The 144,179-nt window shown below is 39.8% G+C and overlaps 1 protein-coding gene across 2 annotated transcripts; it reads right to left on the reverse strand.

Moving 5' to 3' along the window:
• Positions 1–57,720: 57,720 nt before the first annotated feature.
• Positions 57,721–116,213, reverse strand: LOC150089264 (uncharacterized). Of its 2 annotated transcripts, none has more exons than XM_090368450.1 (3): positions 115,467–116,213; positions 66,736–67,169; positions 57,721–58,787 (listed from the first exon to the last, which is right to left on the reverse strand). In XM_090368450.1, the coding sequence occupies exons 1-3, from the start codon at positions 115,693–115,695 to the stop codon at positions 58,092–58,094; spliced, it is 1,359 nt and encodes a 452-aa protein (XP_090224576.1). In that variant the 5' UTR covers positions 115,696–116,213; the 3' UTR covers positions 57,721–58,091. The 2 variants fall into 2 exon arrangements, with proteins under 2 accessions (XP_090224576.1, XP_090224575.1); XM_090368449.1 differs by having other exon boundaries at positions 66,736–67,172.
• Positions 116,214–144,179: the final 27,966 nt, after the last annotated feature.

Raw genomic sequence — 144,179 nt, forward strand, 5'->3', positions numbered from 1 at the left:
TGGGGAATAAAAGGGGAATCATCTAAATATGCTGTATGAATGTTTATTTATTCCCATAATAACTTTTGCGGCAGAAGCATGGGGACTTGCATACGGCCCTATTGAGTATCATTAAGGTGAACAGAACTTTGTCGAATGATGCTCTGCATGTTCAACCCGGAAAGATTCCAGCAGAATTTTTAGCGGTAAAAGGAATGTTGAATATGCTGTAAGGAAAGGAATCGTAGGGAGAATAGAGGTGGGGAAGTTGGAGCATGCCCTACCCATCAATAGCTAGGAATAAAATTTCGCAAAGTATCTCTAGATTATGGTAGGCTAGCTGGATAATTTGTGGACATGTGTTATTGTTAAGGCCGGCTCCTAGAACGTTAGTTCAAATCCACCTCGTGTCACTGTAATTTTACACTCTGTAAAAATGAGCCAGACGTAGTGTAAGGTTTGTGTAGTTAATGCGCGTTGCATTGTGCTGGCATCTTGCTTACCCAATCACCTGGAAAGCTGCTTCTGAGCACTCGTCCACACCTCATCCACACCACGGAAGGTGGACCAATTGCAGAGGTGCTTTTTTTTTTGTCTCAAACTTCTCAGTTTGAGACAAAAAAAAATTCTACTTATGTTATGGAATTGTGGAATTTAAAAAAAAATAAAGAAAAAAAAAGAAAAGAAAAGAAAGGGAAATTAAAAAAAAAACAAACAACAGAAGTTGAAATTCTTAACACTTCCCTTCACTGAACTCTTATACACTGTCTTCATAAAGCATTTATACAATACATTCTTCTTAATAAAAATTATTAGTCGTCTACTCAATTTTTACAACACACTGAATTTTTCCAAAGCCATTCGTGTCAACATAAATTTTCGCCTTTTAAACACGTGATTGGCGAACACATGAAGCGCATTTAGATTAAAGGGAGTTTCAATAAGTTTATTCTATTGACCATGAGAAATTTTTCCCCCAGAAGTTTCAAATTCCGGCCTGAAGTCCAAATATTGTGGATAGTCGTAGAAAACATGGCTCCAACTTTCGGCTTCTCCACAAGAACAGAGAGATGTATCGCTCAGGCCGAATTCATATAGTTTACCATTCAACCAACCGTGCTCTGTAAGAAAATAAGAGCTGAACATGCTCATAGAGAACCGCTTAGTCCATTAAAAAAGAAACTCGAGGAATAAATTTCTTAGTCACTAATCCAGATTCGGATGTATCCCATCTGTCTTGCCATTTGTTCACCAACTCGTTCCAACATCTTTGTTTCGCTCTCTTAGAATCTTGTTGTGTGTCAATCTCAATCCTCATAAATGCAGTTGGAATCTACTTACGGATATGAAAGCATAGCCCTCGAAATACCAAGTAAAAGTCCAATGGTAACACTCCAGTTAATACCTACAAAGCAGCCGTCGATACTGTTCGACAAAGCGAACAGCATTGTTCTTTGCAATGACATGAATTTTAGTTCAAATTTAACAATTGCCACCCTATGGTACCATGCACCAGTAGCATAGGTAACCATAGGGAGGAAGACTGCACAATAGTATAACTTCAAAGTTTTTCTCGACAATTCCCACTCTTGATATCCTAAAAATAGCTGCGGTGAACTTTTTAACTTTACCAGATAAATAAGAAAGATGTGCAGAGAAATTTAGCTTGTGATCAATTGTCACTCCTAAATGCTTCACTTCAGCTACAAGAGTAAGTTGAGTCCCATTAATTTTAATTCGAGGAGGCCTGTTTAGATCTAATTTAGTCTTCAAAATGATCATCTCATTTTTAGAAGAACTGATGGCGTTCTAGAAGAACGCCATCAGTTCAAACCCTCACACAAACACTTATTATAAAGTACAAGCAAAATCGTCTCATCCTGTAAAACTTTAATATAAAGATATTTTCTAAAAGATCCATACGAAAGCATTTAGAAATTTTAATTTTTTTAATTACTGAGTCGATCTGATCAATACTGGGTAGCTCTGAATTTTCATTGGTGGAGTAGTTATCATTAGTTGAACGGATAGATAAATGAAAGTCTGTATCCAGTCCTTCATCATCGATAGGAAAAAAGCATATCTAACATTACAGTAATTGTTCCATACCAATCCAAAGTTTCATTCCCATTTGCTTGTATTGTCCCAGAAATTTCTGGCGAACGTAGCCGATCACTCGTCAGTTTAGAAGTCCCCAAGGATTATTATGTTCTTCTTCTTCAGGTTCCGCGTTCAATTTGAACATTAGAGACCAAGATTTTTCAGTCAACTCTGTCTCTTGCTTTGTGAAATAGTTCTTGTGACATAAGATCCCCTGTCTATTCTTTGATGTTATTTAGCCACTTTTTTCTTGGTCTTCCTTTTGCTCTTTTGACTTTAATCTTCCCTTTCAGGATTAGTCTCTGCAGGTCATATTGTGGGCCTCTTATATTATGCCCGAGGTAGGCATCCTTTCTCTTTGCAATTTAGTAGTGTCCTTCAACCGATGCACGGTGCTAGGCATTATAAAATTCAAATTATTATATGAGGACCACCCTTATTTTCTTACATATACTCGTATATGTATTATGACTGTAAATTGTGTGTTCTCTGGTCGATTTGCCTGTTTTGCTGGACGAAAAAAAACCCAGTTTCTGGGGATAAAAAACCTTGCTCTCTAAGCCTGAGACCGACTAACTCAGCCACGGAGTGAAAAAAGTCAATTAAAGTTCCTCGCATCACGTATGGGATTCGAACCCGGACCTTTTCCACCCGGTGTGGGGAGGAGAGTGACGATACCACTGTGCTATCCGCTCAGACACTAGGTCCTTTAAAACCAAATTATGATGTAAGGCTCCCCGTAAATAGTTACATCTACCCATGTATTTATTTTGTCTGTAAATTTTGTGGGCTCTCTGGTCGATTTGTCTGTTTGCTGGACCAAAAAATCTCAGTTTATCGGGATTTTCATAAAAAAAAGAGAAAACCATAGGGTGGCTCCTGAACTCTATTTTAACACCGCCGTAGTACACCGTGGTGACACTGAATTTTATAAAACGGCCAGAAATGAGTATAGTGGTACGTTTGTGCAGTATTGCTTCATTTATCCTCTTTACTTCTGAAGGACTCGCACACACCCCAAAAACACAAACCTTCAACTGTCGCCAAAATGTTGACACTGGAGAAAAACCAATAATACTACTGAATTGAGCGCTCGTGATACGTATGAGGAATATGAGTATTTGTGTGGGTTTTCGCTGCAATGTATGTCGAGGTGTATTGACCAGTTGTTGAGGCAGGAGTGTTGCATCAACTTTTCGAAGATTTTCAGCGGGGAGTATCCCAGTGGTTAAAGGGAGAAAATCTTTAGTCATTTTTGGGCATCTGATTTTAAGAACCGGTTTCATATGTTAAGTCAGAAAGGCAATAGTACCCGTGTCAGAGTGAAGGGAAGGGAAGGGAAAAGAGGTCATAAAGTCTTTTATGTGCATTGAACATGCAGTATTTTGGCCATGAAAACGGGGAACTGTCAGAGCCAGCAGTAGCCTTATTTGGTAAGTTTCAATGGCCTTTATCAGCCCCCCTAGCTGCTATTATTTCGTTAAAATACTTTGCTTCATTTCAGGTAGAATTGGCTTGGTTGATGGTCTTCATTAATATTTTAGTTTGACGAATGTTCCTTGCTTGTTTTGAGGATTCATTAGGCCTGTGACAAAGAGGCACAGGTGCGTTGTTTCGTGTTAAATTTTCTTACACTAGCTATCAGGCTTATGTTCATTTGCAAAGACGGTTTTAATACTGCTTGCTTTTGTTCTTGGACTAAATTTGATAGTCATTCCCATCTTATCCCTAGTTTGAACTGTAGCAGTTTGGTGCACTACTCAAATCTCACTTTTGAACGATTGGGAACATTTTGACTGTCTGTAGATTTTTTCTGACTTCTTTGACACTGGTAAGTTGTGTGTGGTCATTATCTGGGAAGATTCTAACTTCACCTTGCTTAGCTGGTGGGATTGCAAGGACTTGTGGATCTTAAAATTTAAAGATGAGTTGTTGCATTATTTGGGATTACATCCGGCCTGGTACTGGAGAATTATCTGCTCACCTCCCACTGATAATCAATACCTTGATTATCAGTGGGAGGTGAGCGCCTATGCGAGGCTTGTCATGGTGTGGAGAATTATCTATCCATTGCGTAAAAGGTTAACCACTCCGCGTATAAAACTTTTCTTTTATCCACTTGCAGTGGATAAAGTAAACTTGATATTTATGGATTGTAAACTACTTGAACTGGCACTCGGGGTAAGGAGGACGTCTCGATATTTTTATGATTGGAATGTGCCTTCAAATTGCGAGGTGTGCGAGACAACAATAATTCTGTGTGACTTCAGCTAATGGCAGGAGTAGACGAATAGGGTTCACGCAAAGGAGGGCTAGAAAAGTAGGGATAGAAAATTTCACAAATGAATAGCCTCAAATCGTGAAGGCTTCTTTTTAACACACGTAACTTTACTAGTACTTTTGTTTCCGTAGCCGTTGTTGTTGTTGTTGAGTAGTAACTCAAAAAGACACTCGGGACTGGAAACAATTTCTCTGTCAGGGTCGGCTCGATATTCGGCAGCATGTGAATTGAGAAGTGAATCAAATAAAAAAAAAATGTGCGAGTAATTTTAGAACATATGGTTGACTTCCGCTTTGTACTTTGTTTAGAAGCTCTCCTCAGAAGGTGGTGGTTCTGTGACTTGTGGGAATTTAGGAGTGTATCGTTTTGGTCAGTTTGCTCAATTTTCCTTAGTTGGGGCAAACCAGCTGAACAAACCAGTTTAAATCGTGCAATCTGATTGCCGAAAGCGAATCAGCATCGAATCGGGTTATGGGCTTCCTTTTATCGACCTAAATTAAGGTCGTATTCAGGAACTTCATTAGTTGTTCTTAGCTTAAGATCATTAACCCGTACCAGAGCTAAAGCTATGATTTTAACACTGTTTTTTAATCTTCTGGCTTTCACAGTTTATCAATGCCGGATTAGGTGTGTGTGTGTGTGTTAAATGCTAAAGCAAATAAAGTGACGACGTGTTACTATATTGTGTTTGTAATTGGGTGCATTCTTCAGTCGATTTGCATGTTTTGCCTTCAGTCGATTTGCCTGAAAAACCTTAGATATTGAAAAACCATGCAATCCACGCCTGAGAGTTGTTAACCCAACCACATTGTCATAACTATGCATAACATTTCCTTATGTCATTGACAGGAATCGAACCCGGGTATTTCGCACCCGGTGTGGGAGGCTGGTGATTATAGCCACTGCGTTATCGGGGGTGGGGACACACAGTGGGTGGAAAAAGCCTTGTGTTTTTTTTTTAATTTTATCTTTTACGTGCTACATGAGAATGGAATATTATTATGGTAGACAGGGTGGACGCAGGATTAGTGGTACCGTTCTGATTATATATATATAATTTTATTGTATACAAAAGTGGTATATACAATACACCCTTCACAGCAACAATACCAGCGGTTTTACATTGGTTGGTGGACAATAGCCTAGTGGGGGCGGGGCCCACATCGAGGTTCGGGCTCATCCCCCAGAGCCAAGAACAGAATCAGTGTCAGATTATTTACAGAATATTATGTATTTGACAGTATTTACAATGTATTAATAAAGATATTTATATTAATATTTATGTTCCTAAAGATATTCATATATTCTTGACTTCATTCACAACACATTCATAAAGATATCATACTTTGAACATCATTTACAATATATTGGGCATTATTATGCTGCCCATATCAATGTGCAGTTTGCCTGGCCAAGGTCGGGCGCTTAAGGATCTATCTTCGGTAACTCCGATCCTCCGCAAACCTGCAGAGATCGCCGTCAATTGATTGGATTGTGGGGAACATCTCCCTGGGGAGAAAACGGTCACTAAGGGCTGCTTAGTCTATTGTCTATCTTAGTTTATAGTCTATTGGGATGGGCTATGAGCGTGGGAGCTGACCTTAATTCGGGTTGAGGGACTCTCCAGCCGCTCAGTTCCCAGATGCTTGGCTCCGAGACCATTCCGGTCGTCATTTTGTCAGTGAGAGCAAGGCGTTTTTCCAATACAAGATCTGGAATTCGGGCAAAATTTAGTGAGATTTTTGACGATATTTATGCATGATCCAACGAAGGAGCCGAATGAAGGAGCCAGTATTCGGCGGAGTACACGCGCTTGATGTTGGTAGATGCTGCGGAGCCCCAAATTTCCGAGGCATATAGTACGACGGAATATGCTGAGATGTACATGTACCGACAAGTCACATCCAGATCCCTGACCTGGAGCAATTCTTCTTTGGTGATCCAGCGCATTTGACAGAATTTTGCTATGAGCTTGTCAATGTAGGGGATTGAAGCTCAGTTTATAATCGAAGACGACTCCCAAGACCACTGAAAAGGGAATGCCGTCTCGAGAAGCTTGGATTTAAGTGGGTTGGCGCTTCTGAGAAAAGACAATTTGGACTGATTTGGCAGCGTTAATCAGGAGGCCAAATTGATGGAGATAGGTTCCTAAGTCGTGTAACTTTTCATTGATCTTTTTATTGATATTTGAGTTTGCTGGGGTTAATCTTAATATCATTGGCATAGCAGAGTATATCTTCTCTCTGTTGCACAAACGGAATAACAACTGTAGTGAATAATGCTCCGGAGAGTACTCCGCCTTGGGGAACTCCCGCAGTGATTTCTCCAGATTGTGTGTTGATCCGCTTTAAGAAGAATGGTTCTGTCAGAGAGCAGGGTTGTGATAAACCACAACGTGCCAACTTTTATGTAGAAGTAGTTTTCCTGGAAGTGAACAAGTGAGGGGATACTGATTGAGTCGAAGGCAGTTTCCAGGTCGATGTACGTAATGGCAAGCTCTGCTTTAACTTCTAGTGCACTTGAGAATTGTGTTGGTTATGGATGTTAAATTGGTGACTGTGGATCTTCCGGGAATGGCATAGTGAATCTATGGGGGTTTGTGAAGCATGATTTGATTGGTGATGGTTGAAAGTAATGTCTTCTCCATGAGCTTTAAGAGGCTGGAAGAATGAAAGATTGGCCTGAACTGTTTAATGAGGGTTGCAGATTGGCATTTAGGGTGTGGCATCACAGCATATCTGTTCCAGAGAGGGAGAAAGTAGTGCTGTGTTAAGACACGGTTAAAATTGATAGTAGAGAATCGATGGTAAACGCGGTAAGGCATTTGATCATGAATTGTGGTAAGATTGGGAGTTGCAGTGGGCGGCAATCCATTTATAGCAGTTATAAGCTGCTTCCTGGTGATGCGAACTGTGGCGAACATATCAGTAAGAACGTTGTTGACGGGTAAGTTGACTAGATACATCGGGGCCACAGTGTTTGAGAACCGTGCTATGTGGTCCATCCACAGTTCAAGGTCCAGTGTTTTTGGAATTCCTGTGTGCGGGGAGTCATAAAACGATTTGCATTTTCGTAGGGTTGCATTTAAATGCTTTTTAATTGCAAATGATTTTTGGCGGTTGAACACTGCCCGGGCTCTGGAAAAGGCAATATAATCTTGTATAGCGCCTGACTCTTTCCATCTCTTATGCAGATTGATTTTGTTTTTCTTGAAAGCTGTTGTTCAATGCTGGTGTCCAACAAACTATCGAACTGGGAGTGATACAGACAGTCTTTGTAGCACCATAACTTGCAATGGTTCAAATCCATCTGGTCATGAGGTCCACAGCTAGTTCGAGATCATAATTATTGAGAGTCTCCAAAGGTATCGAGGATACGGCTTCGAGATATCGTATGGATCAATGAATTTGGGTGCTGTGATGTCTTTTTGTCTCTTTAGGGTCTTGGATATCGAAGTTAGGTCCTGCTAAGTGGAGGAGTATGGCAATTTGTTCGTGATCGGATTGAAATGTATTGTGAGGACTGTTTTCGAGGTCGCATAGTGCTAAAGAGAATATCAGATCCAAGAGATTAGATGCTCTCGTGGGGTGGCAGTTAAGTAGGCTGATACCCAATGAATTTATACTGCTAATGAGTTTCCTACTAAGATGTGTGAGAGTAGGTGGAAGATTTAAATCTCCACAAATAATGTACTTAACAGAGGCGTGGAGGTGATTTACCTACCTGAAGATGGATCACATCTTCAATGATGTCACTGTTTGGGCCTGGTGGAATGTACATAGTGGCATAGTGTTTATTGTAAGGCGCTACCTGTGGTCTCCCACAACTGCGCCATCTGTTCTCTTGTGAAGTATACAGGACTCTGTAAATGACAGATGTGTGTGGCATATTGTATGTGTGTATAGTATTGTGGTGGGTTCTGTTGTTTCTAGGGCTTCTTGGCCGCAGGGCCCCTAATGGTATCCCACGTTGCCCGCCACCACCACTGAGAGGTGAACCAGGCTACCCATCATACTCTGGCTGGTCTCTGCCAGTCAGAGTATGATGGGCAGCCAGAGTCGCATGAGCTTCCTGACAGAGGCGAAAAAAAAAAAAAAAAAAATTTTTTTTGTTGAAGAGAGTTCACAGGGAATAAGAGAGGAGGAGGTCAGACTGTGGGGTGCGAGAAAGTTGGACTAATAGTGAAGACCATGGATTTAGGCGAAGTAGGGGTAGGGAAGAGGATTAAAAGTCGCAGGAGGAGCAGGTGTCCCTGTGTGTTGATCTAGCACCCAGTTGAGTGCCAGTGATCCGGTACACTAAATTGGGTGCCAGTGATCCCGTACTCTAAATTGGGTGCCTGCATGAATCCTACCCATAAAGGGTTTGAAGTATTGTTTCTGTAGCCAGATTTGCATTTATCCTACCCCCGAAAGGGTTAGCAGAGAGTGGGGAGTATTCTGGAAATGTCCTAGCAGCGGTGAGCTTGGCACGCCTTGTGATGAAGACAGCCTGGGCAAATCGAGTGAATGCTATATATTTATCTCTGTCATTTAATAGATCTTGCTCCTGATTGAGGGGAATTCCTTGGATTACAATAAACAGTGGTTTTCATAGGAAGGAAACTCATACATAACGTGGGCCCAGGACTTCTTATCTCCACAATTGCAAAAGGAATGTGGAATGTACACTGTTGCTTTGTCTATCAGGTGGCGTTGAACTTGAGGGACACCATGGCAGCTTCAAATGCAAGGGATTGTGTTACCACAGAATGCGCCAATGAGAAGATTGTGGTTTTATAGAGCATTGCAACTCCCCCCTCTACGATCCTCTCTAGAGGAATAGAGAATCCGGTACCCGGCCTGAGGAGCGCAGGCAAGGGAGTCCCGCCCATTCCCAAGCCACGTTTTGACAATGTAGAGAATATTAAAGGCTTTTAGAGAGGAGAAGCTGTTCGACGGTGTCTAGCTTGTTACAAATACTCCTTGCATTTTGATACATAATTCGAATGGTGGTAGTCATAGTAACTCGAGTTCGTACAGGTGACAAGTCTCTTTTTAAGGTTGTTGTTGTTGTTATTTGGTTTTTAGGAGCATTAGCTTTTTAAGGTTCTCACTGGTCTGCTGTGCGTCGTGATGCATACAGGAATATCTTAAACAGGTGTGGAGCCCTGGGGATCATCATTATAATCTGCTGAGAGTTGGATTGAATGACATTATGTGGACAGGTTGTTTCCTATAGTAAGTTTGTTCTCAGTGAAATTATTTGATTTCTCATGCGTTTTGTTGGCTTGGGACCTTGGTAGCTTTAATTGCTATTGTGTTTGATATTGATGTCGGTGGTTTGTTGCGGTTCTTGGCTTCTGATCTAGGAAAGGTTTGGCGAGGGTTCCAGGGTGCTATAGCCTTGGATCCAGCACGAAGCTCATCTTCTCTGGGTTATAGTTAAGGATGAAAGAGGCGTAGGTTGGATACCTGGTTCTTCTCTGTCTCACATCAATATTCATCCCATGTACTTCTGCAAACATGGCCTTAATGCTGTCTGGTTTAGTAGTCGGTTCCAGTCGAGATACAAAGATTTGTCCTCGAGTCTGAACCGCTCTGATCGGTGGGAGTCTACCCTGTGAACACGACAGCGTCCAAGGAACCTCATGATACATTCTCCAGATGCCACTTCCACTAACAAGTGATTCAAAGCAGTTGTTGAGGAAACCGCTGACGCTTTTCGAGCAGGCTTGTATCAGAGAAATTGGGGGTTTCCAGTGGAAGATTAGATCACCACGATGACCCTGTTCGGTTGCATTGTGAATACTTCCTCGATGGATGACCTATGGTGGTGTGGTGTGGTGTTATTGCGGTTCGAGGTCCTGTATGTGGAGACTGATTGAGGTGATCCACTTAACTGTTAACTGCTGTTAGGGTTTGAAGAAAAGTTGACTTCTTCATTTTGACTTTTATTACTGGTTTAGACATATATTTCCTGGATGGAATTCTCCTTCTTTTGAATCTTCATAGTGGACCTACAAGTGTCAATGGGATCCTGAGAAATCATGACAATCTTATGTTGGGACTTTATAGTGTCACATACCTTCATGGTATTGCATTATGATATGAATATTACAATGAGAACGAATTGACCCTAATTGTGCATCGACATTGTTCAGTGGTACTACATTGTAAATAGATTGCGGGGTTGCCGGGAAAGCTGGCACTTAATGTTAATTATTCAATTTATGTTAAGTGTATGCATAATTAACTTATTTATGTTAAGTTAATTATGCATACACTTCACCCCTGAACAGCCTTCAGCTAGGTGGGTGCCTATTTACATTTGTACATTATGACGTAGACAGCAAACATAGAAGTCGTACATAAATTACGCATACGTAAACATTACTTTCTATAAAATAATACAACAAATAACATCTAATGTGAGCAAATAAAGCGCATACAAATATATACAGTGACACAGCAAAATGTAGAGACATATGAACACATAAGCATCCTAATATATGCATGTACAACAAATACATATACATACAAACAAATAATAATTTAAAACAAATTAATTTTTCAGCAAAGTACAGTTCATGGGAGATTCCATCCTGAAGGAGATAATCAGGAAACTTCTACAGTTGTATGTGGTGGTACATGTCCTGTATCTTCTCAGATCTGTATGCTTTCTCATCCCAGAACTTGTGGGGATCAATCTTCAGGGTGTTGTACGTTTGGAGGATGTTAGACGGAAAACATCTTCTAAGCATAGTTAAATTCTGTAATAAGCTTCTTAGGGGAATCGATGCACTATTGCAAAGGACGCGCGAAAGCCTAGGGACTACAACAAGATTATGGACATTTGGGGCGTCAAAGCGATCGGTGAGGAGTTTACAGAGATTCCTGCAATGAGCAACTGATTTCAAGAAGTGCAACCAAGGTTAGTATACATGATTGATCTCGAGATGGTGAAAGAGTGGCCATTAACACGGTTCAACCACCTTAAAATCCAGTACTCGATACCCATGAATGTTTTGATGTTAGTGAGGGAAGCAGAGGACCAAATCGTCGAGGTATACATGGGAATCGGAACAAGACATGTTTGTATGTAGTGAGTGGCAAGTTTTTGGTTGTTTACTCCAGTAAGTTCCTGTCTTATCGCCCACATTGCTGACAGAGTTTTTGCTTTAGTGTTGGCAAAGTGCTGTTGGAAGGTCAGGCCTTCATCCCAGGTGAGCCCTAGATCAGTGTGATGAGAGACCTTTTGGACCCTAATACCATTGATGTAGATGTCTATGTTCATTTTCTTGAGGTTGGTGAAAGACATTTGTGCTGACTTGGTCGAATTTATGGATAAGCCAATATTCTCAAGATAATGGTCAAATTCTTCTATTAGGGCAGTGGCATGGGCGTTGATTGCGTCAGATTTGTCACCGTGTTTCTACGAGATGAAGAGTTTTATATCATCTGCGTAAGAGCTGCAGTCAGGATGCGTAGAGAGGAAGGGGTCCAAAGCGGCAGAAAAAAATAGTGCAGAAAGGACGCCGCCTTGGGGAACTCCTCTGTAGATGAAGTGGTTCGATTGGAAGGTTCTATGTTCAACTCTCAAATGCTTTTGTTTGAGAATGGAAACGATGACTTTTAATAGGCCTCCCGGTATTCTGAAATGCCTTTCAAGTATTGTCATCAAGGAAATGATTGAGACATTATCGAAAGCAGCTTGAATGTCTAAAAATACTATATCAATCTGTTCTTTGGCGTTCAGAGTTCTTTTGGATCCGAAATAGGGTGTCCATTAAATTCTTCACAGTTGATCTCTTTGGAATCACAGTGTGTAAATATGGTGGTCTTTTCTGGAAAAAAATGCATAACAAGAATTGGCAGCAGAGTCTTCTCGAACAATTTTAATAAATTGCAGCTTTTAGAGATGGGACGAAAATCCTTCTTGTCTTTCGGATGTTTGACTTTAGGCACGGGTTTTACAATATGATGTTTCCATATGCCAGGGATAACTCCATGAAATATGGAAACATCATATTGTAAAAGGTGAACAGGGAGAACATATCGGGGCCAGAAGTGGATTTATTTGGGAGACTATTTAATGCCTGAATTACATTTTCTTTGGTTATGGTGATTTCTGTTAGTACAGGTCTGATATCAAGTTGGATCCGGATGGAGTCATGTTATTCATGTAATTTACCAGCCAACTGGTATTGTCTGGTGCGAGAGAGTTATACTTTAAATTAGGATCTGGAGAGATTCCGAAGGTACTGTTTGCCCATTCCCTAAATAAGGTTTCGTCCATGGTGAAGTTGGTATTCTTGTTGTTATTGATTCTTTTAGACTATTTAAGCTTTTTAGAAATAGCGAAGTTGTACTCTTGGCGTTTGTGCTTTAAGAAACAGGCCCGTTCTTTTTTGTAAGCGATGTAGTCTTCAGGGGTTCTGGTTTTCTGTCATTTTCTGTAAGCCTTTTGTTTTCTTACAAACACTACCTTGATATTGTTGTTAAACCACGATGTTGTACCGATATGAGATCCGAATCTTTTTAGACGCACCAACACAAGCTATTTGAAATAATTCTTCAGCCAGGATGGAAGCGAATTCAGGCCCTGACTTTTCTAACAGACAGTTCCATTTATACGTAGTGAGGCGATGGAGGATTATTTCTTGCTTTATGAACTTGTTTGAAAAGACTCTTCTCTTATGCAGCGGGCCACATCCTTCAATCGAGGTATTAGAAAGGTCGGAGTGGGCATAAAATTCACAATCTAACGGTTGATGATCTGATTTGAAGAAGAAGGTTGGTTTGATAACTTCTGCATGAGGTATGTTGTGAAAAATAAGGTCTAGCTGCTGATTTCCGCGAGTTGGGGGAGTTTGAAGAGGATGAAGGTCGAGCATATGTAATATGTTTTCGAGAGAAGACCGAGCCATTGAGTACCTTGGCAGGGGCATGTTGAAGTGCCCTACGAGAATAGTAGAGACGTTGGGTTGGAGATTGGTAGTAATTCAGGCTTCTAGTTCCATTCTAACCTCTAGGGTATGTTCTGGAGGGAGGTAGACAGTGCAAACCTGTATTCTAATTTCATCGAGGTCAAGGATTACAGAGATGGCTTCAAAGTTTTCGGGACTACTTGAGCTGGTCTTATGTCGAGAAAAGGAATTTTTACAGATGATTGCAACTCCGCCACCGCGGCGAATGGACAGTCCATTAGCTTGAGCAGCATAGTTCAAAGGGAGGCAAAGGGTGTCAATACATTTATTGTGGTTCATCCAGGTCTCCATTAAACAAATAATATCGTACTCTGCAGTAAGGAGAATAAACTGAAGTGTATGGAGTTTGCAACTTATGCCTCTTATGTTATGAATATAACATCTGATAGTTACAGATGCGGGTGTGGATGGGACACTCTGTAGTTGCTATGCCTGAGTATTATTATGTCCCCTTTGGAGCACGCTAGCTTTTCTGTCTTCAAAAGGTTTGATTAGGGTATTTGTGGCCATGGGTCCAAGCTTATTAGCGGTTGGCAGGGATCGGTTGGCTTTGAGACAATGAAAGAGGCATAAGATGCGTGCCGTGTACGTAGTTGCCTGACATCTATTTTGATGGAGTATTCTTTTCAATACATTTCTGTGATTGCCTGAATAGTGGTTTTTGGATTTAATCTTGACAAAGATTTTCGTGAGAAAGACTTGTCCTCTAATCAAGACCAGCAGACTCATGATCAGCTTTAGCGTGAAATAGCTGTTTCATTGATATATGAACTAATGAACTGGCAGAATTTACAAATGCAATACACCGAGTTGGCGTAGCATTATCAACACTTACCTAATACTTCGTGGGGCCATCTTTTCTCAAGAAAGTGATGCAAGGTATCTGTGATATTGCTACTCATGTATTGTAAATTGTGTCCAGTAATCACAACACATTGTCTGGTGGACGGTAGTAACATCGAAGTCATTTTATAATAGGTCCCAGACATGCTTATTTGGGTTGAGATTGTCTATTTCTGAAACAGTTAACCTGCTGGGACTTGTGGCATGGCGCGTTGTCTTGTTGATAAACGCTGGAATTGTCTGGTTACACTGTCATCATGAAGAGTTGTACTTAGTCGGTGACGGTAGAGAGGTAGGGGTTCCCATCGAGTCATTGATTAACGGTGATCAGAGGACCAAGAGCATATCACTAAAACACACCCCAGACTGTAACACCACACATTTACAATATACATACACTTTTAATTCTCTGGCTTTCTCAGTGAACTGGCTCACCTACAATGAAAGCAACGCGGAGGTGGGGGAAACCCCTGGTGCCGTTTGACATCAATATACTTTACGGAGTGTAATGCCACCACTCTAGCCTGGTGTTCCAATTCCTTGGCTGCAGCATGATAGAGTTGGAAACAGGATTCCCACACCACGTGACAGATTTCCACATGTCGGTGGTCCAGTGTTGTTTGCGCAGAGTCCATATGGACATTGGTCTCACTGTTCCTATGTTGTACTGGGTAGTTAGGTGGGCCTGCGTCTTCGCTGATGTGCTACGAGACTAGACACACGACGCTGACTACGACGTCGACCACACTTGGCTATCCCACATGTTACCGTTGGTTGGTTGTTCGATCGCTGTTGAGCCAGTACACGGGTGACCCTACAGAACGGGTGCACTTAACAAATGTTGGCTGTTTTCAAGATACTGGCACCTGCGTGCCTTGCCCATCTCCCCCACAAACATTTCGCGTTCAATGTCGGAAAGATCTGGACACCGACCCATTCTTCCTCTCAGGCACTCGAAAACTGATCGCCATGTGTACGAACTACAACCTGATATCAGCCGTTCTCGACTTTGAGCCTTCACCAGCGTCACAGACTAGTCCATTCCTATACAAGGGTGTGTTAATAACGCATCTAATATGTATCAAATCTAACATCTGGGTTCGAATGGAGTCCTGCGTTGGTCGAATCGCTAATAAATTGCCCAGTGAGTGTATATTTCACTGACATCTGTATTTTTATTTTATCCTTAGGATTGTGGATGTTTGTAGCATTAGCGGGACCTAACTGCAACTTCCACTTGAATTACTAATCTGTTATACGAACTGAACTGCTTTAAAGGTCATATTTCTCATAACGAACCTGTCCTTTTGGTTTTTTCTGATTATCTACAGATAACCTTGATGTAATGTGGTAACTGTCTCTCATTTAACTTTATTATTTTTTTCTTTTTATTATTTATCCTTTCTTTTTTAAATTCTAGCGAAAGCTTTTGATAATCTACAACACAGTTTGTAGTAAATGTAACTGTTCTCGGTACAGTGTTGTACATCTTTTGATTCCCCTCCCCATTCTTCCCTTTCTGTTAGTTTCAATTGTAAGAAAACTTGCTTCTTCCTAACTGAGAACGTGCTTAAATCAGCGCCGGCATTGGTTTCCTCTCGACATCCACTCGTAGAACCAAGAATGCTGCAGGTTCATCCTGGATGGAAATACTACGAAACAAGGGTAAGATCGTAAGATTCGGGTTCACGAGAATTTGTTTCCCTTAAGAATAAAGCCACCGCAGATGACCTTCTGCTCTCTCCTCGTACACCGCTCAATGCGCGTTTAAAATACGCTTTTTGATTGGATGAAAGGACATTGAGATGCAATTTGTTCGGACAGCTGAACTGCGTTTAACAATGCCGGAAGACTCAAAGAGTCTCTTAACGTTTACATAATCGAGTAGTGTACACAGTTTCAATGGGGAACGCTATCTTTATGCCCGTGTCCATTGAGAAGAGACTTCACTTTTAAGATAACTCGCAGCTGTCTTCCTCAATCGATTACTGCTCCCTAACAAGATAAGGCCCTAAACCTTTCCTTGCGCTTCTAAACGTTCCACTGTCCATTTTTGTATCCTTCTTTTTATATGCAAAATGCTTCCGGACCTGTACGAACCCGGATTAGGTCCGCGAGGCAGTAGACAGCGGGATGCATGTTTTCACCGGCGCGTCTCACTCTGTGCGGTAGCCACGGCGTCTGCTAATGCTCCGCACAATGGAACTGTTTGCTTTCCAACTTAAGCGTTTCGAAACGCCGTTTCTAGCCATTTCGTGGGGAGCGCGCACAATGTCGGACTGTTGCCCGATCTCTTCCCCCGGTGCCCCCCCCACCGCTTGCCGGTACTACAAGGTATTCGAGAGAGAGACCGTAAGGGCTTAGTCACTGTCTGAAGGAGGGTGCTCTGTCGCACCTTCGGTAATCCTCGGTGAATAGGTTTTGATGAAGTAATACAGAAGTGCAGTTGGAGGGGAGGGTGGCGCGAAGGGGGGGGGGCTGACGACGAGTGTCCATACGTATAATCCGCCTCTGCCCGTGAAAACCGAAGCAGTAAAATGAGACTGCAGTTGCGAAGGAGCTCTCATCGGCGTTATGCAATGATGTTGATTCACAGCGGCGCTATATTTCTTTCTGTACGACTTCCACCAAAAGTCGTCGGCCCCCCTCTCGGCTCACCCCTTCCTTCCTTCGAAAATCCAGCTCCACTTTCTTCGATGTTTCATTACAAATGCATATATTCGTATTCGCTGAATTTGCACCGACTGTTTCTGCCTGTTCGAGAGAGAGAGAGAGAGAGAGAGAGAGAGAGAGAGAGAGAGGGTTTGTTCATTGCCGGCGGTGGCAATTCAGCGATTTTCCTCTCGCTGCATCAGGTTTTTTCTTCTTCTTTTTTTTCTTTTTAGTGCGCCCCGCTTTAGTCAAATGACAGTCGCCGGCCAAGGCAGGTACCGCGCACATAATTCGGTGTCAGCATTTTTTGTCTCGGGCGCCTAATCCTCAATAACGTCATTCTGTCTCCTTCTTCGAGTGCGCGGATGTCTTGCTAATAAAAGGCGTTTAATTAGAAAGGTGACGAAAGAAACCTTAAGTCCAGTACTTTTTTACTTAATTACGTTCCGCTCACGGCTCCAGTGTCTTCTGAGAGTAATGAGTTTTCCAACTAATAACCATCTTCCTACTCCATACTCTCGGCTAAGCCAAACTTTGTTAAACCACTTCATTACCGCCTGGCGGCGTTGTCACAGATTATTAAGTAGATTCGCGAACATATTTCTTTACTTAAGGACGTTGCTAATCACTCACGCGAGGACTTGTTTGCGCACTGAGGATTCGGAAACCCACAAATGAGGAATATATCCTGGTGGTGAGTTAAGTTAATGCGCAGATATTAAAGAAAAAAACTGCGATAAAATAAGAGACAAAGAAAACCATTGCGAGATGGATAAAAATGAAAATAAAACAGAAAGTGTTTGACTGAAAATTGGCCTTTTTTATTTTCGTGCGTGGATGATTAATTTCGCTCCTTTTTCACTGTTCCGCGGTAAACCAAATATTGTGTTAAACATAAATGGATGTTTCTGAGCCGTGCCGCGTTGCTGAAGTTAGTGGAGAGAATGGGAAGTTTGCGCTGCGCGTAATTTTCTAACTGTGTCAGTAGATTGTTAACAGCGGTGCTAAAGACTATTCGATCTTTTTCTATTCGAGATCGGGCGGTAGATAAGCCCTGAGGGAAGCGCAGTGGTTATAGGCGCAGCCTCTCCCCCCACGCATGGTGGGAAAGTCCTGAGTTCGAATTCCATCGATGGTACGAAAAATGTTTATGGACATTTTTTGCAATGGCTCAGTGAGTGATGCACGCTTTTTTGACTCGGAAAACCGTTAGATGTAAGTGAAGCTTTGGCATTTCACGAACACCTAACAGGCTTCAATCCATTAAGTGACCAACTCCAAACTCGCAGATGCAAATCTTCCACTTTCTTATTTATCCGTTCTTTTGCTCTTTGGAACAAAGAGCAAAAGAAGCTTTCCCTCACATTATTTCCCGAAAATTACCAGAAATTCAAATGTCGTCTTTGCGAGTATTTTCTCTCTTCTCAATCTTCAACTAACCCATTGCAAAATAGTGCGCGTACATAAAATTCATACTGAACAGTGTAGTTTCTATTGCCTTTTGTGTTAGGATTTTCATAAAATATAAGAAATCCACACATTCTGGGTCAGGTCCTCTGTTCGATTTGCCTGTACTGGTGGATGAAAAAACTCCGAGTTTTCGCGGCGGGAATCTTGGTGTCCATGCCTGAAACAGACTAACTCAGTTGCAGAGTGAAAGAAGCCCATAAAAGTACCTGGCGTCATTGATGAGGCTCGAACCTGGGCTTTTCTACCCGGTGATTATAACTATTGTGTAGACAATTATAAACAGAAAGAATCGGCCTTGAATTTCAATTTAAGCAGGGGCATCCTACATGCAGGGGGCAAGATCTCATCCGCAGCCTTTTTCGACGCCGTGTTAGATCCCTTTACGTCATAGACTCGGCATCATACCAAATCCATTTCCTGCGCAACTGACCCTAAAATGTTCATTTGTAGACTTCCGGATCACGAAACACAGGAAAGCTGTCTTTTCACAAGCTGAAAGAAGGCGTCGAGGGCTATCTGCTAAAAACGGGACCATCTCCCATCCTGTGATGCTTTCGTCATCATCATCATCATAAACATCAGCCACTTTTAATCCACTGCAGGATGAAGGCCTCTCCAGCAACTTTCCAGTTCCTTCTGTTTTGAGCCCTGGCCATCCATTTACTACTCAAAAACTCATGAATTTCATCTATCTATCTCCGCCTTTGTCTTCCAGGTTTTCTTCTAGCTCCTCTTGGGTACCATTCTGTTATTTTCTTTGTCCATCTGTCATCATGTCTTCGAGCTATGTGTCCTGCCCAAGACCATTTTAGTTCTTTAATTTTGATAAGAATGTCCTTTACTTGAGTTTCCTGCCTAATCCGTGTGTTTCTCTTCTTATCCTAACAGTCTGATTCTCAATATAATTCGTTCCATTCTTCGCTGTGTAGTTCTCAGCTTCTCTTCCATTCTTTTGGTGAGTGCCCAAGTTTCACTTCCCTAAGTCATGGTGGGGAGTATACATTGGTTCATTATTTTACGTTTCAGACAAACTGAGATATTGCTCTTCAGTATTTGGTTATATTTCCTGAATGCTATCCATCCAAAATTTATTCTTCTCTTGACTTCCAGCCATTTATCATTATTACAGCTAATAACTTGTATTTTATTACAGCTAATAAGCATATGACTCCACCTTTTCAATTACTGCTCCTTCAATCATTATTTCCCTTTCAGTGGCATACTTGTTCATCATTAGTTTTGTTTTAGCCATATTTTCATCTTTAGTCCAAAATCCTTACTAACTGTGCATAATTGATTAAGATTTTCCTCTTAATTCTTTGGGATCGTGGCTTATAACCACAATGTCATCTGCAAATCGTAAATGGTTTAGGTACTCTCCGTTCACATTGACTCCTTTCTGCGACCAGTCTAATCTTCTGAAAGCTTCCTCAAGGGCAGCAGTAAACAGCTTCGGAGATATTGTGTCTCCTTGTCGAACTCCTTTCTCGATTTAAATTTCCTACTGTCTTTGTCTAGTCTAATAAAGGAGGTAGCACTCTCATATATTTTCTTCAAAATCATAATATGTGGGGTATCTGTGCCTTGTCTTTCCAGTGCCCGAAACATTGCCTTATGCTGTATGGAGTCAAATGCCTTTTCATAATCCACAAATGCCAGGCATAATGGTGTTTTATATTCATTTGCTTTCTCCATTAGCTGTGATATTACGTGAAGGTGATCCATAGTTGAGAATCCTGTCCTAAAGCCAGCTTGCTCTTTCGGTTGATTGTCATCAAGTGTTCTTTCTAATCTGTTAGTAATGACCCTTGTGAACAACTTGTAGATATGGGATAACAAGCTAATTGGTCTATAATTTCCAATTTCTGATTTATCTCCTTTCTTATGCAGCAAAACTATGATTGCATTATTCCACTGCTTAGGCATCACACCTTTTCTAATGCACTTTGTGAAGAGCCTTGCCAGTTTTTGTGTTATGTCTCTTCCTCCCAGTTTTAACAACTCTACAGTAACTTCATCTTCCTCCGAATCTTCATTTTCTTCAACGCATGTTCTACCTCAACACATATGACATACCTCATCGGGTATGTCGGATGTGTTGCTAATTTGCGATCCATCTTCCCCACTGCTGGCATCATTCCCTCGCTCCTTGTATAATTCTCTATAGTAGGCTTCTGCTATTTGAATTATGCCTTCTCTGCTATTTACAAGTACACCATCGCTATTCTTCAGTTTCAGTATCATTTCTCTTTCGGTATTACTGTTCATGGCTTCTGATTTAAGTCCTTTGTTTTCCCTTAATGCTTGTTCTACTTTTCTTGTGTTAAATCTTCTTATGTCCTCTCTGAGACTAATGGTTTTGCATAATTCAGTATACTCAATTTTCTCCTCGTCAGTATTTATCTTGCTCTTCATTTGTCGCCTTCGGTTCATCATAACAAGTGTTTCTTGACTAATTTTTTCTTCTTTGGATATATATTTGCTCATAGTCCGGTGTTGTCGAAGTTTAATGTATGCTACAAGGCATACTGCGCCCTTAGTTCCTGATCGCAGAACAGGTTCTTCTTCTGGCAAAGAGTTCTTGTGCAAATCTGGTGAGGTTCTTATATTCTTCACTTGTGTCCAAGAGATGATGCTCCTGGCCTCGCGGCACGTAGGTCAATCTTGTTATTAGATTTCCACGTAGGTCCTCTTAGTTTGTACATTCCTGCGTGAGGTGGGTCCAGCTTTCCGGTTCGCCACATGAACAGTTGGGGTCTTGGAGGAGGCCCAGAGATGTTAGTTTCTCATTGAAGGGGCCGTAATCCGTCAATAAGTAGATGGCATATAGGCCTGGGTAGAACCATACAGGTAGTTTCGGGAAAACCCTGTCTACATCAGGTATGAAGTGTCGTGTCACCTCCTCTTTGGTTGAATCTGTCCACCTGTTTTGCCATTCCTGTTTTAAGTGTGCCAAGAGCCGATCCTTTTCCACTTTTGTATTGTTTGTGGGTTCAATCGTAAAGCCCGAGTAGGTCACAGAGATTCCTTTTGATACGTAGTATGCTAGTCCCCATCTGGCCACTTCGAGATCCAGTGGTAAGGATCCAGTAAGAACCTGGAGCGCCTCCGTGCTCACAGTATTGCAGGCTCGGGTGGTTTTGAGCAATATTGTTCGTTGGTCGAGTCCAGTATTCTTTTGTTGGTGGTCAGTCTGGTTGTATGGTACCATATTGGTGCATCGTATGTGATCGCAGGGAGAAAAGTAGTCTTGTAGTATAGCAACATGGTTTGTTTACTCAGCCCCCAGTCCCTGCGTGAGACTCGCGCAACCAGGCCCGAGTAGTTCCTAATCTTGGTCCTGAGTTTCCTGAGATGCAGTTGGAATGTGAGCTTGCTGTCAAAAATGATCCCGAGGTATTTCATTTGTTGGGCGAATTTGATTGTAGCGCGATTTATTTTAATTTGCGGTGGCCTCCTTATGTCCAATGTTCCCTTAAGCAAGATGGAAGTCGTTTTGGCAGGCGAAATCTGTAGAAAGTTCTCCGTAGCCCACCGCTGTAGAGTATACAGAGCTTGATTTGCTCTAGTCTCAAGTTGTGTCCTATTATCTGCCGTCACAGTGAGAATTAAATCATCCGCAAATGCTTGGGTTACCACCTCCCCAAGGCCGGTGTTCAGAAAATCATCAAATACTATATTCCACAGCAGTGGTCCGAGGACGGAACCCTGGGAGCATCCCCTGTGGATGTTCCTGCTGATCTGTTGGTATGGTACTTTCACTTCTATTTTTCGGTGCTGCCATAAGAGGGGGAGTGAAAGCCGCTGGGGACTGAGGGCCATTTGTTTCGTCTTGCTGTCATATGCTGGAGGGTTTGGTCTTTTCCTCTTAACGCTGACCAGGGGTCTTGAAGAGAACCACTCTACACGTTCGTTGCCACCTAAGTGACGTAACAGCGCTTACCATCGAGAAGGTGTGCATGAGTGGATTTTAGGGAGGCAGGCCAACCGGACTTCTCCTAAATCTTCCGTAATACCCGTTCCGAAAACCCGTTCCCCTCTAAGCCCCTGAAGAGCAGCAACTGAAGTTTAACGTTGGCAAATGCAAGGTGCTTCATATGGGTAGAAATAATCCCAGATTAACGTACCCACTGTGTGGAACTACATGCAGGGTATGGAAAATGAAGATGACCTGGGGGTAATTACGCTGTCGAACATGAAGTTCTCTGAGTAGTGCAAACGGGCTGCTAGACGGCTCATGGAGATTTGTCAATGATATTACAGTAATTTTGCCAGTAGGGATAAGGATTTAATTTTCCAGCTGTATAAGGTTAGGTCACACATCTTGAGTGTTTTATACAGGGCTGGGAGCTATGAAGTGACGAAATTTTTAGATTCTTTGTATATCTGAATTTTTGAGGAGTCGTAGATAGTCATGTGTTTTATGTATACGTACAATTCTATCTGGACTCTCTCCATTCACTGTCTAACAAACAATATTGTTCAAACAATATTAACAATTTTGTTCACCAGTTATCTAAGAAGCTTCCTGATGCATCACCATTAATTTTAATCCTGTCGATTCTCTTGTGGTCGGCTTCAGGTTCCCTTTAAACGTGTGCCCCTGAAAGCGAAACTCTCGCCATTGCACTCAGCATAAACACTCAACGTAAATCTTCTGGGTATGTGTAATGGAAGGAAATGCTGGAACATTGCACCGGGGTACAAGCATGGTACTTTAAGCATCCAGAAGGTAAGGCGGTGGGTGTTACACTTGGTCCTGAAATCACAGTTTAAGAGAAGCATTCCATTTCACGAGAACGGTTGACATAATGTCCAGTTAGAACAGGCAGCACGAGGATCTTTCGCGCCTACGAGCCAATGTTACTGTAACAATCAATATTTGACATTATGAAGGCATGACCTTAGCAAGTAGTCAATGCGGGATACAGTAGTACTCGCATTTGAGCTGACCGTGGTTTGATTTCATGTGACTGATATATGCTTAATGTGCTTGTATTTTCTATTTTGTAAAGTTTTCTGATTCAGTGTGGCCATTCCCGAGTATAAACAGAAAATTTATTTTATTATTATTGGTGTTTTTTTTTAATATGCATATATGTATTCATTTTATTATTATAATTTTTTTTTCCTCGATAGCTCGCCATAGCTAAAGAAACGCGAACTGTCAAGTTCCCCCAATCATCCTGCACGAGCGTCATCTGTATGAAAAGAGACCCAGAGTTGTGGCCCAGTGGGTTGCCGTACTGTTCACACATAATTTGGGGCTCCGTGTGGGGACCGATGATGATCCGTGCGCGTCAGTTATACGTAATCGAAGCCCATTGACTTGGAGAGAGGATAGAGCATGGCGCATGTCCAGGTAACATTTTCGAAAGGAATCTGTTAGGACACCGGTATAGTCTAAGTGCATCGCACTGGATGGTTCGTAGGAAATAAGAAATCGAGCGGATAGAGTGCAAGGTGAGATTCAGGCAACTTCGCTGGAGTGTCATGCTGCATTGTCATCCCACTGTCGTACAACTGGAAATTTCGATCTTTCTGGGATTCATGAGGCCGGTTCTTCCGATGGAAGGACTATGAAGTACTTAATGAACATTAATGTACATGAAAGCAAGTACTGTATTTATTTATTACCGTTTACTGTGGTTTGGAAAGAGATCTGTTGTCCTTCCGCGTTATGAGGGGGCCTGGGTTCGATATTGTTATTGTTATTTGTATATTATTTTATTTATATATTTTACGTTATTTTGTGTTTATTTCTAATTTTTCAGTCACATGGTATGATTACAAGTTCTTCGGTGTCAGATAAATACTATTCGCTTTTCTGGAGTTTTTTGGTCGATCCAGTCAAGGGATCTTTCCTATTTTCAGAAAGGTGTGAATGTTGGAGTGTGTTTAGCAGGAGCCACAATTGACGAAACAAAGCAAATCATTGATGTCTAAAAGCAACCGTATCAAAAGTAGACCATGAGTGGAAGACGAAAGGGGAATGCAGTTCTAAAAGGAAGGGATAGGGTAGAAAGTCGATACTCCAAGAACCGAACTGCAGGAATTTATAAGCAAAGTGTGAGTCAGAATAGAAAGTCCAGCGTGTGGCAAACGACTAAAAATTTCAATTTAGCAAAGAAAGACAAATTTACAACCAAACTATGCGGCGGGAGTTGAAGAATCTGGAATTTGGCAGTCGTTCCATACGAAAGCCACTTCTTTTTGAAAGATTCGACCGGACTGATGCCGCCAACGCTAACAATGATGCTCTGTAGAACAGTGAAAAAAAAGATCACGTGGTCTGACGAGTCTTGATTAACGCTTTTGTCGAACCAGTGGTGTGGTGTGAAAGTGTTGCATTACCCTCACGAGGACACGCATCCAGATGTCTCGTGTCCACCACCCAAGCGGCTGGAGGTAATATATGCTATGGAGTATGTTCTGATGGTACTGACTGGGTTCCACTCATACCGTTAGAAGGTCATCTTACCTCCAGTGAATATCTTTCTGTCGTATTGGACCAACTTCACAGAGATAATCTTTATTGCAAAAAAAAAAAAAAAAAAAAAAAAGAAAATTGCAGGTTGCCTACCCTTCACGGCCATAAAGCCAAGGATTCACATGCTCCTGACACTTTCGAGAGTCTAAAACAATTACTCGTAAAAATGAAAACAAAAAGATACCATACAATTATTTACAAATGAAACAGAACTATTCAAAGAAGAGAACTCCTCACAAGAGTTAGGTTGAATTGAGCTGGCTTAACATCGAGATAACAGCACAAACTCAATCAGACAGAAGCAGATGTAAAGGTACGGTTGAGCTTTGGCTGAGAAGTCCTACTATTGAGAATTTTTTCTTTTTTTTTTCAATGCTTCTGATCAACGGCGAATTTGTTCAGGTCAGTGTCAAGATTCTGTGAATGGAGTCTGCTGGAGCATCTGCTAAGAGAGGAACCTGTCCGAAAGATGGAGTCGTGTTGAATGTGGGTAGAGCTTGGGATTGGTCGTTAGGGCATCAGGGGAAATCCTCCAGCCATTGGTGTCCCAGAAAGAAGGTGTTGCAATTATGCCTGTTATCATCTTGACTTTTGCTATAAGGCGTTGGTCGCCGATTAAGGTGTGAAGCTGTGGAATCCTAAGAGAGTAGGTAAGCTGCGTAGTGCGAATCAAAGCTGGAAGGTTGTGCTTCCTGTTGGTTCACTTTAGGGGCCAGAATTCTGCTACAAATAGTGGTTTCTTTATTGACGATTCTGCTGAGGCCCGAATTTCAGCAGCATACAATAGAAGTGGAAAGATAACTGTAATTCACCTTGCAATGCTACATTTTAACCTGGATTGCGATGTATTCTTACAGAACGACAACGCAGCTCTCCAGAGTACAAAAATTTTAACTGAATGTTTCGAGAAATATTCTCAAGATTATAATATTTGTCCATCGACGTGGGCACCTGTACATGGTTAGGCGACTTCTAAGTGACACTGCTGGTTCTCCTGTTAGTATCACTGGGATCCAACGCCCACAAACTAGGTTCCAGGCTAATATCATAGGAATCTGGAGTGTTTGCCATGCGCTGCGACCTGTGGAAATTCGAAAAAGGGGGGGGGGGATCTTGGTGGTTTAGGGGCTAGCATCAACACACTACTTTGCCCATCAAGGACCACCCGACAAGATGAGTGGTCCTGGATGGCTCGGCTAGTGGGTTTGCCTGTGAGGGTCAGCGTTGTCGATGTTACGCTATGCAGAGTTGTGGGTATTGTGTCTGGGTAGCCCAAACACCATACCCGCTTCCGAGAGCATTTATTGCTTTCCAGGTAGTGGGCATCCCATCTGGGCTCCGGTGGTGGGTGGAGAACCGTGCACTCAACCACAATAAAAACTGTTATGAATCCTGATAATCTGAACTTTTCTTCTGGCTACAACACGGTGCCTACCAGTAAATAATGATATGGATGAAAACACCACCACTTCAGCAAAGAGGCCCAGGACTGAAGCAATACTGCGTCCAACACCTGAGAGAAAATTCTTTTTTACCCAGAAGTATCTGGAAGGATTGGCAGGATCCCCTAAATCGTTGAAACTGCTGCGTTCTGGGGTGACAAATACTCCGAACAGCTCCTTCGTGCAAACTTTACTGGGAGAATGCCAGTTACGCCCCACACAAGACGCTGAACTCGTCCAAGGCTTGATCTCACAGTGGTATCTTCTGAAAGTGTCCGAAGAGGAGATTTTTTCTAAACTGAAATCGCAAGAAGCGACAGCTATAAAGCGAACTCTCGTACGTAGGGATAAATTATATTATTATATTGTATTAGGGTGACCCGTAATTCCTTACATAAACCCATATTTGTATCTGTAAATTGCGTGTGTTTTTTGGTCGATTTGCCTGTTTTTCTGGAAAAAAAAAAAAAAAAACCCCAGTTTCCGGGAGAAAAAACCTTGCTATCTACGCCTGAGACCAACTAACCAACTCAGCCATGGAGTGAAAAAAGCCCATTAAAGTTCCTTGCGTCATCGACGAGATTCGAACCGTGACTTTTTCCACCCGGTGTGGGAAGGACGGTAACAATACCACTGTGTTATCGGCGCAGACGTACTTAGGGATGGAAATCTAGTCTCGACTAGAAACATCAACCTTACTTTTAATGCACCAACGTTTGATAATGAAGTTAAAGCTGGTATTCTGAACTGAACAATACGTCCATATGTTCCAGTCCATTAAGATGCTTCAAGTGCCAGAAATATGGTCATTCACAAATGGCCTACTGTAGTGCGCTAGATATGATTCAAAGGACAATGAAATTACATCATGTAAAGCGTCAAAACCGACCTGTATTAATTGCCAAGGAAAGCACCCTACATGCTTTCGAGCGTGCTAGAGGTGGACGGAAGAAAAAGAAATACAAAGACTTAAAGTAGAGTTAAACATCTCATACAGGAGGCCAGAAAAGCAGTTAAACTAGTATAAACAGCAATAAGACAACATATGCTGAAAAGGTTTCCAATAAATGCTCTTTTGAGAATGGCTGTACCACCAAAAGACTCATTTACTGCTATTTCTTGCTATTTACTGGGTTCTGATAAACCAGCACAGAAAACTCAGTCAGCTGTCACTCCAATATCGATACCTGGTTTTGCCCGAACACTACAGAAACTGAGTGATAATACATCATATGAAACTCAACTGCCAGCGTTAACTTCCCTGAGCATTTCTGAAGCCGACCAACGGATCCACAAAGCCCAAATAACGGCTAAATTTTCATAATATCGGAATTTTCGAATCATGGTAATCGGACAAAAGCATGAACCAGCTTGCTTTTGCTTACAGAAGATTTATGTAAAGGCAAATGATGATCCCACCATGCCCCTCGACGTGGGCACCTGTACGTGGTGAGGGGACCTCCCAGTGATGCTGCTGGTTTTTCCAGATTAGCATCACTGGGATCCAACGCCCATACCTTGGTTCCAGGGTTACAACATTGGAATCCGGCGTGTGCAGCCGTGCGCCGCGACCCGTGGAAGCGGAAAGGGGGATCCTGGTGGTTGAGGGGCCCAGCCTTAATACACCACTTTGGCCCCTGCTTCGACGAGACGGGTGGTCCCGGACCGGCTCGACTGGGATCAATCGGCGGGTGGTTTTATACTGCTAGGGTCAACTGCGTTCCAGTAAGTCTCCCTCCCTATGGTCCTGGGACGGGATAAAGACTTATTGGTAACGTGGGTATGGTGTTCTAAGCGAACTCGGCGTCCCATTCGTGTACGCAGTACCTGCTAGTTCACGAGTGGGCGCCCCCTCGTAGGGCTCCGTGGTGGGTGAGGTACTTAGGCATCAGACATTTTCTCTTTACTCATATGAGTAATTTAAATCCCCTTTCTTCTGGGGCCCCAACAAGGCCCCTACCTAACCGAGATGATAATACTGACACCAATACTGCCAAAAGAGCCAGAACTGAGGATAAAACACCATCTATAACACCGCTTTTCCTCATTCTCCATTCTACCGGAGAGCAGTCAATTGGGAAGATGTCACCCTTCTTCATCCAGAAAGGATTAGAAGGGTTGGCTGGATCACCGAAATCTGTAAAACGGCTGCGTTCTGGCGATCTTTTAGTCGAAGCTTCAAGCACGAAGCAAGCAGACAGAATCCTCAACGCGACATCCATAGGGGGAATACCGATCAGCGTAACCCCCCACAAAACATTGAACTCTTCACGAGGTGTCATTTCAGAGTGGGATCTTCTTCACGTTTCTGAAGAGGAGATCTGCTCTGAATTAAAAGACCAAGGAGTGACGGCTGTCAAGAGAATATCAATGCGGAAGGATGGGAATCTCGTCCCTACCCGAGTTCTCATCATAACATTTAACACCCCACGGCCTCCAAGTTCCATCAAGGCAGGCTACTTAAACTGCCCAGTGCGGCTTTACATTCCGAACCCACTGAGGTGTTTTAGATGTCAGAAATACGGCCATTCACAAACAGCTTGTCGTGGTAATCCTGCCTGCGCTCGATGTGGTACGAAAGACCACGAGAGCAAGGAGTGTTCAGCTTCCAAACCAATTTGTATAAATTGTCAAGGAGAACACCCTGCCTATTCTAGAGCATGCCAGAAGTGGAAGGACGAGAAAGAAATTCAAAAAATAAAAACAGAACTGAACATATCCTATCAGGAGGCCAGAAAACGCATTCAACCAATAAATAGCGGGAAACCTTCATACGCCCAGAAGGTTTCTGCAAAGTGCACCATCGGTACACAAACGGAGATGACTATACCACCAAAAGAGTCATTTACTCCGATTGCACGCTATTTATTGCATTCACAAAAGCCCACCCAAAAAACACAGTCAGCTGCCACTCCTATTTCCGTACCTCCTAATGCTCCACCACTACCAAAACCAAGTGGTAAAGTAAAGGTGCAAACATCGGAAGGGTCACCTGCAATACGAGAAACAATGGATGTCGAAGATAAGGAGGTATCGGATGACCCAGTTCTGGAAATCTTTGCAGAAGAAGATATGGACACAGGCCAAAGACCTGTGTTTCCAAAGAAAGATAAAGCCAGGACTGAGAAAATGAAGCCCTCAGCCCTTCGGAAACCACCTGATGGACCCAACAAATCCAAATAATGGGAAAGTTTAAATTTCTACAATGGAATTGTCGTGGATTCCGTCGAAATAGTGACGACATCAAGGCGCTCCTGAGTAAGCATGAGCCTACTTGCTTTTGCTTACAGGAGACGTATTTAAAGGCAAATGAGGACCCATACTTGCGTAACGTTTTCGTTATACGAAAAGACAGAGATGCGGATGGACCTGCCCACGGAGGCGTCGCAATCCTTGTGGGTAACCACATCCGATTTCAAGCTACACCACTTACCACCAACTTAGAGGCTGTAGCAGTTCAAGTTACTGTAGGGTTTCTTTTAACTGTTTGTTCCATCTATTTGCCACCTGGGAATGACATCCCCCAGGCAGACCTTGATGATCTCATTAGACAATTGCCGCCACCTTTTCTGTTACTAGGGGATTTTAATGGACACAATACTCTGTGGGGTAGTGTAGACATTAATGGAAGGGGTCGGACTATAGAGCACATGCTTGAAAACAATGACCTGGCCCTTCTAAATGTTGGACTTAACACCTTTTGCCACATGCCTACCCGTACATTTACCGCGATCGATCTCTCTATATGCTCGCCCTCTCTCCTTCCCATGTGTACATGGGAGGTTGAAGACAATATTTATGGCAGTGACCACTTCCCCGTGATATCCACCCTTTGTAAAGGGAGACCATGCCACCCGTCCAGGATGCCACGGTGGAAGATCGGTCATGCTGACTGGAATGCCTTCAAAAATCTAGCACTATTTGATATCAACACAGTCAGCAAGGAACCGATTAATGACGCGGTAAAGTACATTACAGACGCTGTTGTCCTAGCAGCGGCAATTGCAATACCAAAGACTTCGTCTCGGTTTCCACCATTTCCAAAACCCTGGTGGAATTCCAATTGCACTGCAGCAAGAAAGTCTCAAAACAAGGCGTGGGGTATTTTTCGCCGGTACCCCACCGCAGATAACTTAATAACATTCAAACGTGCACGTGCGAAAGCACGTTACGTAAGACGTCAGAGTCAGAAGGAATCTTGGATCAAATTCACATCTTCTATCAATCAGGCTTCATCATCTAAGCTTGTGTGGGATAAAGTCCGAAAAATGAAGGGGAAATATATATCCCACCCTTTTTCGATTCTGGAGTATAATGGATCTGCAATTGCAAATACTCTTGGGGAGGTATTTGCTAAAGTGTCTGCCAAAACATCTTACCACCCTGAGTTTCTGGCCCTCAAACAAAATGTTGAAAGGCAACCTTTGAAATTGTCGTCAAAGAACTGTGAAGAATACAATCAACCCTTCACTGAATGGGAAATGAAAGCGGCACTATCACTATCCCAGGCGAGTGCCGTAGGGCCGGATGACATCCATTATGAGATGATAAAACATCTTTCGTCTCAATCTCTGGATCAGTTGCTCTGTTTGTACAACAGAGTTTATCTTGAAGATGAGTTTCCGGACTCCTGGCATAAGGCAATCGTGCTTGCGTTTCCAAAACCAGGAAAAGATCCAAAATCTCCGAGTAATTACCGTCCCATTGCTTTGACAAGCTGCTTGTGCAAGATCCTGGAAAGGATGGTGAATGCCCGTCTCATGTGGTATTTAGAAGGGAATGACCTCCTTTCCAAAGTTCAATGTGGTTTCCGAAGGAACAGGTCAACACTTGACCATCTTATAAGACTGGAAACATCTATCCGAGATGCTTTCCTTAAACGTGAACACCTGGTGTCAATTTTCTTTGATATCGAAAAAGCGTATGACACGGCCTGGAGATTTGGAATCTTAAAGGATATCCATGATCTGGGTCTGAGGGGCCATCTAGCCCTCTTCATTAAAAATTTCTTATTGAATCGGTCATTCCAAGTTCGTGTCGGCTCTGTTTATTCTCAATCTTTTTGTCAAGAAGAAGGAGTCCCCCAAGGGTCAGTGTTAAGTGTTACGCTTTTCGCTATCAAAGTTAATTCTATTACTGAACAACTTCCTCCAACCGTAAACAGCGCCCTCTTTGTTGATGACTTTACCATCTTCTGTCAGTCATGCAACATGAGGGTTATTGAACGACAATTGCAGCATGCCATTGACCATGTAAAAACTTGGGCAATGGCTAATGGTTTCAGGCTATCACCACAGAAGACCGTCTGCGTACATTTTTGTCGCAAACGGAACCTTCACCCTGAACCAGAACTCAAACTTGGACAACACATCATTCCAGTAGTACCTGAGACAAAATTCTTAGGTCTCACATTCGATAAGAAGTTGACATTTTTACCACACATCCGTCAACTGCGAACAAGGTGCACGAGGGGATTGAATCTCCTTCGTGCCATCTCCTCAAATAAATGGGGGGCAGACCGATGCACTTTACTGCGTCTTTATCGTACACTTGTTCGTTCAAAATTAGACTATGGGTCCCAAGTGTACGCATCGGCTAGAAATAGCGTACTACGGTGGCTAGACCCACTGCACCACCAAGCCATCCGTACTGCAACTGGAGCATTCAGAACATCTCCCGTCCAGAGTTTATACGTCGAAGCAGGTGAACCACCACTATTGCTCCGACGAAAGCAATTGTCGCTAAACTATACCTTCAAACTAAAATCCCAGCCAGACAACCCAACGTGGGCTTGTGTTTTTGAGCCACGATGGGAAACGCTTTATAAAACCCGTCAGACTGCTAACCGCTCCTTTGGCATCCGTGTCCAAGATCTGCTCAGAGAGCTCAACATTACGGTAGACAATGTTGCAAAGTCACCAAGGCATCTACTTCCACCCTGGCATGCTCGCTTACCATCATGTGACTTCTCCATAAAAAGTTGGGGTAAAGCCATAACTCCGTCCTCTGTCTACCAACAACTCTATGCTGCCCATCGATCCGATTACTCTGATTTCTTGCCTGTGTTCACTGATGGCTCGAAGTCAGAGTTGTCTGTAGGATCTGCTGCTGTCTTTCCAGATTGTACTATATCTGGGAAGATTCCCCTCGAATGCAGCATATATACAGCTGAGTTGTATGCTATAGAGCTAGCCTTGGACCACATTAAAACCCGGAAGCATCAAAGATGTATGGTGTACACTGACTCTTCAAGTACACTGCAGGCTTTATCGGGGATGAGATATAATCCTCATCCAATATTGACCCGGGTTCAGCAGACTTTACATTCTTTGTTTGAGAGTTCACTCGATATCCGTTTCTGCTGGATCCCAAGCCACATTGGGATCAGGGGAAATGAACTGGCTGATGCTGCGGCCAGATCACCAGAACCCCAAAACACGTATTGCCTGTTAGTCCCCTATACAGACTACAGGCAAATAATACACCAAAAGATTAATTCCCAATGGCAACAATCTTGGCATGAGCAAGTCACAAACAAGCTCTATCAGATAAAGCCTGTAATCGGACATTGGCAGTCTAGTCTGCGCAGGAACCGCAGAGAGGAAGTTGTTTTAGCTCGCCTCCGCATAGGACACAGTCATCTTACACATGCTTTTCTGCTGAGGGCAGATGACTGTCCTATGTGCGAGAACTGTGGCACCATTTTAACTATTTATCACATTTTAACCGTGTGTCCACGTTTTACCCCTGAACGTGATTTTTATTTTACCGCTTTTAGTCATCTGGCTGAGCCTTATACACTCAGCCAGATTTTATCCGACAATGACCACGTGTCTGCTGTTTTTAGCTTTTTAAAATCAATAAACGTTTTCGCTTATATATAAAATTTACATTTTATTGTGAATTTTTGTTGATTTACCTTTTATACATTTGCTAAATTTTTTGACATAGTGACCTAATTAATTAGGTCACCGAAAGTTTACTCTTTTATACATGACCTGGTCTTGGCGCATTATAGCCTAAGTTGCTAATGCGCCAATAAAACCCAAATCAAACTCAAACTCAAACTCCCACCATGCATAGCATTACTGTTATTCGTAAGGTAGAATTGCGAATAGCTCTGAACATGGAAAAGTTGCTATCTTCATGGGCACCATACTTTATTTCAGCCTTTGTAATTGGATCTTGCAATTCGCTTTATAGTGGAGTTCATATTAACAGTCTGCTCCAATTATTTGCCACCTGTGACTGACATCTTCCAGAAAGATCTTGATGATCTTATTATACAGCTTCCTTCCCCCTTTCTTAGTTCTTGGGCATTTTAATGGACATAATACCCTGTAGAGTAGCTTGGATATCAATGAAAGGGGACGAGCACCTTTTTCCACATGCCTACCCGTACATTTTCTGCCATTCATCTTTCTGTCTGTTCCTCTTCTCTCCTCCCTTCACTTATCTGGGAGGTAGAGGAAAAACCTTATGGAAGTGATCACTCCCCAGTGATAACCTGCTTACATACTGGGAGACCGTGTCTTCCTTTCAGGTTACCGCGATGAAAGATTGATAAGACTGACTGGAATGCCTTTCAAAATCTGGAAAATTTTTATATCCATTCAATCAGTCAGGAGTCTATCAATGATGCACTCACGTACATCACAGAAAATATCGTCCATGCAACTGCAATTCCAAAACTTCCACCAGATTTTCTCCATTTCATAAACCATGATGTAATTCCGAATGTACAGCAGCAAAAAAGGTACAAAGAAAAGCCCAAAAGCTCTGGGGTATATTCCTACGATATCCCATCGCAGCTAATCTCATAACTTTTAACTCCGTTTTATCTGACGTCAGCACCAAAAGGAATCCTAGATCTGTTTTATGATCTGGTAACCCGGATAATATAAGATCTCTCTTATATTACTCAGGCTATCAGCTCGAAAGTGGTCTTGGAAAAAATTCGGAAAATACACTACACACCGCTCATCGGTGCTGTAATAAATCTCATGTAATTGGACGTACTATTGCAGACTCAATTGCAATAGCCAACGCTCCAGGGTAGATATTTTCTAACTTCTCAGCAGCATCATCTTACTTCCCAGAGTTTCTGGTCCTTAAATACAAAACTGATAAGGAGGCCTTGAATTTTACATTCAAAGGTGTTTGCTCACATAATGGGCCATTTACAGTCCAAGAGTTGAATACAGCCCTTGTCCTTACGAAGGCTACTGCCGTTGGACCAAACGACAACAATTATGAAATGATCAAACAACTTTCACCGAAATCGATGGATTACGCTCTTCATGTACAACAGCATCTTCCTTTAAGAGCAGTTTCGGATACCTAGATTAAGGCAACTATTCTTGCTTTTGTTAAGCCAAGAAAGGATCCTGAACTCCCGTCACATTACCACCCCTATCACTTTAAATACCTGCTTGTGCAAATTATAGGAGAGTCTGGTCAATGCTCGTATCTCATAATACTTGAAATCAAATGACTTTCTCTCCCGTAATCAGTGTGGCTTCCGAAAGAACACTTTGGACCACTTAATTAGAATGAAAATATCTATTCGAAATGCTTTCTTTAAAAGACTGCACCCCCTGTCAATATTCTTTGATATGGAAAAAAAAAACATATGATACAACTTGCAGGTTTGGGATTTAAAAGCTCATTATAACCTCGGTCTAAGAGGTCACCTTCCCATTTTTATTAAAAAAATATATTATGTTGTTTTTTCCAAGTTCGAGTAGGACCCATTCTCTCTCAGTTATTTTTCTCTGTTTTAAGTGTTACTCTTTTCTGCCATTAAATTTAACTCTATTACCGAACAACTTCCTCCAACCGCACAGAGTGCACTCTATGTTATCGACATCAACATTTTCTCCCAGTCCTGCAGCATGAGGTTTATAGAGTTTCTGGGTATGATGTTCCTGCCTAACCAAGGCAGGAACATTATACCCAGGAACATCATATTGGTTCTGGGGACCCAGAACCAATCCGAAGACACCGATAATACCAACTCAAAAAAACCTACGACTGACGATAGACACTATCAGTGACAGCGATTTTCCTCATTCTCCATTCTCTTTTCTCATTCACTTGGGAAAACGTCGCCCTTCTTCATCCAGAAAGGATTAAAATTATCTCAAAAAATATTATATTATATTATTATATTAAAATTATCTCCAAAAAAAAAGCCCTCCAAAATCTGTGGAGATCCTGCCAACCTCATTTTAGCCTCAACTAAAATGAGGCTCGCAGTCTCATTTTAGTTGCGACTGCAAGCCCAAAACATTCATAGCAACTTCTGAAAACCACATCGATAGGGGGAATACCCATTGTCGTTACCTCCCACAAAACTCTTAAATATTCACGCATCTTCACGCGGTGTCATATCAGAATGGAACCTTAATGTCTCTGAAGAAGAGATCTGCTCTGAATTGAGAGACCAAGGAGTGACAACTGTCAAGAGAATATCGATGCGAAAGGATGGGAATCTTGTCAATAACCGAGTTCTCTTCCTATCATTCAACACTCCACGGCCTCCAAGTTCCATAAAGGCAGACAACTTAAACTGCCCAGTGAGGATCTAAATCACGAACCCACAGTGGTGTTTTTAATGCCAAAAGTACAGCCAGTCTCAAACAGATGTCGTGGCTCCCCTGCCTATGTCAGCTGTGGTGCTAAAGATCACGAGAGCAAGGAATGTTTAGCTTCTAAGCCAAATTGTACTAACTGCCAAGGAGAACATCCTGCGTACTCTCGAGCATGCCAGCTGTCGAAGGATAAAAAAGAAATTCAAAAATAATAACAGCGCTTAACATCTCCTATCAGGATGCCAGAAAATGCATCCAACCAATAAATAGCGTCAAGCCTTCATACGCCCAGAAAGCTTCTGGGAAGGATATCAACGGGACCCAGACTGATATGACTATTCCACCAAGGGAGTCATTTACTCCCATTGCGTACTATTTATTAAGTTCACAAAAGCCCACCCAAAAATCACAGTCAGCTGCCTCTCCTAGATCCGTATCTCCTAGTGCTAAATCACTTCCGAAACACATTACTAAAGAAACTCCAAATAAATTGGAACAGTCATCTATGATCCAAGAAATTATGGATGTGGAAGATAAGGAGGTTACAGAACGAATCAGTCCTGGAACTCTTTGCGAAAGTAGAAGAAGAAATGGATATGGGCCAACGTCGATTCTTTCAAAAGAAAAATCCAGGACTGAGAAAACAAAGCCTTGATCCCTTTGGAAGCCACCAGACGGATCCAACAAATCTAAATAATGGGTGCATTTAAATTTCTACAATGGAATTACGGCGGATTCCGCAGAAACAGTGATGACATCAAGGCTCTCCTGAGTAAGCATGAGCCAACTTGCTTTTGCATACAGGAGATGTATTTGAAGGCAAATTAAGACTCTTAATTGCGTAACTGTTCAGTTATTCGCAAAGACAGAGCTGAGGATGGACCTGCTGACAAAGGAGTCGCCGTCCTTGTGGGTAATAACATCCCCTTTCAAGCTACACCATTTACAACCAACCTACAGGCTATAGCAGTTCGTCTTACTGTAGGATTCCTCTTAGTTTGCTCCATCCATTTGCCTCCTGGGAACGACATCCCCCAGGCAGACCTTGATGATCTCATTAAACAATTGCCACCCCCTTTTCTATTATTAGGGGATTTCAAATGACATAATACTTTGTGGGGGTAATTCTGACATCAATAAAAGGGGTTGGATTATCGAGTGATTGCTTGAAAACAATTATCTGTCTCTTCTAAATGGGATCTATTACCTTTTTCCACATGGCTACCTGGGCGTTTACTGCCATTGATCTTTTCGTCTGCTCCGCTTTCCTTCTGCCTCTGGGTTTATGGGAGGTCGAAAAACGTTTATGATAGTGATCACTTCCCCGTGTTTTCCACCATTTCTAATGGGAGACAATGCCACCCGTATAGGACACCAGTGTGGAAATTCGATCACGCTTACTGGAATGCCTTTACACATTTGGCAACGTTTAACATCACCACAGTCAGCCAGGAATCAATTAATGAGGCAGTAAAACACAGCATCGAAAGTATCGTCCAAGCAGCGGTAGTTGCAATTCCAAGGACATCGACCAGGTTTCCGCGTTTTCAAAAACTATGGGGGAATGAAGAATGTACAGCAGCTAGAAAGGCTCAAACAAGACCAGCCACATTGGGATTACGGGAAATGATTTGGCTAATGTGCCAATAAAATTATAATCAATAGATGCTAATGCTAATGCGCCAATTAAATCATAATCAATCAATAAAACCCCACCACAGATAATTTAATAGCCTTTAAACGTGCCTGTGCAAAATGTACGTTACATCAGACGTCAGCGGCAAAAGGAATCTTGGATCCGATATGCATCTTCCCTCACACGGGCTGCCAATCCCAAAGCCATCTGGGACAAAGTTCGGAAAATGAAGGGCAAATACACATCACACCCTTATCGATCCTTGAGCATAATGGCTGTACAATTGTAGGCCTAACTTCAATCGCAAACACTCTCCGGGAGACATTTGCTAAAATGTCTTCAGAAGCATCGTGCTGCCCCTAGAGTTCCTGGCCCTCAAAAAAAGATCAGAAAAACAGCAAAGGAATCTTCAAACAGCTGCGAGGATTACAATCAGCCTTTTACAGTGGGAGTTGAAAGCGGCACTCTCCATACCGAGAGTGCCGTTGAACCAGGCGACATCCATTATGAGATGACCAAACGTATTCCATCAGACTCCATGGATCTCTTGCTCTGTCTCTATAATAGAATTTATATTGAAGAGAAGTTTCGAGACCCATGGCATACATCCTGGTTTCGGGAAGGCAAGGATGGTTACCGTCCTTGCCGACCAGAAACCAGGAAAGGATCCAAAAATACCGAAAAATTACCGTCCTGTTGCTCTGACCAGCTATTTGTGCAAGATCCTGAAAAGAATGGTCAACGCTAGCATTATGTGGTATTTAGACGCTAACAACCTCCTTTCCAAGACACAGTGTGGCTTCCGAAGGAATAGGTCGACACTCGATCATTTAATCCGACTGGGAATGTCTATTTGTGATGCTTTTCTGAAACGCGAGCACCAGGTGTTGGTTTTCTTTGACTTGGAAAAAACGTATGACACTGCTTGGACACACGAAATTTTAGACATATATAAAATAAAATTGGTCTTCAGGGACACATAGCCATCTTTATTAAAAATTTCCTTTCAAACCGGTCTTTCCAAGTTCGTGCAGGATCCATCCTGTCTCTTCCACAAGGATCAGTCCTGAGTGTTATGTTTTTTTGCCATCAAAGTTGAGTCTAGTACTGAACAACTTCCTACAACCTCTTTGTAGACGACTTTAGTATCTTTTCGCAGTCATGCACTATGAGAGTCATCGAAAGACAATTGCAGCATGCCATTGACCACATCAACTCGTGGGAAATGGCTAATGGTTTCAGTTTCTCGCCTCAGAATACTGTCTGCATACACTTTTGTCGCAAACAGAACCTTCATCCTTAACCAGAACTCAAGCTCAAATGAAACATTATTTCAGTAGCACCCGAGATAAAATTCTTGGGCGCATAGTTGATAATAAGTTGACATTTGTACCACACATTCGTCAACTGCGGACAAAGTGCACAAGGGGATTGAACCCTCTCCATGCGATCTCCTCCAATTGCTGGGGAACAGGCCGATGCACCTTATTCCGCTTATATCATGTACTTGTCCGATCTAAATTACATTATCGATTCCAAATATCAGCAAGAAACAGTACTACAATGGCTAGATCCAGTTCATCAGCAAGCCAACCGCATTGCTACTGGAGCATTTAGAACGTCCCCTGTCAAGACTTTATACGTCGAAGCATGTGATCCAACTGTATCTCTGCGACGAAAGCAATTGTCACTAAAATATACCTTTTAAGTGAAATCCCTGCTAGACAACCCTACGTGGACATCCGGTTTTGAGTTACTACGGGAAACTCCATAACACCCGTGAGACTGCCAACCGTCCCTTTGGTATTCGGGTCCGAGAGCTGCTTAGAGAGCTTAACTTCACGATAGACAACGTTGTCGAGTCACCAAGACAACGACTTACACCCTGGTATGTTCGCATAATGTCATGCGATTTCTCCATCAAGAATTGTGGTAAGGCCATCAATCCATCCTCTGTCTACCAACAACTCTGTACTGCCCACTGAGCTGAATACTCTGACTTCTTGCCTGTCTTCGCCGATGGTTCGAAGTCAGAGTTATCTGTCGGTTCTGCTGCCGTCTTTCCAGAGAGTACAATATCTGGAAGATTCCCGGCGAATGCAGCATATATACAGCTAAGTTGTATGCTAGAGCAGGGATTCTCAATGGGGCGAAAAAATCATGGGTATTACAATGCTTTTTGGTCCTCCAAAGTTCGTTCCTGCCCGACGATATCATATTCCTTAATATTTAATTTCTCTCACTGGGTTTTCTTTTCCTCTTGAGACAACCGATTTTTAAGATATAGGTATATTATATTAGGAGTGAGTGAGAAATTTTGATAAAAGGAAGATAGTGGACATGATTTTATTCAACCACCTTTGCTTTTCATAGGCATTAAATGCCTAAGTGCTTTCAGAGGTAATGTCTCCGCAATCCTTGGCGTTTGCGCCTTTCCGACAGCTGCGACCTTGGCGGCGGCGTGGTGGGTGTGGTTTGTTTATTTATTCGTTTGTTTCATTGGTCAATTATATGAGGCATGGATGGGATGAGGAAATGTTTCAGTTTCTACTTTCTGTAAAATAAAATAAAATAAAGTCACCTAGCAAATATGATCGCAGTTTCAGAAAATTTTGTGTTGATAATGAAGAACGGTATGAGGCTACTTTTACATACAGAAGTCAGATGGCTTTCTAAAAGAAACTGTCTAACAAGATTTGTAAACCTTTTTGATACGATAATTAGTTTTATAGAAAGCGAAGGAGACAGATTTAGCAAAGGAGATCAGCAAACACAAAAACAACGTATACTATATGGCTTGGATTTTTCGAAAATTTAATGAAGTATAACTCGAACTTCAAGGGAAATTAATTATAGGAATAGACTGCAAATGCATATTAAAAGCCTTCGCTGAAAAACTGGAAATATTTGAAAGCAATTTAATGAGAAAACAATTCCATGGTATGCAAGAGTTGGCTGAAATCAATGAATCTCTCACCGAGAATGATCTTAAAAATTATTCAGATCATTTGTGTTCTTTTAAAGGTGAAATGAAAAATAGATTTTTAGATTTATTTTCTTTTGAAGTAAAGCCATGGATGTTAGAGATCCAACTGGATGTGATTTTGGTCTGTTAGTGAAGAAATTGAAGAGCTCATTGAATTAAAATATAACGCAGAATTCAAATATAAATTCTAAAAAGGTGGAATGGCTGAGTTTGTGGGGATCAAAAACAACTAAATCTCTTTATCCAACAATGTGGTCTGAAATGGCCAAAGTACTTCTTTGTTTACCAACGTCTTATATGGTTGAAAGTGGTTTTAGTTGAGTAAATAAAATGTTAACAAAGGAAAGAAACAGAATTTATTTCTAGAATTCAAATCTAGAATTAATCTTACTAACAGCATATTAAACTTTTAGCTAAGAATCAATCAGGCTCAGAGATCCCATTGAATAAAAGGGGTAAGTAGAAAGTATTTTTTTTTGTTTAAAATTTAATGTGTGGCAATTAGGAAAGAACATTGTCTAAAGAACTCTTTAGGGGACGATAATTAAAAACAAAAGTTGAGAAACACTGTGCTAGAGTTAGCGAACCACATTGAAACTCACAATTACAGGAGGTGTACACTGACTCATTAAGTAAAATACAGGCTTTATCGGGGATGAGATATAACCCTCATTCGCACCTGACTCGGGTCCAGCAGAAGATCCTTGTGTATATATAACCTTTCGACGAGATGACCCTTAAAACTTACCATAATCTCATTTGGAGAAGATTTTGGTAAAGCCCTCATCTGGAGAAACCGAGGCCACAAGAAGAACTTATTGAGGCCTTTTCCAGTAAGTAAATAATTCGAATATACGCTATAAGCCGATACTCATACATAGGGGGCGTTAATGTTCTAGTGGAGTGAGTCAGTTTGGTTTTTGTGTGTGAGAAGAATATGGCCGAATTGCTGATTTCAGTATCGAGTGAATTAATGCAAGTTCCAATTCAGAAATCGTTTTTTTTTTTTAAGAAAAACAGATGACTTGTGGCTGCGAATAACAAGTTTTTAATTTACGACAAGAAAAAAGTCTCGGGTGTTATCATACAGAGTGGTGTGTGGTCTACATGAGCTGATCTCAACGGGGCAAAGGATGTGAAGGAATCTTCGAAGTGTAGAGCTCTATTGAAATGCGCTGTAGTTCGTTTGATCCGGATTTGCTTTAATTTGTGGACGAAATTAGTAAGAGGTGAGCAGAAAATTTTAATTTATGTTTTGCAATACGCAGTTGGTTTGTTAGTGACTGCGCTGCTTAGGTTCATTTGCATACGTTGTAACTGAACAGAAATTTACATTTATTGATTCTTTCTTAATAAATATCGACCAATCAGAAGTGGGTTTACTCCCCGCTAACAATTGCGTATGGGCAATGTTTCAGTAGAAAATATTCGCGCAAGAGAGAGAACAAAGTTCAGAGCGTACGAGTGTCCGAGGTGGGGTGTAAAGACAGGAAGAAATGATTGGCGTTGAAGGAATTGCGTCGTCACACATGTTAGAGCGAAGGGGTGCGCGACTACATTCAGCGCGAATATACCGCCAGAAGGCGGTCCCCGACGTCAGGGAGGTTATCAGACTAATGCGGCGGTTTCCCAATGCGCTCCCTCACCGAGTGTGCGGGTCTGAATCTGTGAGAGTTCAATGTCAGTTTGTGTGGGTGAGGGGTTTACAATACTTCTGATTTATACCAGCTAATTGAAATTCCTATGGTGTAAGATGGGACTGAGTCCGAGACCTGTCCAAATAGATGCCACCTGACTGAAAATTTGGTCATTGTGTGGCTGCAACTGCACTTTGATTTTTATCTGTTAATTTATGTACCACTGGCTACTGCATCTTCTAAGCTTTTCTTTTTTTTATTTTTAAATCAAGAGACCGGGACTTGTGGAAAGCACTTAGTTTGGAGTGACCTTTAAGACTTTGCTTTGACATAATACGGGGTTAAAGCCATGCATTTTAATTTTCTAGAGATTTATTCATCTCCCGGTGAGCGCTTAAATTAATCCAATATTTGATTTTCTACCTAATTGGAACGATGGTGTGACATTTAACCCCCCCCCCCCAACGCTTCGCCAGTTTGGTTGGCCAACTGCAAGATATTGCACTTGTGAGAGTACACCCCCCTCCCGACAGCAGCGAACCTTATATGGCGTTACCTTTTATCAAAATGCAGTATTGTAAACAAGACTGGGACTACTGGTCAACTTGCGAGTGCAAAGAATAATGAATTTAATAAATTTTTGGTCTTGTATCCAGCCTGCTTAAAAATAGTAAAATTGCTTTTTAGTGTCTTAGTCTAATAGCTACTTGCGAGTTTTCTAATCAAAGCTATGAACAGCTTTTATTCCTTTGCGCTAAGCAGTTTGTGAATGGCTCCTTTAAGCGTTCATTACCCAAATCGTTATACTTCAAATTATTACTATAATATTTTTTCTCGTTAAATAAGGTAATCACAATTTACCCAGCCAAACTAACGTATCATTTCTTAGAATTATCTACTGTTAGGTTGAACATTTTCCATTCACGGTGCAGAATTGCTTCTGATTGGCTGCCCCTTCGATAAGCCGAATGAAACTTTGATTTAAACGTAATATATTTTTGTTATCCTCTCACATTAACACTTAAAGGGGGTTTGGTTGATAGGTTAATGCATTTTTTTACATCATTCCGAGTAGCTGAGTTAAGAGTGTTTTAATCTTAAGCAGGCCAGTGGGGAAACTGGCTTGTTTCTGATTTTTGGAGCACTCTGAGTCTTGTCAGCAACAAGAACTATTGAAGTGGGTATGTTAGGTGTACAAAAGTGGTAGCTAGGCAACCAAATTTCATTTATTTTGTTTTAAATCGTACTCGTAATTATTAGTAACTTTGTGACGGTTAGTGAGCACGTTTGCATACACGAGGTGTGGGAATAAAGTTCCCGGAGAGGTGCTCTTGCGGTTGTGTTCGATCAGTTCGAAAATAAACGGAAGTGGTGTGTTGCAGTTCAGATTCCTCCAACGGATGGTGGCACAGAGATTGTCCAGTAGGCTGCCAGGTTGCAAATAACAACCAGTTTTGTTAGCAGAGTTAACGTTCCGTATCATGATTTTGCAATGGAGCAACGAACCAATATTGAATATTTTGCTTTAAACTGGGAAAAACTATTTATGGAAATCAAAACTTTAAAGTCGTACCAATGGGTTTGAATTATATACGATTCAAAGACGTGACGATAGGTTGACCCAAGAAATGGGCGTCCGACAACCCCTCAAAATGAGGACAGAGTTGCTAAAGTTCCTGAAATTATGAAACAAGATCGTCGTTTAATCCTCAGAAACAGAAGCAAGGTCAGTGAAAATTTGTGCCGCACGGCCTCACTGATAAGCAGAAGCAACGAAAAATGTTATGAGAAGACTTCATACAAACTTGTCAAGATAGTCCTAATTTCATCTACTGTATTGTCACTGGGGATGAGTATTAGGTGTTTCAATACGACCAGAGACAAATCTAGGAGATGAGTATTAGGTGTTTCAATACGATCAGAGCATGCAGTGAGCTTCAAAATCACCTCCAAGGCCCGAAAAGTTTCGCCCACAGAAGTCCAGGATCAAGACAATGCTCATGTTTTTCAACAAATAGGGTATGATTCTCAAGTAATTTGTACCAGAAGGGGAGAGAGTCAGTTCTACGTACATGTGCTTCAAAGACTATTGAAGCGCATTTCCCAGTTGTCACAATTTTTAGAAAAAGGCAACTGATTCTTGTTACACCACAGTGCCCACGCTAACTCCACACTTATTGTGAAGATACTTCCGACGAAACGTAGCATTATACAGATCAGCCATCCAATGTACTCGCTCTATCTAGCACTAGCGGACTTCTTTCTCTCCCTCTCCTCGACATGGGCGTCCTGCTCTAGAGTTCCAAAAATCTAGGCTCAGTATTATGTGAAACTAGATTTCTGGGACTTGTATTTCATAGAAAGTTAACCTTTTTACAATATATTCAACTCCGCACCAAATGCGTGAGAAGTTTAAATATCTTACGTGCAATATCCTCTAATTCTTGCAGTTGTTTTTACCCTCAGTAAGCTATGATACTGAAATCCTTGCCAGATCATCCCACGTGGACACCCATTTTTGAGCCACCTTGGGGAAATAGGTATACCATTCTCCAGATTTCCAATCGTGCATTCGGTATTCGTATCCAAAGGCTAATCAAAGATTTGTACATCGCGGTAGACGAGGTTGCGCCATTACCAGGGCAACCCTGTCCACCCTGGCATGCACGTGTCCTCAGCTTCTCCCCAAGGTGAAAAATTATTATTATTATTTTATTGTCATCATCTGTTTATTAACCTTAGGTTCACCCCCTGAACAGCCAGTGGGCTAGGAGGGTGTACAAATATATGTATTTTAAATACAGCGTACAATTTTATACAAATTTTTGATATTTAAAATAATGACATTGTTTAGAAAATTATATTCACTTAATAGCAGTAATTATAAAATAAAATTGATGTTAAATTAATATTGTAGTTACAAATACAGGTTGTCCTACATATTTTTTCTGTCGTTACAATTTGCTTTGCTTTATATTTTTGCATTAAATTATTTACATTTCTCATACAAATAAAGCTCACATTTTATAATAATTCGGTGATTTGGTCAAGATTCCATCGATAATTTGGCTTCTGTATCTTCTATTTTCTCCAAACTTATTTGGATCTATGGACAAGGTGTTGAAGTGTCGAATCATGTTACACGGGAACATTTCTTTCAGGGAGTCCAGGATAGTGAGCTTCATCCTAAGTGGACGTTGCCCGATCTGATGGTTTCTATTGCTTGTTTTGGGAAATGAGATAATATCCTCTATCGATGGGGCATCAATCTGACGGGTTAGCAGCTTAAAGAATATGCACAATTTTTTTTTTTAAGAACAGTGAGCCTCCAGGGATTCATGCCTAGATTGACTAGAAGAATTGATTTGGAGATGGTGAACGGGTTCCCTCCCAAATGGTTCAGCCACCGCAGAATCCAGTATTCCGTCGCCAAGAATCTGTTACGCAGAGAGGCAGGTGCTGAGGACCAGATTTCAGATGCATGTAGTGGTATAGGAGTGAGATTATTAGACTCGTGCAAGAATTAATCTTAATTGTCATTATCTGAATCTTCTGTGGATTTCCCCCTTCTCAAAATACTGTCCCTTGAACTTTACACACTTTCGCCACCGTCGTACCCACTCATTAAATGCTTCTTGCAAGCCATTTTTCGAAGTGGTTGCAAAGTGCTTCCATTGTGGCTGTGCGAGCATCGTTGCGTCGGACGCGAAACGCTTGCCTTTCAGCGCTTTCTTCATGGGCCCTTTTCACAACGTGGCTATAGTTGGTCTCAGGCGTGGATTAGCATGGTTTTTTCTTCTGTCAACTCCGATTTTCGTCCAGCAAATAGAAAATTGACCATAGAACACACGCAATTTACAAATAGTATATACAGAGAAAAATAGCCTTAATCGCTGATACTCCCAAAAAAAAAAAAAAAACCCTATAACAACAACCAAAACCAAGGTGAAAACTGCCCTCAAAGAAACTTAAAGTATACGGGAGGAGAATAATAAATATTATACAGTTGAAATTAAATTAAATTAAACTAAGTTTAGAGAACTGAAACTGTACATTTTTGTTAAGTGTTCTATAAAGTTATAATGATAGTAATTAATTGATAAGGAGATAAGTATAGTTATTTTGCACTTCTATTAATTAAGGAAAAAGGATCAATAAATTTAAGAAAAAAATCGAACGTGTCTGGAATGCACGAACTGCGTACTTTAACTAACTTGTTTGGTTGATTTTAGATGATTTGTGGAAAATTTCCCACGCTGTGTGATGATAAACTGGATTGACCTTATGGAAATTTAAATTTTGGCTGTATTTCAAATTATTTTACAAGATGATCGTCAGTATATCGTGTATGTGATCTCAGACAGGTTTTTAGGCAGTTTTCAATTATAACCCCCCCCCCCCACACCACCAGCCACACTACTGTGTGACGGATGTATAAATTACACCGTCTGAGAGGCTTATCATAAAAACAACCGTGAAGTGGCACTTGCCATTCGCTGTTCATACTTGGAAATAGCTATCAATCAGCAACTATATTTGCATGACTCGATGTGAAGTATCCGTATATCCCGTCAGCCATTGGACCAATTAGTCACAGTGACAAACTACATTTTCTGTACCTCCAGAAAACTGGTCATTCATTGGAAGGATTCTATACTAGCCCAGAATCGCAACGGGAATACCTGCACTCAAACAAGCCTCATCTTATAATTAAAAGTGAATTTAACTGTCCTGTGCGTGATTTTAATGTAAGACACAGATAGGGATTTTGAGATCTAAGCTGAAGGAATGGAATTTAATGAAAAAAGATAGAATTATATCAGTATTTCGTAAACAACAAAAAGAGTTTCTTCATATTTTGCTGTGGAATGTTCACTTTGTTATTACAATAATGTTGGACTGCTTGATGTCTTTGGAAGAGAACATAAGCCTGGAGTATGGAGGTCACGCCATCCACATGAAAGAAACTTATGAAAGAAAAGTAAAGTACGATAAATACAAGTGGCATGCCAGAATTTAGCTCTCCTCGCATGAAAAAGACATCTAAAAGGCGCTAGTTGACCAAAAAAAACATATTTTTACCACCGTTGGACATAAAATCGTATCATTGGACATAAAAATACGTTTCTATGTCCAATGAAATAATTTTCTTACAAATTGTGAACAGGATGGAAGCGGCTTTCAATATTTAAAACTAAATACAGTACTGAATGTCATCTCCATTGGTTGATGACAGTAATCGCGGTATGTTACTTCAAGCGATCTGAAAAGATTAAGTGGATCAGCTGAAAAGTTGGAACTGAGGTTTTTAACATCAGTAAATGAAAGGTATCGCATTTGGGTTGCAGTAAACCCAGAATAACATATTAACTGTGTGATACATAGGGTAGTTGATATGATAAAGAGACCTAACGGTAATTGCACAGTATGTGTCATGGAATTCTCTGAGTAAAGAAAACTGGTTTCGGGTGGAGTCACAATAAGGAAATCGTGAAATCACACAGATCTGCACCCCTCCTAAAATTAGGAAGGGGGGCAGAGAACAGAAGAGAAGCAAGATTAATTGGGAAGACACAATAGGATATTTTTACCAAGGAAGGCTTTAATTCTGTAAATTGCAGTTTCTGGATTCTCCATCTGAGTGGTGATCTAAATTAAAGTATTTTAGGCTTTAAAAGAGTTAAGTACAATAAATGCTGGTGTCATCTTATTCTTTTTCAAATGACACACACGGTGACAAATGTAAAAGGAAACTCGTAGAAGAGATATATAGATATTTGCATTCATTCAAAGATAAATTGGATTGTTAAAGTAAGCTTCCATCTAATTGTGAAATTGGGTAGTTTCATAAATAAATTTATAAAAGGATTGGACAAATTGTTGGAAACTAGGCAAAGAAAGTCCTCCCCCCCACCCCACTGTCACAATATAAGCTTTACTTCCTTACATCATGGCAACACATACCAAAGCTTCCATGGATTATTGATGCCAAAATTAAAGATTTTTTTGTCGATCTGCAGGTCACAGAAGCTCTGAGTGCTAAATTTTTTGTAAGTAGATACTTGGAAATCCCTCAAGAAAGTCTGAATATTTCTTGGGTAACAAGAAAACTATAAAAAGTCTTGGTTCAGAATTTATTGCAAATTTAAATTCTGTTGCATTGCGTCTCTAAAAACACACTTCGTCCAGTCCCATTTAGACTTTTTTTTCCTGATAACTTTAGACATTAGTAATGAACACGCTGAAAGTTCACACCAAGATGTTGTTACCAAGGGATTCGGAAATTCATTATCCACGGTCCCGGTAAAATTGTGCTTCCCTGCATAATTTCACATTACTAATACTAATGTATTTCATTCGTTGGTGAAACAGGTTGTTTTTATTTTTTCTTTCATCTTCTGAATCTTTCCAAATTTTTTGTCGATTTTACCGTGCAATAAGGAAATTTGCTGCATTCATTCCCAAGTTATATTCTTTTAAAAAAGGCTTTTGTTTTTATTATTACGGGGTTTCGCCCAGCAGTTATCGGAAAAAAATATATGCCCAATAAAAAATCATTGAAAGTTATATTGAATCTCCCACGTAACGACTGGAAGAAATCTAAAAACCACGAAATGCCAACAATCCGCATCAATTCATTTTGACACCAAGGAAGTCATTAAGAGTTGGTGCAATATTTCTCTTTGATATTTAAGCCCTGTTCTCCAAACAACAGCAACTCCTTGGCCGCTCTTCGCCTGTATCACCGTAGCAAATGATTGCAATCTGGTCTTTATCACAAAATTGGGTACCTCGCACACTACGGAAGTTTGAGATGAGTTAGTTTATCTGTACGCCTCGAAGAGAAAGGGGACCAGTTTGTGGGGGTGATGAGATTGCTGATTAATGACCAAGAGTGGAGCACGTAATTCGCATAAAAGGTGCCCATTAGTGGCACCTTTCATATTCATCTGTCCACAAGGTTTTATGAGTGGCGACACTGGCGCCCTTATAAATTGGACGTGCATTGGTACATCGGCAGATGATTTAAAATGAATCAGGGAAACATTTTGATTTCTCTTTCCCCTTTCTTAGGCTGAGACAGAGCGTACATTTCTTGGTATTGCCTCGAAGCACACTGTGGATCGACGAGGTGCACTTCAATGAAGGGCGATGTCAACTTCCAGCAGGATTGGATGTAGGAAACACGAATGCAGGTTTGTCGATGTAGTACTACTGCATTTGCAATGTGTTTTGCTGCGGTATATTTCATTCACGCTAGGGATACAAATCCGTGAGGGATTTGCCCAAATCGGAAATCGAATCTTAATTGACCTTGTTACCAACGTCCACTTGGAATTTCCACCTACCTTGACTTACTAACCCGGTAACATCCAGAGTAAGGTGTATTTAGTGTCAGACGGCACTAGGGGGTTTCCCTCATCTCCGCGTAGTTTTCATTGTGGGTGTACCAGTTCAATGGAAATGCCAGAGATTTAAAAGTGTATGGATATTGTATATGTGTAGTGCCGTGTACCGTTGTTCATCTGGTCGTTTAGCCGCTGGACCCCTGCTGAGGCCCAACGTTGCCCCACCTTTGCCCCGTGGAGGCAGACCAGGAACCCAGGAGGCTTAAGTTACTCTGGCAGGTCCTGCCACCTAATTTCCTAAGATTTCAGTGGCTAGGACCTAAAAAAAAAAAAAAATATATTTTTTTTATTGTATTTATATTGCATGCATATATGCGTGCATACAAGCACATATATACACACATGCACATATGTACAGCATACATGTGCCAACGTCAATCGTGGGGTTGACGTCGCTTGAGTTGGGCCAGAACGTGGGTGAAGATATTTTGGATGTATTTAAATTTAGGTGTGTGGGGCTTTGCTAGCGTGAAAATAGAGAGGGGGGGGCTGAAGACTGGGGGGGGAGAAAGACAGAAATATGGAGCCAATAGGGAAGACAGCCCCAAGTTTCAGTGTGGCATGCCCATGCCCCATCAGAGTAGAAATGAGGAGGGGCGACGAGAGAATCGTCTCCCCGGGGGAGTAGGGTTTAAAGGTGAAGGGGGCTAGGGTGCCCTCTTCAGGCTGTCGTGAGGCTTTGGGAGCTAGGCTGCAGTTTGTTGTCTCTATTCTTGTCCACTTGATTCAGATTGGGACACTCATGAGTCAATCCCTGTCCTCTTTTTTTTTTTTTCGTTGATTCTCTTTTCTTCTTCTTTTTCCCTTCTTCTTTTCTTTATTCCTTTCTTTTCCATTCATTTTCTTTTCTTCCACAGTTTTCTTTTCCAGGAGTTGTCTCTGTCTTATGCGATTTATGTTACTGTACTATCAGTCTCGGTGTATGGCAATTAACACCCTTCTCCTTGTGAAGAGGTCCTGTGCATACTGGGAGAGCACGCGGTACTCCTCTTCCGTGTCAATGAAATGATGTTCAAGTCCTTTGGGGAGGTAATGGATTTTCGTGATGAGGGTGCATCTGAGGTCTTCGTATTGTGGGCAGTCGTAAAGCAGGTGGTCCCAGCTTTCGACCTCCCCGCACGTGTAATTTGGGTCATCGACGAGGCAGAAGCTGAACAGTTTCTGGTTGAAGGGTCCGTGTCCTGTGAGTAACGAGGTCACATCCAGAGTAGGATTACCTTCAACCACATGGCTGGGTAGGTTCCAGTGGTCTATACCATTCTACCGCCAAATGTCAGTTACACTCAGCACTCTCGCTGTGTGTTTTTGATTTCCCTCCCTGGAGTTATCCTCCTTCCCCCTTTTTCGACTGGTGGGGTAAACGTCCCACTTTCAACCTAAGGGATGCCCTCACCTACATCCACTTATTCTTACTTTAATTCCTCCCCCTTTTCCGTACACCCTGTATTAATGCATTCTATCCCCCCCCTTTTTTTTCTTTTCTTTCTTTCTTTTTTTTTTTTTTTTTTTTTTTTTTTTTTTTGATACTTGGTCTCCGTTCAGGAAGCTCAGGCGATCGTGATGGAGACAAGCCAGAGAACAATGGGCAGTCTGGCTACCTTCTAGCGGCGTGCGGGCAACGTGGGTCCCACCAAGGGACCTAAACCAAATTCCAGAACACAATACTACACATAATATAACACAACACTTTTCTGCCATTTACAGTTGTACTGTATTTCTTCACAGCGTAAATATGGCGAGGATATGGGCAGTCATAGGTGGCGCCTGATCCCTAACACTATGCGCAATATGGGTGGTATCTACCCGCTTTGGTTCACATCCTTCGACTATCATCCTTGCTCATACCTTTTTTACTTTAATTTGGCCCAAGAAACTCAGGTGACACTGGTGGAGACCAGCCAGAGAATGATGGGCAGCCTGGCTCACCTCCTAGTGGTGATGGCGTGCAACGTAGGATTCCACTAGGGGCTTTGCGGCCAAATAGCCAGAGGAACAACACACAAAAGTACTGATGGTACCTTACCCTAAATATCATGTTACTATGTTCGGTATCACCGCCGAATGGTCCCATGACTGGCATACGATGCCATGGATTCACAATATTCAATCTAGAGGCTGCTTGTACATGATGGTTTCATGCAGAATGAAACATTACCCCGCATTGCTCGCCCAATGACACCGGTCCCGAAAGCTGGCTATTTTCATCTTCTGTTTCCAACTGCGGCACCTTCATGCCCCATACCCCTCCGACCCCAGCCTTTCGATTTTTGTTAGTTGAAATTATTTTAAGGGCAAAGTTTATATGTTGGAAATATTGCGAGAGAGGACGGACAACGCGCTGTTTTAAATGCAACGTTTTGTTCCTATCAACTGACAACACATTGAAGAACAGTAATGTCTGATGGATACCATTTGCGATCTGAATAAACTTGTTGCATGGCTGCACACTCCTACGTATAGAACAACGTCATTTATGCCTGGTTGGATTTATTCGTAATTGAACAAGGGGACTCGTAGTGAGAATCCCACACTATTGGTATTCAATGGCATTTAGGGAAAATAATGTCATTCTTGTGCATACTTTTGGCGCAGCTTTTTTAGAAAGAAGGATTCAGTTTGTCTGTTTCAGTAAGTAAAAAATAAAATATTTCATGCAATAAATACTCGAAAACTAATAGCATACCACAGTGGCATAGATCGAGAATGTATCTATCTTTGGCTAATGTCACGAAAGTATTGTCTAATTTGGCATCAAAGAAAGTTGTCACCCTGAAACGCTAAACTCATGTCGTTTGTGAAGACCAGGCTCTAAAGTTGTATTTCGCGCTATGAAGTTCTAGTATTATATTTTTAACTATCTGAATTGGTCAGAGTTCTCTGACTAATCTCAACTTCTAAGATTTCTAGAGAAGGTTTCCAGGAGTGGTTGGAACTTCACGAAAGGTAACTTGGGTACTTTAATGCATCACAGAAATGTTATTGGTAGACGTTATTTCCTTTTCAAAAGCTGAAGTCGAGTCATGCTCCCTCCCCACCCCACAGAGAAGCTACAAAAATTGCCTACATGCAGATAAAAACGCAAGTTGTCCTGCGGGAATAGAGGAAAAGATTCACAGCTTACTGCCAGTAAGTCAGTTGAGCTGAAAGTGTTGAATAAGATTTTGCAGCAGTTTCACTCGGAATACAATCTAAAATATTGGAAAAATTTTTCATTCCGGTTTTTCTATGAAGTTTTTAAACTAAGCATTTGGTCCGTAATGCGAAATTGCATTTCCCCTTTCGTTTCGGGTGAAGCTAAACCGAAATTGATTTAAACTGCCTTATGCTGCACTTTTTATGATTTTTTTTCTTTTGAAATAAAAACTGCTTTGCTGTAATCATTTAAAAGCAGGAACATCACGAAGTAGTACGAAATAAATGCTAAGAGAAGTCAGAGCACGACCAATAATTTTAGATTAACGGATGTCGGGAACTCATTGAAATTCCGTGGACTTCATAAAACATCGTGGTGGGACACTGCGCCTTGCAATTACTTTTTAGATTTACTGGAATAACGCCATCAATGTAACTGTGAGGGAAAATCCCTTGTACTGACTGGATTAAGCAGCTTAATTCATAAATATTTGCTCTAAATCTGCTGTCTGTCTCTTAGAATGAGTTTGAGAATTCAATCTAAAAATCTTGAACTGGAAATTCGCTTGCAAATCTTTGTTGTAAAGACAAAATAGATTGGCGTACCTTTAGTGAAAATGTACTGGGTTGTTGCCGGTAATTATTTATGGGATAGGCAGCAGAATAAGCTAGATGGAAAAAATAATAATAATGATACAAAGACGAAAATTCCAGGTACGAGGAATAAACAACATCGGAGGAGCAAATGGGGTGAGTCTGGACGCAACTTCAGGGGGTACGCAAAGGTTCCTGTGAACTGGACAGGAGAGCACTTTTTGGGATATTCCTCAGGTAGTAGTAGTGGTAAGCATCTGTTTGGTTAATAAAACCATTCTGGATCGTTATATTTTGGAGACAACCAACTAGATTTGGGCGCTTTACCACCTCAGGTGTTTCTGCAGAATTTCTTTGCAAAAGCATCTTTTTGCAAAGAAGAGAAAAACGGGAAAGAAAAAAGATGAGAAAGTAAAATATATATCGTTCGTACATTATGAAGTTCGCAATTTTCGAATGCATTTGGAAAGAAAGAGGCATCTTCAGCTATACAATTTCACTGCTTGATTTCATAGTGAGAATTGGCAGGGAGGGCGTTCTTTAAGGGGAATTTCTCCTCTGTTAAAAATGTATCAGAATACTTCAAATGAAAACAGCAAAACTATCCCTGTGGGCAGTTGTCAACTGATTTCATAACATATCCTGCAGTCACGCGAATTGAAATTGGATGTCGAAAGTTTTATTAAGATGAAGATGAGAGCATTATAAGATTTTTAAATGAAGATGTTTAATGACCATTGAAATTCATAGTAGGATGGTTAATTTCATGGTGAGTTATTTATTATAAAGGAGTATGTATGAATTGGTCCAAAAGTTTCAAAACGAGGTTCATGATCTGGAAGATTCAAGAAGTTTTTTGTGCTATGGCTGTAGTTCATTACTGGAAACTGCAGAATTAAGCTGAAAGACGTTCATATGGAACTTAGTAGTTTGTCCATAACGGACAATGACAAGTGTACAAGAATGGTCTTTGGTGAACTTCCAGATTAGCTGACACGATGAGTTAATACTCTGTGTCGTCGGATTGGTATTAAAACTGAAGGGGGAAGATTTTCTAGACCATATAGGATTTCCCACTTTTTACGTGTACAACATACAAATCAACTTCACGCAGCGCAATATGACCCTGGATGTTAATCCGTTAGTAAAGGGCGGTGTCATTCGCAGTCGAAGAAGCCAGAGAAATTCCTACCATAGCATCCTGCCGAAAAGATTATATTAGCGACATTTTTTGACAAAAAAAAAAAAAAATTACGGTGTGATTAGAAGGGATGTGACAACGGTGCTCCGTACTGAAATATGTTTAGGAGGCGTAAAGACTGCAATCTAGACAAAACCTCCAGGGTCAAACCCAAAAAGGATATTTTTCAAGCATGATAAAATGTTTTCTCTCTGTTCGCGCGCAACTGGTTGCACCATTCAAGACCTTCGTTTTTAAATGCCACACACTCCTTATATTTCTGACCTGGCTCCAAGTGTTTATTATTCGGCAAAAGAGTCGTTAGTGGGCAGCTCTTCTGCTCCGATGACGAAGTACATAAAGTTGTGCATGAGTGGCTTAGCAAGCAACCAAAGAAATTCTAAGCACCATTTTTTCGATATCAAAGTGATAAACGAAGTTCCTTACTAGGTTTGAATAAAGAATATTTAAAATTGCCAAATTTAATTTGAATTATCTCGTATCTATGCTCACCCTTAATTTAGAGGGATTTAAGTAATATTTGCTCTTTGGAAAGTCCTTAGAAGGTCACCCCGCATAGTGTTTGTGTAATTAAAAGTGGGAGAACTGAGCAGATATTCGGGGCACAGCTTGAGAGGGAATGCGTGCGAATGACGGGTTATTATGAGAGTTCTGCAGTGTATGTAGCTATGCCTTTGTCGTGAATTGTATATTCTTAAGGGACGTTACAGATAGATGTTAGTTTCTTCACACTTTGTAATGCGGAGGTTGTTGGAAAAAGCCCAGTCATTCAAAGTGAATCAAGTCAGAATACAAATTCCGAATGTCCTTTTGAGTTTCAATTTTATCAATTCATATTTGCATCATTACGAGTTTATTCTGTATATTAAGTATTTGCGGTATATAGAAAAAAAACTGTTTTGTAAATCATATCTCTCTCTCTCTCTCTCTCTCTCTCTCTCTGTGCACACGCCTATCTTCATCCGAATCTGACTTAATTAGTACCTCAAAGTGGCGGCTCGTAGGTGTTCTCGGAAATCGGAAACAAGACTCTGGGAAAAGAGGGTGGGTGACGGGCTTCTTCAAACGCAGCTGTTGCTGTCAGACACGAAAAGTTAAAATGACTGACACTTTATATTCGACAAAAAGGTCGTCTGTTTTAGGAAAACTCGATGTGCGACTGAATCAACGAATTTCAACATCACAACCGAAACTTTTCGGATGAAGTGGAAGATTGAGAGAAGTGGGGGGATTCTGTGATAAACGTTTTTAAAATAAAACCACTTTCCCATTGATTTATTAAATTAAAAAATACTAAAACATCAAGTTGACCAGTTGATCCAATTACGATTTAAGCCTAAATTTCTCAACGACAACTCGCATCTGTGTTCTCTGGCCAACTGAACTTTAACTCCAAAACCACTGGCTAATTTGAAATTGATGTGAGAATCGTATGTTATATGGACATTTGTGTCAAGAAAAAAAAACTGTCTGTTATCTCACAGGTAAATCCCAGATTTTATTACCCCACATTGCGGGACCTGCTAACTATGGATTTGAGTGAAATGCTTTTTAAGAAATTCCCTCGGTCATCAACGAGATTTGAACTAATTCTCTTCAAATCTAGCAAGATTTGCAACAACAGAGAGAGAGAATAATGGCTTAAAGTTGATAGCAGGTAAGCAGATGTTAGGGTCTGTGGAAAGGAAAGAACGATTAAGAGTGATTTTTTAATGAGATTTGAAGACCGGAGATGATAGGAGTACATAGGATCTATTGCAATCCCAGATGTAATGTCTGGCATGTTAAAATAAAACCCAACACATCCCTCCACATAAAAATGGTTTATTTGCGATGAGAGTGAATTGATTATGACACTCTTTTTCCAGAAGAAGCAGATATTTCTCTCACAGCTTAGTTTTTTTAAATAGTTACAACACCCGTTGACGTCATCTGTTTAGTGAACGCCATTATAGCAATCTGACCTCTATAGTTCATGGAATGGATGCGTAATCTCTTCCGGAATTCAGGCTGCGTACGTCAAAAGTGTGCGTTCACTGGTGTCATTTTGAAGCTTTCCAGCAATCCTTGGTTGACATCGTTGGAATACTAAAGTGCTGCTGGGTTTGGAATTGAATTCAGAAAACAAAGGTCCGATGGGATGAAAGACCTCCATTTGAGAGTAAAACTGGTTCAGTGTGACCTGGCCTAAGATGCTAATGCGCCTTAAAACTACCACTAACAGCGAATACGTAGTTTTATTAAATTTCATTATCTCATTCTTCCAGTGATGAGTAGTTGAAAGAGTTCAGCCATTGAAAGTGATTATCATTCTGACATATCTTTGAATCATGTAGAATTACGAATGTTCTTTCATTGCTGAATACACCCGGATCTGTGATATTTTGTGGATATTATTTCCTATTTCATTTCTCGTCTATCAGTTGACTGGAAAGGAGGGGGGGTGATATGTGGTGTGCCATTATTAAAGATTCAAAGATAGCACTATTGCACCTCTTGATTTTTGGATTAAGATATACGATGGGGCAGAGGTGCATCGTATTGGCCTCTTCTTCTAATAGGTTGGAAAGAGCTTTTTGCTGTAACAAAATTCTTACTTCAATCTTTTAATGGTGGAAGCAGAAATATCTACAGAGAGAGCAGTTATTTCATTACGCGATTTTCCTTTATAGAAAGCATTTAAGTATCAATTATTAAAATACTTTACTAAACGAGCCTTACAAGCTTCCTCTCTCTCTCTTTGGTTTGTTCTTCAACAAAAGCTAAGTAGTTAATAAAAAAAATTATATCGAGTGGAAATAAATAAACCTAAAACACTCGCCATTGTGGTTGATGGCAGTGACTCATTACAAAATATTCTAAAAGCTTATTCTAAATCATAATTAGTTATTATGCACATTTCAATGTAAAAAAAGACACTTCCTTTTGCCATATTTCAACACTTTTCCATATTTATTTTGCCATATTTCGCACTATTGAATACGCTGTACATCCATTCAGTCTGTGATTTGCAGATCCATTCGATCTGCAAATCACATTGAATGGATGGAACTACTATTTTTTATAATAGGCAATTTACCATTCATAAAAAAAAAAACCTTTTTTTTTTTTTGCACAAAACGTTTTGAAAAATCGGGAAAAGGACACGAAACATTTATTTGATCAGAATCGTTAAGATGCAGAAACAAATCAGCTTCCGAAGAGGTTGAAGGTCAGATGTTCACATAATGCAACAGCGACGTGGTCTGATTTTGTTTATAAATCTTTACTCCATCTTAGTCTTCATAATATTAGGAAAACGTAATGTCTGCTTCTTATCTCAAGCCAGTTAGGACAGTGAATGTCACCAAATCTTCGGTTTCCAGTGTACGCGAAAGTGCTAAATTAGTTCTGGGAGGAACTACAAACCACTCTGAATAGGTCACTAAGGAATATAGTGACTGTATTCTGCAAACGATATATTTGTTGTTGTTATAGTCAGTCTCTCACCAAATATGGAGACCAGTCCAAGCTTCCTTAAATCACAGAACTGCATCCGGTTTAAGATTTGAAACCATTTGAACACTAAAATGTTTCATACGCTGTCTGAGAGAATATTCTTCTCTTCCTTATGATTTTTATACTACACGACCATTCCTTTCGGGGATAGGGGATCGGAACGATTTTATTGGATTTATTTTACGTCGAACTCTGCGGCCTCGAGCTATCTGGGGATGGAGCTCTATCGAGGATGGCACCATGCTCTCTAGCTTTCAATCGCAAGATGTCCAGGCTGGAACGTGGGCCTGGTTCCAGTTTTCCTCCCGTCACCGAGTTCAGAGCCAGGAAAGATGATGCCGATGGTGCTATGGATGCTGCTGAGACGGAACTGCCAAGACAGGATGTGAGGAGATTCGACTTTGTTAACACTGGCGGTGGGGGTGGTGCGTGCGGATGTGTAACCGGAGGTAAACCTCCCGAGGTTGTGGGTGTTCCCGCAGCTGAGCTGAACATGTAGACGGACAACAACGCAGAGCTCAGAGGACTCACGGTTTTAGGCCAAGAGGACGGGTGAGTGACTGGAACGAAGCCGTGACCGAGGCCCGAACTAGCTCCACCGTGGAGAGCCAGCATGTGTCCTAATCCTAAGGGGGAAGGAATGCTTCCAAGACCTGGAAGGGAACCTCCGTGCATTGCAGAAGCCCAGAGAGTATCGGACGAAGGAATTCCGAGGGAAGTATGTCCGGGGGCGTGAAGAGATGGTGCTGTATAAAGTGTTGGCAGTTCCCCCGGTCTGGTCAGCATTGGGTCCGATCCAGAAGTAAAATTAGGACTGTCTCTTCCCAGGGCCTTCTCTCGTTTCCGCCATTTGGCTCGTCTGTTCTGAAACCACACCTGAAATAGAAGTAACCAAACATTACCATTCATTTCACACGAACTTATTCTTCAAATATATAAGAAAACATAAAATCCATTAAATTTTAATTAATTCAGCTGTGTTTGCAGATAACGGGGGAGGATTGAACTGATAATTGAAAAATGCTTGAAGATAAATGATTTTTTGAAATAAGCGCTAGTTCAGTAATGGAGCACGAAAAATATCAATAATATCGCTCTCTTCCGAACTAAACCAAGCCATGACGAAACTTTTAAGTTGCACTATATAAAATGGCCCTGAAGAGCAATGCACATATGAACAGGTAAATTTTTAAAGGCAATGCGTACCACCGATGAAATGTACATCTTTGGCCACATTATTACGATATCGGATAATACCGGACTAGGTCGTTCTTTCTGTGAGTATTTTGACTGGATCGAAATCCAGAATTAATCAGGACAGACAAATATGCTCAAGATTTTCTTCAGATTTGTCGCGTCTCATTGGACTAAGCAGAATAATCACCATAGGATGGGATTGCCCAAATTTGACTTCATAAGTTAGCTAAACTTGAACTTATTAAATATTTGCTTTGGAAGCAGTTCTTCTAGGTAGCAGTACATGAAGCCAATTTTTTCTAATACAATTGAAAGAATTTATGGAAATCTTTTACTAACACCGATTTTAGTGCCCTTGACCAATGCTGCTAGATCTATCCCAGAAAGCCAAAATGTGTCTCTTCTGAAAGATCCTGTTTTCAGCCTAATTTTTAAATTGCTTCACCAAGAACAAGCCGACCCAAGTGCTAAAACCGTACCAAAAGAGATGCATTTGGATTTTGGAAGGAGTCCAACATACATCCAGGACACTAAAATCGAATAATAGTCAACGTGTTCTACACATGTTTCTAATTGTGGTAAAAGAAAATGGCTTCATGCCGAGCAATAAAAGGGGGTGGGAAGCAAATAAATAGTAAATTCAACCTTAAACTTAAAAGTCCATCTGGAATTTTTGGCTATTTCTCGTACTATAAAGCCAGTCCACGTCATAGATTTTGTTGATTTTATTGCATCATATATGGTGTCCCAGGAGGAATCTTCCAAACTTCAGGAGGAGTTGATTCCTTGAGTGCTTTTTAGTGAAGAAAAAAAGTTCATATCAACGTGTGTCCGATTCTGAGCAGTTATGGAGTTAACTGTTTGAAATAAATAAAATAAAATAAAATCATTGCCTATTGTGAATAAGTATAACACTAGGCATTTGTCTGATTATTCTTATCTATTTTAAATTATTTTTTGCCATTCAAAACTGCATTGTCATTTGTAAGCTACAGATTTGCAACCGTTCAGAATCGGAAACATGTTTTATGAACTATTTGCTTAAAATCAGTCAAAAAAAATGAAACATTGAAGTGCCAATTTCCCTTGGGACGCACTGTATAATCTTATAATAAGTTAAGATTGTATTAAATTTAGACCGTACAGGAAGTATCCTTATTTCCCTAACTTCGAAAAAATGATTTTGTTATTAAAATTGAGGCGTTATTATATAGCAAAATAAAAACTGAATCATTTACTAAGTTTATCTACATTTTATATAAAAATTTATCATCGTCGTGCACAGCCCCATGCAGCAGTCAATTAAAATTTAATTCATTCTTTATTTTCGTGTTCCATACATGGCACACTTGCGAATCGATCCTTACTATCTTGTATGTGATGATTGATGAGTTGAAAGGATTCTTTTCCACGTTAAATTATCATTTTGGGGTGCCTACTCATATAATAGAAAATCTCAACTACGAACAACCCTTAAGATAGACACCCTTAAGAACAACCCTTAATAAAATATGATATTCCCAGGGAACTGGACGGTATTACATAACAACATCATATCTCAAGATGGTGGAGTTGAAAAACTTTAAAACAAAAATTAAATCGATTTTCCGCAGTTAATAGCAGGGTGGGTCAGTGGCACGACATTCCAAAACATCCATAGCGTTATAGGTTGTACTTACATTAAGAATAAGGGGGGTGGTGGTCTTGGTGTACTCTGAGAAGGACAATTTTATTTCGCCACCTTTTGCAACAAGACTGATACACTCTGTTATTCAACATTTTGAAATAAGTTAAACGCAGGAACCGTTAATTCTGCTTCAAACTTTTTGTTTCCTTCAAAATAGTGCTGGAAGAAGACTGGAGAAATCGTAAGCCGCTATGCAAAAAACTTTCGGGTTTTTTTCTTGAGTTAAGTTTCTGAAGACACTTTCCAATTAGAACTTTGCTAATATTTCGAGTCTGTCCCAGCTCCTCCGATTTAACCAAAGTGTTAATCTCAAAACGCGATCAGGTTGGGTTTCGGTTGCCGAAAAATTGGATACACACTCGCGTGACACATTTCGAAATGTCTATGTTACCATTCATTCGCCTTTTCAATGAATCGCGAGCAGCAACAAAACGAAACTTTCCATCCAGCAGAAGACTTATTAATAAACTATTACGCGTGAAGTTTTGAACTAATTCGGCAGTCTTTTCTGATTGGAGTAATTTTGCTCGCTCTAAGTGCAGCGCGAGAAAGTGTTAATTATTAATTACGCTCGAACACGTTCACGTGCCTTTTGTGCTTGAAGTGCTCATTCTTGCCGAACAATGCACTTGCACGCGAATGGAAGTATTGGAAATGAAAGCGTTATTTCGATTATCCGTTCCTATTTAGTGGCAAACGTCGTTAGGCGTGCTAATTTTTAATCGTCTCTTTGAGCCTATTATGGCGGCTGATTGGTTTGAATAGGACGCAAATTGCGCGAAATTGCTTTTCGTCAATTTGCGTTTAAATAAAACCCTCACCTTAAGCATTGCCGATCTAATTTTTCGGCCCTAATTGATTTTTTAAATATGCGGGAACGAAGCGAAGAGTGGCGTCCTGTTGGAAGCGATATGACGGTTCATGGTGCGGCGGTGATGTTGACAGGCCGGTTCATCATTTAGCGAAATTAATGGCACTTCCTGCTGCACCGCCGAACGCCACGCACCAGTTCCGCTGACGCACTAACGCAAATATTTAGTGGAGCCTTGGAAATCATTTAATCCTCCATATTTTTCGGGAAATCATAGTTTAATGAAAACTCTCGAAGGCACCGCAATTTCCGTCAGTGCAATCCCTCTATTACCTCTAATGCTGTTTAGTGCGGAACAATTAGTGTGATTACTGGTTTGGGCGCGCCAGAGAGCGCATTACCAGCCTCGAGGCCTTCGCCGCTTCCCCTCAGTCAAAGCTGAACAAGTGGATGGAGTGCTCCAGTTCGTTGCTGCAGATTCTCGAGACGTTTCCTGCTCTGCCACTAATACGTAAAATGCGCGAGCGTGCACTATGCCTGTTCTGGTGAATAAGCGGTAATTGAGTCTGAACAGCTGTTATGAACGCACGGATCCCGCTGTTTCCCTCCCCCCCCACTCCCGTATCTTCTTGTACGGGATATGAAATTTAAATAAGTCTTTTAAAAGTCCATGAATTTTAAGCAATTGCTTGTCTATAATGTCTGAAAATTGCGTGTTTTTGTAAAGTAAGCTGCTTTGGAACGAACCTCTCGTTTAACATTTTCTGTGCCCGCAGTGACAGATTTGCAGCGAAACTTAATCCGTTTTATTCCCTCGGACGGTGACTGTGCCCAAACTTAGCTTGTCGATCTAAAAATTGCATAACGATCCAATTTCCCTACGTGAAACCAAGGCGTGCTTAAAACGAAACAAAAGTCTGCAGTAAAGATCAATGTGTTCGAGCCTCCCGAAGGGTGCATCCATCCCTTGATATTAGGCCGTATAAAACATTTTTTAAATAGAATTTTCCATAAATATGTTTATCCTGCTCATGAAGACATTCACGTGGACCAGCCCTCTCTAAACCACGATAAGATCTCTCTGTTCCAGCGAATCATCGTCCATTATCCTTGACTAGTTCTTTTTTCCACTGGAGAATATTGCACCAGCTTAATTTTCATTTCATGTCCATTAAAAAAAAAAAAAAAAAAGAGTAAAATTTACCCCGTATCTCAATTGCGATTCAAAAATACCACCTTACCCTCTTTCCAGTAATAGCAGATACACTTTACGTCGTTTATATTGGGATTTAATCGGATCTTGACTGGATTATGCAACTCCTATCCAAAAAAATATTGGCCCAGAAAAAGTAGTACTTAGACTAGATACTCACCACAGTGCTATAAGGATTACTTTAAGATCATTCACAGCATTCCACACACTATCCTCACTTCATCTTCGGAGAAAAATGCTGCTACTCATGCAGCAAAAATATGGCATCTTCCCTTTCCATTCCATCTGGTGATAACCTGTTTGAGCTCCACTGTATAGCCTTTTACACTAATAAAACGCAATTTAAACAAACCAGTTGAGATCGGCACAAGATTAGTACGGTGCTGGAATTTCTGTAGGGATAATATTTTTCAGGACACAAATACGTATGACTCTACTCGATATCTCAAGAAACTCCATGCTGCATACGTAGCCACACAGTCGTAAGATCACCGTCGTCCCACATCGGGTGGAAAAGACTTGAGTTCAAATCTGATCAGTGGAGTGTGGAATTTTTATGGGCATTTTCTCAACGTGGCTGAGTTGGTTGGTTTCAGGTACCATGCTTTCTTCTCCAGAAAACTCGTGTTTTCCATGCGAAACAGGAATATTGACCATAGAACACACGCAGTTCTGTGTTAAGTAATGTCCTAAATTGCTGATGTGTTTAAAAAAACCCAGAAAACAACATTCGTGGTGCTACCAAATATTCACCGATGGCTCAAAAACAGGTACGGCAATAGCATCGGTTCCATCTTTTCTAGTTCTGCATTCCTTTCAGTAAAAGGCATTGTTTATTCTGCAGAACTGTTTGTAATTAAGACGGCCCGAGGTTATGTTTCAGTATACTGTCCAACAAACAAACAGTGATCTATTCTGATTCCTTGAGAGCATTAACAGCAGAGTAACCCAACGATAACATACATTGTCTTGAAACACTTCAGGTCACAGATAATTGCACTGCACGATTTTAACTAGTCACATGCTGCCCGACATTGGGTCATGTAGGTATCCATGGAGATGGATATGCAGACCAAGTTGCTAAAAATCGAACGATTTATTTAATTACCAAGGAACGAGTATATAGACTACAAATGAATTATAATCAAACACATGTAAAGAACATTGGATGAAAATCTGGCACACCCAAAATAGGTAACAAAAACTGTTGCAATTTAAACAGGAATCTCAGTTATGGGCTACAAGCATGAAATTGAATAGGTAGGAGGAGGTAGTCCTATCGAATCGCAGATAAATATGGGTACACTTCATCTGACCCATATTTATCTGGTAACAGGGAAGGACCTGCATCGCAATACTCTGAACAATTTCCAAACCAATTTCTCAGATACAAAAACCTTTATTACACCTTATAGGGAACAATACAAGTCGAACTGAGTTCTTTATGTTCTTGAAGCAGATACAATTATTTAATCGATTTTAACGTATAACACAATGTTGTTCTTAATGTCAGATTTCCATTGTGCATATAAATAGACAAGATTTGGCCTTAGTAGCCATTGTGCCACTAAATAATATTATGCAACAACCTTAACCAACAAATCCCATTTTAAGCTCATTCTTTGGCTGCTCTCGCTTTCAGGTGCTTTTACAACAGGTGAGCTCTAACAACAGCGTCTCTAAATAAAAAAAAAAAAAAAAACATTTAAGGCCCAAGAATCTCTTGAATCTTAAATGGGCTCAAGAGATTGTTTAGCTGAAGGGAACCAGTAGACATTCACGGAACACATGAAGGGGAATACAAATGCTGATGCTAATATCGCTCCAGACCAACACTATCATCACAGTAGCCATCCCGTTTCTTTGATAGTGGAGGGACACCGTTGACTTTTCGTCTCTAGATTCGAAGCTGTCTGGAATCTGGTTGTCGGCTGAATTGAGATTCATCTGAAAAGAGCGTTTTCTAGCTTGCCTCCCGGTGGCGATAACTATATACATGTACTCCTGAAACGAGCAATGCTGAATTTAGGTAGTCTGGAGCCCTGGCGCAGAAATTTTAGCTACTTGCCATTACTGGATTCATGAAGTAGACAGCAAGCTATTTTCTTTTGATTATGCACGATTAAAAATGCCAAAAAGTTTTTTTTCTCTTATTCATCTGGTGATTTTTAAAGCAAACTCCCTTGGCAACAAATTGAGAAAATTCTTCATAGTTCGGCGTTAATAAAGTCTGATGCTAAGCTGCTCTACACCACTTGAGTTAGTGTTCTGTCTTGTGGGGAATTTGGTAGCTGTTTTTCTCGTGATTAGTACATGCACGCACTGCTGTGACTGCTCGGTAAGTTTTCTACACACACGTCTGCAACAGCAGCGCCTTACCAGACTTATTACTCAGAATTTTTTTCTTATTTCCTTAAATACAGCCTATTAAAAGAACGCATTGAAGATATTCTTACGAACGTAGCAAGAAAGCGAAAACGGAAATTAAAACATCCAGTTTGATGCTGCTGGAGGAGCAGGAGATGGAAAAGCACACATAAGATTTTACACTGAAGAAGACACTTATTAAATGATTGAAGATTTGCGACTTTTCTTGTTACCTGTCTGGATAATTTAATTGTCTCACCTCGAAGTGAAGAGTTACACCAAGTATGTTTGCACGTCCAAGCATTCAGGCGCGTGTGGAAGGCAATATTCTTGGGTGCTCGTGTTTCTGCCGTCTCTTAACTCTGTTCCAAATGCATTAGTATTATTTTAGTAAAGGAAAAATGACTGTGGGTCGCTTCGGGGGATGTTTTTTACTTTCAGAAATTGTCGAGAAGCAGTGCGTTATAAACTGGAAGTGTCTTTCCCAGGTGCAAGGTGACGCCAAACAGGACGAGGGATTACATACTTCAGAAATAATTAGCGTCTGAAAAAGAAAGGAATGCATCTGATTGAATTTAGTTCATTCTCAGCTCCTGCCTTAGGTGTTTATTAATTTTCATCATATTATTATTGTAAAGGATGATTCTCCACCAATGGATGACGATCCCGAAAAGCAGTCTCCAAAAAGATAAGCCACTGCTGGATTATTTCCAGTTGAGACATATTTATAGTTTTCTCTAAAGAAGAAATTATCAATTTTGGGAAATTAAAATGGCAAAATTGTGTTGCGCTTTTAAAAATTCTTCCAGAGGCATTACAAATATGCAATTGGTGTTCAAAATGGACCTGCAGCACAGTGTTCGACTTGAAAAATGTGAGAAATAGAATAATGTCGTGGATCATAACTCTTGCAGCAACTTATTGACCACTGAACTTTTAGTCGTTGGTTTATAGTCCTGTCTCGCCCATCATTCAGAATATTCCTCCATTTATTTTACTAAGCCCCTCATCAATACAATATAATCTTCAAACAAAACCCCCTGTCTGTTTTCCAAATTCTCCAGATCACATTTTCTAAGCCATTCCTCAGAGGGATAATGCTTAGCGCTGTTCACCAATCCAGTCTCCTTTATTTACATCTTTTCCAGAAGTTAGGATATCTTTCTTTAGGTGTGACCTTCGTACTTGATAAAATATTCCAAGTGGCATGCATCATCATCATCTACTTCCAGAATTCCGATAAACCATAGACTAACACAGATTTGATTGAACTATTAAAGACCTTAAAGATTGCGCAAACTAAACGCTTGAAAGCATCTTTACTCTTTCTCAGGTGACAAATTTCAATTGAGAAAAGAATAATCGCAGAAGGGCGTATGAAAATTTGCTTTTAGGAATAAAATCGTAATAAAATAGAAAGATAAGCAGTAATAATTCGTTGTATTTAAAACTTTAAATGGGCTTCCACATAAGGTGTCTGAAACCTCTGACCACCCCTCGTTTCACGTTAGCATTATATGCGAATGGAAAAAAAACCAACCATAATTACCTGAACTCTTGCTTCGCTCAAGTCAAGCCTCATCGCCAGCTCTTCCCGCGTGAATACATCCGGGTACTGAGTTTTTTCAAACGCTCGCTCCAGTTGGTGCAGCTGATACGTTGTAAACGTTGTTCGACTTCTCCGAATCTTCCTCGGTTTATCTCCGCCTTGATCGGCTTCCTCCGCAACCTCTTCGTGGTCTCTGCTCGATTCGTGCGCGATCCTTTCTTCTTTATCCGCAGCCGTCGCTGAAGAAGACGAATAAGGACCATTTATGGGAAGAATAGAAGACTCCCCGTCCACCGGCGTGCCGTTCTCAGTGCCCGCGGGCTCTTTGGTGGTCGTGGAAACGGCAGGCTTAGACCCCGGAGCAGGAGGGGTGTTCTCTCGGCGCTCCTGAACCAATTTATTCAGAGTCTCTCGAAGTTTCCTCGAATCTGAAGCTGCTGGAAGATCATTAAAAGAAAACTATTGACAGGAAATATTAGATTATGAACGTTCTATATATTACTAAAGAATATTATAGACGGGACAACACAGTCAGGTTTGAAACTAAATAAAAAAACAAACGAAGGTGACAGAATTTATACATTTCGCTTTTTGAGCCAACTTTTCTAAACTTGGAGTCGTACTAAACTTGTTGCCTAAAAGGAATACAGAGATTCGCTTGTCGTAATTGTTATTTTAATGTCAGTTTTACAATTTTGATGAAAACTACTAACATCTTGGTAGCACCCCCTCCAACTGACTTTTGAGACCTGTGTTCTACCCTCTTGCTTTTCTGGATTCGGTCTCTCAACTTTCAGTTTGAAATTTCGTTTCGAAAGCTTAATAGAAAGGTAACAATCAAAATAGATTTCTCTGTGAAAGGAAAGCTGATTGGTGTGGAGTGTCCAGCAAATTGCGTGTTTCTATTTCTGAAAACCTTCCATATTTCTGACACGCTGTTCATAAGCAGTTCGTTCACAATAGCGATAATGAACGCAGCTTTCACGAGATGCGAGAGTTTGTTTTCGGCTGTCCATATTTGTTAAAGCGAAGACCGCCTATAAAGGAATACTTATTAAGCATAATAATGAACCGCAGTATGACCTTTTTGATCGGATATTGTCACCGCTGTCTGCCCATCAATTAGTGTAAAATAACTTTAATTGAACTTAAAAATTCACGAGACAGTTCCGCATGAGCCACAAAGGTACGAAATTTTGGAGTAATGTTGTTTTGCCCCATACTGCGCAAGATGAGGATTTATGCTGAAATTAGTCAAGAAATAGTGCAGAATTTAGCTAGAATATAAAAATTTCGAATCTCTCTTTGAGAATGATTATTTAAATTATCTTAAACCGATTTTCAAAAGAAGGGTTGTTCGGGTGGCACCAGAAGCAACTTGACTGATATAAAAAGACATGGAAATATGGACTAAATTAAATGGAAATATTCAAAACCTTTACTCCTGGACTTATCTAGTCCATTTACGAAGTCCAGTACTGACCTCTTAGTTTAAAATGAATAAATTCTGGATTTTCCTTCCATTTCTAACGTCGATTTGCCCGTATACAATTTCTATTCAGTCTGTCTACGTGTTCCGGTCCTGATCCACGTTTACTCGCCTTCTGTGGTCATTAATTTTGGTTTTCCAGAAGCTTTTAATCCTTCTTTTAAGAGCCACAAATAAGTATTCCTTAGTGGGAACAGATTAAAATTTGTGAGCTTCCTCCCCTCCCCCCCCATAAAGAAACAAAATGCACTCTGATTTCGTGGTATTTCAAACGCAAAAATATAAAGGATTTAAAAATAAAGTATATTTTTAAATCCTACGTTTTTTCTGCTTCTGGTTTTGATGCATCTGGCATTATGTCTCAATTCATTCTTCATGTTTTAATTGCGTATTAAACAGTTTTAATTCTTACCTACACGTTTTGATTTTGCTTATTCGATGGATAAATGATTTGCAAGTTGTCATTCTTTTAAAATTGGCCTCTCCTTTGTAAGTTATTGGGATGATATATCTAAAAATTTAGAGATCGAATTAAATTAACGAACAAAAGTGAATTAAATATAATGGAAATAAAAGAGGGAAATTGTTATTACTTAAACTCTATTGAACATTTCGCGTCGATCTTTACAGAAGAAAGAATCTTTGTGCTGAGGAGAAGCAGTGCGAGTGAAACTGAGCAGTATGAAGAGTTAGCTATATTGAAATTATAGATGATTTTTCGAAAAACATCTATTCTAAAGGCAACTAAGGCTTCTGGAATTGATGGCACATACTTAATAATTTTGTGGGAGACTGTGAGCATATTGGACCGTTAATTATGAGGAAATTATTGGAATCGAGTGAGAATCCTTTGGATTTGAAAAGTGGCATTTCATAAAGAGGATTTTTGGAGCGAAGTTGGTAACTACAGACCAGTCAGTCTGACTTTAATGGTAGGGAAAACCATGGAAGCAATGAAAAGGTTACAATAAAAGGACATTTATAAATAGAATTCTTAAGAATACGCAACACTATTTTTGTTAAGGGAAAATCATTAGCATCTAACTTGGTTATTTTGACAGTTACTCACTGAACGTTGGAAATAATTTCGACCTTGTTTATTTAGATTTTAGAAAATTTTGACGCAGTCCCTCGTGAACGGTTACTGTATAAGCTGGAACTCGTTTAGATCACAGGTAAGATTCTAAGTTGGATCGCAGGGTGGCTTCAGGGCCGGAGACGGAGGATCGTAATCAATGTTTACTCTTCTGGAACCACTGATTTCACGCGGAGGTGGTAGGATTTTTTTTGTGTAGGGTATTCCCGGCTTTTCAACTCGGAGCACACAAATCGGCCCATGAACACACTCTTACAGATAAAATACGCTACACGGATATGGGTGACAAGCTCCAGAGCTTTTAAAACGATAATTTAATTTTTTTTTAATTTGGTCAGTATTGTATATTGATAACTGTGACAGCAGAGCACAAACAGGACACAGAAGCCATTGTTGACAACAGGTGGTATTTGAGAAGTACAAAACCATTTATTAATGCTGCGCGAAATATGGGTTTTTCTGAGAAGAACGTGTTTTATTTGAACACTCCCTTACATCCATATCGTTTCTGCAGTAACTTTTAGTAATAGATACCCAAAGGGACCTGTGTGTGAAATTACACCGAAGTAAAACACTGAGAACTGGTTTGCGCTTTTGATGAACATATTTTTTTGTAGAATTGCACTGAACACGCTAAAGAAAGAGATTGCATGTCAACTTTCATCTGTGAACAGCAGCTGATGTACACCCACCTTCAGAAAACATACGGGAAGTGTACCTTCTAATGCATTAACTTTGAAATACGTTTCAAGGGAATGTGTCATGTCAGGAGTGTTGGGTCTTGTCATTGTGCTTCCGCTGTACTAACTCCGAGGACCCACTAATTTCTGGAGCTTTAACCGCTACTTATGCATAAATCCCTTACTGTCTGTGAATACGGATATTTAAAGTTTAGTTTGCGTGTAAAGAAAGAAGTGACTGTAAGAACAGTGTTTTTTTTTTCACCGACCATCTTAGCATCGTATTTCATCTCTGTTGGTTAATAGCGTGACGAGTTTTTATAAATCCACGCCCCTTTTAGTAAGGAATCCGGTTTCCAACAAGAAGCAAACGTTTATCTAATGTCGGCGTTATGAAAGGTCTGTTTGAGTCCGTTCAAATTGAAAATTGGATGCGTTCTGAAGTGTGACATTTAATTCAAGTGAATCAAGACGTGTGGTGATAACATTAATTTTAGAGCTGCTTTCTGTTTCGTGTATGGTACTCGTCAATAACAGTTAATTGATATCTTCTGCCTGCTAGGGAAGGTTGTTAGACACGCAATTTAGTTATTGGTTTCGGCTGTATAGTCAAAAACATTCTAGAATTCTGTTGATAGAAGATATTTACTCAAGCTGCACAGAGCTCCTGTCCTTGAATTTTTGTTTTCTTTTATTTATAAGAATAAAAAGAATAAGAAAATGGAAAAATGAGGATAATGATAGGTAAAAAAGCTTTTGTGAAGCATATTAAGTGGAAGATTAGGAATTGGTTTAAGGAAAAGATTCCCGCGATGTTTAATATGCAGTGTGCGACTTTGTGAAGTAGTGACATGGATGCTATTGGAAGACTGGATAGTTTTGAGATGTGGACATGGAGGAGAATGGAAAAGATTTTGAACCTCCGAAGACAGATGTGAGCACATATTGCCTTACTAAGCATCGTACTGTTGGCGTGTCTTCTCCTTCACCGTAATTTTTGTTTTAGTTTACAATTTTCCCAATCTTTAACAAATCATACGGATCCCAAAAAATAATGTATTTCTCCGATTTTTAAGAAAAATTATAATTATCGAGTACTGTTATGCCAACGAGAAACTGCAGAAATGCATTATAGGTCTTAATATAATAAATTAGTCGATTTATTGGATGGCTGCCTTCTACAGCAGCATGCCAAAGAGGCAACAAGAGAGAGCAATACTCTTGATCTGATTATCAGCAATGATTATTCATCAATTAAGAGTTTACAGATAAAGGAACCACTGGGTGGCAGTGATCACAATGTGCTGGATTTACTTAAAAAGTAACTATCGTAAAGGGTAGGATTTTTGCTTTTGTAAAGGAGGCTACCTCGGTCTCAGACAGTTTTTAAATTCTGTACAGTGGGACCACTGTAGGATGATGTTACCATAAGAAAATTCTAAATGGCAAGCATTCAAGGAAATACTTATGGAAGCTTTTCCATTCAAGGCTTAGACCTAAATGGATGTCAGATGAACTAATGAGAGTCGTGGCAGAGAATAAAACTACATGGGATGCATATAAATTATCAGGTGATACAGATACCTATGGTAGAAATAAACTAGTTTGCAGTCAAGCCACAAAAGAGGTTAGGCAAACCAAGGCAGATTATGAGAAATCTTTGGCAAAAAAAAAAAAAAAAAAAAAAAAATAGCAGAAACTTCTTTACTTAGAAAGAAGGGGATTAGTTATTTACAAACTGAACAAGTATTTTGCATCTACATTCACACATGCGAAATGCCAGACGTCTATCAAACTCTAACGGAGAGCTGAATGATTTTGTAATAACTGAGAGGAAAATCGAAGAGAAATTATTGAAGTTAAACATAAGAAACGCACCTTGGGGTGTATAGGATCTATCCAGTTATATTAAAGGAGGCAGCAAAGGAGGTAAGAAAACCCTTAGCCATAATTATAAGAGCATCTTTGGATTCAGGGGAAGTTCCCGCGAGCTGGAGATATGCGAATGTATCCCCAATTCAATGGGGGACGAGAGAACAAACAATGACAAGAGTAATTATAGATATGTTAGTTTAACTTCCGTTCCAGGTTAAATACCGGACTCATTGGTTAAAGAAGTATCGCTGGACCATCTAGACAGGACTGCAGTTATACTTCAGACACGGCATCGGTTTGTTAAGGGAAAGTTTCGTCTGACCAGTTTGATTAACTATTACGATGCAGTCACCAAGGAACTGGATGCAAAAAACAATTATGATATCATATACTGTACTTTGATTTCAGGAAAGAGTTTGATACTGTTGTGCAAAGACTGCTATACACATTGGAGCAGTGTGGCATTAAGGGAAAGTTACTACTGTGGATAAAAGTACGATTTAGTGGGAGAAGACAAAGAATGGTTATCAATGGATACTACTCTTTGTGGACTACTGTCATTAGTCCAGGGTGCTGGGCCTATTGTTGTTTTCTATATTTATTAATAAATATAGAAAACATATTGATGAAAGCGTATCAAGCTTAATGTTCAAGTCTGTAGATGATGCAAAAGTTGGAAGGGTGGTTAATGATAGTAATGATGGTATTCTACGGCAACAGGATCTAGAAAGGACCAGGATCGGGCAAATTGGTTAAGAAATGGTAAATGAAGTTTGACAAATGCAAAGTACTGCATACGGGTTGCAGTAACCCCAGAGTAACGTACGGAATATGTGGCAGTACACTCAGGTTAGGGAGAATGAAAAAGACGTGGGGGTAATTTGTGCATTCAGATATAAAGTTTGCACGGAGGCTGCAAGAGCAGCTTATGGGATTTCGTCAGTGATGTACAGGAATTTTCTAGTAGGGAAAAGGTGATTATCCCTTTGTATAAGGCAATGGTCAGGTCACTCCTTGAGTACTACATACAGGTCTGGAAGCCTCGTTTTAGGAAGGATGTAGAGTTGCTGGATTGGGTACAGAGAAGGGCAGCGAGATTAGCGCGGGGAAGAAAGGGGCGCTCTTACCATGAAAGGCTGCAATTTTGCAAATTGCAGCGTCTGGAGAATAGGCACTTACGAAGTGGTCCGATTGGGCTGTTCAAGGCTTTGTACGGATTGAGCAAGCGCAGTGCTGATAGGATTCTTCCTGTTGCTCAGAGTACGCACACGAGCGGGTATAAATTCAATTGAGGAAGGATGGTTGCAGAAGAGATATGCGGAAGTTGGCCTTTAGCTAGCAGGTGGTTGTTGGCGGGAACAAAGTTCCACCTGTTGTTGTGGAAGTGGATTGCTTAAATAAATTCACGCATCATCGTAAACAAACATAAAAAAAAAAAAAAAAAACAAACGGGAACTTTTTTTGTAGTTTTTGATGATGCTGTATAAGCTTGCTTCATTTGCCATCACCAGTACTACTAATATTAAATTACGTAATTACATTCGTAATTTTAATTACGTAATTAGAATATTAGACGAATCGCATGAAATGTTCGTATTATGGACATCTAAAGTTAATTCTCCACCAAAAGTAAGAGATGGTGATGTGTGTGCCAGTTAATAGAGCAAATCATTTCCAAGTAAACTGCATTCTTACTTAGACGTACGTTCTATTCGAAAGTAGCAGTCACGTTACCAAATGTTATCGGTTGATGTTATTACTTCATTAATCATTTATGCTATTAAAGTATTTTCCAAAGAAGGTTTGATAACTATCAAAACTTCTTTGGAATATGTATAGTATATCATTTAAAAGTATTCGTTTTATGAACTAAAGTTCAAGTATTAAAAACTTGTTATCTGTTTAGGTTTAGCAGGAGAAACATATAGCGCAGCCGGCTATTCTGGGATTAAATAGATTTAAAAAGTTACACCAAGATAAAGGAAGTAAAGAATACAGAATTCGAGAGCTTTCGTTGCTAAAGAGAACATTTCTGGAATAATCCACCCGATTTAACATGAACTCCATTAAAAAGTAGTGGAAGGATCATTAAATAACCAGAAATATTTCCCAAGTGTTTTGCTGAATATAACAAAAGTAGCGTGGTACTCATATCTAGTGGTCATATCACTTCTTTACCAAGACCGGTCGGCACGTTTCCTTGTGCAATCTATCCATTAATGGGATTATTCGTTGTGCGCTTTGGATATACCCGATGCGATATGCAACAACCACCGGCACCTGAAATTCCATGCATTACATTAAATGAAACCTTTTGATGCGTATGTGACTTACTATGATGTTTAAAAAACTATTTTAGGACGACATCGAATATTTTAAATAGAATATAGTCGGAGTATCCACGCTTGGATGACGTCCATTAATTGCCTAACACATGGATTAGTATTTTCATTATGAATTTTAATATGAATTCTGAGCTTCAGTCGGCACTGCTGCATAATAAAGGAAAAGGAAATGAATAAGACATAAATTGAAATCTTCAGCACACGAATGCTCCTTTTTCCACTTTGAATCTGTCGAACTGAGAAACAAAATAGATAATTGAATTTTTGGAGAAAAAACTCAAGGACTATAAAGGAAACGACCGACACAGAACCTCTCTTGGATTGTTTTTGGATGGAGAACGCTTCCTTGCCATGCGCAACCAAAGCTCCATGAACATTCACAGTTAGAATTTTTTTCTTGAAAGCAACGTTTGAACGGTCCTGTTTTGTAATGACTTCGCTCGGAGTGATTTTTGGCTTCTCCTGCCACGAAGAACGTTTTGCGAGGATGGAACAACGCCGTGCAGTCTGCGCTGAGGTCTGTAATCGATCCTAACATGTCGAATGGAAGCGTATTTTTCAACAGAGTTAAAAGGAAACTTACACGCGTGTAGCTACAAAGTATGTAAGTGAAGCTAAATTTTATACTTCTTTTTTTTGGTCAAAATAAAATGGAAACATCGCTCATGAAGACGGCAGCACTGACTTTACAGCAAATCTCCTTCTTTCTTGTACACGTGCTTAGATGATTCAGTTGTGTAATTCTACTCGCGTTGTTACCTTATAAGGCAATCGTAGCCCACTGGTCAAAGTGAGAGCGTACAGCAGTACAAGCATCTGAGTTGACCGTGGTTAAATGTATGGCGCTGTTCTTATATCTGTTTTGTAAATTTCTCTGACCCTATCTGATTGACTTAGAGTATAATCGAAAAGGTATTTATTATTGTTATATTTTTTACCTGCAGCTTTATCACAGAAACTGGTAGAATGTGTGTGCCTTTTAAGCTTGAAACATGGGGAAACGGAAATTTGGACAAATTTACGATCACTGAAAAGGCACTGGCAGCGAAATTCTCACGCTCAAAACATCAGGAGCTAATACAGACTTCTTCCAGACAAACCAGGTTGTAATGTCTACGATGGTTGTTGTACCACATCATGTAGGATGGACTTTAACATCTTTACCTTGCCAAGTTTCTCAAATATTTAAGAATTTTCTCATGTCCAATAATGATTAAAGTTGTCGTAAAATATAGTTAGCACAGATGGACAACCTTTCTTGTTTTGTTTCTGAGGATGGGCGTTTTCACAGGTGCAGTTAACATACTGTGTTGTATCAGTGATATTTAAAGAGCCTTTTAACAAAGAGGTGGTTGTTTTTATCTATACTCATTAAGGAATATTGTATACAGGTATGGAAATTTCAATTAAAAGAACGTGGCCCTCCTGGAAAGTGGACAGAAGAGCAATGGGATCAGTAATTGGAGCAAATTACTATTACTGTAGAAAGCGGCTGCAGTTAATGTAAATTATTATTCCTGAATTCAAGTAAGTACGTAAGCTGTGACGATCTACAAAATTTGTATTTGATTATTCAAATGGTGAGTGGCTCTAGCTGGTCTTGGGGGTGCAGAAAGAAGGATTGGACTAACGCGTAAATGATGAAAAGATAAAAGAAGTCACGGATTACATTAAACAGTATTCTTATTTTTTCTGAAGCTGCATAAACGTTGCTTTCTTCCATCATTTCCTAATACATTTGGTAATTCAGAAGCGCAAAAAGAAGTCTGCAGTCAGATGCTGTTTTTTCCAACGTGATAATATCTCGTAGTAATAAAAATCTTAATAAATCCAATTGAGACTGCGAACTGTCAACCCTCTTTTTTTACCAGTGACAGTTACAGGATTAGGTATTTGTCTGATTTGAGAGGAAGCTTCAGCAGCGCGAGCGAAAACCAGATTCGTGCAGCCCTCTGTGCATAATTACACGCACCTAAGGGCAGATTTTGTTGACGTCTGGAGTTTTCTAATGTCAGATTCTTTGGGGACTTCGGGAAAGTGCAACCGCTCTCTTCAGGGTTCAGCTATGCCTTCCCTTCAATTCTTGCCCTCAAAGCGGGTTATTAGGGGGGATGCATCATGTGTAAGGTATCCAGGGCCCCGATTGAAAAGGAAACCAAATAGAAACAAAGGGTTAACCTCAGTCGTTGCAAGAATTGGGTAGTGAAATCTTGGACCATCTCTGCTTGTCCAACGGGATCACTGTTAAGATATAGTATCATTTTCGTTCTGATACCGTTTCACAAGGTCAGAGAGCCAATGCAGATCTGACCATTTATTTCAGACTTTCTAAATATGGTGAAGGAATAAAGCTATTATTAATATACCGACATAAATACAACGCCAGCCGCTCTTCATTTTCGAAACCCAAAGTGGTCGTTGTATCTTAGATACATTTTTTTTTTTCCGAATTCTTTTCAGAGGCAATATTTCTACGATTCAACAGATCGTAGGCGATCTGTTGAATCGTTGAATTCAGAAGGCGATTCAAAAGACACGCAACCAATTGTATATTTTCAGTTTCATTTCAATTATATTATATAAATATATTTATAATAGAGGTTAACGTAAGTTATATTTATATTATTATAAACATTATTATAACAGAAATTGCAATAAACGTGGAAAGTGACCTTCTTCCAAAATGTAAGTAAACTCTTTTTACAACGTTTGGTTAGACTAGGCAAAGTGGGAGACCCTTTATCGCTGAGATTTCTGATTCCATATTGAGTTTTAATTCTTCCATTATTAGCGTATACAACATTATTTTTCTACTCAAAACGGTTCCGATGGAGAAACGAAGATATATATCCTACAACAAGTTCCCTTAACTGGTCAAAATATTCCACGAATTGAGTATTGCAGGACAAAAGGCCTTTCTGCTTATCAAATTGTGATTGATAAACTTCTGTCTTCCCTCTAAGCGACCCATTATTTTTGGTATCAGTATACGTATATATGGCAGAAATGATTTAACAGATAACTATTTATTTTTATGATTTCCACGAAGGTTTATTTTTTGAAAGAAACTAATTACCTGATTATTATCTATGGCGTAATATCAAAATGGCTTTAACTTTTCTCTCTCTCTCCACCCTCCCCAATCTCAGGCTCTTAAATAGATTCGTTTCTCTTTCGAGGGTTTATCCAATTGCTGCCATTAAGGTAGAAAATTAAAAGGATGTCTGAAATGGGAATTGAAATGGTTGTTTCTTTGTAAGTCATCTTGCAGTTAGGGTCGGTTTATTAAATTTTGCCAGAACTGTATCAGAACATAGGTGCGGAGGAACGCCAGCCAAGCACGCTAATAATCGCAATCTCTCTCGGAGATTTTTTCTAGTGGACACTGTATTGGATGGAGAGTAAATTATGCTTTGATAATAACTGGATGTTTAGAGATGAAAAATGAAATTTAAGTGGATTATGTGTGCATCTGTCTGAGGACTGGCGGTTCATTTGGTAAGTTGGGATCCGAAGAGTGAGTGGAAGAGGGAAATGGCTAATAGCGAAATAAAAATGCGCTCTTATCATATCCCAATTATATTTCACTAAATCGGTCAATTTTTTTGTTTTTTGTTTTCGATGCTAAGAATAATGCGAATGATAATGTCAAGGCTTTTCAATATGTTCATAAATTGTTATCACGGTTAAAATTAAAAAGAAACAAAGAACTCAATTGTTTTAATTATCTTATTAAAATTCATGATTTGAAAGAATCAAATTTCCCTAATTTAATGCAAACCTTTGATGCTTTGTAAGGAAGATTGGAGATGAGACAAGAGAAAAATGGATTAATTACATAAAATATTTTAAGGATACCAACCAAATGGTGTTAATGATAAAGGACAGATGGAGTCAACACTTCCAAGTGTAGTTAAGTGAGGAGTATTCAAAAGATGTTATCGAGATTGTCACAGGTTTCAGTAATTAGGTTTGTTCTGGAGAGTCGACTTAAGACGTAAAGTGGGAAACCATTGGACGCATGGAAGATGGTCGAAGAGGTAAGAATTAGGTGGTTGGTGAAGTAAGAATCTCAGATACTCGGGGAGTTAATACCATTCGGGTATACACTGGGTGTTCGAAATATTTATGATATAAATGATGAGCGGGAACTATAGAAGCCAATTCAGAAGAACAGTGCCCATATAAGTATCTATAGAAAAAGGCATGCGCCAGAAACAGAACACCTATGAGACTGAGTGTGGAGAGACTTTGCTAAAGATGAGTCATTACTTAACCTAACTACCCTCTTTTGAATGAAATCTAGAAACCTGAAAAAAGTTTTAGGGGCACCGCCCCAGATGGGGGAACAATATTCCATGGTTTGGCAGATTTGCGAGTTGTACAGAGTGAACAGCTGTTTGGAAGAAAAGCAACACAGAGAGCAAAAGAGAAAACAGTTTTTTGCATGGAAGCTTATTTAGAAGACCTTTATGCCAAACACAATTAAAAGCCTTTAGAACTGCTTAAGTTTCTCCAATTTTTTCTATTGAATTTGTCCAAAGATGGGTAACATAAGCTAGAATATCACCAGTGGATCGACAGTGATGGAATCCATACTAGCGATCAGTGATCAGATGAAAAGTGTTTAGATAGTTGAGGAGTTGGCAGTCAATTGATTTTTCCATTACTTCAGAAAGAGTAAGTGCAATGGCACAAAAAAAATTGGATCGGAGGGTTTTGTTACCCTTTTTAGGAACTGGCTGTATATGAGTATTTCTAAGCAGAAGGGAAAACACCTTTGGAATAAGAAAGTGAAAAACGGCGACACCGAACAGCTCAGGAACACAAGTCTTGAGAACAAGTGGAGAAATATCATCAGGGCTTTCATATCACCTGGAGCTTTCTTAGCACCATCAATATCACCTGGAGCTTTCTTAGCACCAAGATTGTTCAGAATCTTTCTGACATCCTTTTGGCATTGAATGGGGAGTGTACTGGGAATGGCAGGAGGTGGTTTACCAAGATCATCAATACACGTGTTAGAAGAAAAGTAGGATGCTAGCAGGTCATCTTTATCTTTGGCTGGAGTGGTAATAGAACCACCTGGTTTTGACAGAGGTGGAATAGAGATGGGCAAATGTTTCAGCCAATAGCTTTGGCAAGCGAGCAGAATATTCAACTACCATTAGGGCAAGAAGCAAGTTGAATACTCTTAGCCTGTTCGAAATATAGTTTGGACTGATTAATAAATGCTTTACAATTATTGCGAGCTTTAGTGTAGGCAGAAAATGAACCTGGAGATTTGGATACAAGTCAATCTTGTCCTTTATCTAAACCTTGGAAAACCAAGGTTTAGATAAAGGACGAGATTTTAAGGTGGAGTGTTGAATAAAGGATTTCATCTCTACAAGAATAATTTCACTGAGACGATCTGAGCAAAAATTGATATCAGAATATTTAAAACACTAATCGGACCAACGAAAAGAAGAAGAAAGAAATCTCGGAGATCATCCATTTTGCATTATTTTAATGCCAAGCAACACGTGAGAATGGCCACTAGAGAAAGGATACTTTGAAGAAGAGACCATCACCAATTTATTTTCTCAACTTGGACCACTTAGAGGTATATAGAGTTACAGAGGACCACTCATGTTGGCTGTGTGCTTGGAAAGATTGTTTGTGCGAAAACGATCAAGCGTGTTGGCTGTGTGGTTAGGATTGTCTGGTATTCGGTTAGTTAAATGAACAATCTGTGCGAGGTCATTAGTAATTGCAAAAATTACTAATGATCTGACAATGCAACAGATAAATTTGATAGAATGTGATAGAGAGATTTTAAGCCAGATAAGATCGAAAAGAGGAGATTCCAAATAACTAAATTTCTGATAGGGAATATCAGAAAGGACATATGCACAAATACCACCTTTGAAGCGAAAGGAATCGTGCAGCGAATAATTTGGACAACTGAGATGGGCAGCCGTTGAATCAACTGATAATTGGGACTCTGTCAGAAAGAGTACATGGGGTTGGAAGACGAAATGGACGTCATTGAGATTGGAACAGAGACCACGTATAATTGTAAAATGAACGAGGAATTGTTTGGGAGGTTTAGTTCTTTTCACAGATAAGTTTAACAATTCATGGTGTATTCAGTAGTAAGAAAAGGTATGAAGCATTGAAATTCTTGGATATGGCGTACATATGGAAAGAATATACCCAGTTCCTTGAAGTAAGGTAGCCTCGACAATGCCTCCAGCATACACATTATACGGACAGTTCCAGTCACTACCTGGCAGAGTATAAGCAGCGAGATTATACACTAGCTGATCCGGATGGCTCTTACAGTGTTACCAATAAGTTCGGCCTGGTGGACACTCTAGCTATCGGCCTGCGAACACCGTTTTAGAGCAGTACCCTTGAAATGTAAGAAACATTAGATCTTGCCATGATGTCCATCATAACCTCAAAAGACATTAATCATACTACATGATGGAAGAGATGGGGGGGATTTTCTGGAGCTTTGCTCAGGAGACTAAACCTGGGTTCAACCACTTCAAGCCTTCGCAATATGGAACATTTGGAAAGACAACTTTGAGATGAGAGGGCATCTCTCGATATATATCTGAAATTTTTTGCAACAACGAACTTTCCAAGTGAAGATATTAACCATGCTATCGCAGGTCTTTGTGCGGGAAGGAGTACCACAGGGATCAGTACTCAGCGTCACTCTGCTTGCCATAAAAATCAACTCAATAGCTATACAAATACCGTAGATACAGCAGTTTATGTCGATGATTTCAGCATTTCCTTTCACTCTCAAAACATACAAAGAATACAGGGTCAACTTCAATCGACAATTAATAAAATTGCCGCATGGACGCAAAACAGTGGCTTTCGAATCTCAAAGCAAAAGACATTTATTTTGTTATTTATGTAAAATAGAGCAGGAATACACTTTTGTCGAAAAATAAACTTACACCCAGACCTAAAACTAGGAGAACAAGTAATCCCAATAAACATCCAGCACAATTTTTCTCCGATTAACCCTTGATAAGAAACGGATCTTTTTTTTAAACACATAAAGCGTCTTAGAACAAACTGTCTAAAAAAATTAAATATTCTGAGAATTATATCTAAAACAACGCGGGGAGCAGAGAGATACATTTTACATTTGCACAGAACCTTGATAAGTTCCAAACTCGATTACGGGACGCCAGTTTACAGCTCTGGAAAACCAAGTGCATAGGCATGACGTAGCTGAGTGCAGTAGCACACGCTCTTTGAGTGGACCAGGGTTTAAGCCCGTGACTGATAAATACCATTAACATTTGTATTGATTGATTTATTGTAAACTCCACTGACCTGGTGGTCGTGCCAGAGTATAAACATGATTTTTTTTTTTTTAAGATGGTTAGACCCTGTACACCATAATGCGCTACTCATAGCCCTAGGAGCATATCGTACTTCTCCAGTTCAAAGTCTCTATGCTGGGCTTTCAACAACTACAGGCTGTGTATCCAGAGAAGTATCCAAAATACACGCAAATATACCCAGATGGATCGAAAACCGATACAAAAGTAGGCGCGGCAGCACTTTTTCGTGATTCTACCAACATTTAGCATTTTTACAGCTGAACTACAAGCTGTGAAGTTAGCAGTAGACTGAATATGGCACTAGAAGTTATTCCATGGTCTGATCTTCACACCTCGGTATAATGCAAACAATACAGTGCGACACAAAGAATTTCTATCCAACTCTGAGACAAATTGAAATCACCCTAAACAAACCCCTTAAAACAAAAAGTAACCTTTTGTTGGATTCCAGGAAATTAAAAGAAATGAATAAGCCGACCACGCACCAAAAACAGCAACAGGCATCATATCTACAACCACCAAAGTACCATACACAGACTACAGACAAAACATCAAAGTGAACATTAAGAAACAGTGGCAAAAATATAGAGCTAGCAAACTTATAATAAACTCTTTCAAATTAAGCCGGAATTAAAAAAAGTGGAAATCCAGCGAAAGAGAAGTAACTCTTGCTAGGTTGAGGATAGGACATGCTTATCTTACTCATTCCCATGTACTTAGAGCCGAAGAACTGTCTCAGTGTAATCAGTGCCATGGCAACAAACAGTTAAACATTTTCTGCTAGATTGTCCCGTCTTTATAAACGAAAGGAAAATAGCTTTTAAGTCCATAACTAAAATTCAAGATGCTCCTGCTTTGAAAAGCATTTTAAGTGAATAAAATAATATACAAGAAGTCTTTCGCTACCTGAACTTAATAGGCTTTTATAATCAGATTTAAAAGAAAAAAAAAGCCATTGCTAATTGATGTGTACAATCCAACTCCATCTCCTCTCTAAATACTTTGTGAATATTTGCACTCTGTAATTTTATGAGGCATCAATTTGAACTTCAATTGTAAGAGACCGAACTAGAATAAGAAAAACTATGGCTAAAGAAACCGATACGCCAACAAAAAACAAACAAACAACAACTTCAAGCCTCCAATAAGCAGTGATGATATTGCACTGGTTAATGAGATTCATCTACCGCCTAGTATTGCCTGGTAACACAGAGGGGCGGCATTCCTCCGTGTAGTACTGGCAGTACGACCCGTACGTACGTTGGTTCGCACCTGTGTTGTCACTTCCCAGGTGCGAACCAACTGGGTGGTTGAAGATTGGAAGATGAAAGAAGATACTACTTGATATTAGACTTGAATTTAATGTAATTTTCTGTACATACGAAGGTTGAATTTCCAGAAAACGAAAGTTGAATGAACAAATGAGGAAGAAGAAAAGTTGGTTCTGTGAGTTTGAAGTTGGGCAATAAAAGGATGCTGACTAGCTCAGACACGTGTTCCGACCGCTTTGGAAGAGCGAACGGGAATTGTAGTAGCCAATTCAGAAGAACAGTGCTCATGGAAGTATCTATAGAAAACGCATGCAGGAGAAACAGAATATCTGTGAGACAGAGAGTGGAGAGACTTTGAAAGAGATGGTTCATTAATTAACCTAACTTCCCACTTTTGAATGGAGCCTAAAAGGCTGAGAGAGGATTTGAGGGCATGCATGGCAGCTGCCCAGATGTGGGAAGAATAATCAGTGGTAGGGAGGATTTGAGATTTGTACAAAGTGAACAGCTGTTTGGAAGAAAAATAACGCCGAGAGCGAAAGCGAAAATCTAGTTTTTCAGATGCAGAGGAAGCAACAGTTGCGATGTGCTTATGCCAAGAGAGAGAGAGAGAGAGAGAGAGAGAGAGAGAGAGAGAGAGAGATTACAAGTCAGGGAAATCCCCAGTAGACATGTGATCTTGTCTAGAAATCTGAGTGTAATCGAAGACGAGCAGAAGAATCCTTTTTGTGAGATATAAGACAGGAATTAGTACTAGAAGGGACTTTTAAAATAATAAAATTTAAATTTCTTTAGTGAAGGCTAATTTTAAATTCAGTGCATGATTCCATGCCCTAAATTTAAAATCCATTCGCTAAAGAATTTAAAATTAGTTAAGACACGACGTGAAAACAGAAAAATTTTAATAGAGAAATCCTGATCATGTAGATAAGCTAATTTTTGTATTTAGAAAGTAAGAATTCTTTCTTAGCTAATGTATTTCGCAAGTATGAGTTCTCTTGAAGAGTTTTAATTAAGTTAGTGGAATAAATAGTAAAATTCATATAAAACGCGTCGAGGTCTATCTCGCTTAATTTTAAGTTTAATTTTGGTTTTATCCTTTCGTCAAAATTGCCCTGAAATTTTTGAATTTTAAGTTAGAAACTGGACTAAGTACACGCATTACCACTTATTTTCTGATTTCTTCATTTAACCTTTGCTAAAGAAACTGCTCTTTTGTTCACTGAGACGGGCGCTTCTCCTCCCTCTGTTTACACTGAAGATGTCTCGGGTTAAAATGACCGTAAGTCGATTTTGTTGAAATGAGAAAATAGAAACAAACACTGCGGCTAAACGCACTACCGATCTTTTTCTAAAATTAATGTTAAGTGTTATTACCATTTAAATAATGGTTATAACTTATTCTGTTCATCATCTTCATTTTCTTCAGTTTCCTCTGTTTCGTCTCTGTTTATTGTATTTGAGTATAACAAAATCAGATATGAAGTTTTCTGAGCAGTGCAGACAGGGTGCCAGAGCAGGTCATCGGGTATTTTCAATGATGTACAGGAATTTTGCTAGTAGAGGAAAGGAGGTGATTATCCCTTTGTATAAGGCCACACCTTGAGTGCTGCGTACAGGTCTGGAAGCCTAATTTTAGGAAGGATGTAGAGTTGCTTGAGCGAGTACAGAGAAGGGCATCTAGATTTGTGAAGGGAACGAAGGGGTGGTCCCACCAAGAAAGACTAAGTTCTGCAAATTGTAGCGTCCGGAGACTAGGTTTGAGCAAGCTCAATACTGATGGGATTCTTCCTCTTGTCCAGATTACGAACCTGAGGGGGCATAAATTCAAATTAAGGAAAGACAGTTATAGAATAGATGTGCGGAAATTTGTCTTTAGCCAGCGGGTGGTTAATTGCTGAAACAGACTTTCGTATGTCGTTGTGGAAGTTGATAGCTTAAATAAATTCAAGGAGGAACTGGACAAACGTTGAGGGAATGGATGTGTGAAATGTTTTTTTTTTTGCTGATGCTGTATAAGCTTGCTTTCTTGCATCATATGCCTCTACTTATGCTAATGGTTTCAGGTTCTCTTATTGTCGTGATCCTCATATGGAACTGTTCTGGTTCTCCCATGACTGTGCCATCTCTTTGTTGTATAAAGCTGTTAACTTCAGACGTTTTTTGTGTGGCGGCATAAAAAGAAAAGTTGGATTTTTATGGATGAGATAAACGTGGAATTTGTATGAAATCGTTTCCATAAAAATCATTATATTATTTGTGATTAAATGTATTTTCCCAAAAGCATCTTTCCCCTTACTTTTCCAACAGACTTGAGTCCTTATTTCATTTTTTTAACTCAGTATTTAATCAAAATCGAGTAAAGATGTACCATTACAATATTACAGTATTTTACGCCAATCGATAATTATAATATCACGATTTTGTGATTTCTCCCAAGGAGAAGCGAATTATTCATTTAAAATTAGCTTTTCATTCAGTGGAAACTTTATTTTTATCCTTCAGCATCACGAAGCTGGTTTATACAGTTGCCCTGGAAACGACTGTTACAGTCTCTTAGAGAAATAATTCACCCAGAAGAATTCGTGTGATGGAATAGTACTCTTGTGAGAAGTAAACATCATGAATTAAATAGCCGGAAAAGAAAAGAAAAGAAAGAAAACAGTTTAGCTTTTGAGATATGAAACCTTCGTGATACATCCTTACTCAATCAATTCGACTTCACGAAATCAAATGTTTCGCAAATTGAAAAGTGCTGCATTTTCAGCCGTCTTAAAGATATTCATTTAAGCTGTCTTTAAAGCTATTCATCTTTCTAAGTTCAGCAACGGAAAAGGCATACAATTGCTTTGTGCGGAGCAGCGTTTAAAAGAGAAATCATCAAAGCCTCAGCAACCTGTTTAAAGGCAAGACCGAAAAATAAAGCACTGGAAAATAAATCAAAGTATGAATAAAATTTTCGAATAAAGTTTTCTTAGGTTTATTAATGCTGACAGCATTCAGTAATCTTAGTGGTCATCCTTTGAAAGAATAACAAAAGGATAGACAATGGCAGTGGGTCATCTCTTTCAAGATCTAATGAATAGTATTTGTTAAAGCAAAATTTGTCGAGAATCAGTTAAGAATTTTATGCCACTCTGCACGGTACGACCATTTTATAAATTTTTAACTCTTCGGCATGCAGAAAATAGTTGGAATACAGATTATCAGTAACTGATAAAAAATCTGAAATAACTTGTTTTCGGACAGGGTTATGGTGTTCTGCGATATCAAACGTTTTGGTAATATTAAAATGGGTGGGTACCATCCATCGCACTGTTTGATGACCGTTAGAAATGAAAAGATTCTGATGTCCAGAATGCTTTCAGTAAGAAGTTTTCTTAAGATTTGGCAAGTTTTGGTTGTGATACAGATGGGACTAACGTTTCTAGATTTCTGGAAGGGAATTAGATTAATCTTTAGGAATTGGGATTAAGAAAGAAGACGTTGGATCATGGCGGAAAGAAAGGGCTACTGGCAATGCGCAGCTTTTGAGCAGATCTGGCATGAGACTTCTTTGTCTTTGAAGTTCAGATATGCGAATAAAATTTGTTCCAAAGTCGTACTGCGTTTTGAAATTCGAAAACATTAATAAAATTTATGTAAAAACTAAGTTTATGTAGTCAGTATATAATATTGAAGTAAAGTAAATTAAAAAGGTGAAAACATCCAGTTGAAGAAACAGCTATTTCTTCCCCCTCCACACCATTGTACCACTTCGTACCAGGCGCAGGCGACGCATGACCCAATCAGTACCCCTACTGATTGCGTCATGCTATTTCTTTCGTCATCTCCACCGTATTTAATAAAAAATTTCGACCGAAAAAAATTTACAATTCAGCATGTGGAAGAATAATAGTGAGCGTTTTAAGGCGTATAGAGCACTTGTACGTGCATGCGACCACCGAAACCACCTCCATTGAGTACAAAGGAGGGATCTAAGCTATTTCGGAAGAAAACCAGTGTGCGATGGAGTTGGACAAAGGCGGCGGCGAAGGTCCATCCACATCTCCCCAGAAATATTAGAGGTGAATTTGGAAGAAGCAGTCTTGAAAATTGATACTGCAAATGAAAACGAAGAAGAGTCCTCGAAACCCAGTCTTAAACGAAAAGCGAAGAAGCCCGAAGTACTCCATCAAATCGTTCAACATGTAGCGGGCGTAATAGACAGCAGGAGAAGCAACAGGATTTTAAGAAACACCGAAGCATCCACGAACAGTTCAAACGTACATTCCTGGATAATTATTTCGGTTCAGTCTGTTTCGTGTGTGATCGGCTTTGGTTCAAGAACGATGTGAAGATAGCAGCTCGCGATCACGCTCTTCTTCAAACAGCATTTCCAAACGAGGATGTAAATCAAATGTCGGCCTGTAAGAGCTGTCGTAGTGGCTCCATCAAGAACAAAGCGATTCCTGCTATATCGAAGTCAAATGGTTTTAAATATTATTTGATTCCACAGCACTTGCCGAAACTAGATTTGGTAACGGAACGTCTCATATCTCCGAGGCTTCCATTGATGCAGATTCGTCGCCTGCGTCATTCATACAGTCAAGTGATAAATATTCACCTAAAGAAGTTTCACTTAACTTCCGAATTAACAGCACAAAACACACTGAAAATCAAATATCAGTGGCTGCAATAAGTCGAGGACAATGGCAGACAAATATTTTCCTACATCTTTTAGGAAAGCATTCTCTGGATTCAATAAATTCTGTGGGGGGGGTGGATTTTGCATAAAGATTGTGCATTATATTATAGGCCAGAGGCAGTCCTACAGCAAAATTTTTCACCCTTTACTTTTAACACTTGCGTCTCAATACTATTGAATAGCAGCACTTAAACTTGAAAAAAACATTATACGGGATTATCACAATTAATCTCTCCTTCTATCACAGCGGACAGAAGAGAATTGCGCAAGAAAAATAGTATCAGAGATTAGAGTGGCGCTGCCGTCGGTGTGTTTATATAATTTAGGTAAAAAGGGATGGCAGCAGCGTTAACAGAAAGAAAATGCATCTCATGTTACTGGAACGCACACTTGGTGAAGTTTTATTTCGAGAATGACAGCTGCAATTCGTTAATATCGTCGTCGGAAGCATAAGCATATGACACCTTGTGCCACACATAATGTGATAATGAGGTTCGAAGAATCTGGATGTCTTTCACTTAAACTAGGAAGACGATGGAAAACAGTCGAGCAAACGCAAGTTGAAATATTGCCACTGCAGTAGAGGAATGTTTGGGAACAGCGCAAGAAGCGCCAGTGCAATGGAAGTGTGAATAACTGGACATGCCTTAGGCTTCAATATCGAAAGTTTTGCGCTTCTGTCCATGCAAGATCCATCTTACTCAAGAGCTTCAATTTTGTGGCGCACAAACTAGACAAATTCGATTTCCATTTTTTACCATGAACGGAGATAGAACACCATTAGTCAAGAAACAACCCTTGGAGAGATGAAGCTCATTTTCATTGAATGGAAACTGCAATGGTCACAAGTTGGCAACGGCACATCAATACTTCTTGGAGGCTGTACACTTACAGAAGGTCACAGTATGGTGTGACCTTATGTACAGCTATCCATTATTGGTTCGTTCTTCAAGAAAAGGTACATTCAACGGGACCTGTAACCTGCTCCACAACTGGCCAGGTATTAGGATATGGCGAGAAATTATTCCAAAGCTTCAACGGCGAAAACGTTTTGATACAACAATTTCGTGCATTCTGGATGTCTCCACACATTGCACTCTAAATGAAAGAATTGTTTCCACTGCATTTTACTGAAACAAATTTAATCAGCTACTCTGTTCGCCTGACCTTGTCACTCGTATGAAGTGACCTGGATTCGAATCATGTTTAGACGGGGAAATTCGCAAGGCCTTTTCAGTCGCAGCTGTAGTTAGTTGAATAGTGGCTGTCACGCTGAACGCTCTATGGATTAATTTCTCTCCGAGGACAGCACCATCTTTTTCACTAGCGATGATTTTATACCAATTTTTCTCGGATCCTCGTCTTCTATGCACAAAATGCTAAGTTTAGTTGCTTTATGGAAATCGATGGTGCTCTGGACATCTCCAAGTAGGAATACTTTAGTTGTGTTAATCCTGTATACGGTATTTCTAAATTTATGCCACTTTGTGTTCTAAAGCAGAATTGTTTGCTGTACTTGACTATTTGCACTTCAACCGGTGCTTTGTTAAGATTTAGAAATTGAATCTAAAGATTTAAGGTTGTAAACCAAATGTGGATCTACAGAAACACGAACGACTAGTAAAGTAGTTGCTATCGCGTCGTCAAAATATTAGTCGGTCTCAAACGACAGCTACTTTATTTCACTTTCCCATTCTCGTAAATTCTGCGTCTTGCAAAACTGCAGACTAACCACAGCATTTACAGATGATGCCCATTAACTGTCTTCTAGATGATTCCATATAACTCAATGCATGCAATAACAGCATATTTTATTTATGCATAATACGAGTACAAAGATAGATTTCTCTTTTAAATAGAAGCTTAAAAATAAGATTCGATAACGCTTAAAATATTACGAAAACGAAAGTACCCAATATTGACTAATTTCGTGCTGCTGAACATGAAAATCACATTAAAATTTTTCAATTGGCTCTTGTTTTCGAATTACTGTTGGGGTCTCATATTAGCGAGTTAATCTACATTATCAACTACGGCTCTCGGCAAAACGCATTGCAACACACCAGTTTCAGTACTACAACGTGATTGGCAACTGTCGCCTCTCTCTGCATCACGTGATAAGTTGTTGCTTCAAATGCGTCTTCAACTCTGTTATAGTAATCCTCGAATTCGGCTAGGTACTGGCTGATTTGTTCTCAGTTAATGGTTGTTCTCTATGAGATTCCTACTTTGGGCGCAGCATTTATGTCGTAAAATTAATATGCCCCGTAATTGTGTGAATAGGCCCGATGACTTCTGTTACGCATGTGGAGAACTGAACTCAGAACATATGCTGCACTACCTGTTTATCAACCTCTGGGTAAATCGAAAGGGACATTTTATGCCTTTCGCAGTGCCATGATATGGAGGGAGCCAACAAATCACGTTACAGACTGTTACTTTTGTATGGTGCCTCCTATTAGAAAAGAGATGACAATGAAGAAAATGTGGACAGTGACGTATCCAAATATACCATATGCAATTGGTCCCGTGCCTCACCTATTCCTGAACCACAGAACCGTTTTTCTGTACACTCTGATGAAGATGAAGACACTGAACATCAACTTGTTATACACGAAGAAGTACAGCAGCCGTCTACGTCAAGGGGTCCACCATTTTGTGCAAACCTTTATCCTTCTGAACCACATAAGATCACGGAAAGTGAGCTTAGTAATCTCATCAGGGACCTTGAACTGCCGAAAAATAAAGCAGAGCTTTCGGCCTAGAAACTACAACAGTGGAATCTTCTAGATTATTGTGTGAAAGTGACAACATTTCGTACTCGAAATAAAGACTATGATAAAATTCTATCAAACAGGCGAACTCACTGTTTGTAAGGATGCTGATGGTCTAATGGCAGCAATGAACATGAGGCACGTTCCCCAAGAATGGCTACTATTTATAGAATCTTCTAAGGTTAGCCTTAAGGCTATGTGATTACATCATGGAAATAACTGCTGCCTTCAGTACCTCTTGCGTTGGCCGTTCACAAAAAAGAAATATACACAAACACGGAGAACATCCTCTTAGGTGTACACTATCAGAAGTAAGAGTGGCAGATATGTGGTGATTTAAAGGTAATCGCCATTTTATTAGAACTACAAGAGGGCTACACTAAGTATTGTTGCTTTCTCTGCGAGTGGGATAGTCGTGCCAAGTATATGCACTATGAGAGGGGAGTTGGCCTCAACGAAAATAATTAGGACCATTTGAACCTCTGGTAGATCCAAATAAAGTTTTGCTTCCACCACTCCACATGAAACTGGGGCTCGTGAAAAATTTCACGAAGGCTTTGGAAGTGAGCGGTCCTGCAGCCATACTTGCAAGGAAATTCCCAAGACTTTATGGCAACTTTTCAAAGACGAACAGTTTCAATGTGACCGTAGTGACAGCGAGAAATCAGTGTGGAAAGCCTTTCGAAATGTTTTGACTGGTTTTCACGATTTTCACTGGTTTTCAGTGTCAGGAATTCACGAGATAGAGAGAATACAAAGAATTGCGGCATTCAAGCTTCATGACTATGTTAGTCCCCCTTGTGTTGTTATTCCATTCACAGAAGAAATAGCAAAATCTTTGTGAAACAAAACTGCAAATCCATTAAATGTATAAACAGCTTCCACATCACTGCAAAATTTTCCGTTATATCTTGTGAAATTAATTCTTGAGGAGGAATTCCATAATTTCTTAGGTTTCTTTTAAAAGGTTAGTTTGTGTGATTGGTGGGGATGACAGTTCTTTCTGTTATACAGCAGCATTGCCATTAAACTATGTTTTGGCTAGTCTATAAAAGCTTCCAGTCTTCAGGAATGTGATTTACAGCATGAATTTTCAAGTTGAATTCCGTGAGATTTTTAATGAGAAGAAGAGGTGTTTCCCCTCCCCCCTTTTTTTTCTTTTTAATAAAGCGGGGCGGAGTATATATAGAAAAAAAAAAAGAATAGAAATAAATTTTTTTGAGATATATTGAAAATAATTTAATACGGATTAACGGATTAAGAAATAATCCATCTAATTCTTCTTCGGCAACTGAATCTTGTTAATTTTAGATGAAAAGCCAATGGTCTTAGGCAAAATAGCAGCCTTCAGTTGTGGATAGGGGCAATAGAGCTGTGCGGCCACACAGAGCGCCAAAATTTAGGGGCGAAAAATGCCCAGCAAATTCACTGCTTTGCTGTAAATCTCAACTCGTGATCTTCCGAAAATCGCAATATGAAGTCAATCTTACGTTCCCATTCAAGCAATTAGGAAGATTTCGGATTTCAATTTTCGTGCATTCGAATAATATATTTGATTCTATCCTTCAGGGGCTCTTATAGATTGTTTCTTTTTTTTAAATAAAAAAGTATTTTTCAGTTACTAGTAAAAGTTTAATGCATAAAGTTATGGCCCCGGGTGCCAAGCGAACTGGAGGTCAAGCGATATTTCTGTGATCTATACAGGGTGTCTCAAAAATATTGGTACAAACGTTTAGGGGAGGTAGGTAACATCGAAAGGAATGTGAATCGCATAGGAACCCATAACCGGAAACGTTACCGTAAGTCGGTACAGGGCGCTGTTCATCAGTTCACGAGAGGGAAAATTTCTGGTTTACTCATTCAAGCAGTAGTCGTCGCCCGAAGAGCATGCATCGATATACGAACTGTGAGCTGGCAGACATGCACCTAGTGTATGGATTAGCAGAGGGCAATGGACGAGCCGCTCAACGAATTTATGGAGAACACTTCCCAGACAGACATGTACTGGACCACCGTTTGTTTGCACGTGTGCATCAAAATTTGTGCGATTATGGGTCATTTAGAGGTAACAGGAGTAGTGCGGGCAGACGACGTTCGACGCGAACTCCCGCCATGAAAGAAAGTGTGTTGAATGCCGTCCAGAATAATCCTACTACCAGCACACGTGCCGTTGCCTCTGCCTTAAGAGTGTCTCGTTGCAGTGTACAGCGTGTCTGGCATGACGATTCCTTACACCCCCTTCATCTCCAAAGGGTTCAGTTACTGCTCCCCCAAGATCATCCTTCACGTGTGGCTTTTGCGCAGTGGTTTCTCCAAGAAAGTGTTCAAGACTTGAATTTTCCAGCCTATGTTTTGTTCACGGATGAGGCTTATTTCACTCGGGAAGGCTTATTCAATCAGCACAATACTCATGTGTGGGCTCACGACAAACCACACGGTGTGCGCCCCCATGGGCACAACATCGCTTCGCAATAAATGCGTGGGCAGGTATGGTCGGCGACTTCTTAGTCGGCCCATACCTGTTACTATCCCGCATGAACTCCGCTAAATATCGGATCTTTCTTGAACAAGTTCTACCAGGGTTACTTGACGATGTTCCAGCAAATGTGAGACGCAACATTTGGTTTCAACATGACGGGGCACCTGCCCATTATGGAAGGTGTGTTCGTGACCATTTAAACAGGCATTTTGGGCGTCGATGGATTGGCCGTGGTGGACCCGTTGCCTGGCCCCCCACGCTCACCTGATTTATCGAGCCTTGATTTATTTCTGTGGAGGCCCTCAAATCTATCGTGTATGAATCGCCTGTGGAGACGGAAATGGATCTCTTGGCGAGACTCGTCTGCGCTGCTGCTACTGTCAAAGAAACTCTAGGTGTGTTCGAACGCCGCCAATCCATGCTGCGTCGGTGTAACGCATGCATCGCGTCTCATGGTGGAACCTTCGAGCATCTGTTGTAACATCATAAAATGCATCCATCTCGTACTCCATTGTTAATATTATGTCAAATAAAGGTTTGCCACTAATTACTGTCTTGTGTCATTTCTGCTTCTTATGCCTCTGCTACTACTTTCCGGTTATGGATTCCTATGCGATTCACATTCCTTTAGATGTTACTTACCTCCCCTAAACGTTTGTACCAATATTTTTGAGACATCCTGTAGAGTGCTCTTCAAAGGCGACTAAAGTTATTTCTAAGATCCTACTTTTCTCTTAGCAATCTTATTTTTCAAACCGTTCTATACTTGAAAAGCCACAAGTAAGAACACAGAAAGGAAACCCACATTTCTTTATTTATCCATATATTTCTAATTTAGTAACCAACTAACACTTTAACCGCTTGGTCTTCTAGCGGCACTGCTCCTGCCTCCCCGTGGCGGGGCCGGAAACCTTGGCAGATAAGTCCTCTTGTCAAGGGCTAAAAGAAGCAAACATGGCAAATGCAGACATGGAAAGCGAAAACCCAAAGAGACAGAAGACTCACTGGATGGAGCACCCCTGCCCATCGTTCTTAACATTCCACTCTTTAAGTAGTCAGCCTATGAGTAAATTGTCTCTCTTTGTCATACAAAAACATCAGGAGGGTATTGCAGGATATCCCAAGACGGTGAAGAGACTGCAATTAGGAGACCTACTAATAGAAACCACGAAACAAAGACGTTCTGAAAAGCTTTTACAACTAACAAGCTTTGCTGGCATTCCTGTAAAATATCTCCTCATGCAACCCTAAAATTCCTCTAAGAATGTCATATCTAGTTCAGCTTTATTAAATGTCACCGAGAAAGAAATAACCCAAGAACTGCAGGGACAGAATGATGATAAAAAGAGATAATCAACTGGCACTTATCAGAAATATTATTCTTACCTTCAATACACCAAACTTGCCCTCCTCTGTAAAAGCAGGTTATTTATTTTTTCGCATTCGCCCCTATATTCCCAACCCTTTAAGATGCTATAAATGCCAATAGTATGGCCATTCTCAAACTGTATGTAGAGGAATTCCTGTCTGCCCCAACTGTGGGTCCTCAGACCACGTACAAAATGACTGTACAGCTACAAAAATGACCTGTCCAAATTGCAAATGTGAAAAGTGGAAAACCGAGAAAAAAATAGTAAAATACAAGGTTGAGAACAAAGTTAGTTACCAAGAAGTGAGAAAACTAGTTGCACCAACTATAAATTAAAATATTACTTATGCAAATGCTGTAAAAAAAAAATATCAAGCAGTCTCCGTTCAAACTGATGTCACAGTTCCTTACTGATAAATCAATTTCTAATTGGGCTAGAAATATCCTCTCTAAGCTACAACCAAGTGTACGCAAGCAACAATCCAAGACCTCAGACAAAATAAATAATACTAATCTGATAATACTAGCGGCATCTCCTCCTCCTCCAGTTATTGCTACCACATCTCTTATTATAAACTCAACTGCTATGAAAAATATTCAGGACACAGATGGTACATCTATACAGGAAGATCCTATTTTAGAAATCCATGCCGAAGAAGAAGAAATGACACTGGTCGGCCAGTTTTCTTAAAAAAAGACAAACAAAAATTGGAACGTCATAAACCATTCACCTTCAAAAAGCAGTCAGAATCAGCTCCATCAACTAAATACAAATAATGCCTTGTATTTTACAATGGAACTGCAGAGGTTTTGGTTGTAATACAGATGATATCCAAGATCTAATTAATCGATTTTCTCCAGTTGCCATTTGTCTTCAGGAAATTTACCCAACCTTGCAAATTTCTCCTTCGATAAAGAACTATTTCCTTTATCGAAGAGATCGTAATACAGCATATGCTGCCCTGGTGGTGTAGCAAACCTGATAAATTCAAAGATCCCAACTAAACATATTCCACTTCAAACTGAAATAGAAGCTGTTGCTATGCGTATAACTCTCTATATTGCAGTAACCCTAGTCTCAATCTACCTACAGCCAAACCATACTTACTGTTTAAAAGATCTTGAAGATCTCCTCATACAGATACCACCTCTCTGTATTTTAGGGGATTTCAATGGACACCACCCCATTTATGGGGCGATCCTAAATTAGATAGACGGGATCGACTCATTGAAAACTTTTTAGAGGCACTAAACCTCGCCATACTCAATACTGGCACATACACTCACGTTCAGCTCCCAACTGGACATACCTCAGCAATAGATCTCTCCATTTGTTCTCCAGTACTGGTCCCGACCATAGAGTGGTATGTTATTAATGATCCTATGGGCAATGATCACTTCCCAATTATATTAAACCTATTAATAGCACAGACTCCTCTAGCTCAACCCTGCAGAAAATGGAAATTTGCCCGAGCAAACTGGTCATCAATATCTTTCGATGAGGGAAAAAATCCGTCTCCAGCCTATTGATGATGTGACAGAATACATCACGTCGCATCACCTAAATGTGGCTAAAGACACAATACCACCATCAAATCCTCCGGGATAAAAGTACAGTATAAGGAAATGAGAATTTTTTGTAAAATCAGAAATGATTAAAAAGTCCAGTTTGCTTGAGGTAGTTGAAAAATTCTGAAATTTGAGCCTTGTCATAAATGAGATTCTCTGAAGTTATTGGTTTATCAAGATTTACCAGTGATAGCAGGGTTGATGTTCTGTCTTGTCTAGGCCCCGAGTGCCAAGCGAGTGATCTAGCGATTTACAAAGCGAATTTGAAAGCGTTTTTCTAAAGAGAAGTTGATAAAGAGATTTCCAAAGGCTTTACTTTCAAAGTTATTTATTTTCTGGCTCTTTGTAAATAAAGAAGGAAGCCTCCTACAAGAAAGGAAAGACACCTTTCTTTTGTATATATAACTACTTTTCTAACACACTAACCACTAACCTTTTATCGCTTGGTCACTGGTGGCACCGCTCCTGCCTCCACGTGGCGGGGCCGGTAACCTGGGGGATAAATCAACCCTCGGGGCTAAAAGGAGCAGTAATGGAAACGAATGAATTTCCACGTCTAGAGCCCAAGAGTGCTCAATATGACAATCGTGAACCCGACCATGACTTTTCTACCTCTAAGAGAATGAAAAAAGATGCAGGCAGACAGGAATCACCAGCTTTCCTGATTATCCATTCTCTGTCGGCACAGCCTATTAGCAAGCTCTCCCCTTTCATCATCCAACGATGCCTTGAACATGCAGCATCATCTCCAAAAATGGTGAAACGTCTCCAATCCGGGGACTTGTTAATAGAGACTTCTCTCCCAAGACACTCTGAACAACTACTGAAACTCACCACTCTAAGCGGAATTCCAATACAAGTCACTCCGCATAACACCCTGAATTCATCCAGAGGAGTGATTACTGAGTGGGATCTACTGAACGTGTCTGAAGAAGAAATAGTACAAGAACTAAAGTCACAAAATGTAACTCAAGCAAAAAGAATCATGATACGAAAAGATGGTACCTTAGTCCCAACACGTAACATAATTCTAACTTTCAATACACCGAATCTACCAGCATCAGTCAAAGCAGGTTACTTAAATTGCCGTGTTCGACCCTTTATCCCAAATCCCCTAAGATGCTACAAGTGCCAGAAATTTGGTCACTCCCAGACAGCATGCCGTGGCGTTTCAACATGTCCAAACTGTGGCTCCACAACTCATACCCAGTTAGAATGCAAAGCACAAACTCCACAGTGTCCTAATTGCAGGGGAAGCCATCCAGCATACTCTAAAGAATGTGACCTCTGGAAGATAGGCAAAAAAATTCAAAAATATAAGACTGAAAATAAAGTCTCCTATCAAGAAGCTAGGAAACAAATTAAACTAACCATGCCAAATAGCTCTTATGCCTCGATTATCCACTCTCACCAATGAGTAGCATGTCAGACGGAAGTGTCACTCTCTCCAGATAAATCGATTGCAGACTGGGCTCGATCAGTTCTATCGACCCAGCCTACATCAAAGCCAAACACAGTTGACCAAAGTATGAATACACCTATCACAGTTCCAACCCAAATCATAACCCAAGGTAAAGTAACAGAAAAACCTCAAAAATCAGATCCTGTCGAGGTTAATCAACCACCCTCAACAAGGATGGATACCGACGATACGACTACCCAAGACCTCCTTGAATTACATGCAGATGATGAAATGGAAGATAGCAATAATTCAACACGCCCCAATTTCCCCAGAAAAGAAAAACCTAAGCTGGATCGTCACAAACAACCCACTTATAAAAAGCAGTCAGATTCATCTCCCTCTTTCAAATCCAAATAATGGAACAGATCATCCAATGGAACTGTAGAGGCCTTCGCAGCAACGTCGATGATATCCATGAATTAATTCACCTATACCGACCTCTTGCAATGTGCTTGCAGGAAACGAATTTGACACCTCAGATCTCAATCAAAATCAAAAATTATACCTTGTTTAGACAAGACAGAGCTGACACTAACAGTGCTCACGGAGGAGTAGCAATACTCGTGGATTCAAGTATCCCCTCCAGACGCATACATTTACAAACCTCCTTAGAAGCTGTTGCCACTCGCGTTGTAAATGGTATTACACTGACACTGGTTTCAATCTATCTTCCACCAAATCATCAATATACCATTCAAGAAATTGAAGATCTTGTCTTGCAGTTACCATCTCCCTTTTGTATCCTAGGAGACTTTAATGCCCACCATCCAATATGGGGTTCACCTATATCAGACAAACGAGGGAAGCTTATTGAAATGTTGATAGACAGGCAAAATTTAACTTTACTAAATACTGGCACTCCCACATATATCCATCTCCCTACAGGTACAACCTCTACAATAGACCTTACCATTTGTTCCCCAATCCTCTTTCCAAGTATAGAGTGGGTAACTCTAAGCGATCCTTATAGCAGTGATCACTATCCCATAATCTGCAAAATTCAAACATCCTGTTCCTTCCCAACAGAAAATCCAATGAAATGGAAATTTTCAAGAGCTGATTGGACAAAATACAGAACGCAAATATCATTTGACAACTACATTATTCAGTCCTGTTCCATCGACAGTGTTACTGAGCACATCACAAATGAAATTCTGTCAGCCGCATCCGCTACCATTCCTCAATATCAAGCAAGAAATAGACGAAAAACAAATTATTGGTGGAATGAGGACTGCAACCATGCGAAAAAAGAGAAAAACAAAGCCTGGAACCTTTTCCGCAAACACCCAACCACCCTCAATCTTATTAGTTATAAACGTCTTAGAGCAAAAGCTCGTTACATCAGACGTAAAGCGAAAAAAGAAAACTGGATTAAATTCGCCTCGTCAGTGAATAAAAATACTGATATTAGATTAATCTGGAGAAAAATAAAATGTTTAAACAGTAAATTTCCTCCTTTATCCACCCCACTACTGAACTGGAATGGACAGGAGCTTTCTACCCCTACAGAAATATCAAATGCACTGGGAACCACATTTTCTCAGCTGTCCTCTTCTATCGCCTATGATCAAACATTTCAAAAACTTAAAACAATTGCAGAGAAATCCAGACTAAATTTCACTGACAATTCCGCTTTACCTTATAACAAACCATTTACCATGCTTGAGCTGCAACAATCCCTTAACAACTCAAGGAACAATGCTGCTGGCCCAGATGGGATATACTATGTAATGTTGCAAAATTTGGATCAGAGATCACTCTCATTACTGCTCATATTTTTCAATCGCATTTTTTCCGAACATACCTTCCCAAGTTCCTGGAGTCATTCTTATGTACTAGCAATTGCAAAGCCCGGTAAAGATTTCTGTTCCGCAAAATTACAGACCAATATCCCTTACCAGCTGTCTAAGCAAAACCCTAGAGAAAATGATACATCGCCGTCTCACTTGGTTCCTGGAGTCCCAAAACTTGATTAACAACAACCAATTTGGATTCCGGAAAAATCGATCTTCATTGGATCTCATGATCAAAACCGAGACAAATATTAGAAATGCTTTCGTCAAGAAGGAACATCTCGTAATGGTCTGTCTTGATGTTGAGAAAGCCTTCGACACTACTTGGCGATTCGGCCTCTTAAAAGATCTGCATTCTCTTGGCCTGAGAGGTAATTTATCATACTTTATCAAAAATTTTCTACATCAGAGATCCTTTCAAGTCCGTTACCGGGGAACCCTCTCTAAGATCTTTACCCAAGAAGAAGGAATTCCGCAAGGGTCGGTTCTCAGTGCCACTTTATTTACAATGAGAATGAACCACATAATTGAACTCATTCCGAAAACTGTAGATTCCTACCTCTTTGCAGATGATCTCTCAATATCCTGTCATTCTCAAAACATGCATTACATTGAACGCCAGCTACAAATATCAATTAATCGCATCGTGACATGGATGACAGAAAATGGTTATAGACTGTCCAGCCAGAAATCTACTGCCATACACTTCTGTAACAGACGAAATATGCATCCTGAGCCCGAGCTCTACTTGAATAACCAACCTCTTCCCATAGCTAATTGTATTCGTCTACTAGGATTATTTTTCGACAACAAGTTAAACTTCCAAAAACACGTTGAATATCTCCGGACAAACTGTCAAAAGAAACTGAACATACTCAGAGTTTTATCAGCGACAGCATGGGGAGCAGATCGTAACACCCTGCTTCACCTATACAGAGCCATAATTAGATCACGCCTGGACTACGGGGCGCCTGTTTTTGATTCTGCTAGGGAGAGTGTTTTATCTCGGCTCAACCCTATCCAACATTCAGCTCTTAGATCAGCATTAGGTGCATTCAGAACATCTCCAGTGCAAAGTTTATATATCGAAGCCCATGAACCTCCTCTAAATATCAGGAGAAAGATGTTGCTGTTAAACTATGCAATCAAGATCCTAAGCCAGGTAACCCATCCTAATTGGTCAATACTTCATGATCCGCTGTATATGACCCTGTATAGAAACAAAACACAGACAGTTCGGCCTGCTGGTATTAGGCTAAAACATCTAACAGAAGATTGGGATATACACTTCGATAAAATCTTGCAAGATCCTATAGATCCTGACCCTCCATGGTGTGACATCACGCCATGTTGTGACAAGTACTTCCACCAGTGGGGTAAACACTCTCTATCAGACTTTACCATCCAACAGCTGCACACTGAGCATGGTCAACATTATCCTGACTTCGCTAAAATATATACAGATGGGTCGAAATCCGAGAGTGGATCGGGTGCAGCAGTGGTACTCCCTGATAAAATAGTTTCTCAATCTCTTCCGACAGAGTGTAGTAGCTACACAACTGAATTATTTGCCATAAAGCTTGCATTAGAAAATGTCTTCCATATGTCAATTCAAAAGAGCATAATTTACACAGACTCGCAAGGTTCCGTATTAGCATTGCAAAACAGTTCCCCACCTACTCATCCGATATTAAAGCTCATCAAAACACAGTTGATACGACTTAGAGAGCATCAGCAAAAGGTTATCTTCTGCTGGATTCCAGGCCATACCGGAATACCAGGGAATGAAATTGCAGATGATGCTGCCAAAAATCCATCCAGCCCAGCCCCAACGAATTCTCTAGTACCTGTCACAGATTATAAAATGAATATACAAAGAATATGTAAAGATCAATAGACTCTTCAGTGGCAAACACAATTCCAAAATAAACTATTCCAACTAAAACCCTTACCAAAATTATGGGCTTCTAGCTCTATAGCAAACAGACAAGAAGAAGTAATTCTAGCCAGAGCCAGAATTGGACATACTCATTTAACCCATCTGTTTCTTTTGTCAGGAAATGATCCTCCCCAGTGTAATCATTGTCATACACCACTCACAGTCAAACACGTACTTCTGGACTGTACTCTATATAATAATGCTCGACTAATGTCTTTCAATTCTCTGTCAAATTTAAAGGAACCTTTGTCACTTCACCATATCATAGGCGAAAATTCAAATCTTGCAGAATTCTTCTCCTTTCTAAAACGAATAAGATTGTATAACCGTATTTAACTGCTTATAAATCAACAAACACAGACTGTATGCATCACTTCCATAAGTGCAATATGGCCTAAGTAGCCATTGCACTTTAAACCCCAACAACAACAACAACAACAACTGTCTTGTCTATAGTAGGAGCAGTAAATGAAAATGTGTTTAACAGTGAAATTTACATAATGTGCTGGATCGTCTCTTGTGAGTAAATAAAGGTGAGTCAGATGAGTATGACTTCTTCTCGTCTTGATGTACGGACACTGGAGCGCCAAATTTTCGGATCCTGTTTAAACTGCAAGAGTTTATTATTTATTATTGTCCATTCTGATAGACATGCAGCATGAATGATTTGGTTTGTGCATTGTCTGATGCTGGAACAGGGATATTCGCTAAATCTAAGGTGGTTGGATTTTTTGCAGCTTTGCAAAAACTTTTTGAAAAGTTTTTGCGTCTCTCATTTTGGAGACCGATTTTGCAGCTTGCCCAAAATACCAGAATGTGCTGGAATCCAACAGAAGGTGACGTTTTACAATCTGTAGTAACAAGTTTCTAATTTCATCAAGAACAGGGTGAACTTTGTCTGAAGAATGGCATAATGCTAAGATTGGGCCAACACAGTAGAATGATGCCAAGAAGCTGGATAAACATTTTCCAGAAAAATTCGGTTGAAAAGACCAAGAGGAGATGCAAAGCTTTGTCATCAAGATTAAAAAAAATAAATAAATTTTCTGTTTATACTCCGGCACGACAACCAGGTCAGTAGAGTTTACATTAAATCGTCAATACAAATATTTATCGTATTTAGTAGTCACGGGCTTGAAACCCGGTTCACTCAAGGAACATGTGCTATGCATTCTTGCTCCTGACCACTCGGCTACGTCAGGTCCGGTTGTTGTAGCATGACATAATATATCACATCTGGTCCGGCAGCACCATTGTGAGCTGTTCCAATGACATTCAAGAGTTCAGAGTATTGCAGAGGGTTGTTATACGGCAGAAGGAGGACAGTTTGAAAGTTAATAGAACGCTGTTCTGCAGTGTTTTTAATTCTTTGGAATCGTGGAATATAAGCTGAGTGCGCTGAGACTTCGGCTAAAGTTTTGCCAAAAGCAATTGCAACGTCTAAAGGACTAGATAGATCTCCCCCATTCAAGGAAAGGATTGGAAAAGGTACAGAAACTTTCCAGAAAGCTCTCTAATTTTTCTCCAAATTATTTTAGTGTCAGTGTTTTTGTTAATGCTTGGTGAAAAACGGGTCAAGGATTCTTTTTTGGCTAGCCTTTGCATGAAAGATGGGATCTGCTTTTGCCTTTGACTTCTTATAATTTATAACATTGGCTGTCGTTGGATATTGCCGGAACAAATTCCAGGCTTTATGTTTATTGCTTTTGGGCATTCCTCATTCCACAAATAATTATAATAGACACATTATAGCCACAGCAGCTTATGCGCCACAAAACCCCCATAACAACAACAACAGCATAAAGTTATTAGGGCGTTGGAGAGGGCGCATCAAAAACAATCAGCTTCCACACTCATATGCTAAACTTAAAAAAAACAAAAAACAAAACAAAACTTTGCAAAGATTCAAAATAAGGATTTACGAACAAATCCACCCAGGACAGTATGGCTGAACATCGTGATTTGCATCCATTTTTGAACCTGATCTTCACTCCGCGACATTACTCATTTAAATTTGCTTCTACAGCGCGGAAACCACCAATGCGATATGTAAGTCTAGCATAAGATGCCTTTAACTACAGTCTAAGAATAACCATGTAAAGGAACCCAACGAGATTCCTTGGTGTTCCCAGAACGCTGTTTTTCATTTAAGTCAACATTTCTGTCCCTGTTGGTAGGATCGCTGTCCTCCCCACAACCGGTCAAAATACCCTAGATCGAGTCCCGTCGATGACGTGAGGAATTTTTATGGGCCTTTTTCACAACATGGCCCGTTTTGTCGGTCTCAGGCGAGGGTAGTATGGTTTTTTCTCCCGGAAACTATGGGTTTTTTTTGTCCAGCAAACAGAAAATCGACCTCAGAACACACGCAATTTACAGACAATAGACTCGGAGCAATATGGCCTAAGTCCCTAATGCTCCTAAAAAGCCTACTACAGCAACAGCTCTCTAGAACCAAGCCGGTTTGCTTATCTACTTTCTTTTAAAGGTTTAGTGATAGGTGTCTATGAAAATAAAAAAGCTTTAGATTATTACTTCAAAATTATAGACCGATCACAATTGTTAAAATTCCTTTATTGGTCGCTGAGCAGCAAGGGATTAGATCCCGTGTTTCGGTGTAACAAATCGTTCCATGTTTGGTGTATCCCTTCCGCTACAGTAGGCTGCTTTTACAATCTTTTTTGCTTAACAAATAGTTTATTGCTGCGCAGAGATTTTCATTATTTTTTTAACTCTAAGTGAACACTTGTTTGAAGAGGAAGGTGAAAAGGAATGAAAACGACCTCGCGCGACCAATTGCCGTTCTCCAGAAAATGTTGAAACCCTCCGAGTTGCAATGCAGCGTAGTAGTTCAGGAAATTCAAAAAGAAAAGGACACTCTGCCTAAAAGTTTTGAATCGCGTTTAATTTTCCTTAATTTTAAAAGTTTTTATTAAAATAGAATAAACTTGTTCAATAATTTTTATTAAAATATTTTCTATTATGTATATAAATCACAAAAACTTAAATAATATGGTAGAAACTTCCAGAATATTCGAAAATATTCCAGAAAAGTGTAGAAGACTCTTTAACGTAGTAGAACATTGTAGGCGATTTCTGAACGTTATAGATGATTCTACAAAGTGGAATTTAAAAATTATACAAGATTGCAGATGATTCTAAAGCGGTTTGCAATAATATAAGTTGCTGAATACGAACCGTAACTTAAAATCGAACACCTTCATCAAGTGTTTAGTGTAAGTTTTGAGTATTTCGGTTATAAACATTCAAGAAACTGAGTCTTGAAAAAAAGCACGCTATTATAACTCTGTATAAGAAAAAAAGACTTATTCCATGATAAGTATTGGCAAAAAACTGGGAGTTTAATTTAAAGGAGTATAAACTGCCATCAACGATTCACTGATTTTTAAATTAAATCGACGACTACTACAACTGAAATCTGAGCTGAGTTCAATAGGAACAGAGGAACTCCCGTGTCTAAAACTGCTGTAAAACTTAAACAAGCAGGACTTCACGGTAGTGTAGCCGTTCGAAAGCTTTTTTATACTTGTTAAAACCGGAAAATCTAAAGAAATGGTTGGTTTGGGCTAAGTGCCATCAACATTGGACAATTTTAAGAGTGGAAAAACGTATTTTGGATGTAAATGTGTCCAAATTTGAAATTTTTGGATCCGAGCGTAGCGTTTATGTGAGACAAACAACTGAATTAAAATTAGTGCCACGTTTTAGTGCTTACAGTCAAAGACAGTGGTGGTTTCATCATGATCTGGGGGATACTTATATCTTGCTGGAGTGGGCAGCGTCGTCACAATTGAAAGAATCCAAAGAAAAGACTATAAAAACATTCTTGAAAATAATGCAATATCCTCTGGACTTCGACTTTGTGTGAAGAAATTTTATACTACAGCATGACAATGACCCGAAGCGCAGCTCTAAGCTGTGCAGAGACTTTCTAGCACTAAACAACATGAGGGTGCGGGGAGTATTGCAAATTAAGGTGTGGCGACCCCAATAGCCTTACTAATAAAGGATCTAGACCGTGAAGTCTGCTCATCTTCACAAAATGTGTAAGAAAACCTTGCAGATCGTTTGGAATAAGGTTGGTCAATTTTATAATGGTCAAGACATTGCTATTTTAAAATTAATTGTCTGAATTCCATGTCTGTGTAAGGGCAGTAATAAAATTTCTGGATGATATTTTGATGAAAAATCAGCATAGTTGTTAATATTAATCATTTCAATATATAATATATATTTTTTTTGCTGTAAACGTTTCAATTCTGAATGAAAAAATCTTAAAATACTTTTTAGTGTGTTGTTTTTTAATATTAAACCTTAAATTTAAAGCTAATTCAAATAAGTAAAACTGTTGTCATACGCTGTGATTCCAAACTTTTAGGCGTCAGTGTAGCTGGTGAATTTGGATTATATCGGCGTTGTGTGCAACGAATGTTCTTGTTTATACTCCGGCACCACCACTAGGTCACTGGAGTTTACAATAAATCATCAATAGAAACGTTAATCGTATTTAGCAGTCGCGGGCTTGAATCGCAGTCTACTCAAAGAGTGCGTGCTACTGCACTCATGTTCATGACCACTCGGCTATGAGTTTGAGTGTTCCTATTCAAGATTAGTGCTGCATAAACTTTCCGAAATTGATAAGCAGAGAACACTGTAATTCTCCACACGGGCAGAGGTGAGAAAAATGCTGGTTTCCAGATGAAGTTTATTTTCATTTGGATGGGGCTGTGAATAAACAGAACTTCCGGTTTTGGGCAACAGAATCTCTGCGCTGACTTTATTAGAAAAGTGGTCATGGAAGGAGAGTGACTGTATGGGTAGCCATGTCAAGTCGTGGTTTAATTGGGCCTTTCTTCATCGACACTGTTAACTCGCTGCCGTTCCTGCATATGAAACTCAATGACTCTCGTTGAAGATCTTTGGAAATATTTATGGACCGTGAGATATTGAGGTTTAATTTTCTCGCGAAATTGACGGAGTCGTGTTGTGCGTTATTACAAATATTGGTGTACGCCTTCAGGAAGTTGTTCATCAAAATGGAGGATATGTCGAACATGTGGTAAAATTAGAGAATGCTTTCCAACAATCATGAAAATTTATATCGTTTGTAATAATTTATGAATAGATGAGTTCCTCAGAACACTTTAAAAAACTATTTCATTTATTTACCTTCAGTACAAAAACAAAGTTCCCTCATGATTATAAATAAAATAATTCAAACTACTATACCACATGGATTATTTTTTTAATATAGTTATATTGAGTGGTGAAGTCCTTAAAAATATCGAAATGTAGACGCGTGCTAATTTTTAGTGAAATATTTTGCGAAAAACCGGTTGAAAAATAGCGCAGTAGACGCGGTCATCACTTCGACCTGATTTACAGTGATCTGTATTAGACGTTCAACTCGGGAGACAACAGAATTCTCATTTCTAAACGATATGCAATCCTAGTTTATGATGTCACGCTCGCCTGCTTGAATTTGAATCTTGTTTATCTCAGACATTGAATGCAGTTAATTTTAAACTATTTCATACCTTAAAAGGTAATCAAGTCGGATCAGAAACTCGGGAGGTTTTAAAGATTTGTGGCTTATTGTTACAATACGTATGAAACTATGGTTTTGGGGTCTGCATAAACGAATACTCAAGTTTTAAAGTTTGCATCGAATTTATCTTATTAATTTTAATTATTTTTTAAAAAGTATCTTATATATATTTATCAGAAAGGGTAAGAATTCGTTTAAATTAAAGCGGTTAATTGCACACAAACTACAAAGTAAAAATAGTATTTAATTGTGATTCCAACTACCGTGCCACAATCCACCAAAAGATCTTTAACAGTTTCAAGGCACAACATATAACCAAGACAAAGCTATGTTTGGCCCTTCTAAAACATTTTATTATGCGGCTGTTAACTGAGGGATACTGACCAGAAAATGCCGTAAAAACTCTTACGCACGGATACTAGGGATTGCTCTTCCACAAAGTTTCATCCCAAGAAATATAATAAATGGTTGGTTTCAAGGTTAAAGGGCTTCTTTCTCTGGATCAAAATATTTTTGAGGGTCATGAATATTTTCAAATGTGACTTTATAAGCCTTTTCCAGAAATACTACCCGCAGAGAATATAATGGAAGAAACTGTCTAGCTAATGTAAGTTGCATACGCCAAATACTATTGCTCCTGATGATGCTATTGCAACAACCTTATTTTCTAAACTGTCCCGATTTGAAATTCTTGGCAGAATTGCTTTAATAATAAAGAAAGGTATTCTGCATCAGTTACGGTAACCTTTTAGGCTGTGAAGATTACGCTAAATTATATTTTTGTTGAAGTGTCAGACCTCGTGATGTGCTAGCAGTTGTGTCAGTTTGGAAAGGTACGGATTCGAGTCCTGTGGATGAGCAAGGAACTTAGATTGTTTGAAATAACACGAAGTGTGATTCTTTCCCACCTTTGCGGTCTGTAAATAAGAAAGCTTGTTGAAATTAAAACAATAACAACGACTCTGGATGTCCTGAAGTAAAGTAATTTTGAGCTTAGGTAAAGTTAACACGTACTGGGCTCGGTTATGCCAGGATCATGGATTGATGTTACAATACAGAGTTGAATTGTTCAACAGGAATTAAGTTCGTTCTATAAAATAATATAATTATGCTTGCCATCGTAATGGAAAAATCAAATGATCGAGGAAACATATTCTAAGGGTATTCAGCCGATATTGAGTTACTTTTTTTAGGGTTCTTAAATTAGTTAAAGGTACTCCACCGTGCCTTTAACTAACAGCGACATCGGAGTAGGTCCGCTTTACTGATGGCTGCTTATTATAGGAAGTAGCAGCGAAAACAGCTCGTGATTGACGAGACCCACTGTTTTTAAGAAGCAGCCTTGTGTTCTTAAGTTACAATTCTGCGTTGAGGGCATTTAATCGTAGATATCTTCAACGTAGAATTAATTCGAGCGGAAACATTCGTACAAATATAACAATTTTCTAGTTTTTCCGGTGTCAATTTTAAGAGAATACGCTCATGTGCTTCAAATGTTCTTCAGTTTACAGGACTTATTTTCGTCATGCAGATATTTCACTTAAATATTCGCAGTTTAATTGGTTCACATCAGCCTTTGTTTACTTTCTCAAATCATCAATTTTTTATGTACTTTTTACTCAAGAAAGATCAGTTTTCCGCATCCCATGGTTCGTGATTTTAACATTTTTTTCCATATGTTACTTTGTTAACTCCTTCAACCCCTCTGATATTTCTGGACAATCTGCGATCATCATTGTCGTTTCTATTTTACCATCCTTAAGTTGTATTTATGCTAAGGTCACTTGTTCGCCATAAATAAAACGATCATTCCTTGTTGATAAAAACCGGATGTTTCCTCCTGCAAGGTTCGTGGACATCTTCAGAAATTGCTCTTAAATCCTGAGAAAAAGACTTGAAGTACCATTGCACAATAAACTCTAGAGTAGAATGACCACCAGAGTAAACATTTTCTAAGATATTTCCCTAACATTCCTAGCTGAACTGTCGTTTCTAGACGTACGCCACATTTGGACTCTGCTTGGTGCATTACAGAGATCTCTTAATTCATGGTTTCTTCACACATTATTATTATCATCTGTTTATTCTTAGTTGAATTCTCCCCTTGAAGCAGCTCAAATGACTGTGATGGTATACAAAAACATATAATATTAATTTTGTGTACATTATTGGATATTACATATAAAGAATAACAGAGTCAAATTGAACAAATGCTTTAATAACGTGGCTTCTATAACTGTTCCATAGTATACTTCTAGACATTTACATATATAAATATAGGCGCTTATATTCACTTAAGCAGGTTCTGTCTATTTATTTATAAGCTTTTCATGTTCATATTCCAAAAAAAGCTTTTTAACATACACATCCAATGTGTGGACGTTATTACCAAATATATTCATGGTAATACTGCGTGACTATATTTCATTGGTTTCATTTCATTTATTTCACGTCAGACTGGAGGAATTCGTCGAATCTTCTTCAATCAATAGTTAGACGATCTCATCCGGAGGATTAACGGTTTTATGTATTTCTTGTTTATCGGAATGTGGTTTGTCGTGTATTAAAGTTGTTATAAAAGCTTGTAAATACTCTGCTGTTTCTTGTATTCTCTCTTTCACAAGAAAGAGAGAATACAAGAAACAGCACATATTCAGTAATCATGTGGGCTTCAAAAACAATCACTGAAAGCATGTGTACCCAAACGCCTGACCACTCAGCTACTGCAGCTATATCTGGAGAATCAATGCAAATAACAGCTATGATAAAGAGAAAAATTATCTGCGACTGAAGGTTACTCAGCAGTTTCTATTCTCTCCTCACGCGCTCCATAATGTGTGTATGGATTGGATAGTACGAATGATCATGAACCTCCTAACGGTTATCCTCCCTATTATTCTCCTCCTAACTGTAGTTGAGCCAAATTATGAATATTTTGAGATGTCATCTGTTGTCTCCAAAGGAAGCGTAGGGTGGCATACAGAACGGATTCAGTTATAATGAATCTTTTCTTGGTAATTCTGTTCAATCATTTAAATTTTCAGTATTCGAGAAAGTTATTTTGCTATCCACTGGGTTCCAAAGATTATATCACGGACGCCTACATTGCGGTGGATCTTTGAATGTACTGGATACATAATTCATGGCTATGTATACCCACCAGTTCCTCTCCGATATCTCGCATGGCAGCCGCGTATGCTTTAGATTTTATCTTATTCAACTGCCTTCGAAAGCTAATCCTTCATCCTATATGCACATCCATGTGGAATTTACCTTTTTGTACGCGAATAACATTTTGTGCTTATCAGAGAACAAATTAATCTTTGGTATTGGCCTTAACAAGCAGTGGTACCATATGGTGATGGATATACACCTTCATCTTTAGAACATTTGAAAAAATAAAGTCATGGATTGACTTTAAATGTACTATTGATTTTAATGAGGAAAAAGGTATTACAACCGTCCCTTCAACACCCTAATTAATATAATTAAATTTAACTTTTATCTTAATTTTTTCCAGGGAAGATCTATTTATAGACGACTTTCCAGAGCCACCGTATCAATTTCCTGTCATCAATAATCATGTTAATAATATATTTAATATGTTGGCTGTAGGAAGCTGCTTCACTGACTGCTCAAAAGTTGTCTCGGTTCATTTACTAAACGATGCCTTATCCATCAAAAGACACGAATTCTTCTGGACTGTTTATATTTAGAAAACAACATAGTTTCGTACTAGGAAATGGAGTTGGGCTTTCATTTTCAGCAGAGAGGGTACTGCTTTTACAAATGAATCAACTGTGATTTGGGATTATCTTCTATAATAACATACAATCCAGAATTATTATTGGTTCATTTTCGTTGATTAACAGGCATCAGTACGCTATACCGACATCACTTGGCTTTAGTTGCATTGGCGGTTGTTCTAAACATCCAGCCAAACCGAATACAACAAAAATGAGCCATCGAGATCGCGGAAATATCTAAATGGAATGCAGTAGTTTAAAATACTGTGGTTCTGAGGAGATCTCAAGTCTCTGTTTCGCATTTATTCAAGTAGATGCTTTGATATTGTAGTTAAGGTAAATCAATAAATAACGTTTCTAGTCAGTTTCTTTTGCAATGTTAATAGACTGTTATGGGCTAAGGAAGTTCCAATGAAGTGTAAAAAGCTGATAAATAGGGCATATTTGGCCCCTATTTTGACTTATGCTGCTGAGACATGGAGGATGAATAAAAAGGATTTTAGCAAAATCCAAACAATGGAAATAAAGATGCTAAGGACTATGCTAGCTAAAACTAGAAGAGATAAAATAAGAAATACTGACATAAGAATGAATTTGGGAATAGAAAATCTGAGGGAGAAGATGATTACATCACGTTTGCAATGGTTTGGACAGATTACTAAGAAGAATGCTGTTTGAAATGAAAATGGACAAGAAGAGGCCGACAGGATGACCCAGAAAGAGATGGGGAGATTAGATTAGAGGAGATGTGGAAACAAACGGACTTTGCTTCTTGAAATTGAAAGTAAAGTAGCAAAGTAATTATTCTCTTTACAATTGGAAAGAAAGCGAAACGTGTTTCTATATATATATATATATATATTTTTTATTATTATTTTTTTTCCTCTGTCTGCTCCTTAGGGGTCAGATGTCCGTGAGAGTGTACAGGTTTTGTCACTCGTTTGGTGACATCTGGGTTGGAGTCCAGGAATTTCCAGACTTCTTTTAATTGGGACTGTAATTAGACGATATCAGGCGGAGGGAATAGGGTTTCTCCCCTTTTGTTAAGGGGTTTATTCCCTCGTAACTGGCCCATGAACACATACTTGTTGTAAGTTGTTTATGAGCCTAAAAGCCGTCAGAAACAACAAACACTAGAGGTGAGCTCCCCTGCAATTAATTTAGTAAGGCAACAGTTCAAAGTAATTTAAGAAGCTAAGTGGTTGCCTTCTTATCCTTAAAAAAACACCTTCGCTTCCTGTTTCCACATTTTCACACCATAACACTTTCTTCATCAGTTAAACTAAAATAAATCAATTTTCTGTTTATATTCCGGAAGGTTAACACACATTCAGGTAAGTTAACATTATATAGATAATACAAAAACAGCACTGTATTTATGGTGCTTATTTTAGTCCAAATGGACTAAAATAACGGAAAAACGTAAACCCGTGTACTACTGCACTCTACATTTGACCATATAACCGATAGACGACGAAGAAATTTAAAGCTGTTAATTCATTTTTCACAAGGTGACCTATGAATATGAAATCCAGTGATTTGAGAGACGACCAACATGATTTTATTTTAAATAAAATTAAATTCCCTTTTTTCAGTGAATTCAGTTTCCATTTAGAAGTTGTTTATTTGGGGCGCATATTTTGCTTTTTCCAGATTATTAAACAATTTCTTTCCATTTATTGCAAAGTTCAAGTTGAGCTCTATTTCAGACTCCACCATTTTTAAAATGTTCGGTATTCTTAAATAATCACAAGTCATTGGCCCAAAGAAGAACTAAAAAACAAGGAGCATTAATAATCTTCCTCATTCTTAGTTTTTTCGACATTCTCCCTGGCAGTGTTACTAATCTAAACAACTTAGTTCTACAGGCAGGAAATTTCATTGTTTTTTTCTGGTAATATTTCTTCGAAACTTGTACTGATATTCATGCATTCAATTCGAATTAAGCCTCTGGTTTCATCCAATAATCGACCTTATTTACGAGTGTTCAAGACGCCCAAAATAGTCTACCGAAGAGATTTCCCTTACGCATCTTCTGTGTTTCTCGATTGTATGAAGATTAGATACAAACTATGTAACTCCATCATCTTGAACTCTAAATCGCTATAATTTCTAAAGATTCGATTAAATAAAGTTAACTGAAAATTACTGTCAAAAAATAAAATAAAATCTTCGAACTAGATGGTTTGGATGTATTTTAATCCTATACCAATTCTAAACCTGTTGCCTCTCTTCTATTCATAAGCATCTACCATACAACAGCTATATTAATAAATAGCATATTAGAAAATCCATTGGGAAGTTTTACCTTTCCACCCACTCGCATTTTCCGAGGGAAAATACCCACTCGGAAATAACATGGCTTAGTTTCATTGCCAATTACTGTAATGTGGATATTGCCAGGTACCATCGGCTGATAGAAAGAGCGCAGGAAAATTCAGAAGCGGAAAAGAACTCTGATTATCGTGTTGTTTATTTTAATGATTACTGCATCAGGAAAACCTTTCCTCATAAGCCTAAAATAGCTAGAAGATCAAACCGGTTTCCCACATCTAGGACCACCGAAGCATGTTGAGTAATCGGAATGAAATATTCGCTGGCTTGAAGCCAAGCTCACCATCTGACTGGCAAATAACAGAACTTCCAGATAGTAGCTGTAGTGTTTGATCTCTGAAGCTAAGATTTCTCTGGTTCAGAAATTTCGTTGCCTGAACCCGAAATACAGAAGTGCGTCGTTTGTAGCAATCCCGTTATATTTTACACTTTCGAAACGAAACGTATCCGAAGGAACTAAATGAATAATGCTCCACAGCCGACCAGGAAGTTAATTATATCGTAGCTACTGTCTATATCTGTCTGTGTGTTTAAGGAAACGTGAGCCTACTATTTTAAAGATCGCACGATTATTCATCTATCTATAATAGATGGTTTGGTATTAATGTCTTGTCTTCTGTTTATCCACATGGAAAGAGAATCGCTTTAATTGCTAGAGCATTACAATATTTAGAGTATTTTTGGCTTTTGTTTATTATAACCATTAGTTTTGAGTAAAAAAGTATTAAGATTCGAACTCATCACAAATTTTAGGAAAACAAATGATTTAAAGAATCAGATTTCGGGTGGTTAAAGTATGAAAAAGTTAAAACTAACGACATTCTCACAAACAAACGATAGGAAAGAACACTGAAAATATTTTGCAAACAGGAGAGAATTGTCAATATAGGACTCGTTCATGGTGAAAGATTGAGCTCGCCCACTAGTACAGTGGCTGAGATCACACTTCTTCCCCTTTCCGTGTAGAAAAGATAAGACCTGGTTTTGAATCCCGTCTGGAAGAGAGGAACCTTTATGGATTTCTTGGATATCGTGGTCGAGGTAGTGGGTCTCAGTCGAGTGGGTGTGGCCTTCCCGTCTCCATTTCCCCCACGGAAACTCGAGTTTTTCATCCTGCTAAAAGGAGGATTTCCACTCAGAAAATATGCTTAATTTACAGACAGTTGACATGACTTAGTTGCTTCTGTATTTATTCCAAACAAGATGGTTCTTATTTTACGAGCTCAGCGATCATTTCTGTGTTGATCAGGCATTCCGCTTTGTTAGAATTTACAATTAAAATATAAAGTCTAACTCTTTATAGTGAGGGTTTTGTTACAGGTCTTGTGAATGGCATTATTTCTGAACTGCATTGCAACTACATTAATTCTACTCATTTTAATATTATAGATTTTATAAATAAATAAAAGTTTTGAAAATATGCATCCAAGAATTCCAAGAAAGATCGCTCGCAACACCTTTCTCCAGACAACTTGTTTTTGGATCCACATTTTGGCACATCTGGACATATTGGCGCTTACAATCTGGTTTCCTTCAATGTAGAACGTTTCAAGCGTTATCAAAAGTAATTTCTCAGACTTACGTTCAGGAAGGTGTTCCACAAAGATCAGCTGTGCTAAACATTTCAGAAACTCTGCGCGCTCTATCATTGGTGTTCTCAAAAGCACAGAGATTATTCCCACACATTTCCAATGTAAAAATTGCATACAGCGAGAATGTCTGTTTTTCACTTATGCGAATAACAACGTTGAGTACTAAATGTTTTAACTAAACGTCTAATGCGAGTTATTCGATTTCTTCTAGTTAATGAGATACTCGTGTTTAAGCAAATGTGCAATTCATTCACACAGGGTGGGTTGATTAATTTGTAGTTTCGGTTATGGATTCTTTTCCTCCGTACTAAAAATTCCTTCCTCAAAATAAGTGTACGCACGAAATTCATTAGAGTACGGTTCCTTCTCTTCAATTACATTTGCTTAAACTCAAGTAAAAGACAAATTCTAAGAAATAATCCTTATTTGTATAAAGCGCGAACTCTTTGTGGAGATGGCAGCCCTTGTTCAGTATGTTTCATATGGATGTGAAGCTCAAGAGCCTCCCTGAAAACTATCGCAGAAAACCAGCTGACATTCGTGATCCCTGAAAGCCCTGTTTTTAGAGAATATCATTTCTGGAAACATTTTTAATGATAGCCTCATTTCCTTGGAAACACTGATGCACCAAAAGTTATGAAGAAAACTAAATATACACAAATGGTAATAATATTAGTTTGAGAACTGCATCGGAAAATATTTGGTTTTAGTTTTGTAAACCAGACCCCTCCCACCATCCATATATGTCCTTCAAATATTTCTAACGACACTAAAAAAAATCTCTGAATGGCATTTAGTTAAATACACGTTTTCAAAGCATTCTTTGTTCAGATAATTCTCACAGAGCTATCTGTGCAAATGAACTTTGACCAACCCTCTGCTTTCTAAGTAAAACTCGTTTTATGTCCATACTTTGGGACGACTAAGGGCCAGAGGAATTACCAAAATAGTAGCGGAGCATTAAAGAAACACATACATGTTATTAGCAGTTGCTTTTGTGTTTTACTTTTTAAGACCATTAACAGACGAATATTTTAATGTTTTTGGCTCTTCTCAAGCAGTCTAACATTAAATGACGGATATCGTATATTTAATCTTTCCCTTCTAATGTAACGTCGCAACACTCGTTCTTACAGCTAATAATGGGGGCATTAAAGGCGTCGAACAGCGAGGAAATTGCTTAATTATTCTAGGCTTCCGTGCTTTTAGATGATCTCGTATTTCTTACCCCAAAAGAGGAACCGAGTGATTTCAGACATGCAGGAATTGCAGGCACGAGAACTGAACACAATACGAAAACTCTTTACCTCGACTGTGCAGACTGAAGTCCAACGCTCCTGTGCCGTCCTCTTTCACTGAACTGCTGACCTCCGGACAGTCGGAAAGTTCTCCCCTCTGGTCGGCTCCTGGACGACACACCACGTCTCTGCTGACATTCAGAAGTCTTTCGATGCTGTAGAGGGAAAAGCGTGGATGCTGTCTGCTCGAAGGAAGCGTGCTCTTTGCAGGCACGAGGTCGGACGCCTTATCGACCATCAAAAGGACTTTTCTCTCATCTGGGAGCGGCGAGAAAGAAGGGGGTCTCGGCGGCAGCCGCACTGCTGAAAAGATGCCCAAAAGAGATGTTTACTGGTTTCGTAACGAAGCTCTCCCGCAGTTTAATGCTGCGTGAAGTGATCTTTTGATGCACTACGAAATCGAAGTCCGTCTATCTAGTCCGTTGTTCACGGCTAGAGGTGATGAACTTGTGGCCGTCAACGCCCCTGTCAACTGCGCCGCCAACTGCGTCACATCCTCTTACGCACTGTGCAGCTCCCTAATGGCGAAATATCCCGTTAACGCAATTAGCCGTGAGACCAGGCAAGGAGTACCTTTAATGAAATGTTTGTCCAGAGCTGCTTAAGACGGTGCGGCCTCCTGATTGGTGGAAGTCATCTCATAGCGCGCTCCCGCCTAATATCTCCAGCGTTCCGCTGATACGTTGACCACAATCATAAGCCTGCGCTGATATGTTATCGGCTAGCACGTCTCGCGCCTCCTCGTTACCCTCCCGACTCTGACTGCCCCTCCTCCCTGGGGCTGTTCGTGTAAGGCGCTTCTTTTCCTCCGCACTGAACCAACGGAGCGGATAATTGTATCGGATGCCTGTTCATAGCCGCCTCCTCCCCTCCCTTACGTTTGTCCTGTTTACCTAGATCTTCTAGGAGGACTTCATTACCGTGCTAATCCTTTTCACGGCCTCTTTGTGACCCCCGACGGTGCACTACCTGGACAATGGCGGTACATACGCTACCCCATTACTTCGGTCCTTGTGAAGTAAAAGCATGGGCCACGCTGAAAACATACACGTAATTGTCAGGCGGCCACTTTCCCACCTATATTAGCACATCCAGGCGACAGTTTGGGTGCAAGACACGAGGCTCCGCGCAGACGGCTTTCTTTCCCCCTCCCCTCCTCTCGGATACCCTCCCTTGGCTTTCAGCGTTTACTCTTATTCGTGGTGACAGGCAGTAACGCTGTGGACTATTTACCGCACAAAATAGGCCTAATTATCCCAATAGGCCAGGGTTCTGTAACCCCGTTCTAAAATGCCCCCCTTCCCCCAGCAGCTGCAGCAGAGGAGACTGCACAACCCAACGGAACCAAATTTTTCGGGCATCGGTCTGCCCCACTATTTATTTAAAAGATTAGCCGTATTTTTCCACACTCAGTTCGCCGTTCTTTGGGGGGTGCTGATGCATCGAGTAACCTCCATATCAAAGTGAATGGCGTTATTTTTAACCCGCATTAATCTGTTCAGCATGTGTCCTAGCCGACGCTTGTAATCGGCGCAGAAGGGGAATATTATTGAGTTTTCCGTTTCCAGACAAACAAAACATATTTGTTGATTCCACTTTGGCCCCTTTTAAGGGCCGGAAATAGCGTTATCTTCGAGGAGAGAATAGGGGCGTGACAAGACGGTAGCCCGATTAAAGCGTCTTCATTTGCAGAAAGCAGTTAAGCAGATCTCGCAGTTCGTAACAGGAGACGGAGCAGTTTCTAACACAAACTCCGCTGGCAGCAGGAGACCGAGGGGACAGACGAGGACTAAGCCGTTGCTTGGCGACAAAACGCAAAAACAAACACTTCGCGGAGCTCTCTTCTCAGCAAAATAATTAGAACAACTGTACGTCACTCGGTACACGGAACAACGGAGTCGGGAGGACAAGGGGAGAGCAACGCAGAGACTTGAAGGAACTGCTGAAGACGCCAGATGCTTTAGTGTTAGCATCACTCGTTTTGTAATGGCATTTATTCATAAAGGGGACTCCTCCTAAATGCGCGTGTAATAAACGTGCCTAGATATATCACATAGAAGAAAAAAACGCCCATTTTTACTTTGGCACGTAAATACGCGCCCCCTTTAATGCTTAAGTGGATTCATTTTGCGGACCCGCAGTTAGATTCTTACACATTTCGAAGTTAAAGCAACCAACTTGTAAAGGAACACCCACCGATCCATTAAAAGTAGGCTGCCAATTTTGCTTTGCCACTGAATGCTTTGACCAGAGGTTATTTGCCCGAGGCATGGAAATAAATGGCTGTAGCTCCTAAGTCTGCTTGTGTGCAAAACGTTGGAGAAGTTCTGATGAAGTGTTCATTGGGAGGAATTGAGGAGAAGTTCTGAGGAAGTGTTCATTGGAATTTCAAAGGATTATGTCTGACCTTTCTTCAGAATTTTTATTCTGTCACGAGTAATTCATTCATGTAGGCCTAATTAAGACTAGCAGTATGATAATATTCAGAAGACTTCTTCAGATTCTAACTCAATTCAGATTCTGAGGTTTAGAAAGAATACAGGAATACTCCAGATCAGCTAATACCGCAGATAGGGTGTTAAAACATCTGGGTTGCAGCAGTCGCACAGCAACGTTTACTCTTGTGGAGTCCTACAGATTCAATCACGCACACTACCGCATGATAATCATAACAGTTTAGTAAAAATCAGTACTAAGATGAAGAGCAGAGAAAATAAGTTCAGTTAACCCAACCGGAAATATTGAAATTGCATTTATTCATTGCTGTAGATTGCCTATTTGCCAGTAGACGGAATTTTAATCGATAAATGATAATCCCTGTTTCTACTTAACAGCTTTTCTGCCTGTATAGGCCTCGCCGCTATGTGAGTTTATTAGACATTACAGGAACATTTTGAGTGGAGGTACATGATGTACTCTGCTTAAGTCTGTTCATTTGAGTTAAGAGTTCTTAAAACCTTAAAAGTAAGTAATAATAAAAACAGCTTAATTTTTTTGATTACGTTTTTTTGCACACTCGCTGTAAGTGACTTTAAATTTTAGTCACTAAGTTGCACAGCTCTCCACGTGCCATGGCCAGAAACCTGGAGGAGAAAGACACTCTTTCTCAGTCCTGAAATAGTCCAATCGAGTAATCATAACCTTTCTGTCTCTGGATATACAATGAAAATCCTACCTAACCACTCAGAAGATACGGATATGTCCTCCATAAAACGACCATGAGGATTATTTCACTTGTGGAACCATCTTTCTTAATTATGTATTCTGCAGGAGTACATACAGTTAGAAAATGTTTCTTTTTTTTCTCCCTAAAGAGTTGGCAAGATTCCCCAAGTCAGCGAAACGACTGCGTTCTAGGGAATCCTTTTGGAAACAGCATACCCCTCCACACACACACACACACACACACCCGAACACCAGCTGCTGAAAGCTACAATATGGGCGGTATACCCATTAAGGTAATCCCCCATAATACCCTTAATCAGGAGGAGCGATTTCAGAGCGGGACCTCCTTTGGGTATCTGAAGAGGAGATCTGCTCTGAACTACCAGACTAGGGAGTGACAGCCGTTAAACGTATCTCATTACGTAGGGATGGCGCACTTTGCCTACTAGGAACCTGTTCCCTTACCTTTAATGCTCCAAAACTCCCATCTCTAAAAGAGAGACACGGCTGGAAGGATCATAAGGTCAATTCATGCGCGGCTCCTAAAACCAAAGTGTCTTAACTGTAAAGAGAAACACCCGGCATAATCCAGGAAATGTCAACGCTGGAAACAGGGAAAAGAAATCCAGAAGCGTAATGTGGAATTTAATATATCTTTTGAAGAGGCCAAGAAACTTGTGTAACTCCCGCTCACTACCAGAACTAAAGATACCCAGAAAGTAGCAAATTTCTCTACCACTGGAACACAAACTGATGCACCACCTGATATATAATGTATGAACTCATATCATATATAAAGTGATATATGATGTCGTGCATGAGAGGCGAATGGTTCTCATGCACGACGTCTACTGGATGAAAGTCAGCGGAGTAAAACAGCTCAAGCAGTAGCTACCGTAGTATCAATTCCAAATTGCTCTTTTGTCTCAGAACAGATCAGATCAGAAAAGAGAAACCACCGAAATGTATTCCTCAAAAATACAACAAAAATTGAAGTAGATGATTTAAGTAAAATCGTAGACTTGCCAAAACTATGCAAAGACCCCAAGATACAGAATAATTAACCACCTAAATCACTCGCAAGAGGCCTCTACAAAAGTTTAGAAAGAAACAGTCATTGTTGGGTTATTATGGTACTTAGAAATCAATGACAAACTTTTTAAATCCCAGTGCAGCTTTCAGAAAAATAAATCAACTTAAGATCTGATTCGAAACATATTCGAGAAGCTTTTCATAGCATTTGGTACATCTTTTTTTGACATTGAAAAAGCGTACGATGCTTCTCATCTATTTGGTATTCTCACTATCCTCCCAACACACCGAGGAAATTACCGGGTTCGAATCCCGTTAATGACGCAAGGAATATGTGTGGGTTTTCCCCACAACATGGGTCACACACGAGAGTTTAATGGATTTTCCTGGAGGAAATTCTGGTTTTTCGTTCTGCAAATAAGCACATCGACTACAGAACGCACGCAATTCACATACGCATTATAGACTGGCGCCTCATAGCCTTCGCTAACATGCGAGTAAATAGAAAGGCAAATAGACTGCGCTATTACCTCTCTTGGCCAGTGAGTAGTGGTAAATGGACAGGTATATCATTCCGGTTACGCTGGTTATTATAATGTTAAAATATGATGGAGGACACAGATGTCTTTATACAACCATCCGCATTTATATATAGATGCGGATTCTTGGGAAAAAGTCCTTGGCTTTTCTCCAGAGTTTCATAAGTTTCAAATAATGCGTCAAGTCCGTTATTTATTTCTTAACAGGATTCTTGAAATATTCGCCATTTTGTATTAATGGGTTTAGTGGAACCAGACATTCAAACTATCGAGGAATGGCAACTGTGAGACTTACTGTGAAGTGAATCACTTTTAAAACATTTTTACGTGAACTTAGAAATTTTTGCCGTTTATTTTGATTTAATATATGACTATAACTTATATATGCAATTACTATGATTTTTTTGTCTTTGTATAGAAAATAGAAAAAAATATAACGAATAGGCAATTCAAAGAATAAATCGTTTTATTCTTAAATGCCCTTTGTATATGTTGGTAATAGGGAATTTCATTCTCAGGTTGACTACAAATAAATAAGAAGCCATTGTTCATACAACTTCATTTAAAACGCACTTCACTTCCTGATTATAGATGCAGTTGCATTCACGCCTTCAACTAGATTCAAGTTGGTGAGGCCTCGAGTTCTTGCGCAACATTCAAGCGCTTGTCCCGGGCTGGAGCGGAACATTTCATCTTTATAATCTACCACTTTTCAACTATGGCGCACTATGGCCATAGTTGCCGATGCACCTAATAAATCCCTAAACCAACAACAACATCAATAGCTAAAATCCTACGAGAAATTAAAAATAGATTAAGGAGTTTCTAAACCCAATATATCAATGCGGTGTTTGCTTTGATAATGGAATGGCCAAGAAAGGTGAGGTAGTCAAAAGGGTTTTGAAAATAACCGCTATTTTTTTCTTTTAATCGGCTGATCTAATAAAAGTCGCCACAACAGGTTACATTGCCTTTCTAATTCCAGTTGAAGGTGGACTTGTGTTAGATTTCCTAACGCAGTTATTCGTCCATCAAAGATTTATGCAAAAGATCGAAGATAATTTCAATATTAATTTACGTGTCGAGAAGAATTGACAAATTTGGCGTGCACATCGCGTGCATTTTCCTTCGCTTCGGACGATTTTGTGAAATCGATGGCACTCGTAGTTTTATTCCGTTCAGCTTCCCCTGAATTGTTAGAGAGAAGGTGAATGCGGTTATTAATTCTACTGGGGAGAAAAATGATGCAAAAATAAGTTTCGCTGAGGATTCTATCGACGTAAGAAAATTACTGAAGAATTTTTTACGTAAATCATTGCAGAACTCATTTGTGGTGTTCCGCTACGGCGTGAGTTATTTCGGATACGCTCGCCTTCAGCAATAACGAACCTTCGGGATTAAGGCTAAACGTTTTCCTGCCACTTACAGTTAATGCATCCGAAATGCGTTAATATAATTTACTCTGATTTTGGATATTTTAAATGAACGTAAATTGATTCTTTAATTTTTCTTTGGACTAATGAAGCTCAACCGATTTGGTTACTGGAAGTTTTTTCCTGTTGATGCAAGACACAAGGAAAGAAAGGATGCCTGAGCTAGTCCTCACATGTAATGGTAACAGGTTTAAAGAAGTGAGTATAATAATTTTATATGCAACCATTGATGCTTTAACTATCCTCTCAAAGAGTATTGGGACAACAGTAATTTTATCAATGATATCAATGTCAAAGTGACAAGAGTGTCAAAGCGACACTCTTGTCAAAGTGATTATTTGGAAACTGCTTTGATCTATGTGGGCGTGCCGGAAAATATACAGAAATTATCAACTTTTGTCCTAAATAACCACACTGCTCTTCTGTGGATGACCTCCTGCCGGTTCCCGATACTAACAAGAGCTGAATTTCATTATTGGAGCCATGTATGGCGGCGGATGGCGTTCTCCCAGCCCCACCGCCACCTCTGAAAAATGGTGTAGCACGACTTTTAGCCCCACAGGACTCTTTCCATGGTTTCAGAGTCCACGAATGATAGGCTCTAATGGATAGTACAGTTAGTAGAATCGCCGTTCTCCAAACACCGGGTGGAAAAGACCTGAGTTCGAGTCCTGTCGATGACGGGAGGAATTATGGGCCTTTTTTTACAACGTGGCTGAGCTTATCAGTCTCAGGCGAGGGTAGAATGGTTTTCCCAGAAACTCTGGGTTTTTGTCTAGCAAACAGAAAATCGTCCACAGAACACACGCAATTTACAGACAATATATACGGATCAGTATGGCGTTAGTCGCTGATGCTCCTAAAACCCTATAATAACAACAACCACGAATGATGGACGTTGCAGCATTCCAGACGAAGTTTGGCATTATGTGAGCTTCAATTTGCTCCTGAAAACGAAGACCGTGAAACTACGGAAAGTCCACGCTATATTGGGATCATGTTAACATTTGGAGCTGTGTTGGCAGGTTTTTAAGGATGTCTTAGGATGAATGACAGGTAGATCGACGAAGCCCGAAGAGGATGCAACCTCTTCGGGGTTTGTCGATCTACCTGTCAACTTTCTTGGCTAAAAGGATCATTGTTTGTTGGTTTAACCATGGAATTCTGCGAGTCACAATACAATATCAGTCACTGATTTTCTAAGCTTCAGATATTTATTATAACAATCTTTACGCTTCTTGATTAGACCGGGGTTCGAGCCCATTACCACCAAATACAGAGGATGCGGAAAGGTCAGGGAATGACCACCGCATATCCCGGAGCAATATGGCCTTAGTTGCTAATGCTCCTAAAAACCAAATAACTAACTAATAACAATCTTTATTTGTAATACCAGAGACTATTACAATTTATCGTTGCAGCCAGAGGTCAATAGCTAAAAATGGTAATGGAGTGGCCATTTAATAATATAATAATCGAATAACGTCAATTATAAATACAATTACATAAAGAAATAATTATATAAAAGGTAAATCAAACAGCTTATAGCAACACAGATAAGATAACCTAAATTATATCATTGCTAAAGAAAAACAAGTAGATGAGTGATTTTAGCAGTCTGACACGAAATGCATTATGCTGCTCTCTGTGTAGGGCGGTCGGGAGGCAGCGTATGCGGAACACGTTGTCAGGTTTCTGGCCATGTCCTGTCTTGCAGAAATTTCCCTAAGTAGGGTACATAGGACAACTTCCAAGACGGGAGAAACCTGTTTCTTCAGGGCGAGTCATCTAAACCAACAAAAGTCGATGCGAGTTCCCAATTTGCTTACTAAAATTGAACTTTGGGACCGGCTTAAGGATTCTAAAGCCTGTATGAGTTTGCATTGTAAGTTTAGCAGCACCTCTGAACTCTGCGTTGAGTTGTGTAGGTGAGGTTTGAGGTTTTAATAATAAGGTCAAGGTCATTAGGGTTGATTTTTAATATTTAATTTGTAGGTTAAAGTTGAGGAGGAAGCGTTCCAAGTCTGTAAGCTTCAGGAGTAACCATCAAGAAACTCTGATAGCATACCACTTTGTAGGATTCTTGGTGGTAATCTTTCACTTTAAGTGAATGAAAAAATGCAGAGTCCTGTCTTGTGTGGAACTTGGTCTCTGTTTGCTAAGTCGCCTCCCCCTCTTGCCGACCGGGCTAGCCAGGTGGGTAAAGTGCTGCCTGGCAACCCAAAGGTGCAAAGTATGTTAAGTGTCTAACGGCACCAGGGGTTTCCCCCATCTCTGCGTTGCTTTCATTGTGAGTGTACCAGTTCACTGGGAAGGCCAGAGATTTAAAAGTGTGTGGATCATGTGAGTGTGTTATGTTATGTACCGTTGTTCTTCTGGCCATTTAGCAGCAGGACCCCAGCTGAGGCCCAACGTTGCCCGCACTTCGCCCCGTGGAGGCAGACCAGGTAACCAATAGTTTAAATTTGCACTCTGGCAGGTCCTGCCACCTAGTTTCCTGGGATTTCAGTGGCTAGGACCTTTAAAAAAAAAAAATTGCATGGGAATATTGCGCTAGAATTGGAAAAGCTAAAATGGTGGGCGAACAGCGTAATTTAGACACGGTTATTTTTGGCGTGTGGGGCATTCGCTTGCATACAGATAGAGTTGGGTAGGGAGAATGAAGATTGGGGGGGGATAAAGACAGAAGAATGGGGTCGATAGGGAAGACGACCCCAGGTGGAATCAGTGGGGCATGCCCATACCCCACCAGAGGGAAGAGTGGGGTCGGCAAGGAGGGGAGGAGACAGGAAAGCCGTCGCCTCCCCCCGCCGGGGTAAGGGAGAAGAAAGGGCCGAACAAGGGAGCCGGCTCAGATCGCCAACATGGTGTGTATGCAGCAAAGCTGTGGCTTCGTCAGGTCCATGACAGTGTACAGTCCATTAGTTGGTCAGTGTTGGGATAGGATCCCATCCACTGCTGTTCCAACAATCAGGATGTCAGTGTGGGATGGTGTCACTAAGGGGATATAGATCTCATCCAGTAAAGTCCTAGTCATTGTTGTCCATTTCAGTTGTCAGAGTTCCAGTGTCGAGTTTAGGGAAGTTGTGGTAATGCTCGTAGTCTGCTGAACAGTTCGTGCGCAAATTTCGAGAGGGCTCTATAGTACTCCTCCTCCCACAGTACAAGTGTTCCCGATCCTTCGGGTTGAAACATATTTTTGTTATAAAGTGACATCTTATATCATCAAAGAGGGGGCATTCATGCATCAGATGTGTCCATGTCTGATTTTCACCGCAGTGGCATAGTGGTTATTCTTTTATTCCGAAGATCGAAAGTTTGGCATTAAAGGAACCATGTCCCGTTAGAAGGAAGGTGGTGTAGAGCCCCGGTGAGAACCAGGCCGGCTAGTGGGGGTAGACTTGGGTAATGTCCGGGATACATTTCTGGGTTATGGCGCCTTTAGTTGATTCTGCCTATCGGGACTGCCAGGTTTGCCGGAGATGGTTGATAAGACGTTTTTTCTCTATGTTGCTGTTGTTGGCTGGATCGGTAGTGAAGCCGATGCAGGATACACTTTTACCTCTGGACAGTTGAAAGAGCAGCGGACAATTTCCGCTGCTCTTTCAACTGCTCTTTCAATTTCCAGGTCCAGGGGAGTGATCCTGCCAGGGCCTGCAGCGCATGAGAGCTGACAGTGCAGCATGCTCTTGTGATGGTGAGCAAGATGCTACGCTGTATTGATTCTAATTTTCTTTTGTTCACAGCCGTGGTTGCTTTGTTGTACCAAATCCCTGCTGCGTATGAGACGGCAGGGATGAAAAAAGCCTTGTAAAAGAGAGACAGGGTCCGTTTCCGTAGTACCCAATCTTTTCGTGTGACTCTTGCTATGAGGGCTGAGTAGTTCCTGATCTTTCTCTGGAGATGTGGGGTAAAGGATAAGTTTTTATCCAATACGATTCCGAGGTATTTTAGTTCTGTAGTTAGTTTAATCGTGGTTCCTTCTATTTTGATTTGTGGTGGCCTTCTCGTGTCGAGAGAACCCTTGAGGAGTATTGAGGATGTCTTGGTTGGTTATATTGTTAGGTGGTTCTGTTTCGCCCATGCTTGCAGGAAGTCAATTGGCCGGTTTGCAGTGGCTTCCAGTTGTGCCCGGCTGTCCGCAACCCAAAGGCCGCGGGTTCGAATCCCGCCTCGGGCTTGGATCACAGTATAATGCAAAAACCTTGGGAGGTTCATTATGGCCACAGAAGCCGATGCGGCAACAACTAAAAAAAAAAAAAAAAGCTAAGCCACGTGTAGACTTAGTGTGTGCTGTAGTGTCCCAGCAAAAATAAAAATCTAATATGAAGGTGGTGCTTCATCACAAAACGCAGCACTAGAATACTTATTGAGACATCCACGTAGCATCAAGGACTGCACGGACAACTAAATAATTTACAGCCATCCTGCCTGTTGCTCAAATGTACGAAGGATTGTCAGAGTGGCATCCAATATAACCATAAAGTAATAGTAATATAACTACGTTAATTATATTGTATCTGCTTGCAAAAACGCAATGAATCCTTGTTGAGTGATGTGAAAGATAGGTAGTTGTAGGTAGCAGGATAATTTGACGCGGTTGGGTGAACAGGAAATAGGTCTGAGTGGCATGACAGATGCGCTTGGAGCTTATTGGTGGGTACATACCGTAGTACTTTCACTGAGGTGGAAATAAATGTTTTCCCAGGAACTTAATGAATATAAAACCAGCGGGTCATCATGAAAAGAGCTTTGTGTTTTAATTAGATTTTTATGAGCCTTTTTCACAACGTGGCTGAGTTAGTCGGTCTCAGGCGAGGGTAACACAGTATAATCGTGTTTTTTTTTCTTCCAGAAACTCTAGTTTTTTGTTTAGCAAAACAGAAAATCTACCCCAGAACACACGCAATTTACAGACAACGTACATGGAGCAATATGGCCCTTAGTCGCCGATGCTCCTAAAACCATACTACTACTTTAATCAGAGATTGCAGAATCTATCAATTACAGCCGTGATGTAAAAGAAGAGGGAATTGGAAGGCTTAATTAAGTTCTCTTTAATTATAATTAGTGTACAGCGCATGCCTGCAGGATTTCTGTCTGTATCACGGTTTTAATCTCACAAAATACCATGCCCCCTTCCCCAACAAGACGGCGCACCATTGCACTTCCATACAGAAATCGCGCCTGCCCTGACACAACGTTTCCTGTTAAGTGAATTAACAGTTAAGTGAATTAATTCTTTTCAGATGTAAGCCACATCTGAAAGGTAACTAAGGGAACAGATATCGCACACCTGTAGATTATATCTGACGTCTTTATCCCCTCTTTTTGATACAGTATTTGGTTAAAGTTTTTAACTTGATCTCGGTTTACTTGTTATTTATTATTGTTATTGCTATCATTTTTATTAAACCAAAGATGCAAACAGTATTGGTAGTTAGTGTAGAATTTGTTTATTTGAAACGTGATCCGTAGGTTGAGAATCACTGCTGTAACCGATATATGCATATTTAAAATTAAATTTTACTACAGGCTCATGTGGAATCTATTAGACCTTGAGAGATATTGCATAATGGTTACAATGCGAGAGCCAGGCACACGAAACTGTATATGAATAATATTTTCAAGAATTTACATGTATAAAATGGTATAAAGAATCAGTTCAAGCAAGTCCATAAATGCAGTATGTCGGCTTCGGCAGGGCCTGTCTTAAAGGCGGGTTGAAAATGTCATTTCCAGAAGAAATTGTTGGCTACTGGCCATCTTTCAAATGAGTAAATGATCTAGCTCAACTGCTTGATTAGTGGAGAGAACTCTTAAGTTATTTGTCAGATTAGTGTAAGGGAGAAGGCGAAAATCTGTTGATATGGTAGAACTTCCCCATGAAAATGAATAGTAAACAAATAAAGCCAGTGGAAAGCAGAGAACTGCTAAGTCCGGAGCATGGAATATTTTGTTATGCTTGAAGTAGAGGTACTTTGAGTTTCTCCTGAACTCACCTGATGATACTGATCACAACGTAATGTTGAAAGTTCCATAGAAAGCGAAGGAAGGGGCATATTCCAGTTTGAGTCATGCAACGACAACATAAAAGAGGATGATAGATCTGAGATAAATACCTCGGTGGGGTTTCGAATAAACATGAGAATTCTAAACATTGGTTTGTGGCTTCTTCGATATTGCAAAATGGAGAGAGCCGTTAAGGTCAAAATGTACGCCAAGGTCCTCGATATGGCCAAGGTCACCTGCTTTTATCCACAAGCGCTAGGACACATCTGTGGAATGTAATTTACGAACAAACTCATAAAGGACTGGTCCACATTGATACCATGCGTGTACGACGCAAAATCATTGACTACAATGGCAAGAGGCATGTTATGTGGATAGATGTCTAACGAAGACCACACAGAACCAGTGACACCAAACAGTTCAAGTTTGAAAAAGAAAACGGTATCTGACTGGTTCGAATGCCTTGTTAAACCAAGCAACATAAAATAGATGTTATTTGGGGAATTCCGTTTCATGTTTCTGTAGTGAACAGATTCTGAAAAACAGAAATTCTTAATTTTTTTTTTCGCAGCCAAGCAACGGGTCTTCAGGATCTTTTAGAAGAAAATCACGAAAGTCCGAATTAATGAATCCTGAAGGAATTAATTAATTATAATTAATGGCTACGGGGGCTGTTCCGTCCAATACGATAAATTTCGTGAGCCAATTCGACATCGATATTGCCAAATTTGAGTCAACAGGACCTATAGAGCTGCTGTTTTTCAACAAACCTACCAGATGATGAGATGAACCCTAGAGAGCCTCGTGACATCTCAGGGGCTGTCCCACACTCGCATGTGTCGATTTGTATTGTTCATATTGTATATAATTCATTGTATGTATTTCAATCTTTCGTTTGCATTTTATGATCATGTTTTTTCTTGCTTTGGCTACCCCACTAGCAGATACTGCCATACTGGTGTGAAGTTGTGTACTTCAAGTTGACTAAATAAATAAATTCATGGTTGTAGACCTTCTTCCACAGAATCGGGTGCTCGATCACAGGCGTGCCTATTTCTGAAGGGTCTTGAAATATCATAATAAATTAAAGGGGATGATTGTACATCGGTTACTGAATTTGATTCAGTTCGAAAAGGGATTACCATAAGCAGAAGGTTGAGAAATATTGCTGTCCAGAGTAGCTTACTGAATGTGATTAGTAAATGCGTCCATGCTTCAGTCTTTCATTATAATAGTCTCCATGGATAAGCACCATCACATAAGCAATATAATATGTTAAAAATCATAATAACCGTAAATTATAAGCGTTATTTTTGTATTCTGTTTATTTCATCAGCATAATATTCTTATTAGTACTTTATCAAATGGACCCTTTCTCAGATGATTCGTCTGTAGAACTTGGAGAATGTTATACAAATAAGGTTTTTGACGGTTCTCACTCTGTCATATGATGATGCCCTCGCGGGTAACACAGTGCTTACGATCGCTGTCCTCAAACAACTGAGTTTGAATTCCATCAAAATGGAAGGAATTTTTATGAACTTTTTTATATCGTGGTGAGGAGTGCACGGTATTTTTCCCAGAAACTTAGATTTTAATCCAATAAAACGATCATGGAATACTGTAAATTTGCAAGCAAACAGTTAACATCCCATTGACTGCTCGTTGCTTTGGGGCAAAAACAAACTTCATCCTATAATTACTGACGATTCAGCATATTTTCCGAACTGTGTTACGATGGTATTCTTCCCCATTTCCGGCTTCAAAGCGTCCACCAATCAGAAGGCAATGTAAACATCAATAGTAAACATCTTAATCTCCGTTTGTTATCTTCTGTAACGGTTAACATCCCTAAATAACAAACATGTACCCATACTCTATTGAAAATAAATTTAACTGAATGTGAAAGACTTTCTCCGTTAGATTATCTGCTAACATTAATTAACCATTATGATCTTTGATACCATTGAATTCGGTTTATGACCTATTGAAAGGCTTGTAAATACGTGTTTATCCAAAGAAATATCATGATAACCTCTTTCGGAGATAATTTGTGTGAGTAAAATCTCCGAAAATGACAACTGTGTGTGCAGTTAAACTTTCCTTTCTTTCTTGTTTAACTACTTGTAATACGAATTCCTTTTATACTTTCGCAGTTAAGAGAACTGCTTTTATTTCCGAACGAGTCATAAACTTGCCCGCTTAGTGCGAGCCAAAGGTAAATTTTAATTAAAGGCAGTAAAGAAAGGGATTTTGAGGGAAAGAGAAAAAGAGAGGTAGAATGCTCGGCTCTACATGGGACTTAAGTCTTTTAAATCCACCTGGTATTTCTATAGAACACCATTATTGCTCGACTTCGGCAACGCTTCTAGACTTTCAAGTTGCGTATAGACGGCGTCGACCGGCAATACCCTTTAAAGCCGGATCTTGAAGGAACGTGTGCGTGTATGGCCGGAAACTGTTCAATGCTATTTGAGACAGAACAGCTAACTTTATTACCTTATACACTGCTATTTACGTTGGGGTACTTAAAGTGAGCGTCAACTGAGAAAATCCTTCTCGGGAGATATTAAAGTTCACGTAGCTACATAGGATTTCCAGCCACAGGAGGATCAACCGTAACTGAGACTCGGTAACAGTGGCCGACCATAGCGCGCGGACTTAGGAAACTCTAATATTCCTAGACTTGGCGGCGTATCAATAGAGCTGGCATTGATTCTTCCCTGGGGCATCGTCAACCCAATATACCTCCCGAATGGCAGCAAAATCCCAAAATTATGTTTACCCAGCCCCTTGTAATCACTCCAGCTCAGGCCAATTTCACCTCATTGCCCGCCACCGACAACCGGCTGCGATTGGAGGAAATTTCCGTTTCAATATTCCTTTATTAAACAGTTGACTAGTTACACAATGACGCTAGCCAGGAAAGCGAGATGCCCGCCAGCCTCGATTACGGTTCGCCCGTTTCACGTGCGTTTCGAACGGTGACGTGTCCCCCCTCCTTTATTCCCCCTCCCCCAAGGGCGGAAGAACGCACTGCTGTCCGTTCTCGGCCGGAATGTCGGTCGAGAGAAGCGCAAGAGAATTTGCCCTTGTGACTTGTGCTACCAGTTCCGGTGCAGTGCGTGCTTCGCTAGGTCTGGGGGGAGGGTTCCTCCCTGCACTAGCGCGGGTGTGTGTAGGGAGTGACCAGAAATAATGCTGTTTGTCGGACAACAGATCGAGCCCGCTCCACCATCACGTTGGGGAGAACGCAGTGTGCATTAGCGACATCTCACCCCTCTCCCTAATGATTACGACTCAGTGTACATTTCACTGCTGGCGTCCCCCAAAGTCCAGGAAGGACGAGGGAGTTAACAAATATTTATCAGCTTATTATCTCCGATTCCCGCTGTTTCAGCCTTCCCCTCCACACGATCTGGACACGGTCCATTCGCCTCGGGTCTTTTTAATTTCTCTCCTTCCGTTTCTTGGTCTTCATTCTTTACTTTTTATCGTTATTTAATTTCGGCCATTTTAGAATTTTGTTTTCACTTTCGTACCATTTTAGAGTCTCTCTCTCTCCCTCCTCGCAAGTACTTTGGTTTATTACTTTATTTTTCCTATTTAAAATGCTCCCAGCTTTGCATTTCGTTTTCTGTTTGGTTTTTTTGCTCAATTGCCTTTTGTGAAAGCCAACTACAGAAGAAGCCTGCCAGTGATAAATAGTAGGAATAGGTAGTATAAAATTATACATTTTACTTAATTAATTATAGTAGCTTCGCTTCAACCACTAGAAGATCTTAAAGTTTTATCCTGTATCTCTCTCATATAGGAATATTTTACGTTCTGCGATTAATTATCACGATCCATGAACAATTTAAATTACTCGATCTTTTAAAGAATTCTTTCTTTCTGCTTCTCCTGTTATTGTTCTCCATATCGTGGCCCAGTTAATCGATCCCGGATAGAATAAATTGTTTTTCATCCTGCAAGAGGACTACAGAACAGAACTGTTTTACAGATATACCGAAGCTTCTTGACCTTAGTTACCTTCCAGCTTGTTTTAAACAACCCGTCCTCTTAGTTGACTAATCAGAAAAAAAAACATTGTTTTAAAATTAATTTTATTCTATTGATTTAACTAACATGTTTACTAAGTGGTTGTTCCATTATAGTTTCATATTTTCTACATGTAAAATAAAATTAAACTTTATTATTGTATAAAATTCCATTAGAATATGATGATAAAACGAAATTATCCCATTTTATGTATTTATAAACCTAATTCAGGTTTACATTAGCCGAAATTGAAATAGAAAGGTGTATTCGTTAACAAGGATTGAAACCCCTGACTTCAAACTAATTATATTACGTTATTTAATATTATGAATTTGCTTTCATTTTGTTCATAAAAATTCTGATCCTTTTCGGTGCGCTAAGCATGTAATCAAATGAAGCAAAGGTGCTGTAGAATATTCGTTTGAGTTCACTTAGTTCTAGCCTTCGTGCCTGCTAAATACGGTGACGTTCTCGTACGCTCTCTGTCGCATCTAATCCTAGGTGGCCGTCCTGGAGTATAATAGATAATGTATTTATTTATTTATTTTTGTGTATCAATGCTGATGCTTCCCTAAATTGTAAATGTGATTTACAGAGAAACGACCTTCAACAGTGACAGTTTCTCTAAAAACCAATTTATGTCAAGGTCGTCTGAATGATATGGGTTACAAATAGTTCTCTCCTTAGAAAGTAGTGCTGTTTATTTTAACAAGACCGAGGCTACGTATGGTGACTCACTTTACAGTTTGAGATGTTTAGCGCATTTCTTTAACAAATTATTTGGTCTTAACTACTTACACTAAAGTGATTTAGCGAGTGACTCTTGTTTCATAATTCTTGATCTTACTCTAAATTTAAATTTGTTGCTAACTGGTTTTCGGTAAAATTTTACGAAGATGCATTTCCTTTTATCTTTAGTTGTTCACCGGCATCTTACATTCCCTTATTTTCTAACCAGATAGTATTCTTTTGTTATCTTCTAATGTTTCTAAAGTCAAACGCCGATTCTTCTATTCAACTTCACCTCCTTTATCTTTTTTAAGATATTTATTCTCATTTTGCCCTCTACATAATGAATGGAGAGCCCTCATGGTGGAATAAGGTAATATTTAAGAACCAAAGCGAGAAAAGGTAATTGTATGAGTTCTAAATTCTATGAATTGCAGCGTGGCTATGTTGATCTAGAAGGATAATTTTTTAATTGAAAAAGTGACTACTCTTTGGATATAGATCATTACTAGTTGATCGCCAAAATTTGGAAGATTCATCAAGGATTCATCTAAAAAAGTTCTTAAAATTACTGAAAGCATTAAATTTCCGCAAATAATATTAAAACTGGACGAACAACATAAATTAAAACCAGTTTTTTTACACAATATTCATTTTATACTGAACAAACAAACAGACTGGGATCGTGTTTTATGCCTGATTTTTCACTAACGTTTAATGGGTTCAAAAATTTCGATTTTGGTCAAACAGAGTCTCTCCAAGTTTTTCCTTTATTTTTCTCATTAAAATTTGTACAGGTTTCTGTAGCTTTTAGACAAATACAAATTGTCATACGGCCATTTTTTTCTTCGTCTGTATGTGGTATCGAAGCTCCTTTCATATGGTTCCCAACTTACCTAGGAAACAAAGAAAAATGTAATTATTACATAAATTTAAATTATTTGTAACTTAACGTAGAACAGAACTTGTTTACCACATATTACTTTCATTCCAGAATCCTTTCCCCCACCCCTTCCACTGACATTGTGAAGCGGACCCGAAATTGGAGTTCGGACCTCTGTGAGGAGGCGCCTCCGTAGCCAGGTGGGAAGGAGCAGCAATGCGTAGCGCACGCTTCTTGATTAGACCGGGGTTCGAGCCCGTGACCACCAAATACATAGAATGCAGAAAGGTCAGGGAATGACCACCGCATATCCCCGGAGCAGTATGGACTTAGTTGCTAATGCTCCTAAAAAACAAACAACAACAATCTGCGAGGAAAGGCAGCACTACCTCAAGACCCATACTGGCCCTCGAATCCCCCTCCTCCTGTTTGTTCTATCATGTTACGAAGGTACTCATGGATGTGTGTCGTAAAATCCAGTGGCATTCCCACGCAACCAGATTTTGACGCAACTGTTAACTTCCTTTATCCTCATCATCGAGAAGGTTCCCTGTCTGATATTTTTTCAAAGACCCGAATAGAACAGATGGATAAAGTTCAGACTGGGTAATAGATGGACAAGTTCTAATGAATTTCTGTGGACTTGTTCATTTTGACAAACAGAAATAGCATAGCGCTCAATTCTTTCGTCGACTTTTCAACTTGGGCTGCTATTTTGATGTACAGCGTCCTGTAATAAAAAGAAAATAAACGCTACTCATATGACATAATCAGCGATGTTTTATTATTAAGTAAGGCACTGTTACCTTAATTTTCAAGCAGCTGCTTTAAAAGTAGCATTTTATTTACTATAAGAGTTCATAGTAAATTAAGTTTCTCTCTGTTCTATTCTAGATTCTCTATTATGAATTTAAGCGCATAAAAGGTTCTTAAAAGAACTTCAATACAGGATGGTAATAATCTAATTTGTTTATGTAGGTAGTAAAATAAAATCTATAATAATTAACTTTAATATTAATTCAGCTTTATCACCAAAAACGCTCCAGGATGTTCTGTTCTGTTATCATTTGTAGTACCCGGAATTCAATTCAATCTTACTAACAAATAAGAGTACACTCCAGAATTTAACCTTGTTATCATTAGAAATATTTAGTTATTTAAAAAGAGTTGGATCACAATTTGTCCAAAAAAAATTTTTCTCATTAGAGATCGGTGATTAACACGATTAAAACATTTCCATAATCTATCAGTACCACATTGACTTGGCCTTTTTCAATCGGGTATCCCACATAACGTTGGAACTTAGAAAAATCAATCATTGCCGAATTGCTCAAGGATAGGGTTAGGTTAGATTAACCACGTATCATGCTGTTAATTACTTAAGGGTTAGAGGTGCTGCTACAGTTTGTCATGCACTGCATGTTCAAATAACTTATTTGCGCATTGCATGTGCTACATCGCAATGATCCAACTGTATACCAAAGCAGATAATATGTAGATGTTTCAGTTAAAAGTTAGTGGAAATCCTTCTATTAATTAAAAAAAAAACCCAACATTTTGCAAACTTTGAGAAACTTAAAAGAAACCTGAATTCAAACTTTTAATGTAACGTTTATCATTTCCTGCTGAAATTCTGATTTAAATCTGTGATCCATTTAAATCGTGATTTAAAGCTCAGACCTTAATAGGTTTAGAGGTCACCCACACAAATGTAATAATTGGTATTTGATTGAAACTTTAAAGGTTGTAAATGTAATAATTGACTATTCTGAACCAATCCGTTGTTGTTTCAGCTATAATTGAATAACAAGGCTGTGATTTTTAAAACAACGTATTTGAAACTTCCATATCCGTTCCCTTATTTTTGAACTAAAGGTAATATAATTAGGCTACTAGTCATCCACGGTAGGCATTATTTTTCATTGAGAAATCAAGGAGAAGAAACAAACAAAATAAAATTTGAATAGCTACCTTTTAGTATCCTTTAATACTGGATTGAAGAAGTTGGAATTTCTTTAGGAGATTCTTGCGTCAAGTGTCAACATTTCGTAAATTAAAACGCACCATTGGTAACATACTGTAATTCAGTTGGGTTCCGTTAGAATAACAAAACGGCTAAAGGAGCTGCCGATGAATGAAAAGGCACAATTTTCGATTATGGTGCAAATGAAAGGAAACACTTCCATAATGATGGTTACTGGGCGACTGTACAAACAGCGCACCCACCTAGCAGTTAGGCCCGAATTCAGAAACTCATTTAATCACAGATTTGTGGTACTTCTACGTATTTGGGGGAAAGAACTTTGAGGATGATTGCACAAAGCGGTAGTTTGATAGGCTTTCTAATGAGCGTCTTCTCAGCCTCCAGTTGCAGTCATTACACCGCCTAATAACAGAGGCTGAAAAATATAACCTATTTGCTAAAAGAGTTAGCTTCCCAGTACATCGATCCACCGAAGCTTCCAGATTGACGGGGAAGACAACGTGACTTTGTGGGTGACATATCAGCGAGAAAGCTGCAAATCCTGAGAGGCAATTAGGCCACTAAGCCTACGTAAACGAGCGTGTGATGCGCCTAAAGGGAGGCACGCCGTGGCTGACAACTTGCCATGTGCAGGCCAAGACCGAGTCTCGGTTGCTATAGAAATCACCATTGGCACCCCGCCAACAACCGGCTGACACCCCTGCAGTGCGCCAAAGCCGTGCCGAAATGCTCTCCTTCCAGGAGCAGAAGTCTCTTTCATTTGTGGTCTCGCTTCTTTCAGGGCAATTATTTTGTCCAATCTTTTCCATTACTCGCAGTGATGACCGTAACTTTGATTGTGGTCCGCCTAATGATGTATTCTTCTCTGCCGAGCAGGCAAACGGATGAATAGGAGGCAAAGAACCTTGCTGGAAGACCGATTTGGACTCGCTGTACGCTGTTATTATGGAATTGTTGAATGATGAGATAATTAACCCTAACGAGGAGAAAGCCGCTGACATGTGGTTAGAACAGTTCACTGACAACCACACAAGATAGATACATACTATAATAATTACACTTCAGTGGCCGCAAATAAAACCGCATTCAGAGGCACAGAGAACGAACGAGAATTACGTAATCGAGAAAGTGAAGGTCCATAGTGGTCTGTTTATAAGCTCTCGTAGGTTCGTTAGAGCACAAAGATCAAAAACACTTTTCACTCTGAAACTCATATGTGATGCCAATTCGGTTATCGTGTTTCTTACGCAACTCGAGCCTTGTGTGGACCAGCTGTTTTCACGTCCGACTTGATTTTTCTGTCGACACACCACCAACAGAGCGGATGTTCGCAGAGGAGTTTCTCATCTTGTTTTCGTTCGTGAAAATAAAAAAAAAATCAAGGGCACAAATTTATTAAAAAAAACAGAGAAACGAACTGAGTGACAAGGAGTTTTCTTCTTCCTTGACTACTTTGTTTGTACGAAAGGTACGAGGTCTATCTGCAGGAAGAATCACCTTGATGTACCAACTGTAGTGGTCTATCAACAGTCATTTATAAGAAAATTCTGATATATTAACGATCCATTTCTTATGAAGTAATTCCTCGCTAGTTTTTAAGTGGCTGTTTTTAAAGGCACAGACTGGCGAATAGTTATAAATAAATGCCATTTATGATTTTACCATTAGCCATGAAAAGTGTCGGGTTTTTATCTTGAAGCGATAAAGATTCAGTGCGTTCAGTTTGTCGCATATATCGGCGAAGTATGCAACCCCTTGATTGTAATCACTAGACATAAAGTCGATGAATCTCTGCAGTTTATCTTGAGCTGTTTTTCTTGTGACTTCAGTTTTACGATCAGTAAGAAACATCACAATCTCAGAGAGTAATCCAGATCTCATCCGCACTTCACTTCGACTCAGCCAACCTACTTCTGTGTAAGAAAGTAAGCAGTCATAGTCGCTGCCCATTTCTTCGCAAATTCGCCGGAAAAGCCTTGTATTTAAGCAACTAGATTTCGTATAATTGACGATTTCTGTTAGTTTTTAAAATATCTTTCAGTTTTGCCGGAATGTTTTTCACAGCTAAGTTTCCCTGTGAAGTACACAGTGACTACTTGAAGAGAAGGGTGTTACTACTTCTGCCTTGGTTTTCGTAACAACACATGAAATGTGACCCTGGCACCGTCCGTACAGACTTCAGTACACTTGTTCCAGTCGGCACTGAGTGCCAAGCATTTTTCTCTGTGCGATTCATAGAGTGCTCTTTGAAAACAATATAGCTTTATTTCTTTTCTTGTGTGATTTTCTCCTCGTTTGTTTACTTCAAGTGGTTCTGTGCTTACAAAGTCAGAAGTAAGAACCCAGAAAGGGAATCCACCTTTCTTTTTCTAGTTTACTTATCAAATACTAACTCTCTAACAACTTCAATAATCACTTGGCCACTGGTGGTACAGCTCCTGCCTCCACTTGGCGGGGCTGGTTATCTTGAGAAAAATCCATCCCCCATGGCTAAAAGGAGCAGAAATGGAAACTGATGTATTTTCACGTTTAGAGCCAAAGAGCTCTCAACGCGACAATGACACCGACCATGACTTCTCTCTTTCAAAGAATCTTAAAAAGGACACAAGGAAGCAGGAATCTCCAGCTTTCCTCATGTACATTCTTTGTCATCCCAACCTGTGAGCAAACTCTCCCCTTTAATCATCCAGAGATGCTTAGAAAATGATGCAGGTTCACCAAAAATGGTTAAACATCTCCAATCAGGAGTTCTTCTAATAGCGACATCTCATATCACTAAAGACATTGAGTTATTATTACGGCTAACTTCTTTAAGTGGAATTCCGATTCAGGTTACCCCACATAACACACTGAATTCTTCCAAAGGAGTGATCACCGAATGGAATCTATTAAACTTTTCTGAAAAAGAAATAGTCCAGGAGCTAAAAGATCAAAACGTGTCTCATGCAAAATGAATCATGATCAGAAAAGACGGCAACTTAACTTCTACGCGAAACATAATCTTAACTTTCAGTACACCAAATCTACCGGCTTCTGTCAAAGCAGGTTACTTGAAATGCCGCGTTCGGCCATATATCCCAAATCCGCTTAGATGCTATTAATATCAAAAATTTGGTCATTCTCAGACGTGGAGATGTAGCATCGTGGAGATGCTACATGTCCGAACTGTGAGTGCAAAACTCACACGCAAGCAGAATGCAAAGAAACAGCACTGTGTCCTAATTGTAGTGGCAAGCACCACCTTACTCCCAAGATTGTGAACTATGGAAGTTAGGAAAAAATATAAAATTGAAAATAAAGTCTGTTATCAAGAAGCGAAAAAACAGGTAGTAGTAGTAGTGGCATCCTTCCTAAAATGAGGTAATTGAAGTATACCAAAACGAACTTATGCTTCTACCATTCACAGACACGAATCATTGGCATGTCAGACAGAGTGTCCATCTCTACAAATATATCAATCTCAGACTATCTTGAGTCCCAAAAGTTTTATCAACAACAATCAATTTGGATTCAGAATAAATCGATCATCACTGGACCTTATGATTAAAGCCGAAGCAAACATCAGAAATGAATTCATCAAAAAGGAACATCTCATTAAGGTCTGTCTGGATATTTAGAAAGCCTATGGCACCACACGGCTTTTCGGCATCTTAAAGGATCTATATTCTCTTGGCCTGAGAGGAAGTTTGCTCTATTTCATCCAAAATTTCCTACAACAGAGATCCTTTCAAGTTCGTTATCAGGGAACTCTCTCTCTCTCTCTAAAAACTTCCTGTACAGCAGCATATAATTTAACATCTATAGCTATATGTTGCCTGTAAATAAACGATGAATAGACACAATTTGGCTTCAGTAGCCCTTGTGTCATTAAGTCATATACCAACAACAACTCTAAAAACTTTGTCCAAGAAGAAGGCATCCCACAGGGTCCGTTCTCAGCGTCACTCAATTTGCAATTAGAATGAATCACTTAACTCATTCCAAAAACAGTAGATTCATACCTCTATGCCGATTATCTCACAATCTCTTATCATTCTCAAAACATGAACTATATTGAGAGACAAATGCAAATATCAATAAATCGGATACAGATTTGGATGACACAAAACGGTTATAGACTATCCAGCCAGAAATCTACTGCCGTTCAGTTCTGTACCATACATAAAATGCATCCTGATCCCCAACTCCAATTAGATAACCATCCTATTCCAATAGCAAATAGCATTCGTCTGCTAGGCTTAATGTTTGACAGAAAGTTAAACTATCAAAAACAATCGAACATCTGCGGACAGCTTGTCCGCAGATGTTCGATTAACTTCTACGCGAAACATAAAAAAACCCAGCATACTCAGAGCGTTATCAGCAACAACCTGGGGAGCAGATCGTTACGCCTTGCTTCACTTATATAGATCCATAATCAGATCACGCCTTGTCTTCTATTTTGCTAGGGAAAGTGTTTTATCTCGCCTCAACTCTATTCAACTTTGAGCTCTTAGAATAGCTCTAGGTGTGATCAGAACATCTCCAGTGCAAAGTTTCTATGTAGAAGCCGATGAAACTCCTCTAAAGATCAGAAGAAAGATGTTATTACTGTTATTACTGAACTATGCAACCAAGATCCAAAACCAGTCGACCCATCCTAATTGGTCAATATTTAATGATCCGCAACTCACGACCTTTTATAGAAACAAACCACAAGCAACTAGGCCTGCAGGTATTAGGTTAATGGAACTAGCAGTAAACTGGAATATGCAACTCAATCAAGTCCACAAAGAACCTATAGATTACATTACTTCCTCCCTAGTCTAATCATGCCAACTTGTGACAATTATTTCCACAAAGGGGAAAACACTCTTTAACAGGTATTGACATCCAACAGCTGCACGTTGCACATATACAGTATTATTATCCTGACTTCGCTAAAATATATACTGATGGGGCGAAGTCCGTGAGTGGAACAGGTGCAGTAGTGGTATTACATGACGCTACCATTTCTGTATCACTTCCAACATAATGCAGTAGTTACACTACTCAATTATATGCCATAAAGGAAATTATTCTCTGGAAAATATTTTCCATCTCTCAGTACAAAAGAGCATAATATACACAGACTCGCAAAGTGCGAGTCTGTGTATTTCTTCACCTTATTCATCCAATACAAAGCTCATCAGATCAGAGTTAATTCGTCTCAGAGTTCATGGGCAAAAGATTGTCTTCTGCTGGATTTCAGGCCATACTGGAAGACCAGGAAACGAAATTGCTGATGATGATCCAGCACAGCTCCAATGAATTTTCTGGTACTGTTCAGTGATTGCAAAATGCATATACGAAATATATGTAAAGAACGATGGACACTTCAGTGGCAAATGCATATACATAACAAACTCCTTAAAATTAAACCTGTACCACAATTATGGGCCTCCAATTTCCGCACAAACAGACAAGAAGAGGTAGTCCTGGCCAAAGTCCGAATAGGCTACACTCATTTGACTCATCCATTCCTGGTATCACGTAATGACCCGCCACAGGCCACTCACAGTAAAACACATACTCCTGGAATGTGCCTTGTATAACAACTCCTGTCTAATCTCATTCACATCTCTCTAAACTTACAGGAATTGTCACTTATCCATCTCATAGGCGAAAATTCAATCCTTACAGAATTTTTCTTCTTTCTGAAACGAATAGGTTTATATGACCGTTTCTAACCATCTCCATAGAAGCTAACAAAATCAGTATTAACTACTTTGATAGGTGCAATATGGCCTAAGTAGTCTTTGCACCAGAAAATTCCAAGCACAACAGCTAATTGTTCAAGTCGGGTTCATGATCATAAAAAAAGCTGCCAGTTTTTTTAAAAAATGTCAGCTCCGGTTGTAGGTGTTTTCAGATCATCACAGATAAGGATATTTTCGCACAGCCCACCATTATACAAGTTTCGAACAAATACTAACAACACAGCTAGGATACTGACATCAGTGTCCTCATTGAGTTGTAAGGTAAAAGAAAACGACAACTGCAATCTACGAATGAGTTCATTGAGAAGATCGGCTGTTCAAAGTGAAAATCTTCTTTTTATAAAGTCCTTAGAGCTGCAACTGTTTTTGTTGAGTCGTTGGGTCCAAATATTGTCTCATACATGGAGTGCACGAGATTTCGCCTAGAAGTGCGTGGCATTATTAAATTTTCACCGATGGTGTCTCATTCCCAGGCAATGCGATAGTTTACTTTCAGTGTAGCTTCTAATAATTCTTTTTACGACTCACAAATATAGATTTCACCAACGAAGTCTTGTTTTATGTAATACTTCTTTTTCTCTTTGAAATAAGCAATAGACTTAACATTCAAGTCTTGATGATTCCTTTAAAAATGTTTCATCAACAAGCAGGGTTTCATACAGTTATTGATCAGTTTCTGTTCACATGTTAAACACAGAGGGATTTGATTCTGCTCATCACCACAATAATAGAAGCCATATTTCACATATTTAATATTGAAAAATTCTGAGAAAAGATGCTTCGCACCTTTTCTCAGAATATTCTGTTCTCTCCGTAGACTCTTAACTTTCTATTTGTTCCTCTTACTAAAAATTTATCCATGATTGAGGTGTGAAATTAAAACTACGCAGAAAAATCACCATATCATTCCAGCACAAACTCACAACACAAAGCGTGACTGAGACCAGTATCCACTATACATCCGTATCTGGTCCGAGACCGGCCCTTCAGGGAGCGAGATTCCGGGGGTGACCAGCATTTTTGTGGGTATCGTCCGCGTTTTCATTTACTTGGTTCAGGTTTTCCTGAGGCTTCTTGTTTTCACTGTGCGATCGTAACTCTCTTTCAGATTTGGGAGCGACCACTCTATTCTTCCTCTTCTTAGAGACCAGCGTGGGTCTGATTTCTTCAGTGTCATCACGCATGTCAACGGCTGGGATAGTTTCAGGCGTGGAGTACTGCGTTTCTTCATCAACGTTTAGTTCAGCAGTGGCCATAGTTTCCGGAGTTCGGATAATCGAAGTTTCCGGATTAGCGGGGTTAGGTAGGTAAATTCTGGTAGATGTAGAAAAGAGATTTTTGGTGTGTTGCACAAGTCCGTGCGATTTTTGGTTGCAGCACAATGTCCTGGTAAAGGTTTGGGCTATCCCCCACAGTATGGTGAGGGGGGCAACACCCAACTTGAGAAATTGCCGCAGAAAGATGCGGCTACTTTCGTCTGGTGTTTTCACAGCCGCAAAGACGATGGTGACGTCAGTTTCTCTATAGGACTTGCAGGAACAAAGATATAATCTGTCCATGGAAAGGCTATGGCAGGGAGGGGGGGTAAGAACACAAAACTCATTGTTTGTCTGCGGTAATTGATCATGAGTCGTTGGAAATTTTGGGACCCCGTCTCGATCCAAAGGCACAGTCATTTGGACACCGTCCCAGCCATGTTATATTGGTCGGCTCTCTATTTTCCAGCTGTCAGCCACATGGTGACCAGTGGGATCTGGCAACAAAGGAAACAGATAATTAACGCTCAGATCTAATTAGTAACCCAGTGGAAAATCAAAAGAATCTTACCGAAGGTTTCCACGGTTGAAAAGGATATCCTAAGAAAACCTAAGAAAAGGATAGATATATATTAGTTCCATTCGCAAAGCTGAAGTTAAAATAAATTCGTTCATTTTAACATCGATTATCTCTAGAAGTTCGCAAGAAAGAAATAGTGTGAATTTTTTGGGAGGGAGGTAGAATATAAGCATAAAGTGTCTATTCTCTTCATCATGTCCGTCATTATGTATCTGATAACTCGATTCCATTCATAGGTGGATGGATGTTCATGATATTTTATATTTGGAGCTTTTTGAAAAATTATAAAGCCCTTCCAAATTTCATTAAAACCGGACCAATAGAAATCGGTAAATTATTATTTCTTTGTCCGTCCGTCTACGTGTAAAAACTCAAAAAATGAAAAATAAAATCCAATTTTATATTTGGATCATTCAGAACGATTTTTCAAGATTTTTGTAGTGTGCGGTGAAGAAGTCATTCATTAAAATATAATAGTTAATTAAACAGATATTTCTGCAAAGACGCGGTTTAAGTTTAGATAAATAAATAAAATTACGCAGTACATCCAATCATACTTTCTAGATTGGATTTCCTCGACGTTTTTGTGAGGATTTTTCTCGTGAAGAAGCAAGGAGCGACAGTTTTATAGTTCAAATGGATGCTTACCGAGTGGTCAAGTCAAGGGTGCAGAAATAGACGCGCATTGAGTTAGTGACCATGGTTCAAGATAGCGTGACTACTGAATACAGTGCTGTTCTTCTATTTTCTTTATTTGGAACTCTTCTGACGTCACATGGTCGTTCTGGATTATGAACAGATTTTTTTTTCTGAAAAAAATTTAGTTGAGATTCGAAAAATTTTAAAACATCAACCAAGAAATTTACATCTTTATTATGGAGATGCCGGTAAAAATAAAATGAAAATGGAAATATAGTCATTTATTTGCCTTTAAAACTCGAAAACGAAAAAAGAAATTATTACAATCAAGCGATAACTGTGAGGAACCCAGATCATGGTGGAACCACCACCGTGCTTTGGCTGTAGGCACTGAAAATGGAGTACCATTTTTTATTCAGTTGATAGTCTCATATAAACCCTACGTTTGGATTTGAAATTTTCAAATGTGGATTCAGTTGTCCACAATATCTTTTACTAATCTTCAATTTTCCACAATATGTTTTTCCAATCTTTAATAGGTCAACGTTGATGGCTCTTAGCCCAAGCCAACCGTTTCTTTCGAGTTGGCACTTTCGGTTTTAATAAGAGTTTTCGGACCGCTATACGACCATGGAGTTCTAATTGTTAAATCGAAGTTTTGCAGTGGATGTAGACGTGGGAGTTTCTCTGT

This window comes from Mastigoproctus giganteus, chromosome 2, assembly GCF_048544385.1.
Source record: "Mastigoproctus giganteus isolate SK-2022 chromosome 2, ASM4854438v1, whole genome shotgun sequence".
Classification (NCBI taxonomy): domain Eukaryota; kingdom Metazoa; phylum Arthropoda; class Arachnida; order Uropygi; family Thelyphonidae; genus Mastigoproctus; species Mastigoproctus giganteus.

Bases quoted from the DNA above. Each gene is read 5' to 3' on its own strand.
- LOC150089264 (XM_090368449.1), bottom strand. From the start codon at position 115,695: ATGGTCGATAAGGCGTCCGACCTCGTGCCTGCAAAGAGCACGCTTCCT. The intron at 67,173-115,466 runs GTAAAGAGTTTT...ATGATCTTCCAG, and splicing joins CTTCAGTCTGCACAGTCGAG to CAGCTTCAGATTCGAGGAAA. The intron at 58,788-66,735 runs GTAATTATGGTT...CTTCTATTTCAG, and splicing joins TGAGCGAAGCAAGAGTTCAG to GTGTGGTTTCAGAACAGACG.